At 36.7% G+C, this 142,716-nt stretch overlaps 1 protein-coding gene across 5 annotated transcripts; it reads left to right on the forward strand.

Moving 5' to 3' along the window:
- Positions 1–35,278: 35,278 nt before the first annotated feature.
- Positions 35,279–111,871, forward strand: FUBP3 (far upstream element binding protein 3). Of its 5 annotated transcripts, XM_074293879.1 has the most exons (20): positions 35,279–35,469; positions 47,487–47,595; positions 59,700–59,756; positions 78,873–78,906; positions 81,373–81,422; positions 81,851–81,922; positions 83,608–83,665; positions 85,418–85,580; positions 88,085–88,183; positions 90,839–90,943; positions 91,396–91,498; positions 92,117–92,217; positions 97,670–97,811; positions 102,362–102,522; positions 103,332–103,405; positions 103,756–103,836; positions 104,039–104,115; positions 108,071–108,142; positions 109,088–109,215; positions 110,465–111,871. In XM_074293879.1, the coding sequence occupies exons 1-20, from the start codon at positions 35,383–35,385 to the stop codon at positions 110,471–110,473; spliced, it is 1,782 nt and encodes a 593-aa protein (XP_074149980.1). In that variant the 5' UTR covers positions 35,279–35,382; the 3' UTR covers positions 110,474–111,871. The 5 variants fall into 5 exon arrangements, with proteins under 5 accessions (XP_074149980.1, XP_074149981.1, XP_074149982.1 ...); XM_074293880.1 differs by lacking the exon at positions 59,700–59,756; XM_074293881.1 differs by lacking the exon at positions 59,700–59,756 and having other exon boundaries at positions 78,876–78,906.
- The last annotated feature ends 30,845 nt before the right edge of the window (positions 111,872–142,716 follow it).

Here is a 142,716-nt window from a genome sequence, read left to right on the forward strand (position 1 = left end):
GTGAGAGAGGTAATAGAAGCAAACATTAGTGAAAAAAAGGAAAGGGGAAAAGGGGAGAGCAAAGTATAATCTGGAGAAAATAAGTTGGCTGGAAATACAGAATTAGTAATCTTAACTGTGAATGTGAATGGAATGAACTCTCCCATGAAACAGAAGCAGAGAGCAGAGTGGATTAAAAGTCAGAACCCTACAATGTACTGCTTACAAGGAACAAATCTGAAGTAGAGAGATATATACAGTGTAAAAGTAAAAGGGTGGAGCAGAATTTATTATGCTTCAAGTGAAGTAAAGCAGGAGTTGTGATCCTGATGAGATCAAGCAAAAGCAAAAAGAGATAAGTAAGGAAACTTACCATAGATAATAAAGTAATATCAATACTAAGCATATACGCTTAGTGGTATAGCATCCAAATTCTTAAAAGAGAAGTTAAGGAAGTTGCAAAAAGAAATAGACAGCAAAACTATTTCCTAAAAATCTAGAAATCAATTAAGACTCCTCGACAAATAATCAAAGGAGGTAATTTGTTACTGTGCTGTGTTTTCAGGAAAACCTTTGGCTCTGAAACATCTCTTCCCCAGATTCATGAACAGAGCTAGAACCAACATGGAGTGACTAGAACTGTGCCTTAAGTACCAACATCCCAAGGTCATGATTCCTTCCCCCTAGGTAGCACACTCCCTTGCCCCCAGTGTAAATGGGATTCCCTCCTATTCAAGAATGTATTTCCCCTTATATAATAAATTCTGCACATTATCTTGAAAACTATTTTTTGTTTGTGTATGTTATATATGCAATAATTATTGGTATATACCTCCTTCCAAACTTCCTTTTGCTCTCATATATATTTAAAAAGGTGTGCATTACCCACCTAACCATAATCTGCAGTACCAGCCAAAAATACCTACCTGCTCCCTAGCTATTAATATCAATAATTATTATCATTAATAATTATTATTCTTATTAATTATAATTATAACTAGCATTTATATAGTACTTTAAGGACTTCTAAACATTTTGCCTACATTATCTAATCCTCACAACACTGGGAGTTAGATGCCAATATTATTCCCATTTTATAGATGAAGAAACAGACACAAAATATTAAATGATTTGCCCAGGGTCACCTGGTTAATAAGTAACTGAGGCAGGATTTGAAGTTAGGTTTTCCTGACTCCAAGTCTGGCATTCCATCTTCCACTCCATCTACCTGCCTCAGGACCCCTGCCCACCATGCCCCTCTCACAGGGTACCATCCTACGAAATTGCACTCCTTAACACCACTCCACACACATGAACTATCTGGTCCAGGGAAATCTGGGGTTGGATCAGTGCAGTGTCAGCTAAAGATCAGTGGTAAAGATTCCCCACAGCCATGAAACCAGCTGTCACCTGCTACTCCACACATCCACAGTAAATTCAGCCCTAAGCCTGCCCCAGTCACGATCCCTGCTTGCCCTACATTTCCATTATGCTCTCTGGAACAGACTGCTACTTTTAGAATGGGACAAGTAGAATTCAAATCCTTCATCTGCCTCTTAGTACTTAAGTGACCTTGAACAAAGTATTTGATTTCTCTAGGCCTCAGTTTTCTCATCCAAAAAATGCGGCGATTAGTCCAAGCGGCTTCTCCTGATTTCAAAATCACCCCCATGGATTGAGAAGAAGGCATGGGTAGAACTAGACAAACAGAAGAGTCCGGCAATTCTGAAATTCTATAATTCCATTCATGGTCAAATGCAACACAAATTCAGGAAATTTGCATTAGATCATAGGAATTAAAGGTAGCTAAGTAGGCAGTGGAGAGAGACCACTGGGCCTAGAATTAGGAAGAATCATTTTCCTGACTTCAAATCTGGCCTCTGACATTTCTTAGCTGTGTGATTCTAGGCAAGTCATTTAACCCTATTTGCCTCAGTTTCTTTATCTAGAAAATGAGCTAGAGAAGGAAATGGTGAACCAAATGGGTCACGAATAGCTGGACACAATTGAATAACACCAACAATAGGAATTAGAGGTAAAAGCAGGAGTGTGTCAGCTCAGACTAGCTGGAGAGAACAGATTGTTAAATTTTCAGAGTGTGAGCATTTACAGCTCAGAAACTGGCAGGAATTTCATACTGGAGCTTGATTTGTGATTTGGTGAATTGTCTAGATCTAAGAAAGTGGTAGAATGTTATTAATGCGGCTTAAGCTCAAAACTGATTTAATTTACTTATCCCCCCCCCCCCCAAAAAAAAACCCTTAATTTCTCCAAGCTTTTATTTTCTCATCTACAAAATGAGATCAGATTGGATGACTTTTGAGATCCCTTCCGTCTCTAGGATTCCTCTCATATCCCTCTTCCTCTTTCAGGGCTAACCCCTAAAGACTTTTCTTGGTGCCTTCTCAAAGGCAGGGTATTCCTTCTCTGTCTCAGAGCTGGCCAATATTACAGGACCAGGAGGAGGAGATGATGTGCTTCTGTGTCTGCTCTCTGCAGCAACCTTCCTTCCTCCCTTAATGTTTATATCATACTTTTTGGATCCTTATTTCTTTCCTCTAGGGATTACTTTCTCCAGCCATCTGATTCACAGTCTTCTTCACCCTGAATCATATACTATTGCTGGCTTCCCAATTTCAAAATGCCCTTCACTTCTGCCTTGATCCTGCCTTGATCAAAAATAAGAATGGCCATATCTTATATCCCTTAAACACATTCAGCTTAATGCAATCTGCTCCCAGTGGCAGAATTTTCATTTATGGCTCAATTCATAGATAGCTAAGGATTAAACAAGCAAGTTTTTTGGACCACAGTGAAAAAAAACAGAGGGACTTCCACTCATTCTATGTAAATGATGGAGAATAGTTCTCTCTTGAGAGAAGATTTCAATAGATAGTGAAGGGAAATGAAAAACACAATCATTGAGCACCTAAAAGCAAGGAGATTTCACCTTATGATTCAAAGAGGAACAACATCATAGAATAGTTTAGAATCATCACTTATTTTCTGGATGAAGCTGAGTTCTCAAGAGATCCTCCTTCCATATTTTCAAGGAAGGCTTGGGATCGTGGGATAATAGGAATCCCAGACTTAAAACTATAAGAGACTTTGGAGACCATACAACACAATCTCTACATTTCACAGATGAATAAACTGAGAAGTTTGTATTCTTCTCATATTTTAAAAAAACCCTTGGGATAATGAGACAAGAATCACAGATTTAGATCAGGAAAGGACTATAGAGGCCTCTAGTCCAGCCTTCTCATGTTACATATGAGGAAATTGAAATCCAGGGTGAATTAAGTCACAAAGAGAATGAGTTTTGAAGCCAGATTTGAATATTATAATAAATCTAATACTCTTTCCACTGCACTACCACTTATGTAGTTCAATTCCTTCAATTTACTGAGGCCCATGGAAAGAATCTTTCTGATTTCAAGCAACTCTTCTCCATCTTTGCACCACCACAGAGAATGTTAATGGAAGAATTTAACCCCAATTCTCCTGACTGCTCATCCAGTGCTCATCTTTTATAAACTTTATTGCTATTATAATTACTTGGACTTATCTTGGAAATATTTGTTTACTTACTCCACCCACTCTTTTTCAAGATAGGAACCTTGTTGTACCCAAATCTATAATCTTCATAGCAGAACATTACCTAGGCCAGTATAGATTAGATGTTCAATAAGGATAAGAAAGCTGGAGACCCAGAAAACAAATGTCCCCATTTTATAGTTTGGCTGAGGGCTAACTTTGAAGCTGAACTGTCTCCTTCCTGGTAGAAATTAACTAACACTGCAAACAGGAACTTTTCTTCCTTTCCTGTTTGTATAAAGTAAAAGAGATTTATAATGAAGAATAACTTAAAAGCAAAATGAATATAATTTTACAGGCAGGAAGAAATGGATAATTAATGGAATAGAGAACTTCCAAGGATTCCTGCTGAAAAGATTATAGCTAAGTAGAAACTTTGAAATACAAACATGGAAGCAAAAAGAAATATAAAAAGACAACTAAAAATCAGCAACCAGAAAAGATTTATAAGGATGAAGGGGTTACTTTTTAATGGAGAAATGGGGATGGTCCAAGCACACCTGAGAACTATTATGCCAATAGATGTTGTAAAGGAAGTCAAATAAGATGGAGAGCCTGGGATTGTTTTTTGTAATGCTGTGATGATTTTACAAGAATAAAGGAAAAGGAAAGGGAAAGAAAAAACACTAGGGAAAAAAAAAAGTGATGTCAGGATATATAAGAAAAGTGATGTCAGGACATAAATCTCACTTAACTAAGGGGTACAAATAAAAATGTATACAACAAGAATGGGGTGGTGGAAGCAGTTGTCACTTGAACCTCACTTTAAGCTGATAAAACCCAAAGAGAGTAGAAACAGAACACAATTTAAACTACAATTCTGAAACACTTAAGAACTCTAATCAACCAAGTGATTAATCATGATTCCAGAAGGCCAATAACTTAAAATGCTTCCTACTTCCTGACAGAGAATTGGATGTGTAAAATGAGAGTAGTTTTAGACATGCCCAATTGGGGATTGAATTTACTTGATTATGCATACTTGTTGCAAGGTGTTTGTTTCTCTTTTTCTTTTTTGTTTCATCTTAGAAATAAAAGGTAACTTAGTGATCTTCTAGTCTAGACTTCTTAAACTTTTTCCATTTATGACCTCTTTTTGCCCAAGAAATTATTACATGATTTGGTACATGGTTATATTTAAAAAAAGGTATATAAATCAAACATTTACTAATAATAAATCACAATTTCTAAACTCTCCCATTCTGTAATGTGACCCCACAATGATGACTTTGGGTATAATCACCAAATGATGAGATGCATGTCAACAATTGTTGGGTTTGAGGAGAACAATTGGCACCAAATGTTGGAGTTTGATAACAATTCATATGTGAAGAATTGACAATGGTCTTTCTCTTTGGCAGAAGGTAGATTTATTTATGAGAGGAAATGAAGAGATAAAATAGGTAGTTGGAGTGATAAATATGAAATAGATTTGGGAGAGTAGGTTAAGTTAGTAAGAAAAATGGTTTTGACAATCAACAATGGAAAAGACAATTTTTCTAGCGAAATTCACAATTAATCAAGAAAAAGGAAATAGTCCATAAGTATACCATTGACTAGTAGGCTAAATTCATAGAATTTAGCGACCTAAAAGAGTTAATTAGCTATAAGAAGTAGAAAGACACTATGAGACAGGATGCCTTGTTGAACAACCCAAAAGGGATTTTTTAAAAATGGCATAGGCCACAGACAGATTTGTAAGGGAAATTTAATCTTAGAGATTTGCCATAACATTCAGTAAGAAGGTGGAATTACATTATATAACAGTCTTTCTGAGCCTCAGTTTTTTCATCTGTATTTTGAAGATACTCATCTTCATTCTGTCAGGTAGGACTAGAATGATTTCCACCATCCTTTCTATCCCTCCATGGTATGATTTTCAGGCCCCCATCTGGATACTGTCAGAAGAAATAAGAGTGCAAGTAGGGGCTAGGCTGCTATTTTAGGGAGGGTTAGGTTTTTGCCCAGAGCTGGTCTTTTCCCATCAGAGATGTGAACTACAACACAGCCCTAGGGAGCCCACTCCACAGCTACCCTTTCCTTCCTTTTCCTCTCTCATTTTCTCTCCACTAACAGAAAACTTTCGTTCTATTGTTGTGTTCTCCAGGTACCCTTTGCTGCAACCTTCCCCCTAACAGGGCTTCTTGGGTGGTTGTCTTGTAGGAGCAGATTGTTCCCCTCTGCAACCTGGGAGAGAGAACTCGCACTGATGAATGATGAAGAGGGAGGAGACATGACCAAGCTGTCCCCTAAAGCTAAGATCCAGGATGCAGAATCTATCTTCCTGATTAAATCAGCAAGGAAACTATACTTCTTCCTAGGGAACTCCATGTGCCAGAGAACAATGATTACATTTTAAAGGATTCTTCAGTTTACCAAAGGCTCCTCTGCCTGGTTCAGTGCTTTTCATTCATTCAAAGGCTTTTGAAAGGGACATTAGAGACCAGGATCACTTTTTTCTTTTTTACAGAAGAATAAGCTGAGCCCCAGTAATAGTAAGAAACTTACTCAAAATCACATAGAAGAGCCAAACAAGATTTAAACTCAGGTTCTCTAATTCTAAATTCAAGGCTTTTTTCACTATACCCACCATCCTAGCCTCTCATTCAACCAATCAATTAATATTGTTCCAAGGATAAGGATTAAAAATTTGCCCTCAAGGAGCTTAATGAGAAAGATCCATCCATAAAGCTTTCTTCTAGAATCAGGATGACTTTACTCATCCTTAGATATGTAATATAGTTAACATCCTACCTAACCTTATGTCTCATTGTTTTCCATATAGAACACTTCACAAAGAAGTCTGTTCATTGTTTTCTGCATTCCATACTTCATGCCATAGTGCCCAGGAGAAATTCATACTATCTCTGCAGAACCAACAGTTAAACTGTTAAACATTTATACATTGGACCCTCCAAATCTAAGCTTTACATATTGTTTGGTTGATTGCCTAGACTTAAGAAAGTGGTGAAATAAAATATAATAATGCAAATTAAATTTAAAAGTAATATGTTGAAAGCAAGTTGTTAAACATTTCCCAGTACATTCCTGCCCCTGCCTATTTTTATCCCTTTGTGTTTGTAAGTTTTGCTCCCTTCTCTCCAAAATATTCTTGTTGATCCTCTAAATTCTTTCAGACTCCAATTCAAAATCTTTCCTACCCACCTCCAGTTTATAGTGATCTTTAATCCCCTAAACTCCTATAACATTTACAATTTGTACTATATCAGTCAACAGTTATTAATAAATACTGATTAGATTGAGGTTCAGCTCACTAAATGATGAGATTGAGGAGAGCAACTAACACTAAATGCTGAGGTTTGATACCAAATGTTGGGGTTCAGACGTGACAAATTCACAATGGCCTTTCCCTTCGGCAAAAGATAGGTTTGTCATTTATACCCAGAGAGAGGACTGTGGGAACTAAGTGTAGTTCACAATAGAGCATTTTCACTTTTTTTGTTGTTTGCTTGCATTTTATTTTGCTTCTCTTTTTTCTTGTGTAGCACTATAATTGTATAAATATGTATACATATGTTGATTTAACATCTATTTCTACCATGTTTAACATATATTGGACTACTTGCTATCTAGGGAAGGCCATGAGGAAAGGGGAGGGAACTGGAACACAGTGTTTTGCAAAGGCTAATGTTGAAGAATTGTCCATGCATATATCTTGAAAAATAAAAAGCTTTAATTATATATATATATATATATATATATATATATGTATATATATATATACATATACACATATATGTATATATATGTGTGTGTGTGTACATATATATATATATATATATATATATATATATATATATATATATGTTTGTTTAAGAGAAGAGGTTACAGACAAAACAGTAAAATAGGTACCAGGAGTGGTAAATATGAAATAGATTTGAGAGAGTATATAGTTAGCAAGGAAAGGGGTTTTAACAATTAATAATGGAAAAAGTCCCTAGTGGAACTCACAATTAATCTGGAGAAAGGGAATATTCCATGAGGTGGGAGTATGCCATTAACTGGCAGGCTAAATCCATAGAGGAGTTTAGTAGCTTTAGGAAAAAGAAAGACACTATAAGGATGGGGAAAGGTATGGGAAAAAAAGATACTACAGAGCAAAATGCCTTGATGGGCTAATCCAAAAGGGATTCGGCAAAGATAGACTAGGTCAAAGATAGATTTATAGAGGAAATTTAACCTCCAGGTTTTGACATAACTTGGTTTTCTGATTAGATATGGTAAGGTGGGGTTACTCAAGACCTCCACATGGATAGGGCTATAAAGTTGAGCTGATCCCCATCAGTGTCCTTCCCTATTGCCTTGGGGTAAACTTATCAGTATTCCAGACATTTTCTGCCCATCTTATCTAATGACCCAGGGCCTCATTCCTACTGTGGTGTGTCATCTACTATATACTACTACTGGTGTGGTGTGTGCTGGGTTCTAAAATATATAAAATAAAACTCCCTGTCCTCTAGGAGATTATATTCCGTCAGAGAAGACAACATAGACAAACATATAAATGGAATGAATACAAGGTAAATTGGATGAGGAGGGCACTAGAAGCAAGAAAATGGCTCTAGTGCAGGGATCCTTAACCAAGGGTCCAGAGAGGAAAAAAGTGAGAGAGACAGAGACAAAAAGACAGAGACACACAGAGAGAGAGAGAGAGAGAAAGAGAGAGAGAGAGAGAGAGAGAGATTTCAATATAATATAATTACTTAATTTGGGGATACTATATATTTTATTTTATTTTATGCATTTAAAACATTATTGTGAAAAAAGTGTCCATAGCCTTCACCAGCCTGATAAAGGAGTCCATCACACACACACACACACACACACACACACACTCTGATTTAAGAACTCCCACTTCAATGGATAGACTGACTGTAGGACCTCATTCACTTTTCTAGCTGTGTGACTGGGCAAATCACTTATCATCTTTCCATCTCAGTTTTCTTATCTGTGAAATGGAGATAATAGCTTCTTTTTCAGAGGGTTGTTGGCTGGATTAAATGACTAAAATGTATGTAAGGCTTTGTCAGCCTTAAAGTGGTAGCGGTTATTATAAACAGGAAACTTTTTGTGTAGAAGGTGTTACTAGAGCAGTTTTGAAGGAAATGAAGGAATTTGAAGGGATTCCAAGAGGCAGAGAAGAAGTGGGAATGCAGGCCAGACTGAAGGTGACCTACGGAATGTAAGGCATGATAGAAAGTCCTCTGGTAAGATGGCATTGTGCAGAAAGAGGAATACTATATAATAAGGTTATATATATGTGTACATATATATATATATATATATATATATATATATATACATACATGTATATATAACAGATTACAGAGCAAGGTTGTGAAGGGCTATAGAAATAGCATAGAGATGCTTATATAGGACTTTACATAAGAGGGAGGGAACATTAGGATTTAATGATTAATGAGGTAGCCTAGTTATACCTTCAAAATAATCATTCGGCAGATGTGTAGAAGATGACCTGGAGACAAGGAGAGACAAAGCGGAAGACCAATTCGGAGGCTCCTTCTAGGCTGGATTGATGATGAGCCTTCCAGAGAATGTGTTGGGTTTGCCACTGACACTGACCCTAAAGATGAGTTGATCTGCTCTCCCTTCCCCCACCTTCCTGACATTATAATCTAGTAGAAAGAGAGGCCGGGCAGGGGATGTGCATCTAAGGTGTTTCTTCCCAGAAGCCAGGACTTGAATATCAATGGGCTAGGACCAATTTGCTGCAGAGACCCAACCTCAACAAGCCCTTCACGTTGGCCTTTCTGTATGCTGCTCCTTAACTGGAAATCATTAAAACGGGAAATCACTCTTCCAGGCAAAGCCTGTGCCCACTCACTTCTGTGGTGCTAGAGGAAGGGAAATTGCCCTAAATAGGAATCAACATACTCACCCAGGGAGGGAGGGAGGGAGAAGTGATTGAGATGCGCGCGGGCCGCTGCCGGCCGCCCTTTGGTGCACAATGTTTTCAGCTTGCCTGCCTTCAAATAGCTCCCAAATCATATGTTTTATTTGGTATGACTGATCATTGGGGCCCTGGTCTGCCCAGCACATCCAGCCAAAGTGTGGCATTTAAAATCATATCTTCTCTTCATTTGTAATGAACAAAATGGTTTTTTGTACCTTTCGATAAGGGAAGGGAAGCGGAGTCCTTGTTCTCTCCCCAGCGGTGATCCTGGGATTCCTGGAGCCTCTGGTCCTCCTTGGACAAAACGCACCTAACTTTGAGGTTCTGGCAGGTTTGGCTCCTGGACAAGAGGAAAGCAGCGTGCTCAAATGGACAGAGACTGACTTTGGAGCCAGGGGTAGAGGGGTTCCTAAAAACCTGGGGAAGGGCCCTTTGGTCATATTCCTTAATTCATCAGCTTGGGTGTGACTGGTGTTCTCAGGCTTTGGATGAACTAGGTTCAAGTTCTGTCATTGACACATCGCTGACGCTGGGACCCTAACCAAGTCACTTAACTGGTCAGTACCACCCAGGCAATTCAATAAAACTTATTTTCAGAGAAGGTGTCCATGTGCACCAATAGAAGTTCTTCCCAGGGAACCAAAGTAGAGAACTCTACAATAATTAAATCACAGATCCAATTGTAAAATCCTGGAAGGGTCCAATCATCTAGATCAGGGCTTCTCAAACTTTTCCCATTTGCAACCTCTTTTCATTTGAGAAATTTTTACTTGACTTTGAGTATGTAGGTAGATAAAATAGGAATACAAATGAAACATTTACTGATAAAAAATCAGAATATCGCAACCCCCACATTCAATTACATGACCTTATATGGGGCTGCAACCCATAGTTGAAGCAGCTTTGATTTAAGTGGTCTCAACACCTAGACTTGGGACTGGCAGTTTGGGCACAAGTTCCAAAAAGAGTAAGGTAGTTTTCAGTGGACTCATTGCTGCTACTGTACCAACCTCCTCATTATTTGCAAAAGATGATCCAACACAAGAGTTGATCCTGAAGCTCAACCTTGCCTAATTTAGCACGTAATCACCCCACCCCCACATGCTGTAGGAAAAGGGGGTAGAACTTTGGCATGTTATTTTGAAAGATTGCCAACCCTTGGCTTCAACCCATAGCACACTGCAGCCATATCTGTCCTAATTCTTCCTCCTGCAGTTTCAAGCCCAATATTTTTGCTGTTCTGTTCTCAGTGATGACACAAATCAGCAGGTGACCATCCTCAGTCTAATTACTCCCCAAAATTTGGAGATTGTTGTTAAGATCATGAGGATTACAGTTAGTTGTTAATTAAAGAATTATTCTAATAATAAAGAGCAAGACTTTGCATGGCTATTATTTAACAATTATAAGACTGTAAAACTTTTTGTTTCTTTTGAATTGTCCCTGTTCTTCTCATTGAGCCAAGCACAAATAGAGAGATATGCTGGAAATAAAGAATCTGCCATTCCCTAGACAAGCAACTCAGGGAGGCTTCAGCCTTTTGGGGGAAGAGGGTTGTTTAAAGTGCTGGAAGGGAATTCATAAACTTTTGGTTTAAGCATGGAACTTCAGAAATCATAATCTATTTTTAATCAATCCCTCCAAGGTTTCTCCCTCCCTCCTTTCATCTCATGTTCAGTTTTCTGAATCTGAATTCCCCTGAGGCATTTTGGTGGTTTAACATGATTGAATGGAGAGGTTGTGTTTGAGATATCCTATTATGACATCGAACCTGTCTCTCTTTCTAGATGACAGTATGAGATGCCAGTTACAAACACCAGATGCCCCATGTGGGCTGACTCAGACCAGTGGTTCCTCCTCTCAACCTCTGAACCTATGGGCAGCTGCCAATTTCCTGTGCACCTGCTTTGGAACTGAAAAGCTGCCTTCTGCCTCCTGCCTCCCTGTCCATTTGGCTAGAAGTCAATTGTAAACCACAGGAGAATGAGGGGAAAAAAACAAACTCTCACCTTGATCTCCACCTACATCTTAAAAACGCGGAAGACAAATAAAAAGCATGATGTAGTATAACTTGGGAATAAGGCCTCATTTCCATTACAGTTTAACAGACTTTTATTAAGGGCTTGCAGAATGTCAGACAGTCAATAAGCATTTATTAAGTGCCTGCTATGTCCCAGGCATTGTGCTTGGTGCTGAAGCTACAAGGACAAAAAAGGAAGCAGTCTTTACTCTCCAGAAAGTTACATTTTACTGGGACAAACAACAGGTACACAGAGAAGCAAATAAAAAACAAACCAATGTCACTGGGATTAGGGGAGGAGTACATAGATCTGAGGGAATTAGGAATTAGGAAAGGCCACTATTTAAAGAGAGTAAAGCAATTTTTCCTAACTGCTAGTCTGGGTATCTTTGAAGATTTAACCAACAAGTTTCCCAGCCAGCTGTAGCTACCATTTCTCATGTCAGGATGGAATCCCAGCCACAAACATTTATTAGCTATGAAACCCTTGGACTAGTCAGATCCCCAACTGTAAAATGGGATTAATAACAGCACCTACCATATAGGGTTACTATAAGGATCAAATGAGATGCTATTCATAAAAAGCATTTAATACATACATAACTTGTAGTAGATAGTTTGTCTTAGGGCGAGGGAAGGGAAGAGAAGAAGACAAAAATAGAAATCAAAATCTTATAAAAGTAAATGTCAAAAACTAATAAATTTTAAAAATAATATTGTGATCTTATTTTATAATTTACAAAATATTCTGATCAGTTTGGTTTTTCATTAAAAAAAGCATTTAGTGCAGCGCTTGGAATATAATAAGTGCTGTAGAAATGTTTATTCTCTTTCCCTTTTCAAAAATGGTCATACCAGCAGGTCGGAGTTAGCAGCTATTTTCCTTCTCATAGCAAACTATATAACAAATTCAGAGAAAGAATCAGTCATGTTACAAAGAGTATGACAATCTAGTGTCAAAAATGGAGAGTGTAGCAGCTTCAGATTGTAAGATTAGTATATTTCTTCTTCCTATATCATGTATGCATTTGGAGCAAGAAACAGGTGAACTATAGCTTCACCATTCCTTTGTATTCATTTTTTAAAAAATTCTGAACCTACAAAATAAAATAAGCATTTTAATGACATAGTATAGTATAAAAAAGATGATCACATATGAAACTGCAGGTTGATTATGTATTGCTTACTATTCCTTTTAAATACATAATAAATTTATCATTTAAAAAAATGGTCATACCATTTATTACAGCAATTCCATTGGTAGGATTTTATCCCAAAGACCTTATGAAAAGGGAGAGAAAAAGATATATCTGTTGGAAAATGTTCAGTTCTCTTTTATTCATAATAGCAAAAAAATTCTATTTAATTTAGCAAACATTAATCAAATATCTTCTGTGTTTTTGAGTCTATGCTAGACATGGCAGAAGGAAAGGATGTTGAGGAGGGGAACAAAAACAGATAGTTTGTGCCCTTAATCAATCGTTCAGTCAATAAGCATTATTAATCACCTACTATATGTCAAACACTGTTCTAGGAACTAGAGATATGAATAAAAAGACAGAAACAATGTTCTACTTAAATCTACAATATATACTTAGGTAAATAAATATAAGAGATACATCCCAAAGAAATACTAAAGAAGGGAAAGGGCTTAAATGCCAGGCTGTGTTGTTTGCTTTTATCCTAGGAACAGCAGGAGCCACTGAAGATTGTTGAATAGAAAAGTAGCATGAACAGATCTGAAAATAAGAAAGATTATTCTGGAAGTTATGAAGAATGGATTGGAAGAGAACGATAGATAAGATGACTGCAATAGTTTGAATAATTTGCTCTGGGCAACCAGGTGCCAGGCCTGGACACAGAAAGTCTCATCTTCATGAATGTGAATCCGCCTCAGACATACATTGGCTGGGTGAGCCTGGGCACGGCACCCTGAAGGAAAGACCAAGTCACTCCAGTATCTGCCAAGAAAATCCTAAGCGAAGAGTCGGATACTCCTGAGCAACAATTAACAAAATAGTTTGGGCAAGTATAGAGGGTATATTGGAATGGGAAAAGAGAAAAGGGAATGAGGTTTGAGTGTCTCAACAAAAAACACCCTCTAGGACCTTGGAAACAGTTCCGTTTATTGGCCTGTGTCTGCCCAATTGATCAAGATTCCTAATGAGATGGAAAACGAAGTCAGCAATTGCGCCTTCTTCCTCACTCCTCCAAACAACTTAACGGTGACATCTCACACGATGGGACTTCTGTCATATAACCCAAGTCTCTTTTTCTCTGGCTAAGCTCCCACAGTGCAGTTCTTTCAAACAGGCTTCGTTTTGTGTTAACTTAAATCCATTTGTTATCTTGGTTTCCCTCTTCTGAACTCTCTTCAGCTTAGCAAGGTCCTTCTAGTATAGAATACAGAATAAATGAGTGTTTCCAATTTATCCTGTATATCGCTTGTTTGTACATAGTTGTTTGCATGTTGTTTCCCCATTAGACTGCGATCTTCTTGAGACCTTTCTTTGTATTTCAGCCCCTAGCACAATGCTTGGCAGAAAGTAGGTCCAGAATTAACTGACAATACTACACTAGACATTGTTTGATGAGTGCAGGGTACAATAGATTATCACCTCTCTAAACCTTAACATAAACTAGGAGCACAGGATTATTTTATTTTCTGCTTCCATATGTTACTATTGACTCTTAGTGAATTTATAATCCACTAAAACCCCCTGATCATTTTCGAATGGATAGCTATTTAGTGGAACTCCCTTTTCTTATACTTGCTAGGTTGTACAGTTTGGTTTTCTTTTTTCTTTTTCTTTTTTTTTTTAAGCCTAAGCATAAGAGTTGGGGGGGGTTGGAGACACCATTTGGGACCTGAAAGAGGTTCATGGATCACCCCAACGTGATCCTTCCTACATCCCTCTCTTCATGCACAGCTACCACTCTATTTTGGGGTTTTATCACTTTTCATTTGAACTACTGCAAATGCCTCTTAATTGTTTTCATTGATATGTTCAGGGTAGCAATTCCTAGTTCCAAATAATGTATTTGGGGTTCAGCACTAAATGATGAGATAGGCACTAAAAGTTGGGGTTCAGTCATAAGAAGAATTCACAATGACCATTCTCTCTGGGTAAAGGCAGGTTTATTTAGGAGAAGTTACAGACAAAATGAAGAGATACAATTGACACCAGGAGTGGGAAATATGAAATAGAGTTAAGAGAGCATATATTTAGATGCCAAAGTAGTTTTAACAATTAACAATGGAAAAAACAAGTTTCCTAGTGGCACTCATAATTAACCAGAAGAAAGGGAATGCTCCATGAGGAGGGAGCATGCCCTTAACTGGGAGGCTAAATCCATAAAGGAATTTAGTATCCTAAAACAGTTACTTAGCTATAAGAAGGAGAAAAACACCATGAGGCATGGGGAGGAAGGGGAGGAGGGACTTGGTGTGGTGTTCTATAACCCCGAAAGGGATTCAGCAAAGATGGTGTGGGCCATAGTCAGATTTATAGGGGAAATTTAACCTCAGGAGTTTGGCATAAATTGGATTTCTGGCTGGGCACAGCAAAGGACAGCTACCCACGACCTCCACAGGTTACACTGAGCCCCATCAATATCCTTATCTGCTTGCTTCGGGGAGTAATTTTATCAATACTTCAGGCTCTCTCTAAAAACCTCACCTCATAACCCAGGACCTCATCATTATGGCCTCAAGTCTCTTCCCATTCAAACTACCTTCCATATAATTATCAAAATGATTTTCCTAAATTGTAAGCCTGACTTATCTTCTTTCAAGACTCAACTCAAATCCTATCATCCACAAGACTCTGCGTGTGTGTCTGTGTGTGTGTGTGTGTGTGTGTCTTTCTGTGTCTCTCTGTCTCTGTAAGTCTCTTTCTCTCTTTCTCTCTGTGTGTATCTCTGTCTCTCTCTCTCTCTTTCTCCATCTCTCTCTGTGTCATTTGCTGTCTCCTGTCTGTCTCTGTCTCTGTCTCTCTGTTCTTCCCCACTCCCCATCCTCCACAAGCGAGCGGTACAGGGTACAGCCCCACTCCTCTTGGGCAGATTTCCACACAACTTGGAAGACTGGGTCCCTGAGGTTTTCCTTTACCATATTTTGAGAAAAGCCCCACACCCCTGGAAGGGTGAGATCATCTTGGCTGAAATAAAAAACTAGGAACAAGTAGGAATAAGAGGCCCACAGGTGAGGTGGTTGACAGCAGCCTTAGCCTCAGGGGAAAAGATGTGGCAGATCTGGAAGGTGGAGTCCATGGCGAGGCCGATGGCAAAGGAGGCAGCTTGTCCCTGAAGCACAGGGTTGGCTGCCAAGGAGATCCTGTGTCCCCAAGACAGGAGGCTGGTTGTGAAGGAAGCGACTGCTTCAGAAAGGAGGCAGGGAAAAGGCAAGTTGAGGTGACTAGTCTCAGGGCTTGGCTAGCAGACAAGCTGAGACACCTGGCTACCTTTCAGAAAGGTGAAGGTCTGAAGCAGAGAAATACACACAGAGTAAAGACTGGAGCAGAATATTTTATGCTTTAACTGAATCTATCTAGTTATTTTCATGTTGTCTCCCTATGAGTTTTTGCCTTTCCTTGTATCCTAGGATTTAGCACAGTGCTTAGTAAGCTCTTGTTAGTGGATTGATTCAAAATAATTCTATTTAGGTCCTTCATTTTACTGATGAGGAAACAGGCCTGGAGAACAGAAGCAACTTCCCTTCCCTGGTCCAGAGGAACAACTCCTATGGAAATTAAGTGAAATTCTTGCCCTCACTAACATCAAATGCCAACTAAAGACCCTGAGCAGGAAGATCTTAGCAGAGGCAGCAACATGCCCTTTGGGAGAAACAGGAGGTGTGTGCCAAACAGGCCAAACCATCACCGCAACTAGAGCCACCGTTTTCTTTGCTCCCAGTGGAGCTGGCCTCGGTATCTTATGCCCCCAAACCCCTCAAATAGTAACAGCCTTATCTCTGGCCATTGTCCAAGCCTCCAGCCAGCTCTCCTCAGCCACACAGGGGAGCACCCCCCATAGAAACTTGTTAATTGTCTCAACAGCTGTAAAGGACTGAAACTCTTGAGTCAATTCACTGGGATTGGACAATCGAGCACTTGAAGGCTAATTACTGATTGGACGATACTCTATAAGAATATGCTTGGAAAATGGCCCTTCCCACTATCCTGTGCTGGCCCAATCGTTTGTTGTATACAGAGAATTGTGGGAGGGGCTAGGAGGTGCAGTGAAACTAGCCAGGGTCACTTCTGTGAGGGAGAGGACAAGGTGAGGTCGAAGAGATCCTACATGTCCACTCTACGGCCAAAGACCAAGAATAAAGACTTTTACTTATCCTGACTCTGGCTGATTCTAAGGTACCCAGGGTGACAACGCGGTCGCCACAAACAGCCACAGCTACTAAAAACCCAGACCAGAAAGCTCTCTCCATCAAAGTCCTTGACTCTGTCAATAATTCAACACTAGAAATGCACGGTATTTTATCAGTGGAAATGATTCTATAGAAGATACGTTTTGCCTCACAGCTGCACTGTTGGAACCACTAGGCCCAACAGCTAAGCTCTCCTACATGAACTTCCAAATGAACTTCTTCAGATCAGGAGATATCAGGGATATCTTTCAGTATCTCCAGCACCTGGAACAAAGTTTTGGAGTTCAGTAAGTGCTTAATAAGGACTTTTTCATTCTCTCATTCTTGCTCAAAGTTACACAAATAGTGACTAGAGCCATAATCCAAACTCAATGTCTTTGTATCTAAATCTGGGGGTTTTCTTGCTATATCATGTAATTAACAAGATATACACCTTCATTACCTCCTAAAATGGTGCTCCGAACCTCAAACAAAGGTACCTAGAGGCTCTCTTGACCCTTAGGATGAACTTAGCCAGTGAGTTTATCCAAAGGTAAAATGCCCTTAAATTCCTGTGGCATATGTTGGGGGAACTGAAAAGTCACCTCCTGCTGCTGAGGAGAAATAAAATTTTCTTTGGAAGCCTCTGAGACTTCCTGCTTTCATTGTTTAGTTATTCTTCCAATCAACCAGTCATTGTCTCCATAGCCTCCAGGTCTTGAGCAGAGCCAAACATAACAACCGTCCCACAGAACAACTACAAAAAGTGTATTGGACATCATGAACTAAAACACTAAGCAACAACCTGCTAGTCTTTACCTGAGAGTGTAGGCTAGACTTGTGCCATGCTGTGGATGTTGTCTGCATCTCTGTTCTGACTAAACAAATGGAAATGTCCGCTTCCCCAAGCTTCTGAATCAGAGCTGAAAGGACCATATAGTCTCATCCATATCTGAACAAGAATCCTTTTTCCAATATACCTGAGAAGTAACCACAAAGTTGTTTCTTACAGATGGAAATGTAATTAGGAATTCATACAAATGGTTCATTTGAGAAAGGAGAAAAGCACAAAATTTGGCACAAAAGACAGTTCATATTCATAGACACTTGTTTTGAGAAGACAGTCTGTGTCCCAGAGAATTTATTCCCTTTCTTCTCCCTCTCCCCTTCTTGTCCCATCCCAGGGTTGGTCCCAAAGAGAATGACATCAATACCATCAAGAAGGCCCTGAGAATAGTGATCAGGAAATAATCATGCCTTGTATGACTTGGACTGGCAGAAGACCACAAGGCAAGACAGGGGCATGCTGGTCTCTTTAGGAAGGAAGCATATCCTCCACACTCCTTACATGTTATAGCTCTGTTAGAGCCTAATTATGACTTTGTTTGATCCTCTTTAGTGAGGGGAAGCCTACTACTTCTCACTTCTGAAGTGGTGATTTTAGAGGAGTTTCCAAGTTGTTAGATGGGAGAGGATAATTTTAATAATGGTTCAAGAGATGTGAAATAATCACGAAAGACATTTATCACAGGTCACAAAGGTTGCCATTTATGATGTGAAATAGCTCATGGGCTCAACCACATTTGACTAAGCAAGAAAGAATTCTATAGGAGTTAGCAACATTCTTCACAGGAGAAAGAAGCCAGGGCAGGTCTAGGGAGTAAGGAGGATTGGGGAAGAGTTGGGGAAGTGCCAGGTTGGAAAGCCGGGGAGGAGCCAGGAAGGAGCCTAGCTGACCCTCTAGTGATCTTGATTGGAAGAAGTAGAGTATGCTCTTCTAGATAAGTTAACCAGACAAAGGAATTCAGCCAACATTTGTGTAAGACAATTGGAAAGGGAAGGTGGCTTAAAGTTACTGATTAAAGTTCCTCCTCTAGCTACTATTTTCTGAAGCATTCCATTCACTTATTGTACAAGCCCACACCTACATTTCTGAAGTTTCTACCCATTGCTTGTAGTTCTAAGAATCTGGGGCCTGGCAGGAAAAAAAAAAGTTATTCTTTTTTCCACCCGACAGCCTTTCAAAACTTAAAGACAGTTATCATTCTGTTCTAAATTTTCTTTTCTCCAAGATGAACACTCCCAGTTCCCTCAGTCAGTCCTTATATGCTATTATCTCAAAGGTTTTCACATCCCAACTCAAATTTCACCAATTCCTCTTCTCAAACTCTCTTTTAAAAAAATATTTTTGGAGGCAACTGGGGTTAAGTGACTTTCCTAGTATCACAGAGCTGGTAAGTATCTGAGGCCAAATTTGAATTCAGATCCTCTTGACTATTGGACTATGCCAATAACCCTTCTTAATTGCAGTGCCTTCTTTTTGTTAATTATATCCTATTTTTCCTGTATATAATTCATTTGTATATATTTGTTTGCATATAGTCTCTCCCATAAGATTGTAAGCTCCTTGAGAGGAAGGACTGTCTTTTAACTCGTTTTGTATCTCTAGCACTTAGCACCAAGCCTAGTACATAGTAATAAATGTTTATGGATGGATCCTAGTCCATCCTAGTTTCTTAATAGACTTCAGTTTATCAATTTTCTTCCTGAAATATGGCACTCAACTGAATGCAGCAGGCATTCCAGATATCCTCTAATCAGATGATGTGGTGCAGCCCTTAGGAAAGATGTAGCAATAACCTTCTGAAACTAATGGCACAACAATAATGTGATACTTAAAGTCAGGCACAGAACAAAATTGGTGCCTACCACTCAAGCTAGTGATGTTCCAGGCCCAAAAGTATACCTCTGAAAGGTCCCCTCCCCATCTCTTCTGAGCTTTGCCCAGAAAACTATGCGCTGCTCTTGTGCACAAAATCAGAACCAGATTACTCCTCAACTCCGCCTCTAAACCACAAAATTAGCATATCACCGACCTGAAGCACTTGGTTTCTCTAATTTTTCCCTATAAATTTATTTTCCTACTCCTAATTCTTTGCAATCTGGGGGGAATTTAGCTCACATTAATTGGCATTACAATTATAATAAACTTTGCCCCTTAACTTGGAGATGGGTCTAAGCCTGCAAATTCTTTTGAGACATCTTGTAACACTGACCCACATTTCTGGGGTCCCCCTTGAGCAAGAACAGAATACAGCTGTACTATTAATTTCCTAGTCTAAGATAATATGTTTATTTTAGAATATTTTTAAATGGCAATACAATATTTTTTGTTGTTAGGATTTGGTAGAAATTGGGTGGCTACTCCATAATATCAGATTAATTCAAGGTCTCTGGCAAAAGCAATTTAAAAGATAAACTCATTTGTAAAATCTTCCAGAGAAGGGTGAGAGTGATTATTTGTAGCATTGCCTATTAAAGCAGAGAGAAGCTATAAGATTTAAATAAATCTAAATTGTTTTTTAAAACCAGTTTAAAGTAAGCTTGGCAAGACATTGAATTAAGTAACATGATTCCAAGAGTATTTGAAGATTAAAATAGAAATAGGACAACAAACAGGAAAAAAGCAAAAGATCTGCAAAGATTTTTTCTTCTTTTTTAAAAAGCTTTTTATTTTCAAAACATATGCATTAATAATTTTTCAACATTGACCCTTGCGTTTCAGATTTTCCCCTTCTTCCCCCTACCCCCTCCCATAGATGGCAAGCAATCCAATATGTTACACATGTTTAAATATGTTAAATCCAATATGTGTAAACATATTTATACAGTTCTCTTGCTGCACAAGAAAAATCAGATCAAAAAGGAAAGAAAATGAATAAGAAAACAAAATACAAGTGGACATCATCAAATAGAGTGATAATGTTTTGTTGTAATCCACACTCAGTCCCCACAGTCCTCTCTCTGGATGTAGATAGCTCTCTTCATCACAAGATCATTGAAAAACTGGCATCAAAAGATTTTCTTAAAAAAACAAACAAACAAACAAACACAACTTTTCACCAATGAAGGCAGTAGTTTCCATACTTGAACTCAAACATATTAATCCTGGGTGTATTTGTAGAGTCAGAAATAGCATTAATTAGCATTAACTTAGTTAAATATCATTAATTGAATTAAAATATTCAAATGTAAGCTTATCCTCTGAGGGTTCATTGAAATCATCTTTAAAACAATTCCAAAAGCCAACAGGATAATGAAGATAATATCCTGTTCACAGTAATTCATCCTGTTCACACATGATTTTGATTTTAGTCTCTTCTGATAGGTCTTCACATTTTGAAATTTTTTCATTCTGTTTTTCTTAGGGATTATGAATTTTTGGTGTGATAATATCTAATAAAACATTCCTCTTGAGTTTTTTTGGATTGTCATTTTATCTGAGCAATTGTGGATAATGCAAGATTGATCTCTATTGAGGGAGGTTGGAAGGTGTGGGTGAAAAGAGGTAGTAAGGAAAGAAGAGAGGAACAGGGGAAAGGGAGAGGGGATTTCTAGTAAGGTTTATTTGAATACTTCAGGATATTTTTGCAGTATGTGTTTATAATATAGTGATTCTTGTCTATCAATCCTTGAAAGAGAGCTTTTAGTAGATGATTCTAGCCATCAAGTCATAACTTAGTATTTAGTAAACGCTAAATTTTTCCACCTTATAATGAGGATACAGAGTTTCTATCATTTTCTTAGATAACCTGCCTAGGTCTCTATCCTCAAGGATAAGCCTTTTATAATTCATGCTGGTGATAAGCTGGTCCAGAACTGCCATCATAAGAATATTCACAATTTGCATTTATTTTACTTTTTTTGTTAACATTTTATTGATGTTGCTAGAATGTAGATATTGCTCACAGAAAATCTTTTGGTTTTACTCTTAGATCTTAACCATTTCCTAGGCTCCATTGTGAGGTAAATAATTTTCTTTTACATTAGACATATCCAATGGTATAAACCTCTTGTTATCTTTTGTTATTGCTCATTGAAGTCATGACTACTAATTCCAGAAATATTTCCATGGGTTATTGGGGGAGGGGATGTGGTTATAAATTTTATTTCTTGTATTTGTTGACAAGATTTTAATATTTTGAAAATCTACTTTAGGGTTGTAATTCTGTGTTTTATGAATATTTTATGGTTTTTTTTTTCTTACAGTACCTTGCAAATCTGTCATGATACATTTAGGAGTTTTGAAAGCATACATTAAGATTAGCATTGCATATGTGTTCTGCAATATGTTTTTTTTTTTTTTTAACATATTCTGTCCATTCAGCTTTGACTTCAGGATGCCAATAAATCTCTTAACATATTAAGCCATAGCTTTGTCTTTGATAGCTTTATGCACAATATGTCTTGCTTGGCACATTGGTATTGCCTTTAACCAATGTTTCAATTTGACCTCAAACATTATTATTGTTGTTGCTTCTGTTATAGTCTCCCCATGACACTGATTATAAGTATTACAAATACTTATCAATTTTGCCTTATTCCCATCTATGGTGTACACTTTATATGTTCTTAAAATTTTGCTGTTTAAAAAAATTATCAACTTTTAACGGTTTTCAAAATTAAACAATGAAAATATAAATAAAACAACTTTGACCAACAGTAATCAATCCAAGCACAAAAATAACAACTCCTCTTCTACCTGCCTATGAAGATCAAATGAGATCATACATGCAAAGTGTTTAGTAAATATCAAGTTCTATAGAAATATAAATTATAATTTAGGCTCCCTGGGAATCCTATAGCTCAAATATATAGAAATAGGACATAAGTTTGTAAAAGAGTTTCTAATAATCTCCCTGAATCATTGTTCTAAGATCATATTCTCAAACTTACTTTGAAGTTATTACTTACCAGCAACACCCTCACCTCCCTAAACTGAGGAATACTAAATTATCCATTGCTGTTCTCTATTTCGGTCTTCTGAGTCATGGCTATTTCTAACCACTCAGATAACGTTTGGGAGTTGGGACTGGTTATTAACTTGGTCTTTTGCAGTTCTCTCCCTCCTTTTATTGCTAATCCTTTCCTACTTTATTTTCCTTATTTTCCATGGTCCTAGATAACCAACTGCTTCTCTCTCTTCCTGAAGAAACAAAGTATTTATAGGATTGGCTTATAGAGGGCCACAGGGAGTGAAGGAACTCTGAGCAAGGTATAAGACCCTTCAGCCCAGAGGAAGCCTGCTGACAATGTCTGGTTTGGCTCCCCATTTCCCTTTGGTGTTCTCACCTCCCCTTTTAATGTCATAATGGTTGTAATTGATAGGTAGTTAAGCCTAACACTGGACACATCCATTGGATATCTCCTATCAATTTCTGGAAGTCATTTAAAGTGTTTAGCTTCTCTGTTCTTAAAGAAAGTTTTTGTACTGTAAGCACCTTAGGGTATACTTCATATCCTAAATATTGAAAAGGAATGTGTCTTTGAATTTTTGGGGGGGCTATATACAATTGGGAAATTGTATTTCTAGAGGATGTCAGGACCAGCCTTGGTGTTAGAGGAGTGACTAAGGAGGCAGGAGAGCCACCAGGAGGATGGTCAAAGATAGAGTCTTAGTTTCCAATCTTCTCAGCCCTTAAATACCTCAGTATGATTACATCATTACAACACACTAAGTATGTGCCAACTAGAGAACCATTATCTCATCAATCACACTGAGTAAGTGTTAATTCTAAGCACCCTGCTGTAAATATCCTTGCTTCAAGTAGAACACAGGTGGTCAAGCCCTCCTTGATTTCTCAGGAAGGGAGGTGGGCACCAAAGGGAGATGGGGAGCCAAACCAGATATTGTTAGCAGGTTTCCTCTGGGCTAAAGGGTCTTATACCTTACCCAGAGTTCCCCTGCTATCTGTGGCTCTTTACATTGGCTAAAGAGGAAGCTCAAGGGAATTAGACATATAGTTTCTTAGATTCTAAATCCTTGATCATATAATAACTACTATGTGCACTGCATTGCTAGTCATACACAAATGAAAAAAAGTTGTTTCAGGGGGAAGCTAGGTGGCACAGTGGATAGAGCACCAGCCCTGAAGTCAGGAGGACCTGAGTTCAAATCAGATCTCAGACAGGTCTTTTACTAGCTATGTGACCTGGACAAGTCACTTAACTCCAATTGCCTCAGCAAAAAAAAAAAAAAAAAAAAAAAAAAAAAAAAGTTTCTGTTGGAGGGGATGGAAGTATAACACGTTAGACACTTTAGATTATAAATACAAAAGAGGGCAAAAGTGGTTTGAAAATTTAAATTGATTTCAACATTTAAGTCTCGACTTCAATGTTTAATAACCATCAAGTTCTATTTAAATATAAATTATCTTTTAGAATTCTTGGGCATCCCAGAGCTCACCGATAGTGAAATAGGACAAGGTTTTGCAAAATAATTCCTAACAATTACCCTGAATATACTAGGCATGTGCTAGATGCTAGAAATACAGAAGGGAAATAAGAAATACAGAACTGTCCTTGTTCTTAAAAGAATTATACTATATTATATTATATGAAGGAGAGGGGAGGAATATGTTTACATATGTGTATTTATGTGTGTGTATATATAAATATAGAGTGTATTCAAAGGAATTTCAAGTTGTAGAGAAGAAAAACTAATACCTGGAGGGATCAGAAGATAAATAATCTGAGGATTGAAGGGAGCTAAGCTACATGAAGCAAAAAAGAGAGAAAAGAATATGAGGAACTGGGAACTTGATTTATCAGTGGACCTCATCTTCTGCTAAGGTGGAGAAGGGAGATAAAAGGAAGAAGTTTAGGAACAGTCATTGTTGGAAGTAGTAGGAGATGGTCAATCAGGCAAAAATAAAAGTATTGCTGTGTAGCAGTGAGGATTCAGTTGAGATTATTTAACATACATTCTTTTTAGATTTAGGCACATGGTTATATGATTCTCCTCTTCCCCATGTTCAATAGTACCTGAGTAGAAGAGGAAAAAAAATACTAAGAATAATTCAAGACTAAAAAGGGTCAAGAGATTCAAGAATAGAGGAAACAGTAAAGAGGTGACACAGTTAAAGAATAGGGAGGGGATGAAGAAGGATACATTTAGAAGAAGTAAAGAAGAGAGGGACAATACAGAAAAGAAGTTTGAGACCAGAGAGAAGAATATGAATATCTTGGATCATGGAGGTTAAATAGGCATGAATGATGATAAGATCAAAAGCATTTTGATTCCCATTCCAGTGAGGAAGGAGGGAGACACTGGATGGGGGGGAGGGTAAAAATAAAAATCATGAGGTTAGGGTTAGAGCATGATTGGCAACAGGACAAGAAAGAAAGAGATTTCAGAATATAAGATTATATAAATTTGAGATAGTTCACCAAGGGGTCAATATAGGGAAAGGAAGGGAGTGCTGGGGTAATGCACTGGAGAAATACAGATGGAGTAAAAAATGGAGAACATGATGAGGGGGAAAAGCAGAGTTAGGGATCCTAAGACATTGGGAAAATGGAATCATAAAAGATTATGATCAGGTAAAGGAATTTTGGAGTTTAAGAAAATAGAAATGTTGAGAAGTTAAGTAGGAGTTGACTTAAGAAGGTGGCTAAATGAGAGACCTGGATATTTGAGGAGAAACATGTATTCTGTTCCCATGTAGAAAACAACAACAAAAACAACAGGGATAAAGGTGGAGAGAAAGACTGTGAACCAGGCACAGTGAGTTTTTTGTTTTTTTTAAAGGGAGATTTTTCTAGGAGATTGCTAAACAAAAGCAACCAAGTTCCAGGTGATCCACTGATAAGTGGATGAAGTAAAGCTCAAACTACCTTCAAAGTATAAATCACATATCATTTTTCCCATGAGACCTTTTCTAATCCTGCCAAATTTTCATACTTTCTTGCAATTACTATGTATTATTTTGTATATACTTTTTGTTTATTTATTTGTATATATGTTGTATTCCCCAATAGAACAGAAGCACTTCAAGGACAACAATTGTTTCATTTCTGTCTTTGTAGTCCCATCAAGAGAAGATGTTGACCTATATTGGTAGAGGGAGTTTCTTTACCTGGAGTCACTTACACCAATAAAATTACAGGTCTGGTCCCTATCCCTATTGCTCCACCTAAACTGAGCTTTGTGGTAAGAGAGTTATGACATGTTATAAAAGGGGCCAACTTGAGCAATAAGGTTCCCTTTGGAGACTAAAGTTACTCATCTATATGATCAAGATAAGACATCAAGACTTAGAATCGAAGGAACATTAGAGAGCATCCAATCTCTTTGAATATGGGATCCCTTTTTAACATCAACACATCTTGTAGATCTCAACATTATTTATAGTTATTGAATTATTAGCATCCATTGTCTGAGAATCAGTCAGTTTTCATATCCAACTTTTTGTGACTTCTTTTTGGGGGTTTTCTTGGTGAGGATACTGGAGAGATTTGTCGTTTCCTTTTCCAGCTCATTTTATAGATGAGTAAATTGAGGCAAATAGGGCTAAATGACTTACTAAAGGTTCAAGACCAGATTTAAACTCAGGAAAATGAGTCTTTTCTATCCATTGTGCCACTCAGCTGATAATTAGAAGTTACCAAAAACTCAAAGAGTCTTTTAAGTGAATTTATATTTTTCCTTAGTCCCAGAGACTCAACTATTAGGCACACCAAAGATATCAAAGACAAAAAGATATGCCAACTCACCATTTATACCATATACCTGAGTGACCTTGTATCCTATTTTGGTATATATATTTATATGCCATATATACTAAAAATGTTCTTAGCATCATTTTTATGATAACAAAAAACTAAAAACAAAGTAGATGCCAATCAGTTAGAAGAGAGTTAAATAAGTCATGCTACATGATTATAATAAAATTATTGCATTATGAGAAATGAAGACTATGAAGAAGTCAGAGAAACATAAGACAACTTATATGAAATGATGCAAAGTAAAGTAAGCAGAATCAGGAATCCACACATCACTGCAACAATATAAGTGGAAAGAATAAAAAATAAAATAAAAATAATTGTCATCACCAAGCTTAATCTTGCAAAGATAAGTAAGGGATAAAAGGGTGCAGGACATTGGCATATCCTATCAGATTTAGCTGATGTGTCAGTTTTACTGAATTTTTTTCTCTTTCCTTTTTATGCTTGTTACATGTTTTATGCATAACAATAGATAGAATTCTCCATAGAAAAGGAAAGGATATGTTTGTATAAAATGATAGATAAAAATATCAAAATTTTAATAATATGTATTTTATTAATTATAAAAGCATCTACATGTGTTTGGAAAAAATTTTTTAACATGTATATATATGTCATTGTTTCTTTAATCTATGTAAGGTATCAGCTTGTATCTCACATTGAATATTTTGTTTTGAGTTAGAGATCAGATTTACAGAATTTCATCATCCGTAAAATTATTATCTCTGGACTCCCTTCTAGCTCTAAATCCTAGAATCCTATAAGTTTGGTATGCATATGGATTCATAGACAGTGTACAATAATTCCCTTTCCTAGTATAATCCCCTCCTTTTACAGGGGAAACTGAAACCATGAGGAGGAAATGGCTTTCTCAAGGTCATAGAGAGCCAACACACAATACAATGTTTTTTTCTAATAATCTTCCTCCTGCTTTACATATAGACTTTAGAAATCTTCCCCTATAATCTAATACTGTCTTTCTGGGCTCCTATCAGATATTTCCCAGAGATGGAAGCTGCTAACTATTCCTTACAAAAAACAACACACTAAAAAAAAATCTCTGGCTCAGAGATCAGAGTCCAGTTTAATAGTTAAAGGCCTGTTAGAGAGGCCTCTGACACTGTCAGGTTGTGTCATGTTCTTTCTATAAATATTTATACAGAGCTACCTGAACTTAAAACATTGCAGCAGAAGGAAGATGAAGGAGAAACTGGCTATTTCTATCAATCAGCAAATCGATTTTTACTGAGTGCCTGTTCCGTGCCTAGTACTGTGCTGAGGGAGTGCTATGAAGGAAACAAAGAAGTTCAAAACAGAGAAGAGTTTAAAATGGTCAGGGTAGGTTTCATGGAGGAAATGAGACTTGAATTAGTCCTTGAAGGATACAAATAAACCAAAAGGAATGGGAACGTAATTCTGGCGTGAAAAGGAAAATTATGGCCTAGGTCATAGACAGGAAAGTACAAGATATTTCTGAGAACTCTAAAACCAAAAAGCCATAAATTTAAAGCTGACAGAACCTCAGAGGTCATTTTCTAGAAGAGGAAACTGAGGACCAGACAGGCTAAATTATTTCCCTAAGTATTACCATGCAAACTATCTAGGTGCAGAAAAAATGTTTGTGAAGTATAATAACAAGAACTAATACAGCACTCTAAAGTTTAAAAGCACTTGACTTACATGATATCTCAAGTAAACCTTACCGTAGCCCATTATTATTTAGTTTACAGATAAGGAAACCAGTTCAGAAAGGTTAATTGATTTGCTTGGGGTCACACAGCTAATGACTGTCTCTGGATTCTCTTAAGTTGGAGTTGAGCTCTTTATCTACCAGTCCTCTTGAATTAAAGAGTTGAGCACTTATATCTACCACCTTATCCTCTCTAAGATGCCTTAGGGCCAGATTGCTGATTAAATATAAAGTTTAAGGCCAAGAATAAAGGCATCAAAAAACCAAAGATTTTATTCTTTTCAAAGCACAGACTGAAATAGAATTAAAATGATTGTGAAGAAAATGCCTTTAAAAACACTTCAGCATTATAACAATGTGAGTTGTTCTTATTCTCAGGTAAGAAGGTGTACTTGTCTTGCATAGAGACTTTTCATTGTAGCATCTACTGATCAAATACTCTCTATTCCCACCCTTGCAACCCACTAATTCAAACTGAACCCACTTTCCTGATGATAAGAAACAGATCAATTGGCCAAGAAATCCCCCATTCTCGTACTTTTATTTCCTATTACTCTCTTTTAGATTTTTAAAACACCTTGTCAGGCACAAACACTGTATCAAGTGTTTTTGCTGAAGTGTTTTTCTTTGTTACAAAAGAAGACTCAATTTATAGAGTAGCATTTCCAGAAATGATTGAAGTAAAAACATAAGGCATCGATAAAACTTATTGACATAAAAGGTATGTATAAAAGGTCTGTGATCCATAATTTAGTAGGATCAGTTCACAGAATTTCCAGCTAGAAGGGTTTTAGAAATAATTTAGTCCAACCCATCACTTTCTTGGGAGAAAACTGAGGCCCATAAAAGTTATATTAACTTGCCCAAGACCACACATGTAGCCAGGCTTCAAACTTAATATAATGCACTTAACAATTTTTTTACTTGATTGGTTGAACTAGGTTTTCTGACTTTAAATCCACTTTTCTTATGATTGATTATACCACCCTATATTTTTTATTATTATTTATTTTTTAAAATAATAATAGCTTTTTATTTTCAAAATACATGCAAAGAGCGTTTTCTTTACACAATCTCTTGTTCCAAAATTTTCTCCCTTCCTTCTTTTACCTCCCTCCCCTAGATAGCAAGTAATCTAGTATAGGTCAAACATGTGCAAGTCTTCTAAACATATTTCCACATTTATTATTGGACACAAGAAAAGTTAGATCAAAAAAGGAAAAAATGAGGGGAAAAAAAGACAAGCAAACAACAAAAAAGGTAAAAATCCACATTCAGTCCACATAGTCCTCTTTCTGGATGCAGATGGCTTTCTCTATAGCAAGTCTATTGGAATTGTTCATCAAAACCGATCATTATATAATCTTGTTGCTTTATACAATATTCTTTTGGTTCTACTCACTTTACTTAGCATAAGTTCATGTAAGTCTTTCTTGGCCTCTCTGATTTCATCCTGCTGATCATTTATTATAGAACATATATTCCATTATATTAATATACCATAATTTATTCAGCCATTTCCCAACTGATGGGCAAACACTCAGTTTCCAGTTCCTTGTTGCTATAAAAGGGATACATGTGTATTCTTTTCCTCTTTTTATGATCTCTTTGGGATATAGATCTAGTAGAGACACTGCTAGATCATAGGGTAGGCATAGTTTGAAAGTCCTTTGGGCATATGCACTATTTCTTATTGTTTACAAGCAATCTAGTATGCTTCAGGGAAATACTAGATGTGGCATCAAGGGGCTTAAATTCTTACAATTCTGCCACAATCACTTATTACCTACATAACCTTGGAGATATTATTTCCCTATACTGTGCTCTTTTCTTATAAAATGAAAGGATAGGCCAAGTTGACCGTTGAGACCTCTTCTAGCTCTAAATCTATTAAAAAATAAGAAGATGCTAAAATATATATTTTAAACTTCTTCAATCATTTCACATTATCAAACATTTTACATAGCAGTACAATATCCAAGAAAGGTTACCTAAAGTCATGAGAAACCTAGGTGTGAATTCCAATGAGGACATTTACCTCTTGTGTGAACTTAGGTCAGTTTCATCATCAAGAAAATTGAGCTTTTACCTCAATCAATAAATCAGCAAGTACATATTCTATCCACCCAAGTGTTGGGCACTGTGGTAAATACATGGTGATATAAATATGAAAATGAGTCCCTTAAGGGACTTACATTCTATAAGAGGAATAACACATTCAAGGTAAATACAGGCTATATGCAAAATGAATTATAGAGCAATGGAACTAAAAGGAAAAAAAATTTAGTAAAGGCCTCTTGAAAGAAGTGGCACTTGAGAACCAGAAACTAAGTGGATGCCCATCAGTTAGGGAATGGCTGAATAAGTTAAGGTACATGAATGTTGTGGAATATTATTGCTCTATAAGAAATGATCAGCAGGATGATTTCAGAAAGGTCTAGAGAGACTTACCTGAACTGATGCTAAGTGAAGTGAGTAGAACCAAGAGAACATTGTACACAGCAACAAGTTTATGTGATGATCAACTGTAATGGACATGGCTCTTTTCAACATTGAAATGATTCAGGCCAATTACAATTGACTTGTGATGGAGAGAGCCATCTGCATCCAGAAAGAGGTTATGGGGACTAAATGTGGATCACAACATAGTTTTTTCACTTTTTTTTTGTTTGCTTGCTTTTTTCCCCTCATTTTAATTTTTTGATCTGATTTTTCTTGTGCAGAATGATATGTGAAAATGTGAAAATATGTTTAGAAGACTTGCACATGTTTGATCTATATTGGATTACTTGGGGAGGAGGGAAGGAGAAAAATTTGGAACATGAGACTTTGCAAGGATGAATGTTGAAAACTATTTTTGTATGTATTTTGAAAATAAAAAGCTATTATCAACAAAAAAGAAGAGAAACATCAGGCATAAAAATTTTTAATAAAATAAAGTTTGCGTGGAGAGAGTAAAAAAAAAATGGCATTTGAGCAGATATTTGAAGGGATCTAAGGGTTCCAAGAAGTGAGGAGGGAGAGCATATCAGGAATGGGGGAGGGGGACATCCTAAAGAAAGGCACAGGAATCATAATTTGAATATGGAGAATCATGTAAGGAGTTGTACGTATGGAGAAGGGCAAGTATTGAATATAATATAGAAAGTATGAGGGGGAAGTACTGTGTAGTTATCCTAAAAAGCTAATCTAAAAGCCAGAATTTGAACTTTAACCCAAAAGCAATGGGAAGCCACTAAAGTATTTTGAGTAGAGGAGTAATGTGATCAGACTTGTGCTTTACAAATATCAATTTGATAGCTGTGTAGATAATAGCTTATAGAGGGGAAAGACTGGGAGACCAATTAAGAAATTATTTGACTTTCATTCTCATATATGACCATGACATCAGGGAGGTGATACCATGGCATGCAAATGATTTGGATTTGAGTGAGGGAGGATTGTGCAAGATCACCTGCCTCAATTTCTTCTCCAGAGCCACTGGCTCCAATGGTCAGATATAGATCAAGATATTTTGGGATTTACTGGTTAGATTTCTTTCTTAGGGACCATGCCTTAAACCAAAATTACTGTCATTCTAATTGATTGGCCACCAATGGCTATTGAGTGGGTAGAGGCAAAGAATATGAATACCTTTTTCTAGGAATTTGCCTATGAAAAGGAGAATTATAAAGGGTGATAATTTGAGGGGATAAGGTAAAATGGAATTTCTTAAGGCTGGGGAAACTGAGGCATCTACAGGTATTTGTTGGCAGTATGGAGGAATTCAAAAGAAGAGTTAGAAAATTAGAGGAAGGGAAGTTATTAGACAAATGCTTTATAAATCTTAAAGTACCATATGAATAAATACCATTATCAACTGAAATATTAAAGTAGCATATGAAGGTTGGTAATTTGGGTCACTATAGGAATTCAAAATTTTTATATTCAAGCCCTTATGCACTCTTAGGCAATCAAGAAACACTAAAGAGAAGATTACAGTAATATGCTAGATACTGAATTATCAGCTTTGGCATTAAGTAGCTTTGGGACTTTAGGTTATCTCTTTTAGGCCTCAGTTTAAAAGAGTTGGACTAGATCAAAGGTTGTTAATCTGGGTCTATAGTCTCTTTGGGGTTCAAAGAAAGATTTCACTTTTCTACAATCTGGCTTCTAACTTCATCATTCACTCAAAACAGCTCTCTCCAAAGTTAATAATAATCTCTTAACTGGTAAATCTGGATCCACTGGAGAAAGAAATGGCGAACCACTCTAGTAAAATCCCAAATCCCAAAAGGGGTCATGATTGAAGTAATTGAATAAAAATAACAACATATTACCAAATCTAATGACCTTTTCTCAAATCTCCCTCCTTTTTGGCCTCTCTGCAGCCTTTGATGCTGTCAATCATTCTCTTCTTTCTAGTTTTTTGGGATATTCATTACTTTCTCCTGGTTTTCCTCTTTACTAGAATGACCATGGGTGTAATACTGGCTTCTGCCTTAGACCCTCTTTTCTTCTCTTCTCCCTGTAAATGATTTCACTTGCTCATTTCTTTAACTCTCGTGGATTCAATTATCATGTCTGGGCTGATGATTCTCAAATCTACTTATCCAGTCCTATTCTCATTACTGACCTCCATCTCAAATCTGCAACTGTTTATTGGACCTACATGTCCTATAGACATCTTAAACTTAACATGTCTAAAACTAAATTCATTATCTGTCCCCTTGAATCCTACCTTTCCTATTAGTGTTGCAAATACCACCATCCTCCCAGAGTCACAACATAGTTTCAGCTTTGACTCCTTACTCCCCATATCCAATCTGTTGCCTTTTACCCGCATAACATCTTTGCCTTCTCTCTTTCTGATACTGCTACTACCCTGGTGCAGGTGATCAGCACATTGGGTGGTCCACCTGCCACAAGTCTCTCCTTACTCCAGCAGTTCATTCTCCAATAAGCTATCAAAGTGATATTGTAATGAACAGGTCTGACCAGGTCACCCTGCCCCTTCAATAAACTCTACTTTATTTCTTATCATGTCCAAAATCTAATATGAAATCTTGTGTGGTTTTCAAAACCTTTTGTAATGTGTCCCTACCCCTACCTTTCTAGTATTCTTATTATTTATATCCCTCCACATCTCGGTAATTTAGTGACACCGCTCTCCATGTTCCACTTCATTTTCCCAATTCTTGAACATTTTCATTGGCTGTCCCCCAAGTTCAGAGTTCTCACCCTCTTCATCTTTGCCTCCTCATTTCCCTTGTTTCTTCAAGTCCCTTCAAGTTTCCCATTCTTCCTAAATTCTAGTACTTTCTCTCTCTTAATTATTTCCAATTTATCCCATATATAGTTGCCTATGGTCTCACATTAAGCTGTGAACTTCTAGAGAGCAGTTTGTTTTTTTTTAATTGCCTCTTTGCAGCCCAAGGCTTTAGCATAGTGCCTGACTACACAGTAAGTGCTTAATAAATGTCCGACTTCCTATACCTGAGAAATTCACTAACATTGAGGTTATCTATCTCAGCTGTGGGACTACTCTGCTCATTAAGAAATTCTTTCTAAATTGATGATGGACTAAAGCAGCCTCTCTGAAACTTCCATCCCTTGGTCTTTGTTCTGCCTTCTGGAGTCAGAGATGCTTCTCTTTTAGCTCTAAGTCCCTTTGCTTATCTGTTGAATCTACTTTGCACTATCTAAGTGAACTTAGGATATTTTACTCTAAGACTATTTACTCTAAGGCTCACAACCTAAAATCTTTGTCTAACAGCATTTTGATTCAACATAGAAACAATGATCTCACTACAGTGTGGAGTGTTCATTAAGAACTCATTGCCTGTGAAGAATGTGTAAAAGGAAACCAGCCCTCTTCTTGTCTATGGTATAATGTTTCTTTGTGATGTCATAGCTCCAATGCCAGTGACATTCCTGTGCTATGTTGCCAGGCAACAGCAAGGAGTGATAGACAACAAGCCCATCTCAGTGCAACCCAATTATGGTGAAGGAATTCAGACTTTTAGAAGCTCTACTCGTGGTATCGGCTCAGGAGAACCCGGACAGAACCCCAGAACCTAGAACTGTTAGTTGGACATGAGAGGCCATTTGTCCACATCCCTCCTTTTAAAGATAAAAAAGTGTTCTTTCAGGAGAAGGGTCTTTGTTCCCATTTATAGTTACTGGGTAAATTGGAACTAGAGCCCGAGTCTCCTAACGATCTTTCCACAAAATCTGAGTGGTCTTCAAAAATCACTTGGTAGCTGTGTTGTGGTGAGGATTCTTTTTCAGGCATGAAAGTTCTGAAATTAATGCAATGTTCTTTTCCTTTCACAGGCTGCTTCCCACAATCTAAGGCGAGCTGGCTGGGATAATACTGGTTTTCAGTAGAGAATTCGGTCCCTGAACCATCAGTTCATCTTTTCGCACCAGTCCTGCCCGTTATTTAGTTGTAACAGAAGCAGCCAGTGGAATGCAAAGAGCGCTTGTGCAGGAATCATAAAAATGGAGCTTTTGCTGCACTTTTGATGTTTTCTATTTGTGTGGTTTAGGGCAATCATAACTTCTCTCAATCCATGTCTTTTTTTTTTTTTTTTTTTTTAAATAAAGCTTTTTATTTTCAAAACACGTGCGCGGATAATTTGACCCTTGCATAGCCTTGCGTTTCCGATTCTCTCCTTCCCCTCCCCCCCTCCCCTAGATGGCAAGCATTATATCCTTATTTCTAAACTGGGGAGCTAAAGGTGGTCTCTGAACACCTGCTAAGTAAACAGTTAAACATAGACCCTCATGGGAGCCAAGCCATATGGGACAACGTCACACCCACCGTGGCTGCTTCTCCAGGTCATGTCACAGTATCATATCGACAGGAATAATCCTTAGGAATAATCACGCCATCACCATGCCCTAACTCTATGTCGCGACAACAACAGAGTAGAAGGTGGAGGAGTCACGACACACTTTTCCCCCCAAAAAAGAGCATTTCCTGGAACAGTTCTCCAAACCCAATAGGCCACGGTCCCTAGCCGGCCTGACCACCTGTAGACCTTCCCACCCCCAGTCTCATTCCGGTCCGTCCGAGATCACGTGCCCATGACCCCGCCCACCGTCCTGCTCCCGTCCAGCCGAGGGCCGCCTTGCTTCCTTTCCGGCGGAAGTGGGGCGATTTTCCCTTTCCGGCTACGGGTCCCCAAGCGGAGCGAGAAGCAGGATTGGGGAGCCGAGTGGCGGCGGCGGTGGCGGCGGCGGCTGTAATGGCGGAGCTGGTACAGGGACAGAGCGCGGCTCCGGTGGGGATGAAGTCTGATGGCTTCGTGGACGCTCTGACCCGGGTCCGGCAGGTACGGCTAGGCGCGGACTGACGGGGAGCGGAGGAGGCCAAGGCGGGGCCGGGGGCGGGGGACGGGGCTAGGCCGCGGGGGGCGGGCGGGAGCCGGCGCCCTGACGGGGCCTGGCTGCTCAGTGTCCCGCAGAAACTGCAAAATACGGCGCCGAGGCCTTGGGTGGAAGGAGGCCCGAGCCCGGGCCCGCTTGGATGCAGCTAAAAAGCCCCTCGGGGCTGTCTCCTGCCCAGCAGGCTCCCTCCCGGGGCCGGCAGCTTGAGGGGTGGACCTGCGGGAGGCGGGAGCTGTGCTTGAGAATTTGGGAGCCCGAAGACTTTAGGAGCGGAAGGACTGTGGGACTGGGGTGGAAGAAAACAGCAGAAACAAGTATCATCTGGAAGTCTCAGTGCTACAGTAGAAAGAGTTTTAGAGTTTTAGACTTCCAAGAGAAGCAATAGGGTTTGGAGCTTGGAAAGAGCCTTGGTTATTTCTAGCCGTGCGTTTATTTTCCAGCTTCTTTTCTCAGGTTTTTCCATCTCTGAATCCTATGGTTTCATGCCCTGCATCTGGAGTGATTTTTCCCGTCTGACAGAAGGAGAGGGAAGGATGGTTTTCGGAGTGGGAGGGGCAGCCCCTCGGGTGGGAGGTTCCTCTCCCCTACTCAGGGGAGAGTTTTGTCAAGATCAGAACTGTCAGTGACGCTGACTCGCCTGAGCAGGCGGTTTTTGACAACAACGTGCATCTTGTCACCTATGAGGTGAGGAGGAGCACAGTTTTAAGTTACAGGTGCCTCAGTTACCTTAGCTATGAAAAGAGGGGACCAGCGATGGATGAGCGCACAGCGCAGACACTGCTCGCCTTCTTCTAGGGTTCTTAGAGCAGAATGTGCTGTGTAAGTGTATGAAGTTGATGTACAGTTAGCCCTAACGATGGAATTTCTTTTTCTGAGTGTCTTTCCTGTGTATTCTTCCCACATTCATCACCTCTTCATATTTAATTGTAGGTGCACAAACTGTTACTTTAAAAGTTGGGCTAAAACTGATTATTGCTTGGTTCCCAACAGAAAGCCACAGGACTCATTGTGTTAGAAGAATGTCTCCACTCTGGCGCTTGAAGATGTGGTCTTTACATCTCTTTCCAGTATTCCAGGGGAGGGAAATCTTCCTGTTTCCCAGATACTGACTTTTCATTTTAATGTTGATGTTCCTGTAGACATTATGTCGGATCCCAGAACTTTCCAACCCTGTGGTTCCAACTAAAAATGTATCTGGTGCACTGTTGCTTACTGCCTAGTCTCCAACCAGTAAAGTAGTGAGTATTCATTTTGCCTAGTCTACAGAGCAAATCAGTGCCTGTCATGGATGAACATGCCATCCAGCTCCCTTTTCCTTCTGCCTCTCTCAGCTTTGCCATCAAGTTGCAGTGCTCTCATCTGCAGTACAGGGTCCTGAACCATGTTTCTCACTGGCTACTAATATATAATGGCTTTCACTCTGTGCTGATGTTTTGACAGCCACCTTGTTGGCCTTCTGAGTTCGGGAAGATTATAGCCATTGCCCTAAAGTGCTCAGAACCTCAGGTACAGAAGGCCTGTAGTTGAACTTAAAAAGCATTTTGAACTATTGAGAAGACTTTCTGCCTCTCTTGAGCCAGTGGTTGAGCTTTTATTCTTGGACAACCTGCTCAAGAGGGAGACCCTCTTAAATGCTGACCAGTTATGGACTGTTGAAGCAATGTTGTTTACTACTAGCAATGAAAACTTCATTGGAAATGTTCCCAGCTCTGAAATGCACCATTGACTGGAGTAGTAATAAGCCCAATGGAGAAAATTGCTGTGAATGTATTACTTCTGTATGTTAGCAGCTGAAAGTCGATACTATCTCCAAGGACTTGCTGACCTTTAAAAAATAAAACACAGGTTTGTGGGTCATTTTAAGTTTATTTTAATAGATTTGCATTGGTCAGGAATTGAATGTTAGAAAATCAACAATAATATGTGGCTTATGCTAGATTTTACCTTAAAGAATTTTATGTCTTTATGTGCATCTGGTCTGTAGTATTCCTGACTGAAGCACAGACAGGTCCATCTAAGGAAGATGTGATTTCACCACATGCCACCCCCATTTTAGAGCATAGGGGGAAAACACCACAAGTTTCCTTCAAATTTGCCATAATTTTTTTTCTTAAGTATCTATATAGTCCACTGATAGAAACTAAATTCTTAAGACTAAGTCCATCTAAGTAAATTCCCTTTTATGTTTTATCTGCTGGAATATGGGGGTGGGGGAGAATTAGATTCATGTTCTGCTGGGATTTTAAGTTGTGGTCTGTAGGAAGTTTCAGTATATCAAGCCCAATAACTCACTTATGTGGCACATTTAAGGTTTCTTAGAAATCATTTGTACTCTTTCTTCTAAAACAAATGAATAGGTATCCTGTTAGCTCATTTTTAAATCTTTAGATATACTTTGATACCATGTTTAAAATGTCTGTTCCCCAAAATTGTCCACATTTAGTTAAATCTATTAATTTAAATGAGGGACATTTGAGGCAATTAGTATATTACCTAATTAAGTCATTTTTATCAAGATCTTTATTTTGGCAGTGATATTTGGCAGTGATTGTTACAATTATCCAGATGCTCAAAATAATCTGTTTCCATCAGATGTTGCTGGTTAACTAAATTAATTAGAGTAGATACTAATGAAGTCATTGTAATGGGTTCATCCCAGGATAGCTCAGTTGGCATCTTTGAGCTCCATGACCACAAATTGTGCTTCTTACCCTGGAAATTGATACCTTACAGAAATATCTATTGTTAGTGATAAGGCAAAGGCGTACATTTTTATATGACATAAGACCTTGTATGTATTGTTACAAATTTGTTAGTTTTTTTTTTTTTTTTTAAGTGAATAAAAGTCTCAAAGCATGGCACTATCAATAGGTCTTTACGTACAAACAATAACAGTTACTAATTTAAAGTTGTGGTAGACTTAATAGAGTATGATACTTTTCTATGTACTAGTAATCATTCATACTGTAGGAATTTTATTTGGAAAATTGAATGGTTCTAAAGATTTATTTGTACAGAATCTTAGAATTTTAATAGAGGTGATCTAAAGCATAAATCTTATGTGTGCTACTAGGTTAGTATTTATAGACCAGATTTACTGTAGTCAATCTTTCATTGGATTGTTATCCAATGAGCAAGAGGCAGAAAGTTTTTTTTTAAAAAATAACTTCTTTGACAAACTTATTAGATAGGTAATTCAGTTTTAGAGTGAAGTTCCTGTGGAATGGAACTTTAAAATTCATGGAAACTATAGAGGAAATGTAGTTGAAACACATTTGTTTTTCTTAGAGAAAACAAGCTCATAGACTTTGTGATTATGTTTAAGGTTGTTCATCTAGATAATATCCAAGTTTGAACTAAAATCCAATTGACTCTTACAGTGTTTTTTCCCATTAAGCTATACTGCTATTTCTAATTGACATCTTTTTTCCCAGTATTAGTTTAAAAAGTTGATTTGGAGGGGAGCTGGAGTCTAATTCAAATAGAAATATGTCTGGTCCATGTTGACTTAAAAAAATCACAAATTAATATTGTGTTGTGTATTTATTTTGTCAAACTTTTCCCATTTCAATTTAGCCTGGGGTTGGCCTTAATCCTGCAGGCCTCTAGTTTGACACATCTGGACTAAGGCTTTAGAACTATTATATTTCCTTTAAATTTTCTTAGAAATGTTAACACAAATTTTGAATCTATTACAGCCTATAATTAGTGGGTGTGTTGTGGCTATTTGGACAGATTTAAGTCTATGGTACTTAAACTTCTTTTTGCGGTCACCAAATTTTCTTTAAAAGAGCAACATGGATATCTTACAAAAAGCTTCATTGGCCCTTAGGTTTGACATCTCTATAATGTTAAAATTGATGACATTCCAGTAAACTTAAGTCTTTAGTCCTTAAACTCTTAAATTTAAGTCCTCTTTTTTTTTTTTTTTTTTTTTTTTTTTTTGGAGGCTGGGGTTAAGTGACTTGTCCAGGATCACATAGCTAGGAAGTGTTAAGTGTCTGAGACCAGATTTGAACTCGGGTCCTCCTGAATTCAGGGCTAGTGGTCTATCCACTGTGCCACCTAGCTGCCCCATTAAGTCCTATTTTAAGAGCTACTTCATGACCAAATTAGCTCCTATACTTTCTTTTTTCTTTTCTTTTCTTTCTTTTTTTTTTAAATAGTTTTTATTTATCAGATATATGCATGGGTAATTTTACAACATTGACAATTGCCAAGCCTTTTGTTCTAATTTTTCCCTTCCTTCCCCTTCCCCGCCCCCCCCCCCTTGGCAGGTTGACCAATACATGTTAAATATGTTAAAGTATAAATTAAATACAGTATATGTATACATGTCCATACAGTTATTTTGCTGTACAAAAAGAATTGGACTTTGAAATAGTGTACAATTAGCCTGTGAAGGAAATCCAAAATTCAGGCAGACAAAAATAGAGGGATTGGAAATTCTATGTAGCGGTTCATAGTCATCTCCCAGAGTTCTTTCCCTGGGTGTAGCTGGTTCAGTTCATTACTGCTCTATTGGAACTGATTTGGTTCATCTCATTGCTGAAGAGGGCCACGTCCATCAGAATTGATCATCATATAGTTTTGTTGTTGAAGTATATAATGATCTCCTGGTCCTGCTCATTTCACTCAGCATCAGTTTATATAAATCTCTCCAGGCCTTTCTGAAATCATTCTGTTGGTCATTTCTTACAGAACAATAATATTCTATAATATTCATATACCACAATTTATTCAGCTTTTCTCCAATTGATGGGCATCCACGTAGTTTCCAGTTTCTGGCCATCACAAAGAGGGCTGCCACAAACATTCTTGCACATACAGGTCCCTTTCCCTTCTTTAAGATGTCTTTGGGATGTAAGCCCAGTAGTAGTAACACTGCTGAGTCAAAGGGTATGCACATGTACTGTAGTTTTTCACATAACAGTTTAAAGAAAAGTAAGTGCACTAGAAAATCCATGGGATTCATCTAAGATTTTATTCTAGGCTTGTTTGCTATGGTAGAACCTTGTATAGTACACAGTGAGATAGCTTAGATCATTTTTACATTGGCAAAGGCACCAACACACCCAGTTTCATGTTGAGGAATAAATGTTAACTCTATGAATATTCATTTAAATTCAGGAGTTTCCCATAGCTAAAAAATACACTCTTCCTACTTTCTATAGACAGCTCATATGAATTTACCATGTTTTTAATTCCTGCTGAACCTTCAGTTTGTTGTGTCTTTTAGACTCAATATCATTCCTCATGTTTTTCAAAGAGCAAATATCTGCTGGTTATCAAGAGTTTGGTGTAATAGCACAGGAAGTGTATGCAGATCAGGAACTCTAATCATAGCTCTGCCACTATAGCTACAAATCACTTTCTGAGCCTTAAGTTTTCCTATTTTCTAAACCAAGGGGTTCTACTTGATCATCTCTTGGACCTTTTCAGCCCAGACATTCTCTATGATATTTGCTAAATTGGATCTGAAATCATGCAGTTATCTCATTTTGATTCTTTTCTCTTAATATACACGATAAATTGGTTTTCTACCCAAACACCCTCTAATCCTTCTGTGTAGCATTTTCATTCTTTTGCTCTGCCTTTCAGTCATCCCACTTAGAAATCTTTTGCATCTCAAAGTTTCATTATGAGTGTAATTAGAAAAAGAAAAGATCTATTACTTTTAGAAACATGATCAAGTATTTTGTCTTGATGGTAGATAATAAGAAACCATTTGAAAGACAGGCATGAATACTTGTTCCTTAGAGCTTTTTATAAAAATAGATAAAATGATGTTTTAGTACTTACTCAGATTGAGAAATATAGCTAAGTTTAAAAGCCAATTCACTATAGTGATCACCTTAAAATTTTTGAGGGAAATAAAAGAACCACGAAGAGCACTATGCATTGAAGATTTAGAAAACAAAAACCTATTAAAGTCTTTTAAGACTTTGGGTAAAGCACTCCTGGCCGTAGTATTCCAGATTTAAAACTAAGGTTTTCTCTGTAGTTAGGCTTGTTTAACTTTAAGATGGTTGTCTTTGTAGCATTTAGTCATTCTGTTTGCCTTACAGATACTCTACTTAACACTAAGAGATTAAAAAACTAAAAATGAGTTAATTGCCACTCTCTTAGAAGTTAACATTATTACGTATGATAGCATGTATATGTACAAATAACTGCATATGGATGAAAACATAAAAATACAAACTCAATCCAGGGTAGTTAGGGAAGGAAGATTTTAGTGGTTGGGATCAAAAAAGAGTAGAATATGGTACTTGAATTGTATCTTGAAGTGCGGGATTCTTTTGAGGCAGAGATAGGGAGATGAGTACATTAGAGGTCTACAGGACAGACAGTACAAAGTCACAGAGATAGGAAGATGAAGTGCCTGCCATGGGTGAAGAACAGGGAAGTAGTATATAATGAGGCTGAAAAGACAGGTTGGAGCTAAATTGGAAAGGACTTGAAAAACTAAAGAATTTGTATTTAGGCCTAGGAGCAGTAGTTTTTTGAGTAGAGGAGTGATAGAATTATACTTAAGGAAAAATCAAGGAAAAATCGCTTTGTTATGTCATAGATGGGCTAATTAACAACTGAAAGAAAACCAAAAGATTAAATGAGTGGAAATTGCCTTGAATGATATTGTTGCCTTGATTGCCAAGATTGACACAAACTAATGGTAGAAGAGGAATGGGCTGGAGTCAATAAAAGTGACTCGTTCTAGGTATGAGGAGGCTCAGTTAGTTGGCTATGACCATGTGTGGAAATTTTAAGACTATTACTTGGGAGAAGAGTGGGTATTGAAGTCATAGTGGACTTACAGCAGAGCAAAAATTGAATGCTGTCTTTGGGTGGTGATACAAACTCATTGTTTAACTAACTGTCAGCACATTTTCACAGGGCCATAGGAGAGGGAGCTGCAATATTCAATAACATGGAACTGGGTCCAAGATTGATTCTTTGGCAGCTTCTAGGGCCAAAGAGGTGGAAGAGGCTCTTGATTATCTTTGCATATGTCCATCATGTATAAGATACTATCATGAAAATGTTGCATTTTTTTCTTTTTATCAACTATGATATGTTTGTGTGACACAATGATAACATAGCCAACTAGTCCATTTCTTTTCAAGTTGAGAAAATGTTAAAAACGGGTTGAATAATCTCCCCAAGGTTATGTAGGTACCAAGTGACAGAACCTGAATAGAATTTAAGTCACCTGCTTCCTATCCAGTGCTCTTTATGTTACATCTAGTGTTCAACTAATCTCTGCTGGCTCTACAATAATAATAATAATAAAGGTGTTTTGGAAATTCTTCTGTTTTTAATACAAATTGAATGTCTGTATTAATAGACTTAATTTTTATATGCTTTCAAAAATCCTTGAAATGATACAAGTCATACATCAAGTCAAGCATTTATTAAGCTTTTACTATGTTTGAGGCACTTGTGCGAAACACTCAAGATACAAAGAATGGCAAAAAAAAAAAAGGGGGGGGGAGGCTCCTACTCAAAGAATTCACTCTAATGGGAGAAGATAACTTGCAAACAACTGTTAGACAGAAAATTGGAAGTAGTCATGAAAGGAAGAGACCCTAAGGGATCAGAAAAAGTCTCTTATAGGTGGATTTTAGCTATTTTAAACTTTAGTAAGGTAAGATAACTTTACTATTAGTGTTTCTGGTGATACAAAGATGGCACATACTTATACTTGTTCTTGACCTCAAAAGAAAAAAGGTGACATTCATAAAGCACAAAACCCCAGCAGTATGTAGTCAAGGTCATTCAGACAAGAGCTGAGTGCTACTTGGATTTAATAATATATTCTGCCTTCAGTGTGTCTCAACTTAGCTTCTGACCTATACTTTAATAAACATGAACTTTTCCTTAGTTCCTGTAAGTGCAGTGATTTATATTTATTGCCAGCTACTGCATATAAGATAAAAGATCACTTCTGAGAATTAACCAATGTGGTTTTCCTGCTGGTGGGAATTGTTTAGACCTAGTGCAATTGAAACCAAAAAACTTCTTCTGATGAGTTGAATTGTGTTCAAAAAAGGTTTTTAAGCAGCAAAATGCTATGCATTTTAATCTATTTAATTAAGTAAATTAATAACTTAACTATATAATAATATATACTGAAACATGAGCAAATCAGAAAAACTTGTGTTCTTGCATCAAAAGACTTATAATTTTTTTTATCTTTCTATTTATTTATTTGTTTATTTATTTATTTTTTAGTAAAGTTTAGTGTTCTTTAGGAAACAAATATGTTAAAGAAGGAGTGGTTTTGTATTTATGGCTGGGATTAGATATTTTGATTCCTGGTTGTGAATTTGTAATTTTTTAGAACTTCATTGATATCTACTCTCAAAGCTCTTATCCTTTCTTGGTTTTGGAACATTGAACTCTTTATAGACTGCTATCTGCCATGTTTTTAATGACAAAGGCCTACCATCTTTGTCACTAACCTTTTTACTTTCTGATTGCTATCTGTAATATGGGGTTCTTAATGAAAGGCATTCTAATCAGAAACAAAATATTGAAGTGGCCATAGCTCTTAAATTCATATTTTCCTGCCTTAAGTCTAAAAGGTAGCATTGAAATAATCATCTTTTATATTATAAGTGGTCAGATATCCATGTGATTATTTTTTAATTTAAAAGAAGATAGAATACTATAAAACTAGAAATATATATTATATATGTTATTTTTATTAGTTATATATATGTTTTTAGAGCAAGTATAATTATTGCTGACATTTGGATTCAAGGTGTATTTTTCCCCCCTGCGATTCATATTTGTACCATTTTTCTATAAGTTTCAAATTAACTTTAAGGAGATTTTTATTGATTTATCTTGTTTACATCATTTCTATTTCGCAGTGTGTCTGAAGTATCCTTTATTATACTGTGTATGACCTGTCCCTTATAGGAATTAAAGAGGGAGAAACATTTAGCAAAACCGACTAATAAATTGATGTCTGATATCTGTAGTGTTCTATGCTTATGGTTCCTTACCTTTACACAGGGAGTAATGGTGTTTTCTCATCTCTTCTTTGGGCCTAGCCTTAGACTTTATAATTTCACAATATTTGTTTTCAGTTGTTTTGTTCTTATATGTGTATATTTTGTGTATATTATTTTTTCAGATTCTGCTTCACATTTTTTTTTTATCATTTCACATAAGTCATCTCATGGTTTTGTATTCATATTCCTCCCTTCTTATAACACAGTGATATCCCACAACCCTCCAGTCATTCTTTCTGCCATAAATCTTTCCTCACTAATCCATTCACAGAGCTGCCAAAGCAATATTTGTAAAGCACAAGTCTGTATCATTTCCCTACTCAGTAAATTCCAATGGTTCCAGAGTCAAATGTAAAGTACTTCATGTGGCATTTAAAGTTCCTCACAACATGGCCTCTTTCTTACTTTCAAATCTTCATACTGTCCTGCCATACTACTGTAGTTGTCATTTGCATATGACATTCCATCTCTACCACGTCTTTGTATTGGTTGTCCCTATGCCTCTAATGTGCTTTCTCCTTATTTATACCTCTTAGAATCTATCGCTTCTTTCAAAACTCAACTAAAATTCTTCCTTCTGCAAGTTTCCCCATTTTTTCCCAGCTGTAGAGCATCCCTCCCCAGATTACCTTCATCTGCTTTGTATGTACTGTACATGTTCCTTTTTTATATACATATTATTTCTTCTATTAGAATGTAAGCCCCTTGAGAGCAGAAACTGTTTCTTTATATCCCTGCATTTAGCACAGTGCCTGACCATAGTAAATGCTTAATACATGCTTCTTGATTAACTGGTGTAACACAGCTTGCTTTTTCCCCAGTCAACGGGCATTTACTTTTTCTTTATTTCTTTGCTATTATGCACAAAAAACTGTGCTATGAATAGTTTAGTGTATGTAAGACCATTGTGACATTGACTTCATCAGGGTGTATACCTAGCAAAGGAATCTCTTGAGATAAAAGGTATAGACATTTTAGTCACTTTAAAATTTCAAGTTGCTTCCCAGAATCATTGGGCCAATTAACCAATAATGCATTAATATTTTGAGCAAAGCAGTTTTTAGAGGAAACCTATTATTCATATTTCTTTGTTCTCAACACCTAATTTGCTTTAATGTGGGCCTCTTTGGTGACATGTACCAATCTGATCTGACCATAAAACTGCCACCAAAGACAGTTTAATGTGTTGAATAGGAGCCTCAGCTGGTTGCTTAATCTGTTTACTATGCTTACCTAAGTCAGATTAATTGACATCACTAGTTTTAAGTATATTTTCCTCTGCTTAAATATATTTCCTAGGTTTAAAAAAAGTATGTTTGTGCAATTTTAATAAAATAATATAGGCACTTTAATATAAAGATGAAAAAAAGGCTATCAGTAGGGATGACATTTATAAACAAGTATAACATTGATACCTGTTGCTAAGAACTAAATAGCTAGGACAATGAGAAGCCTTATATTTCTAAAATTAAATATCATACTCCATTATAATTTTGTAAACCCCCAACCTTTTTTTTTTAAGATGCTATTTTCAGTCAGACATATACTCTCATATAGTGCTATAGTCTAGCCTCCCATACAATGTAATAATCTTTACTACTACATTCCTAAAATTGATCCTTTCCTAAAATACTATATTAACTTGCGCAAATCACTTTAACCTCTCTAGGCCTTCAAAGCTCTCTCACTTTTATACCTATGAACCTATTACTGCAACATAGTGGCTTAATACTTTTTACACATCCCTACTAGAATATCAAGGGAAATATTTTATTAGCAATTTTCTTTAATTTTTTTCCTTGTGGGGGAGGCAATTGGGGAAGTGTTAAGTGTCTGAGATCAAATTTGAACTCAGATCCTCTTGACTCCAGAGCTAGAGCTCTGTCTACTTGACCGTCTAGCTGTTCCTCACTTCCCTCTCCATACCTGCCTTCCCCCCAGTATAATATCAACCAATATTTTTCAACAGATGTGATTGGCTCCTTAACAGGCAAGGACTTTTGGGGAAGGAAAAAGAGAAGGTAACTCTATCTTTGGTACAAAGTACACACTACCTGACATATGGGTCATCTACCATATTAAGTAGTGTGCTGTGTTGCTGGGGATACATAAGAAAAATAAAAGGTTGAATTGACTTGAAGTTTCTATATAAGGTTTTTCTTAATTCATTTCAGTAAACCATTGTACAAAAAGACAAAAGATAAATGGAAGCACTTCTAAGAGTTTATAATCTTTGATAGAGGAAATCAAACATCTGTAATACAAAAAAAAGTTATGATACCAAAAGAATTTTGTAAGAGTTCAAAAAAGGGAAAGTTAACTATGTGGGAACTTCTCTTGTCTATCACAATGCTGAGAGTTTTTCACACAGGGAGATAAAGAACTGTCACGTCATATCTAGGACAGAGAACATATGAACCCTGTGAGGAAGCCTCTCAGCTGAGCCTATTAATTTTGGGCTCTTTGGAATGGTGTAAGTAAAAGTTAGCTTCAACAGATGTTTCCTAGAAAGTGATTTTTTTGTGTGTGAATCAAGTCATTTTAGATATGTCTGGGGAGTCTTGCAATTTTTGAAAGAAACTCTGGTGAATAATTTTGTATTAAGAATCCATACTCCTTAATGTTTTATGTTACATGCTTTAAGATATCACACTTCTAAAAATAATAATTTAAAAGCTATGGATTCCAAAGTATAGCATAATACACATTTTGAGGAAGATTCCCTCCCCCTCCTTCCTTGAGCTACATGTTCAATAATAGCAAAAGAAAAGCTAATAATGATTTTTTAAAAATGTTTATGCCATTGTGGCATTTAACCTTAAGTAAAAGAGAGAAATGGTGTTTTAGCAGCCTTTTAAGAAAGGTTTCATTTATCTCCTTCAGAGGTAGACATGATTTTAGATTATCTGACTTAATTGTTAATTTTCTTCTCACTACAGATTGCTGCTAAAATTGGAGATGCAATTCCTCACTTGAATAATTCCACACCTCTAGTGGACCCTTCAGTTTATGGTTATGGAGTACAAAAACGACCTTTGGATGATGGAGGTGAGTTGCCTTTTATAAGGTAGTGATCCTTTCAGATTCTTGTGAATCTTTTTGAAATTCCTATTTTTAAATGTTATCTTAACCTTTTCATTTTTATTAGGAATTATTCCTAATTTATAGGAATATTAGGAAGTATTTGAGATGAAATTCTAAGAAGCAGATGTGACTTTTTTAGTCAGTAAGAAAGTAGTTTGTCTTGTTTGCCTTCATAAGATAAAATTTCTTTTCAGCTTTGACTTTGAAATGAAGATTTTATTTAGCTCTGAATATCAGTTTTGAAGTAGTTTGACAAAGGCAGAGTATTGGTTGACTTAGTCTTTCATCCATTTAGTGAACACATATGAGTTTAATCTTCTGAGAATTTGAATGTTGGAATATAGATATTTTCAGAAAGATAATCTCTAACACATCATCCATGTCAGGAGAAACAGGAGATAACAGCAAAGTAGAGGAATACTAACTAGAGCAATGTACAGTAGAAACTTCATATCCTGAGAAGGCCTGGCAAGAACCCAGAAAAACTGGCAAGTTAGATTCTGCTGCCACATTGATTGGATTACTAATATGACTGCTCCTAAAAAATTAATAAGAAATAGGAAGGATGCTATATTTTGCTGAATGGCCCTATTCAAGATTCGATATCACAAGGGAAAAAAAGCAAGATACATTGGAACAAACCAGAAATAATTGTCAGTATCTCATCTGATGGGCTATTCAATGCAGTTGGTTCTGACCACTAAAATGGGTACATCATAAATGTACATGAAATGGACCAAAGATAGGAATACTTCAAGTATCAGTACTATTGACAAAATTGCAAACATCTTAACATCTATAAAATAGGGTTTTGTGTTACTTTTTGTCAATGATATGCTCAGCTCTAAGTCACATGACATTTGCCAATAATAGCAAAGTAAAGGGCCAATACAAAATAATAATCTTATTTCTCAATTTATATTAGAATAAATAAGAGACAAAATTGAACAACTACTAAAATCAGAAAGAGGGATAAGTTAAAGATCATTGAAAATCTTGACAATGCTAACCCCAGAAATTAGACCTAATAACAGATGTAGATGGCAATACTTAAATTGTAATTTCAAAAAGTCTTTTTTGCACTTGAAACTCAATTATACCAAAACAGTAATTTTAAAAAACTATCTGCTTTAACCATTAAAAAAAAAAAAACTGATAACTATTGTAACTATCTTGTAACAAGACCTTCTTTCACAATATTTGACAAAGTAGAAAAACATTTCAGGATCTGCTCACAGCAATATATGTGGCAGCTGTTGCCATAGTAAGAATCATAAAAAGAAAAGTAAAATTCTTAAAAATGCCCTTAAGAGCCAGTGTCAAACACCATCATAGCAAAAGTTCCTTGAGAAAGCTATTACAGATATATGGAAAGGCATTATTGGAAGATGGTATCAATATCCAGTTGGTACTCAGAATAAAAACTTTATTGCTCTTTTACTCAGGTAAAGAAAATTAAAAAAGAAACATTCAGAAAGGAATCTGAAAAAACAAAAATGTATTAGAAATTCTAGATTCTCAGAATTAGTCAAGAAGCATTTTTTTAGATGTTTACTATGGGCCAGTTACTATGCTAAGCACTAGAATTACAAAAAAGAGGGGAAGGGACCAAAAACAATTTTCTCTTCTCAAAGCATTTACAATCTAGTGGGGAAGTAACATGCAAACAACTCTACATATAAGATAACTATAGCTATATCTTAGATGTACAAACAGAGTAATTGAAGGTACTATCAGAAGGCATTGGAGGGGGAGAGAAGGTTTCCTTTCTTGAAGTAAGACAAGAGACAGAGATGCTCCAAGAGGGAAGGCATGGGAGATAACCAGTGAAAAGCAAATAGCAGAGAATCAGGAAATAAAGAATATGTGAAAAGGAATAGCAAGAAGACCAGTTTCACTGAACTGTAGAACACACGAAAGGGAATAAAGCATAAGAAGACTGGAAAGATAGGAAGGGGCCAGGTTGTGAAGAGCTTTAAAATAGAATTTTATATTTGATTCTGGAAGTAATAGGGAGCCCCGGGAATTTATTGAGTAGGAAAATAACATGGAAAGATCTGAACTTTAGGGAACTTTGGTTGCTGAATGAACCAATTAACTACCTAAAGAAAAAGAAGTTGATGATTCAGAGAATCAGAGCACCCCCTAAAAACTAAATAATTCCCACAATGTTCAAAAACTATATTATAGATTCTTGAAAAGATCAGATGAGAGAGAACCTTGGAAGAAGGACATGTTCATTAGAAGTTAGATCAAACAGGAAAGTTTACATATCATTAATAAGCGATAACAGATAGATCAAAGAAAGTAACTGGAAATTTAGCCCCTCTACAAAACTGGAAAATGCTGAAGTACAGTAAGATCCATAATTTTTTGAATGCTTCCAAGTGGCAATTTAAATTACCATTAAAGCATCTTAAGCTGCTCAGATTTATGCCTGATTTTGTCTTTTAACAGAAAATATCATTATCAAAAGATGACAGTGCTAGCAGAGACCAAGTATTTCCTTATAAACTTTAGACCAAAGCATATAAAGAAAAAAAAAATCTATGATTTTAAGAAGACAGCCCATTGCTTCACAAACAATAAGAATTATAAGAAATCCAAGTGATGTAAAGAGCAACTTTATCATTCAATTTGACCCAAAAAACTGTAGCATGTGTTGTTTGTTAATTATCACAAAACATTTGACTGGGGCCCATACTCTTAATAATTTATTCACATACTGAAAATATATAAAATAAACCCAAGTGTAGTAAAAATGCTAAGAGTATTTAATGCCCATATGGAAAACTCATTTTCTGTTTAAAATATGCCACCAGCACAGTAATGTCAAGAATTTTTCAGAGAGACAATTTAAGACTTATGTTTCTAGTATGTTATCATTTTTCTTAAGTAGAATGAAGTATAATTTCCAAGTTAAAGGAATTAAATAAAAGAATATTATGTGTATGGAAAAGATCATATCAAACTCTATAGCTCCATCACACCACACTTTCTCCATTGATATCATAATGTGATTTGAACTTGATAGGTATAAAATTCTTAATGTATACCAAAGAAAGATAGGGACTAATGGCTTCAAGCTTAAGTATGAGCATAATGAGAAGAAGGCTGAAAACATATTAAAGAAACTTAGTGGCAGTCTAAAATCAAAGCTGATAGAGAGAAAGTTGAAAGTTGTTAATTGCTCTATCACTCTTGCCAGTATTACCAATAATTATGCCAGTGGTGTGATAGTAGGGGTAGTATAAAACTTTTGAATTTTTAAAAAGCGATTAAACAAGAAATTTGTGATACTAACAAAATTCAAAATATATTGCCTCAAAGTATCTATGATTAACATTTCCATGCCCAAAAGGAGATATTCTTAGAATGTATGATGAACAGGTCAAAAACCTATTGAAAAACTTTTAGAATAAGCATGTCACTTTAACTAAGCAATAGTAAAATAAAATGGGCACAAGTATTGGATCAAATGTAACTGGAAGAGGTTTACCTCTAAAGTGAATTGAGCAATATTTCCACAAAGGAACTAGATTTGGGGGGTTGGGGGTGTGTCAAGGCTATGTCGTCACTACCAGAAACTGTTAAAAAGGTTATCCTTAAGGAGTCTGGATTTAGTGTTCAGTATAGATTATATATGGGAATGGTGGAGATCGTGAAGCATATTATTGTAAATTACTAAAATTTAGTGCATTATGTGGATTATAAATAATAATAGTCAACAAGTATTTGTTCAGCTTTGTGATAGAGTTCGTGCTAAGCACTGAGCAAAGAAAGATAAAAACAATCTCTGCCATCAAAGGGCATTCTAATAAATACCCATATTAAAAAAACAGTTTAATATCATCAAGAACTTCACTAATAAATTATACTGCAACCAGATCATCATTACAACCTGAATTAGTATCCATAATTAATATAATATTGTTGCAAAATAACTTAAAGAACAGCATTCAACATGTTAATGATAAGAGAAGTTGTTTTTTTGTTTGACCCAACTTAGATTTTTATTGTATTGGACTTATTGTGAACTTAAAAATGACTGAAAAAAATTTCTACATCTTCCTTCCAAGGCTCTCAGCTCTTAGTCCTTTACTTCTCAAGCCTCAAAAGTATACATTCAGCTTTTTATTATTATTGAATTGCTCTTTGAATTGCTTTGCTTTCTTTTAAAGCCTTAATATTTTGACTTTCAGTTTTTATTTTGAGATAAATGAGAATCTCTGATATTCTTTTTAAATCCAGATTTCTTTGTGTATGTTTTTTTTTTTTTTCTTAATTGGGTAGCATGATGTGTGAGTTAACATCAATATCTTGTTGATTCTATCTATAGAAGGCAAATCATTAAAAAATTTCATTATTTGATATTTGGTGTTCTATATACTATTCCCCTGCGCAGCCCCCCCCCCCCCCCCCCCAGGCAATTGAGATTAAGTGACTTGCCCAGGGTCCCATAACCAGGAAGTATTAAGTTTCTGAGACCAGATTTAAACTCAGGTTCTCCTGACTTCAGGGCTGGTGCTGTATCCACTGTGCTACCTCATGCCTCTATTAAGGAATGATAGGGAGTAGTTGTTACGGGCCAGAATTCTGTACTTGAAACAAGGATTCTTACAAGGTGCTAAGTGGAATTGATAAGACAATGGTTATCTAGGTTAACATGATGATTAATAGTTTTCTAGTTCAGTACATGTACTTAGTACTTAATATAGTTCTACAAGATTCACACCTATGATGATACATATAAAGCTGGGACAAACTCAGCCAAAGACATTCCATCTTTGATTAGGCTCCTGTTGGCTCTCCTTCCTGCACTTTGGGAGAGACTGGTTCAGACTCAGAGGGACTGAGAGACAGATTCATTCCATCTTCCAGCAGCTCCTAGTGGCTCTCTTGGGGGACTGAGAGGCTCAGAGACAGAATCAGACAAGACTGAGGACTGGAGGCAGGAGCTCAAGCTCTCGGAGCCAAGGAGAGAGATTCACTCCATCTCACACCACCATATCTTCCTGCATTTCCTCCACTGAAACCAAACTAACCTGGACCTCAGGCAGATCCCTTCCTGGTCATATCTGGTCCCTTCCATTCACCACTTTCTGGATCCCTCCATATCACTTGACAATTATCTAAAGATAGTGGAGCTGCTCACACTGGACACTGTCCTTCCAGTGGGTCATAAAACCTGTTTGCTAGAGCCAGTGCATCTTTATCGAAAATTTAAAAATTATTGGTATAGAGAGTTAAATTTAGAAGTTCTCTAGGGTTACCTGTGGCTAAGATTAAATCAATCATACTGAACTAGAGAACTATTAATCTAAATTAATGTAATCTATTAATGCTAAACTAGATAACCATTGTCTCATCAATTCCACTGAGTTAGCACCTTGTAAGAATCCTTGTTTCAAGTACAGAGTTTTGGCCCATAACAGGTAATGACTTTTCCCAAAACTACCTAAATCCCTCAGAAAAGTTGAAAACAACAAAAATAGTTGACATTTACATAGCATTCAAAGGTTTTCAAAGTAGTTTATAAACATTTTCTCTTTGGGGCCTTATAATAGTCCTTTGCATTTGATGTAATAAATATTATTTTCCTCATATTTAGGTCAGGAAGCTACAGCTCCCAGGGGTTAAGTGAACTTATATTCCCAAAATTGTCTGGCAGGGTTCAAGGCAGGTTCTCCTGACTCAGGTATAGCTTTTTTTTCTAGTATACTGCATCTCAGAAGAAGGTGGTATGGTATTTTCTCTTAGGTTCATGTGTAGTGTTTTTTCTCCTCCTTACTTTGCATTATTGAGGCTCTTATAGAATTAACCTTAGCTACTCTTCACTTTTATCAATACATGGTAGTTGGGCATGATTTTACCTTATCTCCAGAAAGATAAGAATTGCTATAGTTTTCAGATGTTTTACATTAGTCTATTCTAGGTGTTACTGTAAAGAAATGCGATTGTTATTTGAACATCAGAATGTTCAGAGTAATAAGGTTCCTTCAAAGTATGATTATTCTCCTGTTGCATCATCTTGATTGAGAACTCAAAGTTTATGAGCCCTTTGATCTCAAAGGCAAGATGAATGAGGCAGGAGATTCATAGAGTATAAAAAGAGCTCCAGTTTATTATGCCGTACAGCCTTGTTGAAGTTTTGCAAGCATGATCTACACGTGAACAGTAGGAAATCCCCAATCACCATTCAGAGAAGCAGCTTGTGGGCTTTTGCATATGCATGGTATCTGCCAATGGGAGTTGAGCCAATCCAGCCATTCCAACAATGTGTCTTGCTCACTGGCGAGAGGCCCTGTCAAAGCATTCCTGCTTACAAGCAACTGCACAGTGACCCTCAGACCAAACCCTTTCCTATGTCACACATCACTGCTCCTTGCTCAACAAGGGCGTTTCTGCAATGTGGCAGAAAACTTATTGTACACCAAAGGTCAAAGTGGCCTCTATACTTCCTCTCTGCAGGGTCCCTAGCAATTCCCCCCCCCTTTTTTTTTTTTTTCTGAGGCAATTTAGGGTTAAGTGACTTGCCCAGGATTACACAGCTAGGAAGTGCTAAGTGTCTGAGGCCAGATTTTAACTCAGGTCCTCTTGACTTCAGGACTGGTGCTCTATACACTTCACCACTTAGCTAGCCCTTAGATAAAAAGTTTTTTCTTAAGCTACAACCTTTGAAAGGATAATGGACAAAGATCCATAAAAGCATTTTAATATTACAGGACAACAATAAAGCAATAACAACATAACACACAGGAAAATCCATGATTCCAGTTTCAACTACCACAAAGAGATATTGTCAAACCAATGTTTGATTTTTTTTTTTCCCCCAGCAGTTTTATCTGGATTCAAAACTTCATGAGAAGCTTTCCTTTTGTCAAATGCTAGTTTATGTAAACTTTCTATGTCACCTTCAATTGTGTTACTGAGAAATAAGCCATTCAAATGCCTCTTGATACCATAATCTTGTCCTGTATGATTATACAGCAAAGGGGTTACACAAAGCTTTGTATATCTGTAGTCACATTGTAATTGAGCCTAGAGTTTCAATAACTCAACTTCTGCTCCTATTTCCAATGATACTTCTCTTTTAAGTCTTTTATTATCTGATACAATTGTCTGTCTTAGCCTGTTGGTGAAACGCGCTGAGACATTCCTAGATAGTTCCTCTAAAGATCTAGCTTATACTATATTGTTTTGTACATTAGATATGGACATTGCAAACTGATGAAACTATAAGTGAAACCAACAGAATCATACCTAATGTGACAGAGCTTATACAGCTCTTTTTTCTAATGGGACTAAGGTCTGTTTCTTTTCTATTATGATCAGTCTTAGTACAATACCATTTCTCACTTTTTATAGGAAGCATTGATACGTGACAAATATAGTTTGATTTTCAATTTCATTCTCTAAACAATATGGACAACATTGAAATGTCTAGTGGGAATCCACTGCTGATGGTTTTCTTCAGTGGAGATACAAGAATACCCTGGTCCCTACAGCAGAACCCTATAAGGTTCCTCCCATCCTTCAGGATCCTTTTTTATTACGCTGGTCTCGTTTCTTAGGGGGTCTCCTTAATGAAAATGGGATGTTACCTTTTATTAATTCTCTATTTTCACTAGAGAGTATTTCATACCTGGACCTGAATCAAATTTTAAATAATTTATTGTGTACACTGCTTTATGTCTTTCTGAGGGACCCTACCTCCATCTCCCTCTTTTTGTTTTTTGATGAATTTTCTCAAAGTCTGATTAGTCCTTTCTACAATGGCCTCCTGTAGGATTGTAAGGAATCCCCAAAATACGATGTATGGAGAATTCCTGTAAGAACTGTTTTAATATTTTGAGGTATATGAGGGCCTATTATCCCAGTCCATTCATATGAGAACAGATGTGCAGAATGTAACAAGAATGAACTCTCATTAAAATCACCTCTTACACCTCCTGAAACAATGAGAAGATAGATCTTGTTAGAGCCTTTCTATATGCTGTCTCTATTCTCTGGACCACCCCACTCAACGAGTGCTGGTTCCTTCTTGCTGCATTCCATAGCACAGCTGGATCTGGTGTTCCCTCAATTTTCCCAGACTCAAACCCCCACTTGACAAGCAGTCCGGTAGGTGAAAGTGTTTGAGGCTTCAGTCACACCCAACTAGCTTGAGAGATCCCAACTTGAGGTTTCTGTAGAGTGCTGTCTGAAATAATATTGATGGGTTTGTCTATTTTCAGTGCTTTTTTTTTTTCCAGGTTACAATGAGTATTTTTTAAAATTAATTTTATAATTATAACATTTTTTGCAACATTATCCCTTGTACTCCCTTCTGTTCTGAATTTTCCCCTACTTCCCTCCACCCCCTCCCCTAGATGGCAGGCATTCCCATACATTTTAAATATGTTATAGTATATCCTAGGTACAATATATATGTGCAGAACCGAATTTTTGTTGTTGTTGTTGTTGTTGTTGTTGTTGCTGCAAAGGAAGAATTGGATTCGGAAGGTAAAAAATAACCTGGGAAGAAAAACCAAAAAATGCTAATAGTTTACACTCATTTTCCAGTGTTCCTTTTCTGGGTATAGTTGATTCTGCCCATCAGTGATCAATTGGAATTGGATTAGCTCTTCTCTATGTTGAAGATATCCTTCAGTGCTTCTTTAATGGCATATAGTCCATTTTGCTGTGTTGAGGTGTAAGGTGTAGTGTATACATTAGAGATACCCAATTGTGGGGAATATATGGCCCCTTTATTCTGCTTGGTGACATCAGTGAACACCTTAAGGCCTTTAAATGGGTGTGTTTTTGTCTTTGTGGGAAATATCCATCGCCACTTCATGGAATGGCAACTGAGTCAGGATTTGTCCTGTTCTTACCTCTCCTAACCCTAATAAAATGTCCAAGTTTCCTGAGTCACTGTTAAGCAATCCAACCTATCTTTGCTTAATTCTTGTTTCTCCTGTTAATTAGATAATTCTCAGCAATGTTTTCCTCTCTATTTCTGCTGCCATGTCTAAGTATAGTTTTAGTGATTTTTTTCTGATATTATTAAGCTTAACTGTTTTAATTCTCTTTCTGTCATTTGTAATATCTCCAAATCCTCAGGCTGTGGATGACCAGCCAAGATATCATCGGGGTAGTGTTTCCTTTTTTTTTTTTTTTTTTTTTTTTTTTTTTTTTTTTTTTTTGCTAATAGCTTTATCAACATTCCATTGGCATGTGGGAGGGCTATTTTTCATACCTTGTGGCAATACCTTCCACTGAAATCTCTTCAGGTCCTTGAAAATTATATGTTGGTACTGAGAAAGCAGATTTTTCCCTGTCCTCAGGGTGAAGGGGAATAGAGTAAAAGCAATCGTTAATGTCTATTATCCATAAGGGCTATTCCCTGGGGATCATGTTTGGGGATGGCAAACCTGCCTATAAAGAACCCATGTCTTCGAGGACTGAGTTTACTTGTTTCAATCCATTAACATTTTCCATTTACCAGATTTTTTCTTTATAACAAATACGGGAGAGTTCCATGGGCTCTTTGTTTCCTCAATGTGTCCTAATTCCAATGGTTCTTGTACTAATTGATGCAGAGCTATTGTTTTTCTTTGGTCAGGGGCCATTGCTCCACTCATACTGGTGTGTCAGTCATTTTTGAAGTAGTAGAAGCCGCAGCAGCAATGACTCCTCCTAAAAATCTGTGGTGATTTTCATCCCTAATTAATGTAAAATATCCCTGTCCCATAAATTAACATGTAAGGCATCTATTATTAAAGGAAAAATGGTTCCTGTTTTTCTGTCTTTTTGCCAATTTACTGGTTCAGCGGACATCAAAGCCTCCTTACTGCTTCCTACTCCTGCCACTAAATTGCTTAAAGTATAAATTTGACCCTGGAGCAACCTGAGCGCCAATCAACTGGTTCTATTCTAAAATTTCTGTGATCTAGATTTCATTCTTAAGCTTTATATTAGGAGAACCTTTGAATGGTTGTAAATCTGGATAGACACAAGAATAAGGCGGGGCCAAAGGTGGAGGCCATTCATTATCATTCTCCTCAGGCTCAGGAGAGGGACATCTATTACTTAGAAACTAAGCCTGTCTGTGCTCTTGACTGTAAATTTCCTGACCTTTTTTCTGGTTCTGATGTCAGACTTTGTTTTAATGAAATTATATATGGTAAAATGGATTTTTTTTGTATTTCTCCTGGGCATTGCTTATCATAAGTGGTGAACTGTTCACTGAAAACAATCCATCTCTCAAAATTGTAACAGCCTTCCTCAGGTAACCAGGGAGAAACTTTGTAAGCAGTGTCTAAGAATTTCCTAATATCTCCTAATTGAACTATGCACCTCTGCTATTTTATACATTTATATATAGACTTGACATAGGCTTCCCTGTCTGAAGGGAATAGAGTGTCTATTTTCTACCCTATATTAGATAACTTAACCATCTCTGCAGCACTCTGCCTGGTCTGGAAACAGCACAGCTTGGTGGGCTTTCCTTCTGGAGTCTTCTTGGCAGTTGTCTTGACCATGTAGCAGTGCTTAACTATGCAGTGATCACTCTGGCACCTTTCAAGTCTCTGTTCTTGGGCACCAGTTATTGTGGCAGTCTTAATTGTTCAAAGCATATGAGCCCTTTGGTCTCAGAAGCGAGATAAATGAGGCAGGAGACTCATAGAGTGTGAAAAGAGCTCCAGTTTATTTTGCAGTACAGCCTTTTTGCAAGCATGATCAGCATGTGAACAGTAGAGAATCCCCAATCATCATTCAGAGAAGCAGCTCGTAGGCTTTGTGGATGCATGGTATGGGAGATGAGCCAACCCAGCCACATCAGCAACTCACAGGCAAGAGGCCCCTTCAAGTCATCCCTGTTTATGATCAACTGTACTGTTACCCTCAGGCCAGTCCCTTTCCCAGTTGCACATTACTGCTCTTTGTTCAACAAGGGCGTTTTTGCAACTTGGTAGAAAACTTATTGTGTACCATAAAGTCAAGGTAAAGATGGCCTCTGTACTCCCTCTCATTAGGGTCCCATACCATAGCATTTTCTTGATCTTTCCAGTCCTCAAAACATTTTTGGAATTCTTCTTAGAATGTCTTGAGAATCCACAACATAATGTTTTGACTATCTTTATTTGTGACATCTTTAACCTTGGAGAATTATTTTGATTTTTGAAAATAGCTAGGTCATTTAAAGTTGTCTGTTCAAGATGATGGATGATTGTGCTGGGTTACAATTTTTTGGTCTGTTGAAGTATGACATTAGGATTAGATTTTCAATCTCAGAAAACACTAAAAAAGAAAAGTTCTAGGGAAAAAAATGTGGTCCTCCAAGATGGTTATTCTGAAAGTAATAGTACTCATTTCAATGTCCATGTTCTGATTTATTTCTTAAAGTAGTTCTATTCCAGATAGGTAAGTCTACCAGTTGAACTGAATTTACTTGGAGAAGGAGACAAAAGGTATACCACATAAAAATATACAAATGTCTTTGAGATACCAGTGGGATTCCATTTCATAAATCTGTAACTAGAAGGGACCTCAGAGGTTAAACAAATCCTTGTTTTTCAGATTAGGAAATTGAAATCAGCGAGATTAACATATTTGATCAAATTAAGACAGATAGTAAACACAGTTGAAGCTGCCATGGGGAAATTAGACTTTACTGGATTTTTCTGTTTGCTATCTGGGGGATTGAAGGGAGAGGAGGGGGAAGTGGTGCAAACATATAGGAGATTCATGTTTCATTTCTTCCCACATGGCACAACTCTAAACTTCGTATCCATATAAATCTTTTAGATGGATGGTCTCTCTGACCTACCACTTCTAGAACATAGAACACTTTTAGAACATCAATATGGCATATACAAAAAAGTAAACTTTGTTTTTACTTCTTGCTTACAGTTAAAGCTATATAACATGTACATAATGTATTAAATTGTTAATCTTATAGCCCAGTAGATCGGATGCCTAGGGCACATTGGGAACTTCTTAATTGCATTTCTTGAGACTCATTTTTTTCTGCTTAGTCTGCCCATTTTGAAATAGATTATTTCAGTGTTCCCATTTTGCAGGTGAAAAAACTAGGAAACAACCAAGGGACAGCCCAAGAGTATTGCTCAATGCAACAGGTATTTTTCCTTCCTTCATGCTTCTATTGTAATGTAATATGATTTCATGCATACCTTCCACTTTTGGCTAAATCTTTTTTAAAAAGAAAATGAAAACTTAACTACTTTACTTCCAAAAATTGAATCTGCTTAATGTTAGAACCATTTCAGGTAAGAATCATATCTTATCTGTGGACTAAGAATTCTTATGTGCTATACAGAAATTCTGTGTTTTAGCAAGAAATTCTCCTCTTTAACTTTTTTTTTCCATGTATTGTTCTAAAAATATGCTGAATTTCTTTTGATTAAATTACAGAATTAAACAAAAATGATTTATGTCTGTTTTGAATGAAATCTCTTAAATTATGAATTTTATAATTAATAGGCTTATGGTGACAAATAATAGAATTATGAGAGGAATCATTCTAATTTGATATGGAGTATATCTTATGCCCCAAAATCAAAGTCAGATTTCTCTTTTACATAGATTTGTCCTAGCTATGTAAATTTTTATTTAAACTTTGTTAGAATATTGGGTCTGACAGCATCATTTCATTATTTGTTTTCTTGGCATGAGTAAGGTCATGGAGCTAGGTGTTCCATTTTCTTGAATAAACATGTAAGACACATTTTAAAAAAAGAACAAGAAACAGCATTCATGTTTACTTGACAGCTCTCTTAGGGTCAAAACTTTGTTTTTTCAAAATTCATTAAAAGTTTAGGAATGCAAGAACTAATGAGAGAATGATTCAGGCATTTCTTAGTATTTCAGCAGAACTTTGGAATTTGTTAGTGTAATAAATGAATGTCTATAAAGGCAATTTTTAAAAATAATAGTTTTTTTTATTTTCAAAATATATGCAAAGATAGTTTTCAGCATTCACCCTTACAAATCTTGTGCTCCAAAATTTTCTCCTTTCCTCTGCCCTTTCCCCTAAACGGCAAGTAATCCAATATATGTTAAATATGTACAATTCTTCTATATATATTTTCACATCTATCATGCTGTACAAGAAGAATCAGATCAAAAATGGGGGAGAGGGAATGAGAAAAATAATAATAAGCAAGCAAACAATGACCAAAAAAAAGTTGAAAAAATTATGTTGTGATATCCACTGTTCCGTCCCTGTATTCCTCTTTTGGATGCAGATAGCTCTCTCCATCACATTGTTGAAAAGAGCCATGTCCATCAGAATTGATCATCACATAATCTCATTTTTGTTGTGTATAATGTTCTTTTGGTTCTGCTCACTTCACTTAGCATCAGTTTATGTACTTTCCAAGTTTTTCCAGTATTTAATAAAGCAAGTCATTTTGAATTTTTAAAAGAATCCTGTTTTTTATAGAACAATAATATTCCATAACATTCATATACCATAACTTGTTCAGCCTTTCTGGTCCTCCACTCAGTTTCTAGTTCTGTCAACTACAAAAAGCGCTGCTACATTTTTGCACATGTGACTCCTTTTCCCTTTTTAATGATCACTTTGGGATACTGGCCCAGTAGAAACACTAAATGAAAGTGTATGCACAGTTTGATAGCCCTTTGGGCATAGTTCCAAATTGCTCTCCTAAATGGTTGGATCAGTTCACAACTCCACCAACAATGTATTAGTGCCTCTTTTCCCACATCTCCTCCAACATTTATCATCTTTTCTTGTCATCTTAGCCAATATAAGAGGTATATAGCAGTACCTCAGAGTTGTCTTAAGCAAATTTTTCTTAAACTGTGTTTTGTTAATAATTATTGAGGCTCTGAATATTTTAGAAAAGAAGCCAGCCACTGAGCACTCCTAATTTATCAAAGAAATAATCTTTTCTTTTGACTAGTTTATAGCTATGCACCACCTACCACTATCACCACCATCCCACCTCCCAATTAGTGCAAATAATGAATGACCTGAAGTGGTTGGATTATAAACAGTTCTGCAGTAATGCATATGTGCCTTCCCAAGAAATACCACTATGCAGAATCACACAATAAAAACTATAGACCTTATGGAGAAAATGAGGTTAAAGGATAAAAAGTTCAAAAACTTCATCAGTGATACATTATTTTTTAAGGTAAATTTTGGTCTGATTTTTCTTGTACAACTGGACAAATATGGGAATGTTTAAAAGAATTATACATAATGCAAATATGTTTGTAGCAGCACTTTTTGTAGTATCAAGGAACTGGAAATTGAACGGATGCCATCAGTTGGAATGGTTGAAAAAGTTAAGGTGTAGAAATGTAATGGAATATTATTCTATTGTTAAACAGGCTGATTTCGGAAAAACCTGGGAAGACTTTTGAGCTGATGCTGAGTGAAATAAGCAGAACCAAGAGAACATTGTACATTTATGTGATGATCAACTGTGATGGACTTGACTCTTTTCAACAGTGAGGTGATTCAAGGCAATTCTAATAGACTAGGGATGGAAAGTGCCATTTGTCATAGAGAGAACTATGGAAATTGAATGTGGATCAAAGCATAGTATTTTCATCTTTTTGTTGTTTGCTTGTTTGTAGCTTTTTTCTTTTTTTTTGTTTTTTTCCCTTTTGATCTGATTTTTCTTTTTTAAAAATTAATTTTATAATTATACATTTTTTTGACAGTATATATGCATGAGTAATTTTTTCATAACATTATCCCTTGTATTCATTTTTCCAGATTTTCCCCTCCCTCCATCTACTCCCTCCCCTAGATGACAGGCAATCTCATACATTTTACATGTATTACAGTATAACCTAGATATAATATATGTGTGTAAATCCAATTTTCTTGTTGCACATTAAGTATTGGATTCCTAAGGTATAAGTAACCTGGGTAGATAGACAGTAGTGCTAATATTTTACATTCAATTCCCAGTGTTCCTTCTCTGGATGTAGTTGTTTCTGTCCATTATTTGATCTGATTTTTCTTGTGCAGCATGATAAATATTGAAATATATTTAGGAGAATTGCACATGTTTAACCAATGTCAGATTGCTTGCTGTGTTGGGGAGAAAGGAAGGAAGAGAGAGAAAAATTTGGAACTCAAGGTTTTGCAAAGGTGAATGTTGTAAACTATCTTTGCATGTATCTGGAAAAATACTGTTAAAAAAAAGAATTACACATATTTAACTTAGATTACCTGATGACTTGGAGAGGGAGAAATAAGGGAGGGAGGAATAAAAAATTGAAACATAACATCTTACAAAAACAAATGTTGAAAACTATCTTTACATGTATTTGGAAAACAAAATACCTTTAAAAAGTTAGGAGATTATGGTAGCATAATATCCATTTTAAATGAAGTTATGGTAAATGAAATATTTAAATGCTAAAATAAATAGTAGCTTCATCTGAAGCCCAGAGTTATTGCTTGGCCTGCTGTTAGGCCTGTCAGTCTCTAATCCTCATATTATAGGTGTGCAATTTCGAGTCTTATTCTGGAGTCCATAGTTATAAGAGAAGGCAGGGTCTAGAAGTAGGAATAGGTATGGAGTGCTCCTACTGTATCAGAAGTTATATATAATAAATGACACTTTGCCTTGAACAAGGAGCTGAAATTTGCTTGTCGAAGTGGGCTTCTGAAAGATTGTAGTTATTGAGTTATTGTGAAGCAATTCTATATTCTCAGTGTTTCAGAAAAAAAAAAAACACACACACACACACAAAAGCAAACTTGAATTGTTCCCTGATATATCAATTGTGTTGGAACAAATGCACATTTTTGAAACATGTGTTATAGAAAAGCTGACTACATTAAAATTCATACAATTTGAAATTATGGTAAAACTTGGTGATTGATTACAGCCCAATGGAAGTATGCATTGTGATTTAACTTATACAGCTGCTAAAGAGAATATGTTACGAATGAGAATCTAGCTGTACATAATTCTGTTGTTCTGTAGCAATGTATAAAGCAAATCATTTTGAATTTTTAAAAGAATTTATTCATTATTAGCTATAAATATGCACATTCTTAAGGTAAAATGCAGATGTATCTACCTTTCAGGACATCCTGGTTTACAACTTAGTGAATAAATTTCAAGGTCACTTCTTTGAGAAGGTCAATACCCTGAAATAGAAAAGGAATTTGTTGTAGATCTAAGGAATTTTGGTTAGTTGTATTGAAGTATAGAATATGGTCTTTAATTACTTGTAATAATATTTTATTTCTTCAAATATGTATAGTTTTCAACGTTTATTTTTGTAAAACTTGGTATTACAAATTTTTCTCCTTACCATCTCCTTTTTCAAGATAGGAAACAATCTCATATAGGCTAAATATGTTCAATTTTTTAAAATGTATTTCCATTTTTGTCATGTTGTGCAAGAAAACCAGGTCAACAGAAGGAAAACCATGAGAAAGAAAAAATCTACAACAAAGAAGATGAAAATACTGTACTTTAATTCATATTGTTTCCATAGTTCTCTCTCTGGATGAGGATGGTACTTTGCATCATAGTTGATCATCACATAGTCTTGTTGGTACTGGGTATAATGTTCTCTTGATTCTGCTCATTTCACTCAGCATCATTTCCTGTAAGTCTTTCCAGGCTTTTCTGAAATCAGCCTGTTCCATCATTTCTTATAGAAAAGTAATATTTCATTATATTTATATACCATAACTTATTTTTTTTTATTATAGCTTTTTATTGACAGAACTTATGCATGGGTAATTTTTCAACATTATCCTTTGCAATCACTTCTGTCCCTAATTTTCCCTTCCCTCCTCCGCCCCCTCCCCTAGATGGCAAGCAGGTCTCATACATGTTAAAATATATCTTAAATACAATATATGTGTACACATCCATACAATTCTCTTGTTGCACAAGAAAAATCAGATTCAGAAAGGTAAAAATAACCTGGGGAAAAAACCGAAAATGCAAGTAGTCCACATTCATTTCCCAGTGTTGTTTCTCTGGGTGTAGCTGGTTCTGTCCATCATTGATCAATTGGATCTTCTCATTGTCAAAGATATCCACTTCCATCAGAATACATCCTCATACATTATTGTTGTTGAAGTGTATAATCATCTCCTGGTTCTGCTCATTTCATTTAGCATCAGTTTATGTAAGTCTCTCCAAACCTCTCTGTATTCATCCTGCTGGTCATTTCTTACAGAACAATAATATTCCATAATATTCATATACCACAATTTACCCAGCCATTCTCCTATTGATGGGCATCCATTCAGTTTCCAGTTTCTTGCCACTACAAAAAGGGCTACTACAAACATTTTTGCACATATGAGTCCCTTTCCCTTCTTTAATATCTCTTTGGGATATAAGCCCAGTTTAGTAACACTGCTGGATCAGGGGGTATGCACAGTTTGATAACTTTTTGAGCATAGTTCCAAATTGTTCTCCAGAATGGTTTGGATCCATTCACAATTCCACCAACAATGCATCAGTGTTCCAATTTTCCCACATTCCCTTCAACATTCGTCATTATCTTTTTCCGTCATCTTAGCCAATCTAACACCTATCAAGGTGTGTAGTGGTATCTCAGAGTTGTCTTTATTTGCATTTCTCTGATCAATAGTGATTTGCAACACCCTTTCATATGAGTAGAAATAGTTTCAATTTCATCATCTGAAAATTGTCTGTTCATATCTTTTGACCATTTATGAATTGGAGAATGGCTTGATTTCTTTCTTTCTTTTTTTGAGGCTGGGGTTAAGTGATTTGCCCAGGGTCACACAGCTATGAAATGTTGTGTCTGAGACCAGATTTGAACTCTGGTCCTCCTGAATTCAGGGCTGGTGTTCTATCCACTGCGCCACCTAGCTGCCCCTATGGCTTGATTTCTTATAAATTAGAGTTAACTCTCTCTATATTTTGGAAATGAGGCCTTTATCAGAACCTTTAACAATAAAAAATGTTTTCCCAGTTTATTGCTTCCCTTCTAATCTTGTTTGCATTAATTTTGTTTGTACAAAAGCTTTTTAACTTGTTATAATCAAAATTTTGTATTTTGTGATCAGTAGTGTCTTTGGTCACAAATTCCTTCCTCTTCCCCACAAGTCTGAGAGGTAAACTATCCTGTGTTCCTCTAATTTATTTATAATCTTGTTCTTTATGCCTAAATCATGAATCCATTTTGATCTTATCTTGGTGTATGGTGTTAAGTTGGGTCCATGCCTAGTGTCTGCCATACTAATTTCCAGTTTTCCCAGCAGCTTTTGTCAAATAGTGAATTCTTATACCAAAAGTTGGAATCTTTGGGTTTGTCAAACACTAGATTGCTATAGTTATTGATTATTTTGTCCTGTGAACCTAACCTATTCCACTGATCAATTAAGTCTATTTCTTAGCCAATACCAAATGGTTTTGGTGACTGCTCCTTTGTAATATAGTTTAAAATCAATAACCATAACTTATTTAGCCATTCCCCAACTGAGGGGCACTACTCAATTTCCATTTCCTTGCCACTACAGAAAGGGCTATTACAAGCATTTTTGTACATGTGGATCCTTTTCTTTCTTATCTCTTTGAGATAGACTTAGTAGAGATACTGTTGGATCAGAGGGTATACATATTTATATAAAGAGTAAAATAATCTTTTGAAAACTTCAGAATCATCACTTCTTGTTAGAAACTGAGTCTTTTCTGTGGGGACAAATTAAAATAGAAATTTCTAGCTTTCTTATATTGGGTATTTCTCTGTGCTTGTGAATATAGTTGGGCACAGAAGTTCTTCTCTTCTTAAATTTTTGATCAAACTATTTAACACTTAGTAAAGACTTCATGACCATGCCATCTAAGGACAGAATATGAGTGATGCAAGAATTTTCAACTTATTTCATAGATTGAAAATTACCTGAATCTTATATTAACTGATTGACGTAAGAGTAAGTGAATGTAAGTATAAGTGAAGTGTAAATTGTAAAATGTAAGTGAAAATTGACAGAAAATAAGTGTTGATTTTCTTACTTTAATAATAAAACATATTAGACATTCCATCATGCAGCCTTCTACATTTACTATTAAATTTTTCCAAATATGTTTTTCCAGGGCTAATCTTAGTCAAGTAAGAGATAACAGAAGGGTTAAGATGGACTTTTGCCCTAAGGACCTTATAGGATACTTGGAGAGACAGTACCTTATTCTGATTGAATCTTGTCTATCCTATGTGTAAATCACTCATGCTTGAGGTCTGCTCAATATTCTAATGACTTTAAGAGGTTCTTAGGGTTTTTTGGTATCAGAGTTACTGCATTGCCAGTAGCCCATACTATCTTGAGTGTTCAGGGACAATTAACATTTGGGTATGAGGGCTTGTTCCTCAAATTGCTGAATCCCTCTCAAGGCTGTTCAACTACCTTTGGCTCCAAGAAACTATGTAGCATGCAAAGTGGCCATACCTGGTAAATCGACCTGTCAAATGGACACACCCAGGTTTGGCTCAGACTCATCAATAAGTTGAGGAATTTCTACCTCAAGCATGTGAAGACTCTCTTGCTTAATGGGTGTTTGAGAAGAGTTTGTTCCAATGGCCATGAAGGTTGCTGAAGCAGGCACTGTGGTATATCAGACATTGAAGACTCTCAAGGTCATCTACTGAATAGGCCATCACCAGTTATCCTGACTTTTGCCTTCCTAGTGGTCTCTGATGACTCTGGAAGGAAAAATGAGAACTAAGAACTTTTTGTGGTTTTTTGTTGCTTAAATCCTGTTCACATGCAAGTTAAGATGTCACTCAATTGTGATATCATTGGTCCTCTTTGAAAACGAAGGACAAACTGCATCATTTCCTCTGGAGAGGGCATGTCTCTTTTCTGCTGTATCATTTCTCCTATCATCCTAGTGATTTGTGGACCAAAGTATTTTTCCCTAGTCTGATGTGACTGGGAAGTAAAATCTTCCTTTCCCCATTTAGGTGTATAGGTGTATAGGTTTAAAGAGTTATGATCTGCATCTCGTTACATTGTTCCCAAAGGGCAGAACCATAAAGATGCAAATTGAGGATACAATACATTCTCTCACTTGAGGCTTTTAAGCCAAGGTTGAATTATTACTTTGAAAGTTGCATAGTTACAAAGAGGAGCCTGGGCAGCTATATGGTGTAGTGGATAGAGTACCAGCCTTGAAGGCAGGAGGATCTGAGTTCAAATTTGACACTTAACACTTCCTAGCTGTGTGACCCTGGGCAAGTCACTTAACCCCAATTGCCTCAGTAAAAAAAACAAAGAGGAGTCTTTTTTAAGGTATATGTTAAATTGAAGGCCCCTGAGGTCCCATCTAATTCCAAAATTCCATCATAAATGCAGGTAAACAAATTAATATATCGACATATGATAACTCTGTAATATGAGAAGCAGCATGGAAAAGTTGATAAAGACAGCTAAACTTAGAATTGAATTAGGAAGAATTCAATTCATATTCTACTTAGGTACTAAGTAGCTGCATGATGTGAGACAAATAATTTAACTCTGGTCCTCTAGGCCTCTAGAAATGGGTACATTTTGACTTATCAAAGCCAAAAAGCTCTACTCTGTCACTTTCTAAGATATTAAGCTGTATTGTTAGAGTATATGTCCTCTTCTGGGACTTCTTTATATCAATGAAATCATAGGTCCTGAACCTGTCCTTTATGTGATAAATGCTCTCTTCATGATATAGTAACTAGTAAAGGACTTGACAGATTTAATTTGAGTTTTAATGAGTTGACTCAAGTTATGGAGCACAAGTTATCTCAGGATAGGGGGAATGTTAGGTTTGAAGTGAAGCAGGAAATGGATGGTCAAGAGGAAGATTCATTGGAGAATAGTTGTAAAGTTGCAAAAGTATATTGATGCCTAATAGTCCCAAGAATTTTTTTTTTTTTTTATCTTGGAAGCTATGGGAAACAATGAAGAAAATAGTGGTGGCAATGTGCAGGGTAGATTGGAGAGAATATAGACTGGAGGCAAAGGAACCATTACACCAGCTTACCATGTCTTGGGCTAGGACAAGCACTGTGTTAGGCCCAGAGGTTACAAAGATAGATACAGAGCCATAAGAATATTATACTCTACTGGTAGAAACAAAAAGGACATAATTAAAAATAGAAAATTATGGGGATGGAAGAGTAGGGAAAGAGCACTAAAAAGAGGAGAAATCAGGAAAATCTTTATGTAAGGAATAATTCAAGTTGAGTCTTGAAAAGATCAAGGGATTCTAAAAAGTGGAAGGAGATTAGGGAGAACATTGCGTTGTATTAAGGACAGCTTGTGCTACAGCAGTGGGGTGAAGATGTAATGCTAAGTAAAGTAAATATCAAACAGGCCAGTTTGGCTAAAACACAGAGCAAATTGACAGGGAGAGGGAAAAATAGGATGGAGTCAGATTGTGAAGGGCTTTAAATGTCAAATGAAGAGTTTGTTTTATCTTTGAAGCAATAGAGTACTCCTGGAGCTTTTGAGTTTTTTGGACAATTTTTTTCCCCTAAGTTCAAATTTTTTTTATACTAGTTTTTTATTTTCAAAATAAATGCAAAGCCTCTCCAACAATGAGATGAACCAAATCAGTTCCAATAGAGCAGTAATGAACTGAACCAGCTACACCCAGCGAAAGAACTCTGGGAGATAACTATGAATCATTACATAGAATTTCCAATCCCTCTAATTTTGTCCACCTGCATTTTGGATTTCCTTCACAGGCTAAATGTATACTATTTCAAAGTCCGATTCTTTTTGTTCAGCAAAACAACTGTTTGGTTATGTTGTATTTAATTTATACTCTAACATGTTAATTTAACATATATTGGTGGCCCTGCCATCTGGGGGGGGGGGTGAAATTGGAACAAAAGATTTGGCAATTGTCAATGTTGTAAAATTACCCATGCACATATCTGGTAAATAAAAACTACTCCAAATAAATAAATAAACAAACAAACAAATAAATAAAAACACCAGCATGGCTGACATAAAAATAAATAAATAAATGCAGATAGCTTTCAACAGTAACCATTGCAAAATCATATCATTCCAAATTTTTCTTCCTCCATTTCCCCATGCCCTAGATATCAAGTTATCCCATATAGATTAAACCTGTGTAGCCTTTTAAACATTTCTGAATTTAGTATGGTGCACAAGAAAAAAATCAAAACAAAAAGGAGAAAAAATAAGGGGGGAAAAAGCATACAAACAACAACAAAAATGGTGAAAGATGCAGATGGCTCTCAGCATCACAACTCTATTGGAACTAGATAGTGAAGATTGTTGAAAAGAACCAAGTCCGTCAGAGTTGATCATCACATAATCTTGTTGTATAGAATGTTCTTTCTTTTTTAAAATTAATTTTATAATTATAAAATTTTTTTGACAGTACATATGCATGAGTAATTTTTTTGTTCTCTTTTAAAATTTATTTATCTTTAATTCACATTGCTTTATGAATCATGCTAGGAGAGAAAAATCAGAGCAAAAAGGAAAAACCATGGGAGAGGGGAAAAAAAGAAGTGAACATAGCATATGTTGATTTACATTCAGTCTTTCTCTGGGTGCAGATGGCATTTGCTGTCCAAAAGTCTATTGGGATTGCGTTGGATCGAAGGATTCACTGAGAAGAACCAAGTTTTTAATAGCTGACCATCACACATTTTTTTAAATAGCTTTTTATTTACAAAACATACACATGGGTAATCTTTCAACATTGACCCTTGCAAAACCTTTTGTTCCAACTCCCCCCACCCCCTTTCCCCTAGATGGCAGGTAGTCCAATATATATTAAATATGTTAAAGTATATGTTAAATACAATATAGATCATCACACATTCTTGTTGTTATTGTGTACAGTGTATTCCTGGTTCTGCTTGTTTCGCTCAGCATCAGTTTTATAAATCTTTCCAGGCCTTTCTAAAATCGATTTGTTCATCATTTTTTATAGAACAATAATATTCCATTATCTTCATATACCACAACTCATTCAGCCATTCCCCAATTGATGGGCATCTACTCATTTTCCAATTATTTGCTACCTCAAAAAGAGCTGCTATAAACATTTTTGCATATTTGGGTCCTTTTACCTTCTTTATGATTTTTGGGATACAGACCCAGTAGGGGCACTGCTGGATCAAAGAGTATGTACAGTTTGATAGCCCTTTGGACATACTTCCAGATTGCTCTCCAGAATGGTTGCCTCATTTTACATCACCAACAATATATTAGTATCTGTTGGTGGAATTGTGAACACAACCAGCCATTCTAGAGAGCGATTTGGAACTATGCTCAAAAAGTTATCAAACTGTTCATACCCTTTGATCCAGCAGTGCTACTACTGGGCTTATATCCCAAAGAGTTCTTAAAGAAAGGAAAGGGACCCATATGTGCAAGAATGTTTGTGGTAGCCCTCTTTGTAGTGGCCAGAAACTGGAAGCTAGGTGGATGCCTATCAATTGGAGAATGGCTGAATAAATTGTGGTATATGAATGTTATGGAATATTACTGTTCTATAAGAAATGACCACCAGGATGATTTCAGAAAGGCCTGGAGAGACTTACATGAACCGATGCTGAGTGAAATGAGCAGGACCAGGAGATCATAATATACTTCAACAACAATACTCATTGCCCAAGACAGCCACTTCCATTAGAATTGATCCTCATAAAACTTTTTAATTTAATCAAAGTTGTCTTTTTTCTTTTTTGCCTTTCTTAATGTTCTCTAATTCTTCTTTGATCATAATTCCTTCCTTTTCCAAAGATCTGATAGGCAAATCATTCCTTGCTCTCCTAATTTTTTTCATGGTGGTATCATTTATGCCCAAGTCATTTTAACTTTATTTTGCTATGGCATGTGAGATACAGGTCTCTGCCAAGTTTCTGACATTTTCACTTTTCCCCGCGATTTTTGTCAGATAGTGAGTTCTTATTCTAAAAACTGGAGTTTGGGGATTTATCAAATACTAGCTTACTATAGGCCTTGATTATTGTGTCATGTGTATCTAATCCATTTCACTGATTTACTATTTTCTTAGCCAGTACCTAATGCTTTTGATGCCTGCTGTTTTATAATTTTAGGTTTGATACTGCAAAGCTACCATCCTTTGTATTTTTTTTTCAATAATTACCTTAATATTCTTCCTTTTGTTCTTCCAGATGAATTTTATTATTTTTTCTAGATCTATAAAGTAATTTTCTTGGCAGTTTGAATAAGTAGACCAATTTAAGCAGAATTGTTATTTTTATTATATTAGCTCAGCCTACCCATGAGCAATTGATATATTTCCAATTGTTTAGATCTGATTTTATTTGTGTGAGAAGTGTTGTGTAATTGTGTTCATATAGTTCTTGGATTTGTCTTGGCAAGTAGACCCTCAAATATTTTATTTTGTCAATAGCTATTTTATTTTTTGCTGAGACAATTGGGGCTACAAGTGACTTGCCCAGGGTCACACAGTTAGGAAGTGTTAAGTGTCTGAAACTCAAATTTGAACTCCTGACTTCAGGACTGGTGCTCTGTCTACTGCGCCATCTAGCTGCCCCAGTCTATGGTTGTTTTAAATGGAATATTTATTTCTATCTCTTTCTGATGGGCTTTGTCAGTAATATATAGAAATGCTAATGATGTGTGGATTTATTTTATATCCTGCAACTTTGCTAAAGCTGTGAATTTTTTCAAGTAGATTTTTGAATGATTTTCTAGGATTCACTATATCATCTGTAAAGAGTAATAATTTTATGTCCTTATTGCCTATTCTAATTCCTTCAATTTCTTTTTCTTTTCTTATTACTAAAGCCAACATAAAATGTTTTCTCTTGGTTCTGCTCATTTCACTTAGTATCAGTTCATGTAACTTTTTCCAGGCCTTTATGAAATTGGTCTGCTGATCATTTCTTACAGAGCAATAATATTCCATTGCATTGACATATAACTGATTCAACCATTTCCCAACTGATGAGCGACTACATGGTCAAATTTAGGAAGATTATTTTGGCAACTGTTCAAAAAAAGAATTGGAGAGAGGAGAGACTTGTCAAGGAGACCAGTTAAGGAGGCTGTTGGAATATACAGGTGAAAAGTGATGATGATAATAATAATAATAATTACTAGCATTCATAAAGCATTTTTTAGATTTGCTAGGTGCTTTATATGTTATCTCATTTCAGCTTTTAAAACATTTTATAGTTGAGAAAATTAGTTGAGAATGATTAAGTGCCTTGCCTCAGGTCACACTAAGGTAAGATTTAGGTACAAATCTTCTGATTACAGGCCCAGCTACCTGCTGTGCTCTCTGCTTCTAGGAAGTGAGATGGTGGCCTGCTTGATTGGTCTGACTTGGAATGATCGAGATAGGTCTTAAAATAGGAGTGGCATGATGAAATTGAAAGCACAAAGGTGGAGAATAGAAAGTTTGGGGGTGGGTCCTTTCTTTGGGGTTAAGGAAGAAAAGTGAGAGTGCAGATAGGATGAAGACATGTTAAGATTCAGTAGAGTGAATGAACATGTTTTACTATCTAATCTCATGTATGGCGAGTGGAACTCATGCTACAATTGAATGCCGGCGATGGAGCTTTAGAACAGCAGCCAAAAGGACTAAAGAATGATTAAGAAATCTTAATTGAAGGAAAAATGCACAAATTTGTGGTGATCTGTTATTTATATGTTGAATTTGAATGATAAAAGCAGATAGAGCTGTTCAAGGTCTAAAGGAGAAAGGAAGAGAATTTTAGTTATTATAGATACTATTGAAGTTACCAATCATGAAAGCCTCACCTGGGTAGGGAGTCAAATTATCCTTTAATTCTAGGACGTAAATGTAGGGAAAGATCAGATGATTAAGATTTAATGTTTTTAAATCAGTGAACTCCTTGGGGTATATGCCTGTGTAGTAGAAGAATCTCTGGATCAAAGGGTATGAAGGTTGTAATCACTGTTTACAAGTCTATGACTATAAGCATTTTTCAAATTTCCAAAAAAAACTAGGAGTCACTCTTAGGATACAGAATACCGATATAGTTTTTGAGACCAATTTTTTTAGAAGATTCAAGAATTTTATGTCACTATATAAATATAAAATTTTATTCTAATTATGGTGTATTCATTGCTAAAGGTCAAGAAATCCAGTGAGTCCAGGTTTTTGGTGGAGAAAAATTATTTTCTCCAAAATTGGCACATCTATTCTAACTATAGAGAAATTTTTATTGCTATACAGAATACCGATATAGTTTTTGAGACCAATTTTTTTAGAAGATTCAAGAATTTTATGTCACTATATAAATATAAAATTTTATTCTAATTATGGTGTATTCATTGCTAAAGGTCAAGAAATCAGTGAGTCCAGGTTTTTGGTGGAGAAAAATTATTTTCTCCAAAATTGGCACATCTATTCTAACTATAGAGAAATTTTTATTGCTTTAGACGAGCTTGATTTTTTTTTTCCTCTTAAAATGCTATTAAATTTAAATAAGAAAAACAGACTGGTATACTGGTTTTATTTTGCCTTTTTTGTATTAGAAAAATAAGTATACTTTTTGAGTAGTGGGAAGCAAATTATCCCACTATTTTTCATATAAGCAAATTCTTCATAATTGATCTGTGATCTTAAATTTTTATTATTATTTTTAAAATTTTCTATCTTTGTTTTTACATCACCTAACTTTCCTGAAGTATCCCTCCCCTTCCCTACTTTCAAAGAGCTATCTCTTGTAACAAAGAATATTAAAAAGAAAAAGAAATAGTAGAAAAAACCAGCAGTCAGTGCATTCCTCTCCCCCAAAGTCTCAGTATCTCCACTTTGTATTCTGTAAAGGAGAGGGGAGAAGTATAAAATGCTGTTCAAAGCTCCTAGGGGCATGTAATTCTTGTAGCATTCATTTTCTTTTGTTTTGAAATATTTTTTATTTACATTGTGCTAGTCATTGTGTGTTGTTTTCTTAACTATCAGTCAGTCTTCCCATGCTTTTCTGTAGTCCTTAGAACACTGTAGTAATGCATTTTATTTATGTAATGATTTGTTTAACTATTCCACAATCAGTGGGTATCTGTTTAGCTTCTAGCTCTTCACTATCACAAAAGATGTTATTATACAAATTTAATGTTTTTTAATCAGTGAACTCCTTGGGGTATATGCCTTGTATAATAGGAGAATCTCTGGATCAAAGGGTATGAAAGTTTTAGTCACTGTTTGCAAAATCCCAGCTTGCTTTCCCTGAATGATCCTACTACTTCTCCAATATCAGCTATTCCTATCTTTTGTCATATTTGCCAATTTACTGAGTGTCAAGTAAAACCTCAGGATTATTTTGATTTTTTTTAATGACTTGTGGCATTCTTCTATATGGCTATTTATTAATAGTTTGAAATTCTTTTGAGAACTACAGGTTTATGTTCTTTAATCATTCACCTGATGAAGCATAGCTTTTGGTCTTCTTATTTCTGTTAACTGTCTATATAACTTGGGTACCAAACTTGTATATGAAAATTTTGATGCAAATATTTTTTTCCATTCAGCTGCTTCCCTTCTTAGGCTAGAAGCATTGATGTTGTTTTTGAAGAAATTTCAGTTTCATGTAATCAAAATTATTTTTTATCTCTTTTTTTGTAATCGTCTCTTTCCCATGTTTGATTCAGGAAATATCTTCTAACCATAAATGTGAAAAGACTTACTCTTAAAGGAAATATTTGACACATAATATGCATACTTTCTGTATAGAGATTATGCTTTCCTTAGCATTGGTGGTATGGCTTGTTTTTATAGAATGGAAAATAAATTAAAAACCTACTTTTTTGTAAGTGAGTGCTAGAATTCAGTTAAGGCAAGATGAAATATTGTCAACCAGCAGGCACCATTAGCAGGAAATGGGACTGATTTTTATTCAACATTCTTGCTTTTTTGCAGTAAAATGACTGCAGTTACAGTTAAATTGTGTTCAGTGGGTGCACCTATGCATGTGATGAGAAAGGGGACATTATATGGCCTCCAGAGTTTGCCCTTCTCCCCATCATTAAGGATATGGATAGATGTCTTTCTTGTGCCTGGAATTATCAGTTTGCAGTGCTTCAGCATATAAATGCTAGTACCTTTTTCTCATCTAACAACTAGCTCCCATTTTTAGGAGCTAAATGGGAATGCCTCAGAAAGAATGAAACTTTAAATTATATGTTTCAGCTTTGGTCTGCATTCATCTACATGAAGGAAGAAGGCATTTGACATTTTTGAGAATCAACTCAAATGGTTAAATCTGATTTTGAACTTGAACATAGACTGCATTCTTTTCTTTCGGTGTAAAAATGGTAGTCTTCCATGTCTTTGTGAAATGGTGTCTGCATTTTTATTTTCAATATTTATAGGCATCTCTACTTGTCAGCTAAGCAGTTAGTCATTCAAAATTATAGTGCCCATAAAACTTAAGGCAAGTACTTGGCTATCAGAAGGAAGTTCTGTTTTGATAAGTACAAAATTTAGAATAATTTGTGAATAACAAGTTTACTTTAATGCTAATATCAATTGAATCAACTAAGAATTGACGATGGTCAATGTTTTGACTATAATCAACTTTTTATAACATCTCATTCTTAATTCATTGCCCTTGCTTATGGTAAATATTAGTTGACATAGTATAGAAACTGATCTCTTGGCTCAACACATAACTAAACTATTTGGCATTCGGTTTTGATTTGTCATGCACCTGTGTTATTTTAGTTTTTACCTTCTACTCTGCTGAGCAGGTTTGTTCTCCTTTGGAGAGCATATCAAGAGAATTATGAAATAATAAACATTATTTTCCAGTTTGGCAGATGAGAAAAGAGAAGCCTAGAGAAGAGGAATGCCAGAACTAATCATTGTAAATAGCACTTATCTCCTTGAATTGTTGTAAGGATAAAATGATAGAATGTTGCTAGAGCACTTTGCAAACATTAATGCACCATGTAAATTACTGTTCTTTTTGTTAATTACCATTTAAAAAAAAATTTTGGCCTATAACAAGACTGTTGAGACTTCATAAAACATTTCCACCATTTGTTTAATAAGTGATCATTTGTTTCTTTTTTTCCTTTAATAAATTACCTCTAGGTTCTTTAAAAGACAAATTCTGGACATGGATATGGAGAATAAGCTAATAAGAAGTTCTAGCCATGACTTGAGGGACCTGCCCTACAAATTACTCATTTTTGTGGCTTGATTCACCTATCATTCCTGTCTCTTAGGGGAATAACCCTCTTCAGAAGTTGAGATATAATCCAAAACCTTTTATCAGCACCTTTTTCTAATTTAATTGCACATTTCCTCTCATCCCAACTACCACAACACCACAGTCTAGCCAAATTGGCCTCGTCTTTGTCCTTACATGTGGTCTTTCATTTCCTATGTCCAAGTCTCTATTTGCATTGATTGGTCCCTATGTCTAGAATGTACTGCGTCCTCAGTGAAATCTCAGGAAATTCTTTTCTGCAGTTCAGACAATCCTTTCTACTACCTGGTAATACCCTTCCTTCTTAAAACATTATATTCAAGTATTTTGTGTTTATCTTTGCTTTCTATATACATACATATGTGTATAACATATTCAAATTTGTTTTCTTAATTAAAATGTAAGAAATTTGACTTCAGGGATTGTTTCATATTTAGTATTTATATTCCCTGGGCCTACCAGAGTGCCTGACATATAGGAGGGGCTTTTTGACTGATTGGTTCTTCTTTTAATTTGTATTTGTCTGGCTTTCACTTAGAATTGGTTTGGCATCAATGATACCACCTAGGCAGTTGCCTTTCAATCTAACTTTTCTACAGATGAATATTCTGATTGAGACATCTTCTATTCAATACAAAAATATACAAAAGACAAAATTAAGAGAAATTAAAATGGCAATTCTCTTACCCCCAAAATAGGCATGTTAAGTTTTCTGATGATGGCTTGTTATTTAACTATTGATCCAAAAGAAAATATTTGTGACTCTAGCCTTATTTATTTTACTTATTTTTTTTAACTTACTTTTTGAAAGTACCATAATCCTGTTTTCTTAATTTCAGGTCAGAGACTGAGGTTTATTGTATAGAAATATCATTTGAGCATCTTGGATTTGAGATGCCTTCCTCTTTTATCGTAAAGGATATATTTACATGATTGCTCATATATATTTCACTCTTGGGGAGATGGGAAGTGAAAAGGAGAGAGCGAGAAAATTTGGAAGACAAAATTTTGAAAAATTGTTTAAAATTGTCTTTACATGTAGTTGAGAAAATAAAATATTTTTTAGAAATACTCATTCTGCAAGGTATTGCAAAGGTGAATGTTGAAAACTATCTTTGCAATTGTTTGGGAAAATAAAATACTATTACTGTGTTTAAAAAAATGTTCTTGACCTGTTTATCTTTAGTCTGTTTATAATCATTTCCCCAAAGGCCTATTTCTGAATTCCTAGTAATTCTATATAAAGTTCAGATTGTTGCTTTGTAATAACTTGAGTTTTATATTTTCTAAGCTTATGTGTTTGATAAGTAAAAACAAATGATTTTGGGGGGGGGTGTTATGGCTGAAATGCCTTCAGGAAAAACTTGATTAAAGGGTTACTGTAGTGAGAGGAAATTTATAGAGTTGTTTTTGGTTTTTATTTTCCTTTTAAAAAATGACTTCATTTTAAGTGAGTTTGAATGATAATTTTTTATCTATATTAAGCATGGCATAAGAGTCTCTTAAAAATGAAGCATAAGGCATAGCCCCTGCTCCTGTGATGCTTATCATCTTAATGAAAAAATTTTTTAAAGTATTAATGAAAGGAATATATATATACATGTGCCCATAGTATAGTGACTACAGCTGTCACTGAATGATCTTTAATAATGCCTGGAGGGAAGCTAAATCTTTACATTTGGCTTAAAAAACTTATCTTCTTCATCCTTACACTGAGTTTTAAATTAAGAACTATGGAGGAGATGGTGAGTTCGAGGGATTTGGGAAAGAAGTATTTTCTCCCATGACTCTCAGCATGGACATACACAGATCAATTTCTTATCCTCTGTTCAGCTGGACACTAGGTTATAAACTGTGTTGATCGAGACATCCCCTCCTGTTTCATATCATATAACTCATTCATTTCAGCCACTGAGCCTAAATTACTGTTTGCTTTTCTTTCTTTCTCTGTATTTTTTTTTTTTTAATGATAAGAACTTGTATGGGGATGAAGTTAGTTTATCCGTGCTAATGCTTTGATTTTTCTTTTCTCTTTCTCTTTGCCACAGTAGGTAACCAGTTAGGGGCCTTGGTACATCAAAGGTAAGCAGTGGGTTATGTTTTATTATTTATTGATTAATTCTAATTGTTTATTGATCCACCATCTGTACTGGAGTGTTAGTAAGTCAGAGGTTGAGAATGTGGGAAAACTATAAGGGTAGATTTTTTTCAAAGCAGAAGTTTTGGGGGTTTTGTGGATTTTATGTTTTTCTTTAATAACCCTTTCTAAGAACTTCAAAGAATAAATTCAATGTTTTTTGAGTGTTAAAAACTTAAATAGCATTATACAAAACTATTGGGCTATCAGAATATCAGGTTTTCTTTCTCCTGATTTACATTGAATAAAAAAAGAAATAATTAAATTTTTCCAATGCTTTAGAAATCTGTAACCTTTTTACCAAGAAAAGTACTCTTGGAGTAAGGTAGTACAAGATGATACTCATAGTAGACAGGCAAATTCAGTGGTTATTACATGGCATTGGAAAGCTCGAAACCCATATTTTGCTGGTATAGAGACACCAAGTGACTTTATGTAAATAGTCACTTAATTGTTTTTTGCTGAAATGTCATTAATAAAAAATGTTTTCTGCATGTCTCCCCAAAACAATTAAGATGGAAGGGGACATTACTGGGCCTGAAGTCTGGAAGACTCATGATTTCCTGAGTTCTGATCTGGCCATAGACACAAACTGGGCAAGTCACTTAACCTCTTTACCTCAGTTTCCTCCTCTGTAAAATAAGCTGAAGAAGGAAATGGCAAACAACTCCAATATCTTTGCCAAGAAACCCCAGATAGGATCATAAAGAATCGGGTATGACTGAAACTCTGAAGAACAACAACAAAAGAAGGGCCTTTGAAATTATTAACTACTACTGACTCAAGAAAGTTTCATTCTAGCTATGCTTAAAAATATTTAATTGAAGAAACCACTAACAATTAAGATTTTTGTTTGGATTGAAAAAGACCAACTTCTCTATAGTATTTTTATCAGCCAGAACTATACTGGTTGAAAAAATATTTAAAACCATTTCTGACCAATTTATTCCAACACATGGACACATTATTTCTAATGTGATTTTGTACTTTTATTCTACAAAGATGTCCAGAGCCAAAAGTATTCAAGAAGAATACTAGAGAAGGCTTGTGAATTTTTAGGTTGATTTAACTTTGTGGGTTTGTTTGTTTGTTTGTTTGTTTGTTTGTTTTCCTATGTACCTACAGCAAATTGACTTGTATCACATAAACTGTTGATTTTGCTGTAGCCATCTGACTTTACTGGGAATACATTTTTGTAGCTAGCATTATCTTGCCTATTTTTAAATGTGTTTATGAAATTCAGTCTTGGCATCAATATGTCAGAAATAATTGAGAGTCCCAGAATTACTTATTTTCAGATAATATTTGTAAATATCAGAAATTATTTGTGGATCTACGCACCCTAAGGATGCACATTACAATAGAAAAATCTCTCCCTGTGGTTTTATAACAGTTATATAATGGGAAGAACTTTTAACTACTGCATCTCTTCTAACCATAGCACTTCTCACAAAAACATGTACTTTATTCAACTCTTTCCTTGGTGGTTAAAAATCCAGCTGAGTGTGAGGTGTTTAAAAAATGGCAGGCTTTTGTTGCTGGAGGGGGGAAGGGGGGAGTGGAGCAGGGATGGAGGATCCTATAACTACATTTAACTTCCCTCTAAGGTAAATGTTGAGATTTAATTGCTTTTTATGGTGTTGCACAAATTGGACATTGTCCATAATAAGGTATATGGGAAGTTAGGTAGTATTCCTGTTGGTTAATTTGAATAAGTCAATGTAGTACTTGTCTTCCAAAGAAAGAACAGGGGGAAAAAATCCAAAACTAGATTGGGTGCTTTTTAACAGGAGTGCTTGAAAAAATGAGTGAAGTAATTATTCCTTTCTTTTCAGCTTTCAACTCAGTTAGACCTTGGAAAACTATGTTCAGTTTAGGGCCATGTATTTTAAAAGACAGAGATAAATTGGAAGGAAGCCAAAGAGTAGTGCAAAGTTTGAAAAAAAGACATACATAGAAAAGTAGAATGGTATTTGTTGGATCTGAAGAAAGAAATGCCAGAGGAGAAGTGCAAAGGTCACCCAGTGTAGAAAAGAACGTTATTAAGTAATCTATTATTAGTCAAAGTGGATAAAATAAAATATGTAAGAATTAGGCAGCAATTCGAAATGTTCAGATTAAATATGAAGAAAAAACTAGCAATTAAGAGAAACTTTGTAATTAACAAATTGTTAGATTATTCACTTATGATGGTAAGAATAGCAACTGACTGAGTACTTTTTTCATTTAAGTGGTAAGAAACAACATGTTTCATCTGAGTGACTTAATACGATTTTAGGTTCATTGTCAAAACTAATGTAATAATGTGTTTAAAATTCTAGGCTTACGATATTGTCATGTTAGGAGGGTATTAAGAATGAGAGTTGTAAAATTATTTATTATATTGACTTTGAAATCTTACTCATTTTTAGGGCAGTAATAACGGAAGAATTCAAAGTGCCTGATAAAATGGTTGGGTTCAGTAAGTATCTGGATTGTCCAATTACCTAATCCATTTAGTTATCTTATTCAGAACTAAATATTTACTTTTTAAAGAGACATGTTACCTCTTCTGAAACTAACCTAAATTTGGTAACTTAAATTCCTTACTTCATGCTTAGGACAATGACCACAGGGACCATTAGAATCAAAATCAAATAAGGTTAGAAATTATGCCTAAAGTGGCTTAAGTCAATGTTCCAAGATAGTGTAATTTGTATTATATTTTTTCTATTAAATTAATATACTCCCAGAAAGTTAAGTGTGGTAAAGGGATAGTAATTGAGTCCACTCCCATCCCCGTTTACTTAAGAACCCCAGTGGAAACTTTAAAAAAGTAAGTAGCCAGCCGTTACTGGGGAAAAGTCAGGAATGGGTGGTAAATTCTGACCCTGTTCAATTTTTTTTCAGTTATTGGACGGGGTGGTGAGCAGATTTCACGAATTCAAGCAGAATCTGGTTGCAAGATTCAGATTGCACCAGGTAAGAGCTTCTCTTTCTTATGACCCTACGTGTGCATGTTTTAAAGTCAATGTTCATTTATCATCTTAACTTATTGCTTAGAATTTATGGGTACTTGATCAAAGCCTTTTCTTGAAACTCCAGGAGATAGATTTACTCCCAAACAGAAAACAAAAGCAATATTTTTAATTGTCTTGCAAGTAGAATGGAAGAAGGGGATTTAGTGGGGGTAAATTTCATTGGGCTTTATTTCTGGACTGGTAATGCAAAATAGACCTATGTCATTTTCATGTGCAACTGTAGCTTTTCAGGATTTCTTTGAAAGTATATTGCCTGACTCTACAAGGCATAAGGTAATCGTATGGTCCTTTGGGTTAGTGGTGAATTCCCAAGGGTCACTCCTTAGCTATTGAACTCTGAAGATCACCACTCTGGACCACAAATTTTCATTATTCTTATGGCTAGTGTTCTGGTTTCATCCATATTGGCCCACATCAATTTCAGGAATACCTCCTTTTTGCTGTGAATAGGTTCCTAGCAGTATGCCACATATTCCTTATTTGTACCTCTTTTTTGAGGTTTATCACATTCTGACTTCTATCATAATTATTTGTATGCTTGCTTATATTCCTACTATATCTTAAGTTCCCTAAGAGCCATGCAGGTCTTTGTACCTTTCTTTTTATTTTATTCATTAGCTAATTGCCGGGGGGGGGGGGGGGGGGGGATAGAAAGAGAGACAGATCCTCCTAAAAGAAAACATTTTTCTACATAATATAATTTGATTTTATATCTGATTAATATAGTGGATGAAGGACAGCAGGGATGGACATTTGAATAGAGGAATGTTTGTTAATGAAATAAAATTATTATAATATTTTAAATTAATTTGTTCCTAAAATCTTAGATTAAAAATAATGTTCTTGTATAGAATGTGCTTTTCATTATTCTGGAAGAAAACTTGGATTTAATTGTGCTATATATGCAATCAAAGTACATGTAAACATATCAGTATACTTGATAACTTAATGAGACAAAATAAAATATACCTAATATATTGGTTGTCAAAAGGCTAAATATTTATCATATAGTATCCCAAAGATAGTCCCTTGTATTAATGATTTGTTAGATAATTATGTAATTAACATTGGTGACAACTGCTGTGCAATTCATTGGGCTTTTCATCAGGGGTCTCAAAGCACTTTGCAAACAAATAGTCATTATCCCTAGTATACATGAGAAAATTGAGGAATAAAAATAATCACAGGATCAAAAAACTAAATCTGAAAGTACTCTCAGAGGCCTTTGAAGCCCTGGGAAGTTAAGTTATTTGCCAATTATATAGATAGTAAGCATCAAAAGCAAGATTCATAATCCAGTCCCCTCCAAAGACAATGGTCTTTATACTTAACCATGCTAATTAAGTGACATCCGTATATCACAATATGAGAGAAGAGGAATGAAGAATAATAACTAGTGCTGACTCATATAATATTTGCTAGGTACTCTAGATTTTCTTTGTTAAAAGACTGCCAAATTTATATCCCAGCTATATATGAAAATTGAGAATCTTTTTACCAAGAAACTGGGATTTTTGAGGCTGCCTTAGATAACCGAGTATAGAAACTGAATCTATACACAGTACTAAAGATGTTTAGTTGTCAGGCGCCCACCAATATACCTTATCTTCTTGATTCTTCTTGTAGAGAGTTCTGGGATTCCAGAGAGGCCCTGTGTACTTACCGGAACCCCAGAAAGTATTGAGTAAGTTAATTTTGTTTACTTTTTCCTTTTACTTTTCTTCCCCCTTCCCTAAAGAGGGGAGAAATGGAAGGGCAGAACTGTTACTAAACACTGTTAATTGATGCTGTGTTACTAAACCACAACCAGCAAGTGCTGATGTATATAAAATTTGGGGTTGCCATACTATGGGCATTTCTCTGCTACCACATATTTAGAGTGTCATGAAGCCTGTGCTGAATTTCTTATAGCTATCATGATACTTCCTTTATGAACTAGGTTTTCAGGGTATGCACGACACAGTTTCAAGTTTTCCATTCTAAAAAATTCCTATTGGGATGCTCAAATTAAATCTTATCTTTCTGGTATTAGTATGGTACTTCTTCCTGAAAAGGTTGTTTTTGAAAGGTGACATTGCATAGCATCATGATATTCATACCTTAAGGTCAATCCTGTTGCCTCTTTTTGATCCAAATGTATTTGGATCTCTGATATCTCTTTCATTCAAAGGACCATCTGGGTAGTCTGGAATTGGGGGAAGTAACAAGAGTAAGGACTTTTGGTAGTTTTAAGAAAAGAACTGTTTTCCATTCCTGTTACAAGTAACTAAATTTCGCAGACACCAGTTTTCAATGGAACTGAAGATCATTGTGGAAAGAGTTGTGCTAATTTGGGGGAATCTCTCTCTTTTTTTCTTTTTCCTCTCCTCTTTCTCTCTTATCTTTGTTTCCCATTTCAATCTTCTGTGTCTCTATTTTTCTTTTCCTTCTCTGTGTCCTTTATGTCTTTTCTCTCTTCTGTGTGTATGTGCGCACATCTGTATCTCTCTCAGTCTACAGTTATATTTGGTTTGGGGACAAAGGTGGGTTCCAGATTATGTTTCTCAGTAGGCAGACTTGTTTCATTATTGCCATTGCTCACAGATTCATAGAAAAGTTTAAATTTATTTTACAACATTGCAAGCAGTGACCCAGAATAAGTGTCACTGTCGTGAGTATACATTATAGGGCAAACAATATGGTTTTCTGGGAGCAAGGCATTTTTCATACAGCAATGGTAGTTCAGAACTGAAGCAAAATATTAAAAAGAAGCTATATTTCAGGAACATGTGAGGAGGGGAGTCAACAAGCAGATTCTCAGCACTAAAAGTTTAGATCAGATAACTGCTCACAATCAGAAATTAAAAGAAGGAAACCTGAACTTTAAAAATTTGTTCTTAATGCTCTAACTGGACTTTTCTCCAGATTCTTATTTTGTAGTAGTAACACATATTTATAACAAGTAGGAAGATAGTTGAATTCTCTTAGCTAGGAAGTTAAGTAACTCTAAGTTACCGAAAAAGAAGAGATGTGGAGAGAGACAGACACTGCTTTTCACCACAAAAAACAAATTGGTGGTTCCCAATCCCAGCAAAGTCAAAGTAGTTAAATGAATTAAAGAAGAATTTGAAATTTATGAATGAATCATACTAATAACCTTAACTCTTTTCTTCCTCCCTCCTTCTCTCTCTCTCTCTCTCTCTCTCTCTCTCTCTCTCTCTCTCTCTCTCTCTCTCTCTCTCTCCCCCTTCCTCCCTCTCCTTCTCTCTCTCCCTCTTTCTCTCTCTCTCTCTTTCTCTCTCTCTCTCTCTCTCTCTCTCTTTTTTTTTTTTTTTTTTTTTTTTTAAATATTTCTTGCTCTGGCTCTCTTTTCTTACCTCTGTTCTATTTCTTTCTTTCTTTCTGCTACACAGACTATTTTGCTTAATGATAATTCTCTTTTCATCTTCCCTCAAAGACAAGCCAAGCGACTATTGGGACAAATTGTTGATCGCTGTCGGAATGGACCCGGATTTCATAATGATGTAGATGGGAATAACACAATCCAGGAGATTCTCATTCCTGCATCTAAAGTGGGACTAGTCATTGGCAAAGGAGGAGAAACAATAAAGCAATTACAGGTTTGTGATGTTAATAGATCCAGAAACTTCATAAGAAATGTTTTCTCTAAAGCCATTTTCTACATTTCTACTCTCATAATAAGTATTATTTTTTTCTTTTTAAAAAGTTTTGTTGATGTTCTTTGGGTGTTTTTATAGTATCATTTCCCCAGTATTTTTCCTCTTTCATCCATCATAACAAATAGTATTTTTTTACAAGACAAAAAAAAAGAGGAAAAAAATACCACTAGTCAGTGTACTGAAAAAGTCTAAAAAATATGTACATTATGCAGAACCTGTGGATTAGAGAATATCTCTTTTGAAACATGCATATTCTTTATCATTTCACAACACTCACTTTTGATTTGTGTATGTGTTCTTCCCATTTATATTGTTGTAATCCTTGTAGATATTGATTTCTTGGCTCTGTTTATTTCATTGTGTATCAGTTCATGACACACTTTCCATGCTTCTCTGTTTTTATCACACCCATCATTTCTTACAACCCAGTAATATTCCAATATAGTCAACATATACCACCTTATGTTTAGCCATTCCTTAGTTGATATGCATCTACTTTCCAATTTTTTTACTATCTCAAAAAGTGCTGCTATGAACGTATATAAAGACTTCTCTTATCCATGGTCTCCTTGGGTTGTAATTTAATGTAAGTTCAGTAATGAAAGCTCTGAGTCAAAGGGTATGGATATTCTAGTCACTTCATTTTCATTCCAAAATAGTTGTACCAATTCAAAATTCCTCCAGTAACCAACCAAATTTGTCTTCCAACAATTCCTCCAACACAGACTATTCCCATCTTTTGTCATATTTGCCATTTTTCAGGGAATAAAGTGAAACCTCACTTGTTTTGATTTATATTTCTCTGATTCAAAATATTCTTTCATGTAGTCAGTAGTTTGCAGTGTTTTGTTTTTTTTGAGGGGGTTGGTTTTTGTGTTTTTCTTTTCTTTTTTTTTTTTTCTTTTTTTTTTTTTTGAATGTTCATATCCTTTTACCACTTATCTGTTGGTCTCCAATGTATGTTTAATTATTTATATGTCTTGGATATCAAATCTTTTTGAGAAAATTTTGATTCAGATATTTTTTCCCCTGTTCAATCACTACCTTTATTTTATTTGCATTAATTTTGTCTGTTCTAAACCTTTTCAGTTTCATATAATCACAATTGTTTAACTTTTGCAATTTCCTATATCTCTTTTTTGATTAAGAATACATCTCCTAGGGGCAGCTAGATGATGCAATGGTTAGAGTGTCAGCCTTGAAGTCAGGGGGACTTGTGTTCAAATCCAGCCTCAGATATTTAATATTTCCTATCTGTGTGACTCTGGGCAACTCATTTAACCCCAATTGCCTTGGGGGGGAGAGGGGAAAAAGATACATCTCCTAACCATAGTTACAAGAGATATAATGATATGTTTCTCTTCTAATTTTTTATAGTGTGTTTTTTAATATTAAATTCACATATATTTTAGATTATATTGGACAATTTTTAAGATGTTGGCCTAAGCCTAATTTCTGCAGTACTGCTTTCAATTTTCCCCAATAGTTTTTATTTATTAAATAGAAGATTCTTTCCTAGGTAGTTTATGTTTTAGGGTTTATTGAACACTTAAGAGATTGAATTCTGATGTTTTGATTCTCCCTTATCTAATCTGTTCCATTGATCTACCTCTCTATTTTTTTTTAAATTTTTTTTTTTAAATCACCACCAGGTGGTTTTGATGACTGGTACTTTATAATATAGTTTGAGATCTGGGAGTGTTATTTCCTGTTCATCCCTATGTGGTAGGCTTTTTCAAGAATATCTGAATCATAGTGGCTGGAATTCACTGGATTCCAAATAATTTGTTTTTCCACACATCTTAATGTTTAGAATACAAAACCTTCTACCAGATAAAAATTGGAGTTCATATGTACTGGCAGTGTTTCATATGCATTTTTTAATACATCCATTTGGAGAGTTAAACTTTGTTAGTATTGTCTTAATGTGTTGATGTTCACCAGATAACACAGATTAATTGTGTTCATATATACCATTCTTCAAAGGAAGAAAGGTTTTTAGATATAGTTTGGCTTATCCCATTGTCTTAGATGTTTTATACTTGAAAGCTGTCTTAAAAATAGAAATACTGGATCATAATTGATTACCAAAAATCTAAATGTTGCTTGAGTGGTAAAGTCAATGCTAATTCCACATGTTAATTATTCAGGGGAGGCATAATTGTATAGTGAAAAGAACACTTGATTTAGAATCAGAAGACCCAGATTCAGTCTTCAGCTCTAACATTCACTTTGGACAAGTCAATCTCTCAGCATCCTTACGATCTTCATCTGTAAAATGGGAGTTAAATATTGGCATGACATACCAGTCAGAAAAATAGAAAGGAAAGTATTTTGTAAGCCTTATAGTGCTATATAAATCTATGCCGTTATTATTATTGACCCCAAAGTGGCTTTTTTTGCTCTATTAAAGATCATTTTCCCATGCTATGTGTTCTTCCTAGGAGCGAACAGGTGTGAAAATGATAATGATCCAAGATGGTCCTTTGCCTACTGGAGCAGACAAACCCCTTCGTATTACTGGAGACCCATTCAAAGTACAGGTAAACTTAACTGGATAACCTTTTTTTGGAGGTTATTATACAGTGGTATATACAACTTAATTGCTATTACTCTTGAATTTTATTTATATTCGCTATTTTATAAATGTTTTATATGTGAAAAGATAAAATATGAGTTAGAATTACTGCTTTTATAACACTAAGTTGTCTCTGAAAATAGGTATTCATTTTATCCAGTTGGGCTGTTCTCTCATTGGGTTTGAGAGATTAGTTGTGGAAAGAATTTTAACAAATAATGTTCTGAATGTTATAAGACAAAAATACTGCTAACCCTGTGGCAGCAAGATGCAGGCTTTTATTCACTTTTCCGCTGTTTGAAATGGATTTATTCTATGTTCCCCTATCCAGGTACCTTATAATCAGTGGGCAGATATTTGCAAGGCACTTGTTTAGGGCTATAGTTGTGAATGCTTTGGCCGTAAACCAGAGCAAAGCCAACTAGTCTGTGTAGGTATTGAGGATATGGCCTTGACCTCAGCAATGTAATACTTTACTGTTGAACAACTAGTTTTAGACAGTAAGGTGATATAATGTCAGAATGGCAAAGCCGAGTTTTAATTACAGAATAGTAAAATGAGTCTGATCTAAAAGTCAATAAAAATTTTTAATTTGGTTTCCAAAGTGTTTCTCATAATCTTTTGGCATTAGAATAAGGAAAGTTGACTAAGCTTCACAGAAAACAAAGCAGTAGCATTAAGTTAGAGGAACTCTTGCTCCTAAGAGGTTAACTATATTACTTCTGCCCACCAGTGCAAGTTTTTTTTAGAACAAAGGTTCTAATTTTATTAATTAATCTCGATACACCAATTGCTCACTATACAACTCTTTTTCTTTGAAGCATTGCCACAATCCTATAGAAGCAACCAGTCCCTCAATAAATTTGTTTATTTTGTGATCCTACTACACAGATAAACACAGATTTATGAAACTAGTAGTTTTTCATCAAGACTAGTAACTATAATAATGGTTGCAAGATAAGGTGGAGTAATTCTGAGTAAACTGTTTTTCTTCCTTAAGCTCTGGTAGGGTCTTGAGCCTGTCATTTCAATTGTCAGATTCATAAACCATCTTACAAACAAAAGAGCAGTAAAGTTTCATTTTTAAGGCTCACTTTTTCATTACACATAATCATTGTTTTGCTCCTTTAAAAAAATAATACATATTCTACTGAGGTATATGTGTTATCTATCTGTGTTAAAATTATGGGGTGCTGAAAGATCAAACTTGATGGTATTTAGTGCTTTTTTAAGCTTGTTTAAGATATGAGAATTCATATCAAGCACAGCTAGGTGGTGCAATTGGTAGAATGCTAGGCTTAGAGTCAAGAAAACCTGAGTTCAAATACATCCTCAGACACTCCTAGGCATGTAACTCTGGGCAAGTCACTTAATCCTGTTTGCCTCAGTTTTATCTTTTGTAAAATGATCTGGAAAATGAAATGGTAAACTATTCAGTATCTCTGCTATGAAACCCCTAAGTATAGTTTCCAGATATGATTGAAAAGACGAGATAAGCAACATTTCTCATTGCTCAACAGTACCCTAGGGCCTGACGGATACTTCTGTGCTCTGGCTTTGGGCCTTACACCAGTCCTCTTAAGAAACATAGAGAATTCATTTCATTAACTCTTCCTCTCCATGTGTGATCCTTTTATCATAATTATTGTAGGAAAAATAGCCTGAGATCAATTAATAGTTAGAGTTATCACTGGTCTTCCCACCCCCAGTTTATACATGTACATTAATTTGTTTAAATACACATTTCTTTATAAATCATGTTGGGAAAGCAAAATCAGAACAAAAGGGGAAAACCACAAGGGGGGGGAACAAAAAAAAGCAAGCATAGCATGTGTTGATTTACATTCAGTGTCCATAAGCTTTTTTTTTTTTAATGGAAAGTTTGAGCCCTCAGCTATCTCAGGGAATGATCATTGTCATATAGGGTGACTCTCTTAAAACCCAGATATTGGGAAACAAATCCAAATTGTAAGGTAAATTGTATTTTAATTGTATTTCTTTCATCTATGTATTATGGGGAAACAAAATTTAACTATTAATATAACTAAATCCATGTAATAATCAGTTTTACATAGAATTTATACTAGCTGCAGTCAATCCTCTTTGGCTTTCCAAATAGTAATTGAAATGTAGCAGGATGATTTAAAAAAAAAAAAAAAAAAAACTAAGCATTTGTCCTCATTACAGGATTTTTAAAAACTTTCTGAAGTTTTGTTTTTGCCATATTCGCTGTTCTTGCTGTGTTATGCTTAGCTCCACAGTAATGTTTTCCATTGCATATGAGTCTTCCCGAAATAAAATATTTCAGAAAAACATTCAAAAACTGAAAATAGTGGCAGAAACATTTTCTTGGAAAGATTAGTAACCAAAAATTAAACCAAGTAGATTTTTTAAAATTCAAATCAGTTGAAACATAGCTTTGGACAATAGAAGAAATGATTCATTCATTCTCAAGTCTGATGAGTATCTGCTTCTTTCTCCCCTCTCCCCCAAACTCCTTACCCCAAGTTTTTTTACAAACTATTGAACAATAGTTTGGAAAAGCTGTCAGACTTTGAACAGCTATTTCTGCCATATGTCCCTCTTTTTTAATGCACTTCTTGTTTTTATGTTTATGCAGCAAGCAAGGGAAATGGTACTAGAGATTATCCGAGAAAAGGATCAAGCTGACTTCCGAGGCGTGCGCAGTGATTTCAGCTCCCGAATGGGAGGGGGCAGTATAGAGGTACACTTGAATTAGAAATTGTAATTGTTTGTTATCATGGCAAAAGGAATGAAGAGGGTCTCCTAGTGGGCATAGTAACAGTCAAATCATTCCGAGTAGTTATTTTTCATCATTTTCAGTGAATAGTGCTATTCACATCTCTTGTTTATGAATGTAAGTAGGTGGTATGTTTCTGTGCATAAACACCTTTCCCTAATTTCTGAGATGTAACAGGAAATCTAGGCAGGCAATTCTTTTTGAGTGCTACAGATTAAGTATTCAAGTTCCAAAGAACCTGTTAAAACTATTTCACTAATATGATAGAGTAAAATAGTCTTTGGGCTATGGCTATAAAATAATAATGTAAAAATCAAATCATCCCCCAAGTATATTTCATGGCTTCTGCATCTGCAGTTCATGCTTATGTTTTTCTCCTATCTATGTTGAGATTTTGTTTCTGTTCCTTCTCTAAGGTATCTGTGCCTAGGTTTGCCGTTGGTATAGTAATAGGAAGAAATGGGGAAATGATCAAAAAAATTCAGAATGATGCTGGTGTAAGGATTCAGTTTAAACCAGGTTAGTTATTGTATCATTTATCTCTGGTTGCCAGATATCTGGCAAAAAAGAATGTGTCTTCCTTCCCTATATGCATCTTTTGACTGATTAAGATGTTTTTTTTTTATCTTTTTTGTGATCTGCATTGTCGTCATGTAAAATATTGATTAGGGATTTTTTTCTTTGTTGCAAGAACTTGTTTATACTTGATTACACCAAAAACGACTTATAGAAATAAATGCCTAGGGCTTTGCCTGTCTACAAATTGGCTAATTAATCAGGTATTTTTAAAGAACCTACTGTGTGGTAGCCACTATTCTAGGCTCTGGGAATACCAAAAAAAAAAAAAAAAAAATGGAAGCAATCCTTACTTGCAATGAACTTATGTTTATTGAGAGGAAATAACATATATATATATATATGTATATATATATATATATATATACAAACATTTATACTAAAACTATAAAGGATGGATATTTTTGCCATGAGTTCACGGCATATATATACAGCCGTGAACTCATGGCAAAAATATCCATCCTTGATAGTTTTAGTATAAATGTTTGCATATCGGATCATTTTTTGCCTCTCTTGGAGTTGGAATTTTTTAATTTAGTCTCTCTACTTCTTGTTCCACAGATGATGGGATTAGTCCTGAAAGAGTTGCACAGGTCATGGGACTTCCAGAAAGGTGTCAACATGCAGCGCATGTCATCAGTGACCTTATTATTACAGCACAGGTGGGTTCTAGTCTCTGGGATCAACCATTTTAACAACACAAGTGGAAAATGATCAACATTTCTATCACTGAGCTAAACTGCATTTTAGAAGCTTCATTTAAAAATACTGCATTGTATGAAATGAATTTATTTTTAACTTAGGTCTTCACTTCTACCTTTTCGATAGCCCCCTTATTTCCCTTTTTCATGCAAATTTTTTTTTTTTTCCTTTTATGTAGTCAATTCTTGGTTATCTAGAATGGTTGAGAAAAACTGTACCATGTATATAGTATATCAATTTCTAAACAATTAAAACCTAATATACTTAATGCTATAACAATATAATCTTTGATTTTGGAAACTTCATAACTTTTCCAGCTCTCAAGGATTTTATCATTTTAAACATAGTTTAAATTGAGTAGTCAAAGAAAGTACTTGTTTTGTAAATCTCAAAATACTCTACAAATGTGAATCATTGATACAGTTTAACAGATATTTATTAAGGGCCTGATTTAAGGCATTATGAACTGAGAACACAGGCAAAAAAACAAAAAAACTTACCCTACATTAAATGAGTATACAAAATATAAGGTAATTTGAAGAGGAAAATAGCATTAAAACTAGGGAGAATTGGATTAGGCTTCACGGAAAACATGGTGTCGGAACTGATAATTAAAGGGGAATATAAGGATTCTAAGAGGGAAGAGAACATTCTAGACATGAGGGACAGCTTGTATGAATGAGTAGACTGAATCTTTGGGTCTTGTGATATCAAATAATTTTCTTTAGGGGGGAGTTAGTATGGATATAATATCTAGTCATTTCACTTCTTTATGGTTCAGTTTTCTCAGTTGTAAAATAAGGGAATTGGAAGCACTGGACTTGAAGTCAGGCAGGTTGGGTTATAGTCCTGGCTGTGCTACTATCTTTCCATGTCACTTCTCTCTGGGCCTCAATTTATGGGATTTTTTTAAATGAAGGCATTGGATGTGTTGACTAGAAGGTCTTCTTATAGACTGTATTCCATGTTTTATTGCCCAAGTCAGTATTAAAGAAGAGAGAAGTATGAAACATGGATGTTCAGTTATGGAATTTCTCTATAATAGTCATCTCTAGGGGCTTCATGTTGTCTCTGAGGTGAAATATAAGCTTTCTATAGACTTTAGAGCTTCTAAAGCTCTATTTCACCTCCCCTTAACTTAATCTATATTCCCATCCTTATTGGGCCGTAGTCTATCAGACTTATCAGTCCAGCCACATTGGCCTTCTCTGGTTCTTTACATTCCCTCTCTTGGCTTCCCATCTTGGCACTGGCCCTTCCCTATATGTACTCCCTTATGGAATATACTTTCTCCTTTTGTTGGCCTGGTGGAGTCCTTTCTTCCTTCAGTATACAACTTGGATACCACCTTCTGCATGAAAACTTATACCATAGGGTTTGGCACATGGTAAAAACTTGAAAAACATTTGTTAATGATTGAAGTATTTGTTAAAAACTCACTGGAGCTAAAGTTGAATGAATGAGTGAAACAATCCCTACTTGTAAGGAGTCTATATTTTAACAGGACAACAGAGACATATAAGTTTATACAGAATAACTACAAAGAGAATAAAAACAAATACAACTATGTGAAAGAGGGAAAACTAACAGTTGAAGAGATAAATAAAGACTTCCTATAGAATATGGTGTTTAAGGATTTTTTGAGTTGGAGTCAATAAGAGAGTCCATTCCAGATGTTAGGGAATGGCTAGAATAAAGGCACAGAGTTCTGGATAGGGAATAATGTATAATGAGGGTGAAAATATAGGTTAAGGCCAGTTTATAACTTAGGCTAGAGCAGTAGGAACTCTAGGCAGTAAGAACCCACTGGACTTGATTTAAGGTAGGCTTCATCCTTACAGGAAAAGTATTTTTTCTATAGTATGGATGGGCTGAAGCAGAGAGACCAATTAGGAAGCCAGTGTTATAATCTAGGCAAAAGATAATGAAGACCTGAACTAAGTTGGTGTTAGTCTTAGAAAGAAAAGTTTCAGATATAAGACATCATAGAAATAGAAATGGTGAGATTTAGCAACTTATTGGCTCTGTGGGATGAAAGAAAGTGGAGAGACAAAGGTTATAAACAAGACTGGAAATAGTGGTGCTTTTATCAGAAATTAGGAAGTATAGAAGTGAGATGAATTTGGAGGGGAAAATAATGAGTTCTTTTTTGAGGACATGTTGAGTTTGGAATGTTTCCAGAATATCCTATTTGAAATGTCTAATAGGCAATGGGTGATACAGTATTGAAGCTCAGATTTAGAGACTGGTTCTGAATATGAAAATCTGGGAATCATAAGAATGAAGATGATAATTAAATTGATAGAAGCCAAAAAAACAGAACTTAAAATAATGAGATATCTAGGTGATGAACCAGCAAAGAAAACTGAAAACATAGGAAGGGATAAGGAGAAAGGATAGTGTTAAAATAATCCAGAGAAGAGAGAGGGCAGAGATATAAAACACAGTAAACATTGAGAAAAGAATTTCAGATTTGTCAGTTAAGCCAGAACATGGTAACTTTAGAAAGGGCAATTTCAGATGAGTGAGTTTGGAAGCCAATTTGCAAAAGATTGAGATTTGAGTGAGTGAGAGGAAAGGCAGTGGTTAATACAACTTTTTCAAGGGACTTGACTGGGAAAGGGGAGCTGTGGAATAATTTGAGGGGATGCTAGGTCCACTTAAGATTTTAAGAATAGGTATAGTAACTTGAACATGAGAATCAGTAAATAGAGAAATGGAAGGAGAGAATAAATTAAATTTGTAATCTAGAGAAGACAAGATGAAATAGAATTGATCAGTATAAAGGTGTTGGCCTTGGAAAGGAGAATGGCCACCTCATTGTCAGATACTTGAAATAGAAGAGGAAAAGAGTAAGAAAAGGCTGTCAGGGAGTTTTAAGTTGAGAAGACTTTTATATTTTGAATGGCTCAGTCTTCAATAAAGAGGTGAGGTCCTCAGCTGAGAAGGGTGGGGAAAGGAATGTTGGAAGCTTGAAGAGAAAATTTTTTTTTTTTTTTTTTTTTGTATTCATTTTTCCAAATTACCCCCCCTCCCTCTATTCCCTCCCCCCGATGACAGGCAATCCCATACATTTTACATGTGTTACAATATAGTCTAGGTACAATACATGTGTGTGAATATCATTTTCTTGTTACACAATAAACATTAGAATCCGAAGGTACATGCAACCTGGGCAGACAGATATTAGTGCTAACAATTTACATTCACTTCCCAGTGTTTCTTCTCTGGGTGTATCTACCTCTGTCCATCATTGATCAACTGGAAATGAGTTGGATCTTCTTTATGTTGAAGATTTCCACTTCCATCAGAATACATCCTCATACAGTATTGTTGTTGAAGTGTACAGTGATCTTCTGGTTCTGCTCATTTCACTCAGCATCAGTTGATTTAAGTCTCTCCAGGCCTCTCTGTATTCCTCCTGCTGGTCATTTCTTACCGAGCAATAATATTCCATAACCTTCATATACCACAATTTACCCAACCATTCTCCAACTGATGGACATCCATTCATCTTCCAGTTTCTAGCTACAACAAAAAGAGCTGCCACAAACATTTTGGCACATATATGACTCTTTCCGCTCTTTAGTATTTCTTTGGGATATAATCCCAGTAGTAGCGCTGCTGGGTCAAAGGGTATGCACAGTTTGATAACTTTTTGGGCATAATTCCAGATTGCTCTCCAGAATGGCTGGATTCTTTCGCAACTCCACCAGCAATGTATTAGTGTCCCAATTTCCCCACATCCCCTCCAACATTTATCATTATTTGTTCCTGTCATCTTAACCAATCTGACAGGTGTGTAGTGGTATCTCAGAGTGGTCTTAATTTGCATTTCTCTGATCAGTAGTGATTTGGAACACTCTTTCATGTGAGTGGATATAGTTTCAATTTCTCCCTCTGAGAATTGTCTGTTCATATCCTTTGACCATTTATCAATTGGAGAATGGTTCGGTTTCTTATAAATTATGGTCAGAAGAGAAAAAAATTTTGGGAAATCTTTTGTGAAGAGTGAGATTTAAGGAGCCTTCTTGTTTGTTGTTCAGTCATGTCTTACTCTTAGTGACCCCATTTGGGGTTTTCTTGGCAAAGAATAGTTTGCCGTTTCCTTCTCCAGCTCATTTTACAGATGAGAAAATGGAGGCAAATAGGATCAAGTGACTTGTTGAGGGCCACACAGCTAAGTGTCTGAGGCCAGATTTCAAGTGAATCTTCCTGACTCCAGGATGTATTCTATCCATCCAGATGGATAGAATGCCTAATTGATTAGGGAGTCAGGAAAGAATAAAAAGATTGCCTTCAAGAAAAATTACTGATAATCAGCTTGCCTATTTGCTATTTGTATCTTTCTCACAAAAATGACTATGAAAACAAAATCAACTTAGCTGAGTTGGAAGTTTTCTAGATAAGTGTACGGTTTATCCTCACAAGTAGAAGATTTTGTCAACAGTGGACCTTTTTTTTTTTTTTTTTTTAAACACTGTTCTGAATTGATTTGGTAAAGCGGCTCCCTCTCTTGAAGGAAAGAAAACTTCAGGCTGACTGCATTTGTTTTAATGTCACCATTTTGAAATGCTGCAGGACCAAAGCGTTTGACATAGCAGACAGTGATTGGAATGGGATTTGTGCACTCTGAATGTTAAAAGAAATCTTCTTCTGTAGATGCCTGCCTTTGCGCACTGTTCTGTGATCACTGAACAGTGTGAAACTGTGTTTCAGAGAAGTCTTCTCTTCAGCATCAGGCTGTGGGTAAAGGGGACAGCTCTTGTCCCTTTCAGAACTTGCCTTCACTGGTCACTGTTTAACACATCTTTGTGCTGGCCCTTGGGAGTGGCATTGCAGATAAAAAAAATAATCCTTTGATTCTTTCTGCTTGTTAGATTGCAAGGTCTTCTGAATCATGGAGCATTGTCTGTACGCCAACCTACTTGGGGGAGGGTTAGAAACCATAAACTGTCACTCAGGCTTCACTTTCAAATGCCGATAGCTCTTTAGCTTCTGACTTCTGATAATCACAGCATGTGTTAGCCACAGGAAGAAACCTCTGGGTTGGATAAAACCAGGCTCTCAGTTCCAACAAATTGGGTCCAGCAATTAAAACACAGGAACAAGGTAGTTGAGCATTTAACTTTGGAGTTTATCCAAATACTTATTTTATTTAGATATATTTATGGTGTTTATATAACATACTTATCTACTCAGTTCCTTTTCTGGTAATGCTTTAAATTAATTCCATTTTTATGAAATACTTAATAGTCAGAAACATGAGAAAGTATCCTGCTGCTCCAAACCTAGATGTGTGGCACTGATTATTAGCCTATCATTTAAATTCACTTTCAGTGGAGGTGACTAAAAATTGTTGTGATGGTGGTTGTAGTGAGAATTGTCACTAAATTTTTGCTTTCCTCCCAGGAACGGGATGGTTTTGGAGGCATTTCTGTATCCAGAGGAAGAGGTCGTGGCCGAAGTGATTGGAGTGTTGGGGCACCTGGAGGGCTGCAGGAGGTGACCTACACAGTCCCAGCAGATAAATGCGGCCTTGTTATAGGCAAAGGTAATAAATCCCTGCTGAATTTCCACTTCACACCTATACCTCCAGAATCTGAGTTTGCCTGATTAATTCCATTTGCCTCCTAAAGTCTAATCTAGACCTTTCGTTTTACTCATCAATCTATAGGTATTTATTAGGCACATTACCAAAAGCTAGACCCTGGGATACAAAGGCAAAAGAGAAATGGGCCCTGCCCTTAAGGGACTCACATTTTTGTGAAGGAACCCTTGCCAACGTTGGCAGCCAAGCCCAGCATCAAGTCTTGTGGCTCCACATTTTCTTGCACCACTCAAGGTTCTGTTTGTATTGAGCTAGTTTGAAACATTAAGAAAGTGGTATTGAAGTTATTTTCAAATAATTTGAATCATTAAGTAATATATTTTTCTCAGATGAAGACCTCTCCTGAGTGATGTCATAGCTCCTTAGAGAGCATGAGACTAGGAAGTCCTGAATTCAGATTCTGCCACTAATACTTATTACCTGTATAACTATAGCTGGCAGGTTAGGTTTTTTAAATCTTCCATTTCCTTACTTATAAAATGGCAAATACCTAATACTTAGAGCATCTGCCACACTGGATTGTTGTGAAGATCAAAGGAGATCGTGTTCATAAAGTGCTTTAAAGTGCTACAGCAACCTCAGTTGTTCTTAGACCCTTGATGATTAGAGGGAAGAATTCAGTATCTTCATTTGATAGGTGAGGAAACCAAGATCCAAAAAAGCCAACAAATAACCAAGGACTGATTAAAAATTCCATATTTCTGACTAATGCTTTTTTGTTTTAGACCATATTGCTTGTTGTTCTAACTGTTTTTATAGTATTTTGGCTTTTTAAATTTTTTTCAGCACTTCTTAATAGATTATTGTCGAGAAAAATGAAAGTGGATGGGCTTGCTTTGTGGCCATTTTTTAAAAGAACAACTAAAATCCAAATGTGTAACTTGGAATCTTTTTATCCTAATCCTTTAGCATGTGTTGTGGGAAATATGTATAGTATATTGAGGAGACAAGTTGAAAGGGGCAATAGATATTTAAATAAAAGTCCAAAGAATATTGTTCCTTGATGTGAGCCAGGTGCTCTGAAATGCATTAGTAGCAAGAAATAAACATAGAGGGTTGAGTTTTATAGATAAAAGGTTTTATTATTTATCCAAATAAATTAGTGTTTAAAGACAGAATTCATATAATTCAATGTAAGAGGACCAAACTTTAAAATTGACTTCTTATGATTTACACATCTACTCTAAAGGATTGAATGATATACTTTATGTGAAAAGAAATAAACTTAATTTTATCTTAATTTGTTATTTGTCATTATAACACCTTTCAGAGAGCAGCATTTCGGGGGGGGGGGGCAGGAAGTAAGGATGGTAAAGGGGAGCTTTGTCTCAAGCCACCAGAAACATGGTATCAGAGCACCACATAAATGGGGCTGGTAAATATCCCAAAGCCCAGTCTAAATAAGTCTTCTATTAACTATTCCTTTGCAATTACAGAATGATTATTATATTTTCCTTAACATTTATTTTTAAACTGTCTGGTCTGTCTAACTATCTTAGATTATAAACTTTTAAAAAGTAGAAACTGTAATCTCTTTTGTATATCTGACTGACATTGTATCCCATATTAGTGTGTATGGTTCATTGACAATAACAAGTTTGCTATCCCCCTCTTCTCTCCTGCCATTTGGATGATTTGAGACCAAATCTTATTGATATCCATTGATCTTGATAATTTAAGACTTTTAAAGATGAGCTGTAAATTATATTTGATTTTTTTCCCCTTTAGATATCAGTGAAGCTTCTGTGTCTTTATCATTTGAGTTTCTTACAGTTGGCAAAAGATTAGTACATTAGAATTACCACCAAGTTCTTTGTCCTCTTGCAAACCACTCTGAATCAACTGGATGAACTAAAGTGAATAAATGGAATGATTCCTCTCTCATTATCTTTTCCTTTTCCCCTCATTTTTTTCTTTGAGAGGTTGGCTAGGTATGGTATCTTATTCTCCTTAAAGCTGTTTGGGATGTGGTTGAAGAAGGGCACCCATACAAATGTCAGGCACTCCGTTTGGGAGTTGGTGCTTGAAAACAAACTGCAGCCTCTTTGGGCCCCTAGCTGGATTTCCATGATAAACACAGCAATATTGACAGATAATGTGGCCAGCCTGGCTCTTGTCAGCCCAGCCTTTTAGCAGGTTTGATTAATTGCTTTACGATTTCACGACCAGCTGGGGGGCCACTGGTGGGTCGTTTCTGCCCCCCATCAGGTGGAACAATGGAGCAGGCTGTTGAATCAGTCTATAGACAGCCACCATGTGCCAAGCGGGTGACCTCATTTTGAAGGAAGATGAACTTAAATTAACTCCTTCCGGCCCCGTGTAGTATAGTGTTGACTGCCTTGCCTTATTAGCATGCTCCCTAGGTCTAAGCAAAGAATTCTTAGGGCTAGGGTTGCAAATGCAACTGTTTTCTGAAAGCAAAGAGATATTAGCTGATTGAAGACTGTAGGGCTTTGAGCTTCTAAGATGCACTGTTTAGTGCATAAACCTTGCAATCACATTATCTTGACTCAGGAGGGAAATGGTATTGGCAGGGACTTGGTGGGCTGATGAGTCTTGCAGAACCATAGCTTTCCTTGAAAGATGACCTTGTAGTCTTTCTTGTTTTAGTAAAGTAACTTGAAAACCAATTGACAAATGAAACTGTTGTCCCATTTTGTGGGTCAATGAAAAGAAAATTCCATGACTCTTAAATGAAATGTGGTAGTTAACAGTACTAAGAAGTGAGGTTGTACTTTACCTATAAACAAAGCTTAAAGGATATTTAAAACTGTCATGTTGTCACTTTTATGTAGAGAGTAAGGGGAAAAAATGGGAACTTTATACAAATCTAGCACTTATTTAAGAAAAGCCTGAGAGTATTCAAAACTTTAATACCTGTTTGATAAGTAGCTATTTTGTTTATTTAAAACTACTTAGTATAATGTACTACTCTAGCAAATATTCACGGAAACTTGTAACACAGTACTAGTTCTAAGTTTTATAAAATAGTGAATGACCTTTATTTTCAGCATACCAGACTATAGATGTGTTATTGTCAATTACAAAGGCAAGGTTTAGGGATTGGTTTATTTAGGTTGCCTTGCTAGAGGATGCAACATGTTATCCCCCAAAATGTTTTTGAAAACCTAATTGCTTGGGGATTTATTCTGAAATGATATTCCCTCTCTGAGTATGGGGGACTGTTGGGACTTGGGACGAAGGAAGAAGCAAAGATTGGAATGTTAAAAAGGTTAAGAGGATATTACAAATGAACAAATACAGCCCCGGTCCCCTGAAAGGTATCTGTTGTTTTTTTTGTTTTGTTTTGTTTAATTTTACATGAGAATAGGATATGGGAAAGTCTCAAGAAATGTTTAAATATCATCTTATCTGCTTTGCATATGGACTGGAGACAGTTACTGCCCTATAGCAGTTTTTTGGTGATTATTATCCTCCTTGATTTACAAGACTGGTGCTATAAGTTTTCCCTCTATTCTTTCTTCTCTGGACCCCCCCCCTTTTTTTTTTTTCTTCTCCAGTTGAGTGAAGCTGATCTTTAAGTTCTGTGAAATTTCAAAAGAAGAATTGAACCATTGTAATGCTGGCTGGAGCTTTTGTTAAGCAAATTTCATTAAGAGACTGGGACTCTCACAGGTTTTTCAAAAAGTCCAACTAAATTTTCATTAGCCCTGCTCCACCCAGTGTTCTTATGTACACTGTCATGGTATGGCTCCCTGTCTAGATCTATTCCCTATGGATGCAGTGACTTTAGAAGTGACAGGATGGTATATTAAAGGCCTTAGTGGGAGCCAAGAATTGCTCGGTTCTTTGCCTGGCCGTTTGACCTGTGCAGGGAGGGGAGAGCGGCTGGGGTGGCCTGTGTATTTTGGTTGAAGGACCCCATTGTACAATGGAGCAGTTATCAGAAAGTCATTCTTATACTAAGAAAGTAATTTGTAACTTATCAGAGGGAGAGTTAAGGACTAAACACACAGTGTTTTTCTTGGGCCTAGAGTTCTGAATGAGGATGGTATTGGAGAACAAACAAAATCCAAAAATATTGAACACCTACCATGTGATATATTGTAGTTATATTAGTTCTTGGAGTTTGGTACAGTTTGGTTTTAGATAGTAAATCTCCATTTTAATCATACATGTAGGATACACGTACTCTAATAATTGAGCATTTCAGTGCCAATAAAGAGATGTTCTGATGATCACTTTCCTGCTGGTTTTACCCATTAGTGATCTTAGCATATTCCACATAATCTGCTTATTATCAGCAAGTGTTCAAGCTCCAACAAGCAAATGGCTGCCTTCTTAGCAATATTGTTCCTTAAAAACACTTAAATGTTTCTATTTATTCTGTATGTGTCCTGGTGCATACAAAACATTTTTCTTGTTGGTGCTAAAGTAAAGGATGTAAAAGAGAAAGAAATGTCTGATTTGTTAACTGTTATCAGAATCATACCTCATTTATTTTTTCCTGTATTCTTTTTTTCTACCTTCAGGGGGTGAGAACATCAAAAGCATAAACCAGCAGTCAGGAGCTCATGTAGAACTTCAGCGGAATCCACCTCCTAATACAGACCCCAGTGTACGGATATTCACCATCAGAGGCATACCACAGCAGATTGAACTTGCCAGACATCTCATAGATGAGAAAGTTGGTGTACGTACAAGGCCCTTTTCCCCACCTTTGGGCTGTTATTAGAATATTCTATTGGCTGTCTGGTGCCTTCCCCCTGCTTCCCCAAGAATCTTTGTATTTCCTGTGCCATTCAGCAGTTCCTCACACTGTTTTGGTGAGCTTGGTTGGGGCAAATGGGTTATCCCCATTTTACTGAGGGTGAAGTCTGAGGCACAGAGGCTGATAATGGTCATGGACCAATGAGTGAAGCATTGTGGATGTTCCAGCTCCTCACCACCCCAAATCTATGCCTGTTTTCCAGGCTAGATGGGGCTAATGCTTTGCACCCAGCACTGCCCGCCTGGCCTCTTGTTGGCATTGTACTGGTAGCCAGACATGCAGATGGTTTTCATTGACTCTGGCTTTAGTTTCAGGCACCTCAAAGCAGATAAAGGGAGTGTTGATGGAGGAAAGATTTGCCACTGCTCACCTCAAAGGGGACATAGAATTGCAGAAAGAGACTTGGGCCAGCCTTAATTGACGGGAGAGTCAAGCAGGTTGGTCCATATACACAGGGTGATAAGCTAGGTTTACTGTGGTGTTATCATCCATAGACATGGCGGTACCATTATTTGCTGTTCTGTAGTATTGTTCACCTGAGGGTGTGAACCATTCTGCAAATAAAGTTTTCTGTGGGGAAGAAAGGATAGATTTAGGGTTACGAGGCATTTTTGTTTCATTTATTTATTTATTTATTTTGGCTTTTAAAGCTGATTTGGAATGGGAGGGTTTGGGCACAGTTTAAGAGATCAGTGAATAGGAAGTTAGAATTGTCATTGTGTCTGTGACAGGGTACCAATATGGGCGCACCTGGAAGCTTTGGTCAGAGTCCTTTCAACCAAGCACCTGCTACACCTCATCAAAAGTGAGTCTTTTACCTGTGTCTTTGCAGAGAATTTTCTCTCAAGAATTCCTTCTGCCCACAGTGTCCCTTTTGGGGACTCCAGTAAAAAGGGAACATTTGGTAAGGGCATCACAGTCAAATAATGTCTTAAATTGTGCCAATTGTCTAATCTTGGCCTTGGCCCTTAATGATGATTTATGTCAGGGCTTTTCCGGACTAATTTGGGAGTCCTTTTTTCTAACACTAACATTAAAAAACTAACACTTAGCCATGTCACTGCTAATGGATTCTAAAACAGGATTTCTGGGCCAGTCTATTTCATAACTTCCACTCCTAGCATTTTTATTTTTTTATTCTTACATCCCATGTAGTACCTTTCCTCCAAGGAGCTCAGGGTGCTTTCCAAACATTGCTGCTAAAGTGAACGGTAACCCTCACAGCAACCCTGTGAGGTAGGTAAAACCAATTATTTCATTCTCGGTCTCTTGCAGAAGCAAAACAAGCTTAATCTTACAAGTTTAGCTTTCAGATTTTGAGAAACGGTTGGGAGGGATGGAAAAAGAATTTTGAATGAAAGAAAATGTGAAGGGAGGTGGATATGGAAGCTGAAAAGGGGGCATGGATCAGAAAGAATGAATGTTTTGTAATCCACAGTGGTCCTCAGGCATTTATGACCCAAGGCTGGGGTAACACCTACCAGACGTGGCAGACACCTGCACAGCAAGTCCCAAGTAAGTGATACTTCAGAATCTGATGAAGCAAAATGAATATTTCCTTACAAGATTTAAGAAAAATAGATCAGTGAATTCCTAGAATCCTCTCAAGAGTCTAAAAGGTAGTGAAGCCTTCCTATAAAATGTAGACATAGCCAATCAAAGGTGATTGATATAAAAAAACAGCTTAGACCTTCTGCATTCTTCATTAATGCATACCTTATGTGAGTATATGACTACAGACTAGCTACATAGACCTCCACAATTCTGATGCTTTCTTCATCTTCTGCCTCTTCTATTCCAAGATGTTAATTGACTACTGTTTCCAAAAACTGGGGAACAATAAGGGCCCAATTGCTCCCTCTATCAGATCACACAAGGGCCCATTGCCCTTCCTTGTGGTTGACTACAGTCTGCAGATAAGTAATGTGATAAGAGTTGTGAAGAAGAAGATGAGAGGGCTTAGAAAAGAAGAATCAGCATATCTCTTGATGCTGCTCTCTGGGGTGGGAATTGAACTGAAGCCTCTCCTATGTTCTGCAGTCATTTTCCAGGTTTTTTGACTTGGTTTCATTTTGTTTAAGTCACCAGGCATTTGTCCCTCATGAATGGGTCATAAATATCCCATTTCACAAGAGCTTCCTTTGGACCAAACTACTCTTACACTGTTGCTATTTAGCCAGGTCTCATAATAAAAAGACTGAAGAAATATATAACACCCCAACATCACTAACTCTTTGTGATTAGTCTTCTTGGATGTCTTTCTCTTTGGTCTAGATGACAGTACTTATCTCATTATCAATGAATTCTATTCATCCTTCTATTACAAATGTGGTATAGCTTTTTTTTTTTGGGGGGGGGACATTACAGAAAATGATAATCATTAAGCAGATGTTTAATTTTCCTTAAGTTACAAGGGGAGGATTCTGATTTCTTTGGTAGAGATTTGTGTAACTCCTTTTTGAGAAAGCTTGGAAAGCTTGCCCAAGGCTTTTAGTCTATATTCCTTCCCCTTGTTGCTTCCTTAATTGGTTGTGGCTAAAAAGGCCCTTTTAGAAATTCTTTCTTAGTGTCTGGAAACTAAAATGACTATTTAGACTTAAAATTCCTCACGTTGTCAGCTCAGAGTCATACGAGTTCCCAAACCAGAAACTAGCGTTAGCTGTTCTAACCCTTGTGTTTTATTGGTGTTTAAAATAAGTTGTTAATTCTTTTCAGTTATTTCCAGAGACTTTTCCCATTTAATCATCCTTGTTAAAAACCAAAGTTTCTTTGACATATTGAAAAATCCAGCATGTTTTTGTTTGGGAAGGATTCATTTTAATTCTGTAGATTTTATGACTTGTAGCATACTTTTATGTTCTATTAAGTGTTCTTGTGCCAAGTGAAGTGGGTTCTGCACATTGGAAATAAAGGAGTCCTGATTCTATAGTTATTTCACAAATAAATATTCTAGTAGATGTGAGATGACAGGACTAGAAGTCAAGTCCTAGATTCTAGTGTTGATTTCTTCACTCTCCTTATTTCTTCACTAACCTTACTTCTCGAAGCTCTGAACCTCTTAAATCTTACAGACCCCTTCCATTTTTAAGGTTATAATTCTGTTAGTTTGATTGGTTCATTGCTCAATCAGATGTTGCTTTTCTTACATACCTGTGATGATGGGAAATCCTTCTTAAAATACCAGAAAGTTAGACCTTTTTTGAATGACTGTAACTTGACTAGCAAAGAATAATCTTTGGGTTAACTAGTGTCAAGAAAGAACCCAACTGAATATTTCCCATTCTGTGCCATGGTGAAGACAAATGCTGAGTACAATCAGAAAAGTAGATGTGTTTTAGACTGAATACAAATCAGTTCTGATTTTCTCCCCCTTAGAAGATTGAGAGAAATAAAAATGTAGTTGAGAGCTTTGTGTTAGCCACTGAAAGGTCAGGTGGTAGTTTTTCTGTTTTGTTTTTTTAATGCTTTTTATTTTCAAAATACATGCAGATAATTTTCAACATTTACCCCTGCAAAATCCTATGTTCCAAATTTTTCTCCTCCCCTAGACAGCAAACAATCCAATATAGGTTTGTGTTTCTATATGACATGTTTATGTGCAACTCTTCTGAATGAATTTCCCCATCTGCCAAACAAACAGTGCAGTTATTAAAGCAGACTTAACTGTACTACTTGCTCTGACTAAAGGTCAGAGTGGTTCCCTGATCTCTCCTCCTTCCCTCCAAGGCCTGGGAGGATTACTACACAGAAACTACATAGATACCTACAACTGAAAAATCTTATTTTCTACATCTTAAATGTTTTTGTTTTTTGTTTTTTTAAATTTTTAAAGGAAATCTTACTGGAGGTATGGAGGAGAGGGGCTGTGATAGGGTGGAAGGAAAGGGAATATTGATTCCACTATCTTATTTATCCAGTAATGTATTTCTGCCTGCCATCCAACTTCTTAGTCCCCTTTAGAGAACCAGATCATTCCATTGTCTACATAAAATACCTATTAAAAATTGTCTTCTCAACCTTTTCTTCACTCTCTTCCCCTTGGCCTTTCCCTTCTAATGATGGGAGTGGAGAGAAGGAAGACTCTCTATTCCTGACCCTCACTCTTAATCCTGCATGCATTTGAACATAATAACTCTATCCTCCTTAAATCTGTCTTCAATCTTAAATAAATTAATTATTAGAAAAACATTTCACTGAAATGTATTACGGATGTGTCCTTTCAGCCTACTTTGGACTCTTAATTCCGATAAAATAAAAGGCATTTGGGGGTCCTTTCCTTTGTTGGTATTAGCAGGTGGACACTCAAGGCAGCCCTGACCTCAGCAGAAAGAAAGGTCCTGACTTATGGCTTTGGTCAAATCTTTTAACCTTCTTTCATTTCTTAGGACAGGATGCTACTGCTCTGTTCCCTCCACCCACTTTATACTTGCAATGTATTATGTTTAACAATCTTTCCCCCACTTTCCAATCCTTACTGATTCAAATCCTTTTGCAGCTTATATTGCACTCTAGGACATCTTGAGGTGGGAGAGAAGGGAGTAAAGAGTTACAATTAACTTAATTTCCCCCCTGTCCACTTTCCCTTGTCTCTAGCCTTCCATCTCCTTTCCCAAAAAAGAAATTTGGAATAGATTAGGAATTTGATGCATATATTGTCTCTGGCTAGACTTATAGACTTTGCAAACTGATTCCATAATAATTAGTGTCTTGGGAAGTTCAGTGAAATGAGGTTAAGATTGAGCTTCCTTTCTTTCTTAGATTTTCTTTAATTTCCTATACTCAGTTTAATTGAATGTTTACAAGTCTGTTTGTTCGACTGTACCTAGCCTTTTGTTTTCAACTAGAAAAGAAAGGTCATATAAAGTGATGATATTTTTTTGCTCCTTGTCTGTTTGAAGTTCAGTTGATTCTGTAAGCAAAACCAACTTTGCCTTTAGTGTTTCTCTTAGCCTTCTGTCTATTATATACTCTTCTTGTTTAAGATATTGAATGCCAAGTCACCTTAAGTAGTCCACAGCAGTGTCTCTGAAGCCCCTTCCCTGGCCCATTTCATTAGAAAGCTTCTTTGCTCTCTTAAAGGCCTACCCTGTTTCTTTCTGACTTAGAGGCCACCTCCTCCCCACTAACTGAGCTACTGTGTTTCATGACTAACCTAGAGGAGAGACCCTCTTTGCACCCCTTCCCCACACAACCAGGGGCCAAAATTGGTAGTGTATTTCTTGGGTGGAGGTTCACATTTTGCTCTTTTCCTCTTTTGTCCTGTCTTCCATCCTTTTCCAGCTAAGTCTCTTGCTTCTTTCTTCCAAAAAAAACTAAAGCTCCCAAAGCATCATTGTGAGATGTGTATCCCACAGGCTTGTTGGTGGTATGGATAAAAAATACACCAAGAAGTTTTGGGTGGTAGCTGGGCAGGGAAGGAAAAAACCCTCCTTTCCTCACTGGCCTGATTGTTTTTGTCCTCTTCAAACAGGCCAGCAGAGCCAGCAGCAGAACAGCCAGCCTGGTTACAGCAAGGCATGGGAGGACTATTACAAAAAACAGAGTGAGTGGCTTTCTTCAAAAGCAGATGACCAATGACAAAGTGTCTTTTTGTCTCCCCTGAGCACAACTTTAATTGATTGTGGACAGAGCATCTTCTTTTCCTTGCCCTTTTCCCTCAGGAATTTCATGCTAGTATCTCAACTTTATTTCCCCATTTTTCTTTTCCTTTTGCCAAAACAGAGCTATAACCAGTCAGTTGCATCTCAGCTGGTTTAGAAATGCACATTATATTATCCCTTTTCTGTGCTGATTCTCATTGAGCAGTAGTAGACTAGGTAAGAGACAGAATGTAGAAGTAGATGTGTAGTAATGGGTTGTCTTTCTGCTTAATCCATATAACTGAACCACAAGCCAAATCAATATTAAAAACACCTCAATTCAAGTCAGAGCTAAAATTGGTATATTTTCTTAAATGGTTGAGTTATGTGAATTAAATATTCTGTAATCTGAATTGAGATCTCATTTAGTTTGAAATCTTGATTCACAACACGATAGTCATGAGAGCTCAGGTTGAAGGTTGGTAAGGTTGAGTAAATTAAAGGATTTAGGACTTGAGTTTTCTATGAAGGGAAATGATACTTCTTTCCCTGTCATTGAGAATTTCCTAGGTGTGAAAAGGAAAGAGGGTTACTGAGGGGGGAAGCTGAAATGATGTTTTTATTAAGAATGGTTCTGTAGTGAGTCAGCAGTGGCAATAGTGGAATTTTTTGTTTAAGTGTTTGTAATTTGCACCTATCAGCAGACCAGCTATACTCAGATACTTATAACCATGAACCTCTTGAAAACTGAAATAATCAGGCAATGTAAGCTATATTTCCTGAAGTCTACCAACACTTTAGGAAGGGAAATATAGGTTTGAGCACTGTTTTACAGTTAATATGGCTTGACTTTGAATGTATTGGTAAAAGTGCCTTTGGATAATCTGTTTTCCTCTTCTGTCAATCAGGCCATGCCGCCAATGCAGCTTCTCAGGCAAGTTCCCCACCGGACTACACAATGGCCTGGGCGGAGTATTACAGACAGCAAGCTGCTTACTATGGGCAAACATTAGGGCAAGCTCAGGCCCACAGCCAGGTCTGTATTTCCCTGAACACAGCAGCATGTACCTCTGTCCTGTTCCATCCTCCCCCATCTAAGAATATTTTAGTGCCTGAATTGAACACTGGTATGCCATCCCATTGCAGCTCTTGACTTTAGCCAGCCACCGTCTCCATCGTTCCCTGTTGTTCCTCCATCCTTTAACATATATGTCTAATATTTGCATCTTTGTAAAAGTTGGACACAAGCAAAAAAGCAAATATTAGTTGGGATATTTAAAGTAGCTAGGTAGAAGTTCTATTAGCTATTCCTGTTTAGAACTCCTGCTTTCTTGCTTTTTCTATCCAATGAATCTTTGGGGCCAAGGATAGCTGGAGTTAATTTTATAACCTAGTGGTGCAACTCCTGTAAATTGCCATCAATTTGTCATTTGTATAAAATATAATCCAAAAAGCAAGTAGGCTTTCTAAGGCACCTTCACATGGGGAGTGTTGCCATTCTGAGCAAGTTGCCACTCTATGATGTGTTCTGATATAGGGGAGCAGGTTATTGAAATTGCTGTCACTTGACTTAGAAAGATGCCTAACAACGACGATTATCTAGCCTTGTCTTTTGTTTCAGCTCCATGAGGCACTTCCCATATTATGTAAAAAAGGGTGTGAAGTATTGGCTATTCCTTGGAAGGCAGGGATGAAGGATATAGAGCCAGATTTTCTCAGCCTTGTATATTCCCAGCCTAAAACTATGAACAAGAAATCGGCCTCCTAAAGTTTAACAATTAGCCATTTGATAGGTATTGAGGCCAAATTATTAAGCAACTAAAGGAAAAATATCCATAGGTTTTCTTGTTAGCAATGCAGACCTAATGTCCAATGACTTGAATAATGGTTAACCCTAGCAGGCTGCAAGGAGGACATCCTCAGAGCTGCCTTAGAGGACTCAGCAGGAATAGGTAGCTGAGCTTTCCAAAAGCTAACAGAATGGTCATAGACTAGGAAGTGCTATTCTCTCTCCCTATTCTATTTCTCCGTTTGGAAGAAAAAGTCTGTAACATCCCTCCTAAAAAAGGTTTTTTCTTACCATACCCTATAACATCAGTCTCATGGAGGGGGGGAGGAGATAGTTCTTTGTACATTGGCTCTGTTGTCTATTTGGATGCCTGATTACAGTGCCTGAGGGAGAAAAAGTATGACCTGTCACCCACCCTGGGGAGAACTGTTTCAGAAGTACATACTTTAAAAAATCTACCAAGAAATAACTTTTCTTTTTTTTTTCCCCTCTGCAGGAGCAGTAGAACAATGTCCTTATGGCAGTTTTTTTCCCCTTGAAATCATTGTGAAAGAAAACCTTTTTGTAACAGAGGTTTCTAGATTTGCAGCCTTTTGATGAAGATTTTTTGTTCGTTTTTGTGAAACACTAGTTGTAGAATAATCTATACTGAACTTTTCTAAGAATCAGGAAAAATTAGTAATATACTAAACTTCATGAAAATGCTGGTAATCTTTTGATTTTGTTTTTTTGGGGGGTATTTTTTGTTTTATTGTTACTTCCAAATTTGTAAACTTTGGGGTTCTTTTTGGAAGTGCCTGCAAATTCTAGGCACCAAAATGTACCCCAGAGTAGTGACATTTCAAACATGGGAATTTTTTGGGGGGGGGGTTGTTTTGTTTTTGTTTTTTTCTTGGCGTGTTTCTCTTTTTTCTTTTTGATCTTTTCTGTTGCAACAAAGTGGCTTGGAAGTCTTAGGTGTTATGTAACAAATCCTAAAAAAAATTTTTAAACAGTATTTAAATATTCTTAAATATGTAAATGCATTATTAAATGTTTTACTTCTAATTTCTTTTATTTTGGCTGTCTGATTTTATTGCATTTTTTTTAAAATACTACATTATGTATTGTAATTAATTATGTGAATTCTGTATTGAGACAGTTAACTGTCGGACAGGTTAGGGGAGGGGGGCATTTTGTAGGGTTTGTATAATTTCTAGAGTCTAAAGGGGTAATATAAAAACATGTAATTTTTTTTAGCAATACTTTTTTTCACATGTCCATTTTGGGTTGCATTTGTGTATCTAAGACCTCCAAGCTTATTTTAAAAAATTTTAAAAACTTTCCTCTAAACTCTCAGAAATATAAATACTGTTATTTTTAATATTAAAAATAAATCAGCTACTAGTAACTTTAACAAACACTGTGGAACATTAAAACCATATATAAGGTAGTAACTATTTTTTAATTCCAAGGTGTTTTTTGCTTTTTTTCATTTTTCTTTCAAATATTTTCATATCTAATATTTGTCAAATTACTTAGAAAAATAAATGATTCTAGTATTAACCACAGTATGCGCTAAATAATTTTGATTTAATAAAAAGGATAATATGATTTCTTATGTTTAGTGTTTTCTTGTACAGATAACTGTATTTTTAAAAGAAAAAACGGAACTGAAACTATTTTTTCTTGCATTTTTAATTGACCTGAGGGACATTCCGTTTTGAAATGTACTGAATTTACTGTTTGTTTTTTCTCTTTCCTTTTATTTCCCTATAATGCTTGAAATGTCTAACTATAAAAAATGCAATTAAATAATGTTGAGCATGGTGTTTAAAACAAAATGTTCTTTTTATTTGACTGACAGTTGCATTTTACACTCTATATAATAAAATTTCCACAAGGCTTCTTGTGGGTGAAGTGTTTTTAGTCTGTTTTATTTTGCATTTTCTTGGTACCTCCCCTTCCCGTTGCCACTCCAAATGGAAAAAAGGTCAGAAATGCTTGCCTGCTTTTAGACAACTGATTCACATTGCATTATCTCCAACTTAGTTGCTACACTACATAGACTTATATCTACTTCGTTAAACTAATTTCATTTTAATGGCTTTGTATAATTTGATGTTATTGACTTCAGAGCCTTAATTACAATCAACCCCTCTTACCTGTCACATCTAAGCATCTCTTGAAATGGCATGACACTGAGAAGTTAATAACTAGAGTTTCCTCATATGGAAAGACGCTGTCATTGTAAGTGGGTCTTGAAGATTAATTTATGGGAGTAATATCAAGGGGTTTTGATCCAATCCTCAGATGTATAAACACACTTTCCTGTAACTAAGTCAGCAAAGCCTATGTAGTCTGCTCCACATTTTCCACTAAGCGATCCATACATCATTATGATTGTGTATAATGTATCATTTTATATATAATCATGGGATTGTGTATAAAATTATAATCTGAATTTCTGTAGTTCTAGGCCTTGTGAGTGCTGCCGTTCTTGTTCTCAGAAGTGACGGATTTGGGCAATGTTTCCAGCTGGAGGTGGTGCTACACATATAACATACTGATCACTGCTTAGGGCTGGAAACAGGTCTCAAAGACTACTTTGATGGAATCTTCCTTGTGAATGATTCTATTCAAGTGATGAAATATATAATTGCAGCTAGAGGCCAAATGCCCTCTGAATCAAGAGAGTAGAACAGTATAGTGAAAGAATAAATACGTCTGCCTTTTATTTTTTTAACCACCTGCTTTTCTTCTTCCTATAATCAGCAGTGATGTAGAAGGCAGGTTTTTATACTTAATATTTGAGTATGCTGCCACCCTCTTTGTTTTTACATAGGAATCTTCTTGATCTACATTAGATGCTCCTTGATCAGCTCCTGAATAGAACTCTCCTATCATAATTATTTACAACTCCTCTGTTTTCTTTTCTGGGCCCCAGACTTTTCCTTCTCTCCCCCTCCCCGAAAAAAAAAAGGCATCTGTGGCCCAGATAGGTCAGAAAGGGGTGTAGAGAGAATCCCATCTGCAGCAATTTTGAGGCATATTGAAAGCCGGAAGAAAAAATGGGGATATGGCATCTTTAAATACACCTCTAGAGAATCGAGTTTGACGTTGAGAGATTGAATAGTAAAAGCCACTTGGAAAAAAAGAAGGGAGGGGGTGAACAAGAGGAGGGCATAAACGCTGATGATGGGAATGGGAATTGGGGAGAGGGCATTACAGAGAAGACTTCCTTCTAATTCATCTTCCAAGCTCTGTGCCAAAACAGCATTTGGCATGGTTCACAGGGAGCAATTGTGTGATAATGAACCCTAAGGTGTCCCTTAATTGAAGACTGAGTATTGCGGCTTGTGCCAAGAGTCATAAATGGCACAGGATTGTGGGAGGATGCATTTTCTTAAATGTATCTGTAAGTACAGATTAGCGCTTTTCCCCAGTGAAATGCCCATACTATAAATTATGGAAATATCTCCTTCTGATGCAACCTTTTATTGAGGGGGTGGGGTAGGGTGGGGTGGAGGGAGGAGGGGGAAAAGTTTGCAAGCATATGAAATTTGGCCTCTCATTAAGATGGCGCCCACAGAATATGGGTTTTTTCATCAGCAGTCTGGTGTCTTAGAAGGCTAAAGTGCTTGAAATGCACCAACTTCAGCGATTGTTTTCCATTAAGAAAGCTGCATGGTCATCACTAAGGACTTTGTGTCTGTGGGGGTGGGGGCTTCTCTGACCTGTGTTTGAAACTTGGTCCCCATTCTCAGAGGCTTCTGAGGATGAAGTTGCATTGGCAGTCCCAGAGACCCTCACAGACATTTGAGGCCACATGTTCCTGAGAAGTCCTTTCTACTCGCTTTCTACCTTACTCCTTGTCTTTCTTGGTCCCTGTCCGCACCCACAGGCTTCTCAGGTTATGGTATGCATTATTCTTCCTGCGGCTGTGGTCTGTACAACTTGTGAGCTATGTCCCCCATCTTTGTCCTTTCTTTTTGGAATGGGAAGGAAAATGGGGCTATAGATTACTAGCTGATGGGGTCAGACTCCATAATGGGAGCAGTGTCCACGGGGTTTTCTTGACAAAAATACTGCACTGGTTTGCCATTTACTTCTCCAGTGCATCGCCTTTTGTCAGAACTCTACTACGATCTGTCCAGCTAATCCTGGGGTAGCTCTGGGCAACTTGGTCTATTAAGACATTTCAGCACCAAAGGGTATTGACATCTGCCTCTTCCTGTTTGGGGCAGTACTTCTGTGCCATAGACCCACTCAATAATGCCCTGATATCTGCTGGGAAATTACAGACAGGCTAACACAGATGGTCCCAGTTAGATCTTACCAATTAATGGACAAGAAGACTACCTGAGATGGAAATCTGGGGAAAGAAGTGGGGCACAGGGGATATGCTGAGAAAGGGGGTGCTAGGCTGAATATTCTTATTTGGGTGGAGGAAATAAGATCTGAGCCTAAATTAAACTCGGCTCTTAGCATAGGCTTTCTGCCAGGTTTCAACACTATTCACAAACATTTGGCTTCTTGACCTCTGAGATTTTTAATTCTGGGCTTTTATGCCCAGAGGGAGGATATAGAGGAATCTTTGTTTTCCTCTGTATTTCTGCAGAGAATCACTGCTCAACCCTTTAGTAAGATGGTGGTGAGTCTGAGTTCTCTGAGGCTGTGTCTGAGGATAAGTTTGGGCAGGCCCTACCAGGGTTGCAAAGCTATAGGACTGGAGACAGACTGTGTAGCTGGCATCTCAGGGCTAGTGCGCTAGATTTGGAGTCGGGAACACCTAAGTTCCTATTCAGCCTCTGACACTAAGCCTCGAACTTGCTTATCAGCCTCAAGATTGTGAGGATCAAATGAGAGAATGATAAGAGTGTATGTGTTACTTTATGTATATAAGTATTAATATTGTTCCCATCTTTTCAAGATATTTAATTCCACCAGAAATGGTCCTGGTTACAGGATCTTATTCGTTTATGCTTAATAGCTTCCTGACTAACTGCAAGCAGGTATAAAATAGTTGCTTTTTGTATATAAGTATTAAAAAATAAACTTATTTCCCCAAAAATGCAGTAGCAGCAAACAAAGTGACAAGAAGGATAATGGGGGGGGGGTGGTGATGAGTTAAGCTAAAGGCTGAAGGCTCATCACCAAAGGTTTGGTCCCAATAAATCAAAAAGCTACTAAGATCTGAAAGTGTTTCATTATACTTCAGTAAAGGGAGTAACCATATTTATAGAATACCTCCACTGAAGTAAGTATTTAACAAGAGTTCCTCATTCCTTTTGCCCCCAACAGCTCTATGTCTTTATCCTCTCAAGAATTCCAAGTCAGCCATTTGGAAAGATCAGATGGAAGAACAACTCAGAGATCCAAATGGGAAAGGTGAAATAATATTGGTTTCTAGTACTTTATTCTTCTTTTTTTTAATAATAGCTTTTTGTTTTCAAATAGTTTTCACCATTCACCCTTGCAAAATCTTGTGTTCTAAATTTTTTTCCCTTCTCCCCACCCTAGATAGCAAGTAATCCAATATAAGTTAAACATGTGTGATTCTTCTAAATATACTTCCATAATATGCTGCACAAGAAAAATCAGATTAAAAAAAAAAAAAAGCAAGGAAATTAAAAAAAAAAAAAGATGAAAATACTATGTTGTAATCCACATTCAGTTCCCATAGTCCTCTTTCTGGATACAGATGGATCTCTCCATCATAGTCTATTGGAATTGGCCTGAATCACCTTAGTATCCATAACAGTTTATCATCATATATTGTTGTTGCTGTATACAATGTTCTCTTGATTCTGCCCACTTTACTTGGTATCAGTTCATGTAAATCTCTCCAGGCCTCTCTGAAATCATCCTGCTGCTCATTTCTTATAGAATAATAATATTCCATAACATTCATATACCATAATTTACCCAACCATTCTCCAATTGATGAGCATCCATTCAGTTTCCAATTCCTTGCCACCACAAAAAGGGCTGCTGCAAACATTTTGAGGTTCTTTTCCCTTTTTCATGATTTCTTTGGGATACAGATCAAGTAGAGACATTGTTGAATCAAAGGTGCAGTTTGATAGTCCATTTTGGCATAGTTCTAAATTACTTTCCAGAATGGTTGGATAAGTTCACAATTCCACCAACAATATATTAATGACCCAGTTTTCCCACATCTCCAACACTTATCATTATCTTTTCCTGTCATCTTAGACAATCTGAGGACAGGTGTGTAGTGGTACCTTGGAGTTGTCTTAATTTGCATTTCTCTAATCAATAGTGATTTAGAACATCTTTTCATGACTAAAAAATTGTCTCAGAGTTTTGTTCTTATAAAAATGTTCTTTTCAAATTACCTACTGCATGACAACCAAAATATAGAGTATGTCTTTGTGTGAGTGATAAGTAGAAGGGGTCTATTTTTTTTAAGCTTCAGTTTTTTCTTTTTAATTAAAGCTTTTTATTTTCAAAACATATGTTTGGATAATTTTTCAACATTGACCCTTGCAAAATCTTGTGTTCCAAATTTTCCCCTCCTTCCCCCCTTCCCCTAGATGGCAAATAATCCACTATATGTTAAACATGTTTAAAAATATATTAAATCCAATATATGTATACATATTTATACAATCATCTTGCTTCCACAAGAAAAATCAGATCAGAAAGGAAAAAAAATGAGAAAGAAAACAAAATGCAAGCAAACAGCAACAAAAAAGAGTGAAAATGCTATGTTATGATCCACATTCAGTCCCCACAATCTTCTCTCTGGTTGTTTTAGCTCTCTTCATCACAAGATTATTGGAACTGGCCTCAATCATCTCATTGTTGGAAAGAGCCATGTCCATCAGAATTTACCATTATATAATCTTGTTGCCATGTATAATTATCTCCTGGTTCTGCTCATTTCACTTAGCATCAGTTCATGTAAGTCTCTCCAGGCCTGTCTGAAATCATCCTGTTGATCACTTTTTATAGAATAATAATATCCCATAACATTCATATGCTGTAACTTATTCAGTGATTCCCCAATTGATGAGCATCCATTCAGTTTCCAGTTTCTTGCCACTATAAAAAGGACTGCCATGAACATTTTTGCACAATGTGGGTTCAGAAGGGATCTATCTTGCATAAATGCTATGCCATTTCATTATCATCTTTTTTATTAAGGAAATCCTTTTCTATCCTGAAAAGTGACCCTTTAAAAAAATTTTTTTTCTTGTTTCTTTTGTCTCTAACCCAGTGATTATCGTTTCCCCTCTTACTGCTCCACCTTCCATGATCTTAGTTGGTCAAATTCCCATTAGCTCAGGAGAACTGCAGGAATCTGTATATGGCCTATCACTGGACCACAGTGCAACAGTGCATAATGGGGCCTGGAAGGTAATAGTATAATTGTACTTTGACCTGACCTACATCTGTGATGTTAAGTTTAGATGTTATTTTAGAAAATACTGTGATGTAATTTTAGAAAATACACTGCTTTGAAGAAAAGTGGGACAATAGGTAGGGAAGGGGCAAGAGAAAACCCATGTTAAGAGCAATAGACAGTCAGAAGACCTGGATTGTAGTGTTGGCTCTATCATTAATCTATTCTGTGACCTTGATAAAGATTCTTTACCTCTGTCTCCACCTATTACCTTATTCACCTCTGTGGACGTCACTCATTTTCCTCACCTATAAAATCAGGTCTGTGCTAGATGGCCACCAAGATCCCTATCTAATTTAATGTTCAGAGTCGGTGTTCTATGATCCTTCCATCTCTTAACATTCCATAGTTTATTTTATATTCTGTGATATAGCTGAGGGGTATGATTCTTTGGCTCTTTCTTGGATGGAGGTCTGTTTTCTGTACTTCAAGAAGTTTGGATTGAGCTTCCTTAGTAATGGGTTCAATTCACTCTTCCATGTGGGAATTTCATGCCAGAGGAAATTTTTCCATTTGCTGCTCTATAGACATCCATTTGGTATCATGTTTCTCTCTCCCGTGGGTCAGTGGTTTCTAACTCAGATAGAAATGATCCTTGGATTCAGTCAATATTGACTTAGAAAATTAGAAGTTAACATTATCTATACTGTACTATATTTTTGTTTATTAAACATTTCCCAGATATATTTTAATATGGTTTGGACTTCATAGTGGTGTTTGATATCTCTACTCTGGATAAAATCAAACTTTAAATTATTCAAGTTCAGTTGAAATGCTTGGGAGTTTATTTGTGGACTTTTGAGGGGCAGAAAAGCTAATGAATTTACGTTATTAAGGAGTAGCGTAAAACAAGTCTGCATTTTCCTAGATTGCACAATTGAATGCCTCAACCAACCACCTAGCAAATTGTAAATTTGATGAGATGATAGAATGGTGAACATGAGATTGTTGTCACTCAACTTTTAAAGTAGTCATTCAACAATTTATTAAGCACCAAATATGTGCTTAAAAAGAAAGAAAAACAAAGCAGCCTAAGCTCTTAAGGCTCTGCCACTCTAATAGGGAAATCTATATACATGCAAACTATATAAAAATAAAATGTATGTATAAGATAAATGGGAGATAATCAATAAAAGAAAGTACGTACTGGCTTTAAGGACTGAAAGCTGGAAATTTAAGGAAATCAGAAAAACCATGCTTAAGGAGACAATTGACATAGGGGGTGGGATGGAAGGAAGACCTAAACTTGGCATCAGAAGTGTTTTTGAATTCCAACTCAACATTTAGTACTATATAATGTCATTTTAATTCTGAGCCTCAGTTTCCTTATCTGTAAAATAGCACTAAAAATAAGTAACTTTTTTAATGCTACTTTGAGGTGTAAAAACATTCATCACAATCTTAACGTAGTGAATATTTCAGATTTATTGAGAGTTTCTTTTGTAATTATATTAGGACAACAAAATGTGAGCATTTTTTAAAAATTTAGTATTTTTCCCTAATCACAAATTAAAACAAATTTTAACATTCAATTTTAAAACTCTGAGTTCCAGATTCTCTCCCTTTTACTCTCCCTACATCTTCACCCTTCCTCATTAAGAATGCAAACAATTTGATATAGGTTAAACATGTGTAGTCATGCAAAACATTTCCATAATATCGATGTAAAAGAAAACATAACCAAAACCCTCCAAAAAATCTATTCTTTCTTTGGATATGGATACCATTTTTTATCATAACTCCTTCAGAGTTGTCTTATAACTATTTATTGCTGAGAAAAATATATCATAGTACATTTCTTTGCATCATGATCTACTATTTTCCTTAGTGATAAGCAGTGTAACAAAGCAGATATGATTGCTGAGCTTGGAGTCAGAAGGAAGACCTGCGTTCAGATTTCACCCAGGAAACTATAAGACCAGACTTCTTCTATGTCCAAAGGGCTATCAGACTGTGTACACCCAGTGTCTCTTCTGGGTCTGTGTCCCAAAGAGATCGTAAAAAAGGGAAAGGGACCTACATGTGCAAAAATGTTTTTGGCAGCCCTTTTTGTAGTGGCCAGAAACTGGAAACTGAGTGGAAGCCCATCAATTGGAGAATGGCTGAATACATTGTGGTTTATGAATATTATGGAATATTATTGTTCTGTAAGAAATGTTCAACAGGATGATTTCAGAAAGGCTGGAGAAACTTACATGAACTAATGTTCATATGAGTAGAAATGAGCATATTGTACTCAGCAACAACAAGATTATACAATGATCGATTCTGATGGACATGGCTCTTTTTAACAGTTAGGGTGATTCAAATCAATTCCAACTGATTTGGGAGGGAGAGTGACATCCACATCCAGAGAGAGAATTATGAAGATTAAATATGGACTGAAGCATACTATTTTCACCTTTTTGTTGGTTTTTTTCTTTTTTGTACTTTTTCCATTTTGTCCTGATTTTTCTTTCACAATGTGATTAATATGGAAATAGATTTAAAATGATTGTACATGTATAATTTATATCAGATTACTTGCTGTCTTAGGGAGAGAGGGGAGATAAGGCCCAAAACAAGAAATCTGGTGAGGAAGTCCTTTCAATGGTGCAAGTAAATACTGGCAACCTGTCTGATCACAGATTTAGAATTGAAAGACACTTTTGATGTCTTGACAGTAAAGGCCCTATGTAGCCCAGAGAATTTAAGAATCACATAGGAAACAAATAATAGAGTCAGAGTTTGAACTCATATTCTTGGACTCCAAATCTGGTAGAGGGAAATGGCTCTCAAAGAGACTATCACACCATATAACAACCTGATTCCCACATTCACTTCCTAATTCCACAAAGCATCCTTATCTAGACAGTGTAAATACTTTTTCAACTAATGGGTTAGTTGAGAGTTATAGGTTACAAGGTTCAGGAGAGCACAAGCCATTTGTTTAGTGCCCAATTCCAACAGAGGCTCATGGGTACCCTAACTCATGGGAAAAAGGAAGATAACATTTGTTTAATATCTTTACTGATTCTGAAAAGTTGACTCCATCCTTATAAAAGCTCTGTGAGGCTTAGATAATGTAATCATCATTAGACAATGCATAGATTAAGAAATTGAGACTCAGAGAAATTAAATGACTACCCAAGATCCCTCAACATTCCAGTCTCATACCTAACTCCTAGAATTGGAAGGCTCTTTAGAAGTCAGGTATCCCATCTTTTTTTTTTCTTTTTAATTATTATTTTTTTTTTACCAGTGAAATAATTTATTGTGTCTGACTACAGATTGAAGCATACTTTTTTTTTAACCATAGTCCTCATTTACCAGATATATGCATGGGCAATTTTACAGCATTGACAATTGCTAAACCTTTTGTTCCAATTTTTCCCCTCCTCCCCCCCCAGATGGCAGGTTAACCAATGACATGTTCAATATGTTAAAGTATAAATTAAATACAATATATGTATACATGTCCAAACAGTTATTTTTTTGCTGTACAAAAAGAATCGGACTTTGAAATAGTATACAATTAGCCTGTGAAGGAAATCCAAAATGCAGGCGGGCAAAAATAGAGGGATTGGGAGTTCTATGTAGTGGATATCCCATCTTTTTAACAATGAGGTGATTCAAGGCAATTCCAATAGACTTGTGATGGAAAGTGCCATCCACACCCAAAGAGAGAATTATGGAGATGGAATGTGCATCAAAGCACAGTATTTTCACCTGTTTTTGTTGTTGTTGTTTGCTTGTCTTTTTCTTTCTTTTTTTGTTTTTCCCCTTTTGATCTGTTTGCTGCACAAACATGTTGAATTTGTTGTCCAGCATGATGAAGATAGAAATATGTTTAGAAGAATTGTACATGTTTAACCTATAGTGGATTGTTTCCTGTCTTGGGGATGGAGGGGAGGGAGAAAGAGGGGAAAAAATTTGAACACAAGGTTTTGCAAAGGTAAATGTTGAAAACTATCTTTGCATGAATTTGGAAAAATAAAATACTATTTAAAAAAAAAGTCTAGTTCGAATGTTTAGCCAAGTTGGAAATATCAGATAAGAATGTGAAATATTCTTATATGGATCTCAAATATTCAAAGTAAATTACTCTACTCTAGCTAAGTCCACTAAAGTTAATTGTTACTTATAGGGCTGGCAGTCTTTCCCGATTCTAAAACCATATTTTCTTTTTCTCCAAGAGAAGCCATAGGGAGACCAATTTTTGAATGTTGAACCTTTTGTATCTTTGTCCATTCAAGACATTCTAAAAGTGATAATTTTAAAAGAATGATAATAAATTAGAGCATGCACCAAGGGGCACAATAAAGGGTCTAGAAATCACATTTTATGAAAAATGATTTAAGAAACTGGGGGAAAGAAAGTTTGCAAGAGAAGGGAGAATGAGCAGACACATACTTGTTGATTTCAAATATCTGACCATGTCACTTGTCTCAGGAAACTCTAGTGCCTTCTTAATACTTGTAGAATAAAAGATAAAGTCTTTCGTTGGGCTTTGAAAAGTCCTTCACCTACCTTTTCAGTTTTAATATATAATTATTCCCCTTTTTGCTGTACTATGCAGTACAAGCTGACCCACACATGCTGAGAATGCCTTTCCTAGTCACCCACTATCACTTAGTTTGTTTCAGAACTCAACTAAAATGCTGCCTCTTACATGACATTTTTCCTTATTCTCCCAGCTATTATTACTTCCCCTACAAAATATCTTGCATTTTGTTCTGGATATGCTTAAATTTGTACATATTATCTTTCTCGATAGAACATAAGTTCCTTGAGAGTAGGGGATGTTTTACTTTTAACTTTGTGCCTAGTGGAATGCCTTGACACATAATCAAAACTGAATAAATATTTGCTGATTTGAATGAAACTATTTGAAAAATATTCAGCACTGTGCCTGGCACATTGTAGATGTTAAATAATTGCTTATTCCATTCCTTTCCCTTCCCTCTCCTAATTTTTCTCTCTAATTGATTTGTTGTTCATTACTAGGATCATAGATCTAGACTTGAAAGGGACCTGAGAGGTCATCTAACCTGTGTTATAATTAAGGAAAGGGAAAGCTAAGGAAGTATAGATAAAATCCTACATCAGGGACAGGATTTAATGAATGATTGACTTACTATGTTTAAAGGATTGTCTTATGAAAGAGAGAGTAGACATATTCTGTTGCAGAACTATAACCAAAGAGCAAGGCATGTGGGGAAGATATGCTCATTAAAGTTTATGAGATCAGTACAGCTCATTATCATCATCATTAGCTCCCTACTCTGAAGAACTTTTAACTTGAACTGAACCACAACTTACCAGATCGTCTCACTTCACAGTCTTTCTACAGAAGATGATATCAAATCTGGCTTCTGGTTACACCCTTTATACTTTGGGAAGAAAGCTGTGAAATAATGGCAAAGGCATTGGATTTGGAATCAAAAGAGCTGGGTTCAAGTTTCAGGTCTGTCACTAACTGTGTGACTTCAGATTACTTCTGTGGAATTCATTTTTTTATCTGAAAAATAGAAGATTCAGATGATGACCTCTAAAGACTTTCCTTCTTTGTTATATCTGAAAAATAGAAGATTCAGATGATGACCTCTAAAGACTTTCCTTCTTCTGTTATCTTAGAAATTCCCCTGCAATGAAACAAGAAAAGCTAAATTAGTGATGCACAAGCTTTTCTTGCCTTTGTGCACTGGCTCCTTTAAAAAAGCAATGCTAGAAGAAGAGAAAAGGAGAGGTAAAATTCAGTGACTTACATCACATGAAGAGGCAAAAAAAGACCTATTACAGTTGAGGGAAAGAAGGGAGAGAGATGAGCATTGTTTGAACCTTAATCTCATCGAATTTGTCTCAAAGAGGAAATATCATGCATATTTAATTTGATAAAGAAACTTGTCTCACCCTATAGGGAAGCAGGAGGGGAAAAGGGAAAAGAAAGGGGGAGCTAACAGAAGAGAAAATAGAAGTAGAAGGGGAAAGGGATAAGAAAAGGGGAGGAGCTGAGAAAGGAAGGGTAAATTGAGAGAGGTGGTCAGAAGCAAAACACTGGTGAGAAGGGAAAGGGAGAAAAGAGAGAAAAGTATAACTTGGGAAAAATAGGATGGCAGGAAAGAGAGAGTTAGTAATTTTAATTGTGAATATGAATGGGATGAACTCTCCCAGAAAATAGAAGCGGATAGCAGAGTGGATTAAAAATCAGAATCCTACAGTATTTTGTTTATTAAAAACAGAGATTGAAGTAGAGAGATACATACAGAGTCTAGATAGAAGGCTGGAACAGAATTTATTATGTTTCAGATGAAATAAAAAAAAAAAAAAGCAGGGGTAATATTCCTGATCTCAAAATCGCAAAAATAGATCTAATTAAAAGATATAAGGAAGGAAACTACTATATCTTGCTAAAGCATACAATAGATAATGAAGTAATATCAATACTAAACATATATGCACCAAATAGTATAGCATCCAAATTGCTAGAGGAGAAGTTAAAGGAGTTGCAGGAAGAAACAGACAGCAAAACTATATTAGTGAGGAATCTCAACCTCGCTCTATCAGAACTAGATAAATTGAACCACAAAATTAACAAGAAAAGTTAAGGAAGTGAATAGAATTTTAGAAAAATTAGGTATGAAAGACCTTTGATGAAAATTGAATGGGAACAGAAAAAAATACCCTTTTTATCAGTGGTACATGGAACCTACACAAAAATTGATCATGTATTAGGGTATAAAAACTTCAAAATCAAATGCAGGAAGGCAGAAATAGTAACTGCATCTTTTTTAGATCATGATGCAATAAAAATTACATATAATAAAGAGCCAGGAAAAAATAGACCAAAAATTAATTGGAAATTAAATAATCTAATCCTTAAAGAATGAGTAGGTGAAACAACAAATTTTAGGAATAATTGATAATTGCATGCAAGAGAATGACAATAATGAGACAACATACCAAAATTTATGGGATGTAATCACAACAGTTCTTAGAGTAAATTTTATATCTCTATATACTTACTTGAATAAAATAAAGAGAAGATCAATGGATTGAGCATACATCTAAAAAATCTAGAAAAAGAATAAATTTAAAATTCCCAATTAAATACCAAATTTTAAATTCCAAAAATAAAAGGAGAGATTAATAAAATTGAAAGTGAGAAAACTATTGAACTAATAAACAAAACTAAGAATTGGTTTTATGTAAAACCAAGAAAATAGATAAACCTTTAGTTAATTATATTAGAAAAAAGAAAAAAGAAAACCAAATTGTTAGCATCAAAAATGAAGAGTGTAGAGTGAAGAGGAAATCAAAGCAATAATTAGGAGCTATTTTGCCCAACTGTATACCAATAAACCTCACAATCTAAGTGAAATGAATGAATACTTACAAAAATATAGCTTGCTCAGATTAACAGAAGAGGAAAGAATGGGAAATAGTCCCATTTTAGAAAAAGAAATTGAACAAGCTATTAATCAACTTTCAAAGAAAAAATTCTCCAGGGCCAGATGGATTTGCAAGTGAATTCTACCAAATATTTAAAGAACAATTAATTTCAATATATGCAAACTATTTGGAAAAATAGGAAAAGAAGGAGTCCTACAGATATGGTGCTGATACCTAAACCAGTTAGGGTCAAAATAGAGAAAGAAAATTATACACTAATTTCCCTAATGAATATTGATACAAAAATCTTAAAATAATAGCAAAGAGATTACAGCAAGCTATCACCGGGATAATACACTATGATCAACTAGGATTTATGCCAGGAATGCAGGACTGGTTCAATATTAGGAAACCTATTAGCATAATTGATTACATCAATAACCAAACTAATAGAAATCATATGATTATTTCAATAGATGCAGAAAAAGCTTTTGATAAAATCCAACACCTATTCCTATTAAAAATATTAGAGAGCATAGGAATAAGTGGAATTTTCCTTTAAATGATCAATAGCATCTATCTAAAACCACTCAGCAAGCATCATATGTAATGGAGATAAACTGGAAGCACTCCCAATGTGATCAGAGGTGGAAACAAGGTTGCCCACTATCACCATTACTGTTCAATATTGTAGTAGAAATGTTAGCGTTAGCAATAAAGGAAGAAGCAGAAATTAAAGGAATTAGAATAGGTAATAAGGAAACAAAATTATCACTTTTTGCAGATGATATGATGGTATATTTGGAGAATCCTAGAGAATAAACTAAAAACTACTAGAAACAATTAACAACTTTAACAAAGTTGCAAGATACAAAATAAATCCACATAAATTATCAGCATTTCTATATGTTACCTATGTCATGGAGACAGTTAGGTGAAATAGATCATCCATAGTCACAGGAGGACCTAAGTTTAAATCCCACCTCAGAAATGTACTGGCAGGAGCAGCTAGGTGGAGCAGTGGATAGAGCACTAGCCCTGAATTCAGGAGGACCTGAGTTCAAATGTGACCTCAGACACTTAACACTTCCTAGCTATGTGACCCTGGACAAGTTACTTAACCCCAATTGCCTCAGCAAAAAGAAAAAAAAAAAAAAAAAAGAAAAGAAAAAAGAAAGAAAGACATGTACTAGCAATGTGACCCTGGACAAGTCACTTAACCCTGACGGCCTAAAAAAAACGCAAAAACTCATACACACCCCTCAAAACAAACAAACAAGAAACAACCAAACTACATTGTGACTTGCTGCCTCTTTGTTCTGCAAGGACCAAAGGTAATTAAATTCAAATGAGATCCAAGGAAAACAAATTTAAATTTGATCTTCCAATAACCACCTGTAAGCATTTCATCTGTTACCTCAACTATAAAATAAGTTAGACTAGATGGCTTCTGGGGTCTGTTCCAGCTTTCAAAAGATACTATGAACCACAAGTATCAGGAAAGCAGAGAAGGTGGGAGAGATGAGGGAGGAGAGAGGAAGGAGGAGGGAACAGGGAAGGGGGCTTCGAGAAGAGAGGAGAGAGAGCTGACATTGAAAGGGAGCTGCAGCTGATAAGGTTCCAGGCAATTGTGGGCCATTCAAAGGCAACACAAATGATTAGAGCACATCCTCGGGCCTGCTGCTGGGCCCATGTAATGGGGTATTGTGGTATATTGTGGTTGAGACTATACCTTTCTCCAAGATGTTTGATGAATGAGGAGAGGGGGAGGGGAAATATCAAAGTCATCTTTTCCAATTTGGGGTCATCAAAGCTTATTTTGGGAATTGACTGTCCAATTTGATTTGCCAGGTCAAATAGTCCCACAGATAAAATATTATATTGATGTGTTTCCTTTGGCCATGGCCTTGCCAAAATACTCTGAGAGTATACAAAAAGAAAGGGAGGGGAGTATGAAGGAACAAGCACAAGAGAAAGGAGAAGAAAAGGAAGCTGCATCTCTTTTAAATCCCACTCCCCCTGCTCTATTCTGTGAGTGGAACCATGGAAGGGGCTTACCCCCTCCTCTCCATTCTAAGCTGGCCTCTGGTGTGGGTGCACATACACATGGCTGCCAGCAAGGAACTCATGTGCTGGTCTCAATGAAAGGTCAAAATTATAAAATCTACACACACACACACACACACACACACACACACACACACACACGCACACAGCTTCGCCAGTCCCCCATCTCAAAGCAAACCCCTCAGCTGGAAGAAGTGGTAGGCATCCAGGTGCATTTCAAAGGTTCCTTTATTCTGAGCATCTAAAGGAGGGTCAGGGGCACAGATCTCAAGGGAAGTCTAAGTGACTTTCCCAAAATGACACTCACTTGGGAGATTTTAGGTTTGGTTTTGCTTTTTGTCTGGTTTCTGTCTTGACCCCTGAACAACATCGCTGGCCAAGAAAGTAGGAAAAAAGGGAATAGATATGAAATTGTAGGGAGAATTCACACTTTTCCCCTAGATTCGATAAGGGAGATAAGGAAGAAACAAAATAAGAGAGGATGGGCCAGAGTTTGCAAACCTTGTGACTCAAAGAATAATGGTTCCTTCAACAGAAATAGCGAAGAACATGGGAAAAGACATAGTGAGGTCTGTTTGAGACATGTTGAGTTTGAGAAATGTCCAGTGGGAAGTTGGTGATGTGGAACTGGAGCTCAAAAGAGATACTAGGTTTGGATATATAGATCTGTACAAAAATTTCTATCAAGAAGTGCTGAATCTCAGAGAGAGGGAAAAGAGATAGAGAAGAGAAATGAGCTCAGAATAGAACTTACACATAGTAGACATGACATGAATGCAGCAAAAATGACTAGGGAGTGGCCAGACAGGAAGGGGAGAGCAGAGAGACAGAGACAGACAGAGACAGACAGACACACACACACAGAACCTTCCCCTTGTCCAGTATAGATTTGAAATCCAGGAATTATTAAACATTTACAAGGTGACTCACTGATGAAGATCAGAGTTGCTGTGAGAATCAAAAGAAGTAACACATATAAAGTATTTGCAAATTTTAAGTCTGTGTAAATCCTGGTGGTGATTTTTCCTTTATTTTTTAGGGTGCTGCAATTTTTATTGTTCCTATATTTGGCTATTTCATGATCCCACAATTTTTAGCCATATAGTATCACTAGGAGAATGTTGCTGTTTTTTATTCTCTCTTCCATGATGGCACTTGATGTTTTTTTAACATGAATTGTCTTTATCTGTGTCCAGATCTTATCTACCCTGCTAAGCTGTGAGTTTTGCAAAGCTGCCCACCAATGAAAGTTATATTTCTTAAACACTTATTCCCAAGGCATATTTTTGGGTAATTTTTTTATTTTAAACTTAGAGTGAGAAAAGAAAAGAAAAACTGCTATGTATACAGCAGACCACAAGAAAGGAGTCAATATAAAATAATAACTTTTCACTTCAAGAAAACCTATATAATAAATACTACACATTCTTTTCAAAACTGCCCAGCTTTTCTTTTCTTGTGAGTTTTTTCTCCTGTTTTCTAATTTATTTTCCCTTCTTCCTCTCCCAACCACTCTAAAGAAGGCTACACTTAAACATGGATATATATACATACTCATAGATATCTAAACACATTCATATATATACACATATACATTTATACATCTATATATATACTTATGTCCTTGTATCATTGTTTCTTTGAAGATGGATAGTATCTTCCTTCACAAGTCCAAGTTCTTCCAAGTTTTTCTAAATCAACCAGCTCATCATTTCCTACACTACAGTAATCAAAAAAATATGCATTAACCCTTACAAATCTTTATGTTCCATTTCCCCCCTTTTCCTCTCACCCACTCCCCTAGATGGCAAGTAATACAATATATGTTAAATCCAATACATGGATACATATTTGTGCAATTATCTTGCTGCACAAGAAAAATCAAATCAAAAAGGAAAAAATAAGAAAGAAAATAAAATGCAAGCAAACAACAAAAAGAGTGAAAAATTCTATGTAGTGATCCACAAAGTTCCCACAGTCCTCTTTTTGGGTGTAGATGGCTCTCTTCATCACAAGATCATTAGAACTGGTCTGAATTATCTCATTGTTGAAGAGAGCCACATCCATCAGAATTGATCATCATATAGTATTGTTGTTGTTGTGTATAATGATCTCCTGGTCCTGCTCATTTCACTTACATTTCATGTAAGTCTCTCCAGGCCTCTCTGAAGTCATCCTGCTAATTGTTTCTTATAGAACAATAGAACAAAAGACTATAGAACAATAATAGAACTCCAAATAATGGGCATTCAGTTTCCAGTTTCTTACCACTACAAAAAAGGGCTGCCACAAACATTTTTGTACATGTACCACGGTAATATTCTAACCTAATTTACTTTGTGTCTGAGAGATTGTCTAAAAAAAGTTTTTTCTGCTGAATTTTCTCCATTGCTTTTATTATTGGCTACTTAGATTTTATTTATACAAGAAAAATTTTACTTTAAAATAATCAAAATTATTCTTTTTATATTTCAACAATGCTCTCACCTCATAAAAGTTTAAAGTTTGATACTGCTGAATGTGCTTGCTTCATAACTTTTCTCCCTGGTTTCATTGAAGTTCCTGGCCTTTTATTCTTTCAAATTAACTTTATTGCTATTTTTTCTAACAGTAAATTTTTTTGGGCAATTTAATTGGAATGACATTGAATAAATAGGTTAGGTAAAATTGTCATTTAAATATTATATTGGCTTTACTTATCATGAATATTACTTCAATTATTTAGATTTGGGATTATTTGTATAAAAATTATATATATTGTATATATTAAATTATATATATTTGTATAAAAATTATAGTTCTTATGTCTGTTTCACAATGCATATTTTAGATACTTAATATCTGCTAAAAGACTGACTTAATGAATAAACAAAAAATAACTGAAATGCTCAGCTTTTAATGAATACTTTAATGTGCATCCATAATAATGTGCAAGATTCTGTAGAAGGAGATAAGATATTCTTATGTTCTAGTAACTTCCAGTCTAGTAAGAGGAGTCAATAGCTAAGAAACAAGTAAAGAATTAAGTGCTAAACTGGTTTTAGAGTTCAAAGAAGTGAACTCTTCATGTAAATATTTAGGAAGACACAATGGAGGGAGAAGGACTTTAGCTAGGTCTGGCAGGACAGTTAGAATTGGGAAAGGCAAAAAGAAGGTGGAAGACATTTCAAGTGTTATAAATACTATGGAGCCTTAATATTTTTTAAAATATATTTTAATATATTTATTTACAAGATATATGCATGGATAATTTTTCACCATTGACTCTTATAAAACCTTCTATTCCAACTTTACCCCTCCTTCCCCCAACCCCCTTCCCTAAATGGCAGATAGACCAATACATGTTAAATATGTGAAAGTATATGTTAAATGCAATATATGTATACATATCCATACAGTTATTTTGCTGCACAAGAAGAATCAGACTTTGAAATAAGGTAAAATTAACCTGAAAAGGAAATCAAAAATGCAGGCGGACAAAAACAGAGAAATGCTATGAAGTTGTTCACACTCATTTCCCAGAGTTCTTTTGCTGGGTGTAGCTGGTTCAATTCATTATTGAACAATTGGAACTGATTTGGTTCATCTCATTGTTGAAGATGGCCACGTCCATCAGAATTGATCATCATATAGTATTGTTGTTGAAATATATAATGATCTCCTGGTTCTGCTCATTTCACTCAGCATCAGTTCACGTAAGTCTCTCCAGGCCTTTCTGAAATCCTCCTGCTGGTCATTTCTTACAGAACAATAATATTCCATAACATTCATATACCACAATTTATTCAGCCATTCTCCAGTTGATGGACATCCATTCAATTTCCAGTTTCTGGCCACTATAAAAAGGGCGGCCACAAAGATTTATTAATTCTTAATAAATTTAGCAGGTTCAGGGAAATAGTGTGGATTGTGACAGAAGGTATCTTCAACATGTACCTTCTGTGGAAAAGAGAACTGGAATTAGGAGAACCCAGGTAGAAGGCCAAGGTTACTTTATATAGTCCCCATAATTGGGAAAAAGAAGCATGTATATAGTGCTTACTCTTATTCAGATGCTTTACAAATGTTATTTCATTCCATCTTTACAACAATCCTGTGAGGTAGATGCAGTTGAGGAAACCGAGACAACCCTAGGTTAAGGGGCTTGTGTAGTGTTACATAGTTACTAGGTATCGGATATATTTGAACTCAGGACTTTGGGACTCCAGGGTCAGTGCTTTCTCCATCATGCTATCTAGCTGCTGCCTCAACTAGGACATCTGGATTAATGTCTTGGAGCTCCCTATCTTTGATTGTGGATATTTGGTTCCTACCAAAGTCCTGGATCAAACACAAAGAGGATAATGCTCAGAACATTACAGTAATCAACAACATAGTATAGTGAAAAGATATCCAAGAGTTAGCAGTATACCAGGAAAACAGGGTGATTGAAATAGTTGCCTAATTAAACTCCATAATTTCTGTCTCTACTCTCCAATCCATTCTCCTGACACCTGCCAACACAATATTCCTAAAGTAAACTCTGACCATTTCCTCTCCAAGTTCCTGACTCGCTAGACTTTCTTTGTCAAGTCATACTAGTTTTCTCACTCTGGAAATTCATTCTGCTCCTTCATCTGACTGGTTAGTTTCCCTCATAACCTCCATTTTAGTCAGGTCAACAATGTCTTTGTTCTTTTCTGGGCTCTACTACTAGCTCTCAAGACCTTCTCCACCATGCCCCTATATGAGTATCTTTTCCCCTCCCCATTAGCTTCCTTTAATGTGTGGTCCTATCCAACTTGAATGTAAGCTCCTTCCTTGAAGGTAGACTCTGTGTGTATGTGTCCGTCTGTCTCTCTTTTTGTCTCTCTCTCTCCGTCTCTCTTCCTCTTTGTCTTTCTCCTTGTATCCTATGTGTTTGGCATATGATATGCTCAATAAAGTCTTCATAATGTTGGCCATTTCATTTCCCTACTTAAGAAGCCAACTAGTTCCTATCTTCTCTAAAATCAAATCCTATTTTGTCCCTCAAAGCCCTCAGGGATCTAGTTCCTGCCCACCTTTCCAGACTTATTTTACATTATTTACTTTCACACATTCTATATTCCAGCATGGTAGGTTGACCTACTTGGTGCTGCCAATGTATTCCATTCTATTGCCATCTCCATGCCTTTATACAAGGTATCTTTTGACCATCCTCTGGCTTCCTTTAAGGCTTACCTTAATTGCCACTTCCTGTGAGGAGGGCTGTTTCATATCTATTTCTATAGTCACGTGTTATTTCTCCAGATAGAATGTAAGGTCTTTGAGATCTGAGTATTCCCAGGATCTAGCCCAGCTCCTGAAACAAGAAAATTAATGGATGCTTCTTGATTGATTGATTAATCTTAATAGGAATAAATTAACAATGATAAGGAGACCTGGTTCAAATCCCAGCTTTTACTGAAGTCATGTGTCAAACTGGATAAGACATGCAACTTCTCTGAGACTAAGTTTCTTCATCTGTAAAATGGAGATAATAATACCTGTGTTACCAACCTCAGAATTATTGTGAGGAAAGAGCTCTAAGAGTACTACATAAATGTGAATTGTTGTTACTATGGTGATCTCTTCTTTTTTCAATGGAGTTCAGATAGAAATGGTCCTGGGACAAATCAGTATCCTATTATTATTCTGTAATATTTAACATTTTATGGATTATTTAGCAGGTAGAAAAGAACTCTGCTTTTTGTAGTTGAATAAAAGCATTAGGAGGTGAGTTCATCTTCTGTAGGCTCACTGAAAGCATCTTCAGCACAACCTCAATAGCAGATAGGACAACAGAAATTATATGACCTCAGCCTGTTCCCACAAGGTTTTGATCTTCTCTGCAAGGTTTCTACATTTTGAAAGCTTTTTATTCCATTTAGGTTGGAAATGATGAGTATTTGTATGGCATTATTTATTAAAAAAAACATTCTGAAGTTTTTACAGATCTATGTTATGTCTTGGAGATTGTGGGCAAGAACTCTGCCGATGATAATGTTCTATTTCCAGTACATTTTATTGGTAGAGCTCCAGAATATCTTAAGACGTTCTTTTAGACAAAGAGGAAACAATTACTGAACAGCTATTATGTATAAGGTCCTATGTAGACACAAAGTTGTATATAGTTCACTGGCTTAACTTTAAGAGGTTTAAAAATCTAATAAGGTGATGATAAAGACAAGCAGTTTTAGAGTCAGGTGCAAGGCCTACTAGAGGGTATGACTATTATTTTGTTGTGCTTCTAAAAACGTTTTATTAATATAGAGGGTTGTGCTAAACTAGATGTTGTTATACTGAAATAAATGGCCATGAAAAGTCTTAATGCCTTTACTCCAGGACAGTAGAAATGCTTGCTTAATTTGCTGTTAAACAAATAATATCTTACTTTTTCCTTGGAATATTCCTCTCTCTGTCCTTAGCCACTGACTTTATTTTTTATATGTTCATTAATCTCCCAAATTATATACCTATATGATTTAGGTTGAAAAATGTTATCCACCTCCAAAGAAAGAATGGATACAACCTGAATGCAAATCAAAGCATTCTTTAAAAAAAAAACCAAAAACCAACTTTATTTTTCTTGCTTTGTTTTTTGGTCTGTGTTTTGTTTTGCAACATGGATAATATGGAAATATGCTTTGCATGACTCTACATGTATAATCTATATAAAATTATTTGCTTTTTCAATGAAGGAGATGGGGGGATAGAGAGGATTTAGAGCTCAAAAATTTTTAAAATGAATGTGAAAAAATTGTTTTTTAACATGTAATTGGAAATATATATGCATGTATGTGTATGTGTGTGTGCACTTTTAAAAATGTACACATTCATTTATGACCTAACGGAACAAAGGATTACTGCTCTAACTTGGGGAAGAAACTTTTTTACCTCATTGAATCTGTGTCAGTGTTGGATGTTTTCTCCTTTATGACCATGAGGAAAACAACAACAACAACCAAACTATATCCCAATTAAACAGAAATCACAGAACACTTGGTCAGTTCTTTAATTCTGTAATGTGTGCCTTTGGAGATTATTTTGGTGATGGAAAATTGTATGAAGTATGAGCATTCATGGTTTGTTATGAACCATTCTCTGGGTGAGGCCACGTTGTATCTGGTGATCGATGGGAATATAACAGCAGGTGTTCAGAGTCCAACAGAGTCCAAGTCAGTCAGTCAGTAAACAAACATTTATTAAGCATTTACTATGTGTCAGGTACAGCAATGACATAAAGAAAAGCAAAAACACAGTCCTATTCTCAAGGGGCTTGCATCCTAATGGGAGACAAAACAGACCAAAATGTATACATGAAAGATCTGTATATGCATATATTCACAACATTATGTTTATAGTCACATATGTGTATATCCTTGCTTGTGAAAATATATATTATATATTCAGGTATTCTTTACTTCGTGTCAGAAGGGGTAAGAGAAACAGGATAAGATTCCTTTAGAAGGCAAGATTGAGACAAGTCTTGTAGGAAGCCAGGGACATCATTAGGCAGGGGTGAGAAAGAGCATTCCAGGACCAGGACAGATGATAGAGTGTCTTGTGTGAGGAACCAACAAGAAAGCCAGTTTCACTGGATCATAGAATATATGGAGGGGAATAAAGTTTGAGAAGGTTGGAAAGGAAAGAAGATTATAAAGGGCTTTAAGATTCTGGAACACTGGAGTTTACTGAGTAAAGGAGTGAAATGGTCAGACGTGAATTTTTAGGAAAATAACTGGCATCTTGGTGGAAGATAGACTAGAGTAGGGAGAGACTTGAGGCAGGAAAACCAGTCAGAAGGCTTTGGCAAAAGTCAGGTAATGAAGTCTTTACCATACTAGTATAGCCCCTGCAAATTAATGCAGAGAAGGTAGCAATGGCAACCTGGTTAATCCAATTTAGCAGCTTATGTAGCTATCCAGTGTCCACTGAGTAGATAATTCTTTAAGATTCTTGTATTCCAAAGATTCCTTATATCCTTTCTATTATTTATGAATAAACTCTTCCCTTGGGAAGAAAACCTTATAAAACTCACTTGGATCTGATGAGGAAGACATTTGTCAAAATAGAGAAGAGGAGTTAAAGTCTAGAAGACATGAGTTCAAAGCTTGCTTCAGACATTTACTGTCACCCTGGGCAAGTCACTCAGCTCAATTGTGGGGGGGGGGGGACTTTTCCATGTTGAAAGAACCATCCCTCTGTCATCATTCAGTGTTAGGTGTCACCTAGGGCTTTAATAGTTTCTTCATTCTCTCCATGGCATCCTCAATGCAGAATAGAGAAGCCAAGAGGAGAGGCAGCTTCCCCCAGGGATGGTAAGAAAGTGGGAAGAGAAACTCCTTTGACGATGTTAGAGCCCGGGAAGTTTGTTTAGCCTTCTAGTCCCTACATACGTAAGTAAGTGTCTGTTCATTTCCCCAGCTCTTCAACCAACCGTGCACCACCAGTGAGTGTTCTTTTCATCGGTCTCTCTAGCTCATTTTAGCACTCTTTCCCTGCCTATGTTTCCTAGTTCACTTTTTTTTTTTTTTTTGCCTCTATTTCTGTTCTCTGCTTCTGTGTCCGTGTCTCTTGTCATCATCTTTGTTCCTCTCTCTGTGTTTCAAGCTTCCCACCTTTTTCTCAGCCTCTGCTTGCCTCAGTCTCCCTATGTCCCAGTCTCTCTCAGTGAGGCTTCGGCGGACTGTTTCTTTCTTTCTAGACTTTCTTGCCGCCTCACCGATTAGTGAGAATCTGGGATCCGTGCCTCGGAGATGTGGAGGAGGAAGCTGCGGAGCCTCCCCCACTAAATCCTACCTCCAGGACCTGACTATCTGGGACTGCTGGCTGGGGTGCGTTCTCCAGCATCGCTCCCGCCGCTCCCGTCTTCCCCCAGACAGTGGGGAGTAGGCCCTACCTGCCACCTTAAAACAACGCTTTGTCGCAGCAGGGAGCAACTCTCGCTCCCGAAGGGGCTGCCCCCAGCCCCCCTCCCCTTCGGCTCCGGGCGGGCACGACCATTGTCCCCAGCTGGCTCTCCGGTCGGTCCCAGGTCGCCGTGGTCGGACGCTGCGCGCGCAGCGCCACCCCATTGGCTTTCACTCCGGGGGCCCCTCGCGTGCCAGCCAGTCACCTGCCCGGCCCCCGACGGCGCCGGTCTCCCCAGATCTTTCTCTCGGCGCCTTTTCTGTTTTGACTTTTCCCGGAGCCCCAATTTCCAAACGAGCTTCAGATTGGATCCATATTGAGTGCCTTTTGTCTTTCAAGGGCTGTCCTTCGCTAATTAAATTTGATCCCAACAAACACCCCCCCATCTCCCCATTAAATCTGCGCCGCCTTTCAGCCTGCAACCCTCCGCTTTCACCGATCTTGTGTTGCGCTCTTTCTTCTCCAGCTCCTGTTTTCCTTCCCGCCTGGATGCGGGGGGTGAGGATACAGGGTGTGGGGGAGCACAAGAGAGAGGAAAGAAAAGTGCCCTCATTGAGTTAAAGCTATTGAAAACATGGCTGATTTCTTTTGTGCGAGGGTCCGAGAGCCCGCTCTCCTTCGGGCCTCCCCCCACCCCTGCGGGCCCCCAGCCTCCTGCAGCGCCTCGGCTCTTTGTCCGCGCGCGTCAAAACGGCGGAGAAAAGCCATTCTGCCCTGCACGTTGGGGGCCGGGAGAATTGGGGCGCCTTTCGCTTGCCTGTCCCCAATGACGCCCCTAAGCGGGGTCTAGAAAGGATGGGGGAGGCGCTCTTCCCTTCTGTCCTGAAGTGTGTGTGTGTGTGTGTGTGTGTGTGTGTGTGTGTGTGTGTGTGTGTGTGTGAACCCGGGTGAGTGGATTTGTGCGCCAGTGGAAGAGACCGAACGTGCTTCCTTTTCACTTGTAGCCTCTCCTTTGAAAAGACTTGGAGGTGGGGGGAGCGGAAGGGAAGCAAAGACAGAGAAGAGGGAAAGAAAACGGAGAGGAGATGGAGGGAGGAAGAAGATAAAGAGAATAGAAGAAAGGGGAAGGAGAGGGGACAAGAAGGAGAGAGAGGAGAAGAACAAGAGGAGACAGAATAGAAGAAACCTAGAAAAAGAGGAGAGAAAAGGGAGAGAAGACAGATCCGCAGAAAGACAAACATCAGTTCCTCTAACATGACTCTGTGACACAAAGATTTCAGGTGAGAATGGAATAAAAATTCATTCTCTTCCTCCATAATCCCTGAACCTCTATCTTTAACAAAATTGACTTATTCGGAGTGGAGCGCTGGAGGGTGGGAAAGACAGAAGACAGGGAAGGGGCAGTGATTTCATCCGACCAAAGTAATAAGAAGAAATTAAAAGACACAAAGACAGCGGGTCCTCCCTCTTCCTAACTGAGAGAGAAAGCCAGGGACTTCAGCCTTCTACTCTGTTCAAACTGGAGCTAAAGCCACATTCTTCCCCCCCCCCCTTCTTTTCTCCCAGTAATGATCTCCGTCGCTCCCTGTCTTTCTCTCTCTTTCTCTCCCACCCCCCTCCTCGCCCCCAGCCCCGGATCAGCCCGGCTGATCAATACCTGGGATGGACTTTCTCAAGTCTCCTAATATCTTTTTAATGAGTTCGAGGGGTTTAAAGGGAACAACAGATCTGCCCTCTAGGGTAGATTTTCCCCAAGCAGATGTTTAAGGAGTTGGGAGGGGAGGGCGGGAGGAGGGGTGAGGAGTCGGAAAGGAAATCTATTCCCTTCATGGGGTGAGAGTAAGAGACTTTCTTCTAAAGTTCAAAAGAAAGGCGGGCCTTCACTAGCTCCAGAAAAATGTATTTCTTTTTCTGACAATGGGCCCCATTCTGTTCTTGGCTGGTCGGGCAGCTTCGCCATCGATTTCCCAGCATCTTGGGGTGGGGAATGGGAATATTAGAGAAATTCGAAATCTCTAGCTGTTCCCTTACCCCTTGCGGCCCGTCCCTTCCCTCCATTACTTTCTATGTATTCTATCTCTGTGTGTATATATGTATGTATATATATATATATATATATATATATATATATATATATATATATATATATATATATATGTATATATATATATATATATATATATATATATATATATATGTTGTATGGATCTACTTATTTATACATTATCTCTTCTTCAGAATGTAAGCTCCTTGAGGACAGCGATTGGTTTTGCTTTCTTTCTATACGCAGCACCTAATACCTAAAAAGCACTTAATAAATGCTTGTTGACTAATTTAACTGCCTTGGAATAAGGACTGAAGCATGTCAGGATCTTCCTTCCGGACTAAGCTCTGATTTGCTTGACTGAGAAAAAGAAACGCTCAAGTATCGAAGGGAATCCAGTCCTCAAAATCCCAACCTACACCTTGTTTCTTCGGAGCAGATTCCCCTCAAAACCTCAATCCACACGGTAGTTCCCCAAATTAGACCCGGTTAGCTCCATCTTCCACGCACTGAGACAGACAAATAGGTGATCGAGTTTTTTTGATCCCCGACCAACTCCTTTCTTCCCGGTCAGACTCTCCAAGAGGTGCTGCTAAGCAAGCCCTGTTTAGAGGACAACTAATAGGAACTCGATCAGGGATACAACGCAAACGAATAATGGGACCGGAGCCCGGCGGGAAAGGAGAGCGGGGTGTGGAAAGTTCACCCGAGATTACGGGGAAGGAGTGGAAATATCCTCTGTCCGATTCCCGAGCCTCCAATCCCGCGTTCATAAATATGCGAGTCCAAATCCATAGCTGGGAAAGATTGCCGAAAGGAAAAGAGGGGAAAGCCAGAATTTTTGTTCCAGCTTTTCAAAATTTCTATATGCCTCCCTCACCAAAAGGTTAAATGAAAGTGAATCAAGTCCAGTTTTGGCCAGTTCTGCAGGTCGGATTCCCTGACTCCTACTTCATTTCAGAGGGGATTCTGGGAGATTAGCCCTGACAGTCTGATCTTTCCTTTGGCCCCCCAACACCCTCCCCAGTCCCACTAGTTCCTCTCCGCTCTCGCGCAGCAATAAATGTTCGGTAGCCATAAATATAAATCAATCTGAGGTCTTTCCAAATCCTATTCATCTAGAGGGAGACGAGGTCTGACAGGGGCGCACCCCCCTCTCCAACTCCCACCACCACCATACACACCCCCCTTCCCCAAAGCAGCTGTTGGTCTCAAATCCCCTTTCTTGCAGTATCAGTCAGCCTGAGCCTTCCTCTGTCCCCCATTCCCACTATCTTTTCTTCCCCGGCCCCTTGGCCGCCCCTAGTCTCCCCTCCTCGGGCCCCGACGTTGTCCGGAGCCGGCCATCCCCTCGCGGGCTCCGGGAAGAAAAGCGGAGCCCCTGGGTGTCAAATTGACCTCAAAAGGAGCGTGAAAGATTGATTCGTTCCACTTTTCTCTGGCCTGCCAGCGCTCCAGAGCGCCGTGAATGGGGAACCAGAGAGGCTGCGGCTGGGATAAAGATGTTCTCTCTGGAAGGGGGGCTGAGAAGGGAGGGGGGAAAAAAGTCACCATTCACTCCTGGCCCATCAACCTTGGAAAACATCTCCAAAGAAAAGGGAACTGGGGCTATTCAGAGGAAGAGCAATACGAACACTTCCCCACAATAGCCCAATATACTAAGGGCCTCTCTATTAACACCCATGAATATTAAAGTGCTCTGGGGATGGGCAGAGAGGAGACTTTGGAAATATGCAGATGGCAATACAAGCCAGCCCATGGTCTCTCTCCCTCCATTCCCCCACCCCAATCCCACCCCAAAGACAACTAACAACAATGTTCCCAGCAAAGGGGAAAAGTTTCTCTTATAAAAGCTATGAATATTAAATTGATTTCCTTTAAAAATTAGGAGCCTCCAGCTCGGCTCCCCCTAACTTCCCACCCTCTCTCTCTCTCTCCGTTTCTCTCTCTTCTACCTTTCCTTTTCCTGGCCAAATCCTGGCCCCTGTGGATGCGGCAAGGACCAAATAGCTGCCACAGAGGAGATAAGGGGTTCCTTCCCCCCATCCACCCAATCTATAAAAAAAAAAAAAAAACGGGTATTTCTTCTCCTTTTCATCCTCAAGTGTGTTTCAGGTTATCTCTGGGGCTGTAAGTTGGATAATGTGCAAATCTTAATAAGAAGACACAAACAAGTGTCTAACTGTAAGCTCCCTAAGCATTGAGGTTATCTATTTACTTGATAATATTTTAACCTTCCTCCCATCTCCTGTATCTACCTGCCGAAGGTACCGCCGCCACCACCACCCGTTGTAGCCTCTCTAGCAGGAAAGCGTTTCTCATACTTCTCCAGGCCCTAAATTCTTCACTTCTGGAAGAGATGGAGGAAAAGAGAAAGTATAAAATGACTCGGCGTTGTTCGTATAATTTTATTGGAAAAAGCAGACGCACAAGGACGCTGATTCGACGCGGCAGGATTAGAACGGATGGTCTCCATCATTTCTCCTTTGCTAGCCTTCCCAGCTTTTGCCTCTCTTTTCCAACTCTATGACTGTCTGCAGGAGAAATCGGAAGGTTTTGGAGACTAGCAAGGGCGTGGCTGTGTACTTAGAGCCTTGCGCCGTTTACTACACTGAGAGGCAAATAGGTAAACACTATAGAGAGATGCAGACCGAGACTTTCCCAGTGGCGCATTTTTCCCTTGCCTGCATTCTGGGATACAATTTACCCATTGTGTTCCTCTTTCCAGGAAAGTTTGGGACGCTTCTCACGCGGTATCTTTTTTGATGGTGGCAATGGTCTATGTTTTCAAAACAAACTAATGGACCAGTTTGAATAACAGGGGCAACCACGACCCAGGTGGTGTAAAAATCTTCCAGTATCTAGAAAAGAAAAGTTACCTTAGCCTTAATGCTGGGATGAGGATCGTAGATGACATTTTTTTTTCCCGGTGGCAATAACTTTTTTGAGAATGGTGTTGGTAGGGGTAGAACTTCACTTCACTCCTGTGCTTCCGACTTCTAAGGATTGTCCTAAGTGGAGTCAGTAAATAGTTTCGATGGAAGGAAGGAGTGACTGGGACTTGGAGATGGCAGAAGAAAGGTGACAGGGCCTCTTGGTTCTGCTCTGGACAAAAAGTATCATTACTTCAAGGGCAACTACTAGTCAAAGGGCTTTACGAACTGGTCTAATTTGGGGGGGGGGTGGAGGAGGATTGTTTGTTGTTGTTGTTGTTGTTGTTTTAATCAGAGGCTCTTGAATCGAAGAGGAGTATTCAGAAATAATTACATATGGAGACCTCGAGAGCATGGCTTGCTTCGTTCCAAGTTCCCATTTGAAAAAGTTGTGCTGAAGAACTTAAAATAATTAGGTTCAGATTCTGTGTTGTACTGCCTTACACCAGCACAGAGAGAACTGTTTGATGTCACTAAACTTTCCCAGGCTCACTGGATCTGCCCTTTCTTCATTTTCTCTTAGCCCACTTCTATTTATGGTCCAAGTAGCTCCCTAACTAGGAAAGCCAATGCTACAAGCTTAGGGCTCCCCAAGATCCCGAGGGGCCAGAAACCTTAGATTGAAGGCATTTGGGACATCAGGAGTCGCTGACCAATTGAATTTCCATAGAGTAAGTTGGTAGTGGTGCTCATGACCACCTGTTAGCAAGGGCTCGAGCTTGTAACCAAATCTAATGGGGAGGAGAGAAAGGGAGGAGATAAACTGAGAGGTAGTTTATCCTGTTCTAGGCTAATGGAGAAAGGGTTTGGCTCTAATTTTACTATTCAAAGTCAGCAAAGCTTCTTTCTCCCCTTCTTTCCAAGACAGAGGAATCCTTTCCCTATGGGATGTCAGCCCTTAGCTGACAGCGGTGACTAACTACAGGGATATATATATATGTATACATTATTAGAATTCATGGTTTACTCTCTCGGGGTCTCTCGGTAAGCAGAGAGAGATCCAAAGCGACAGAAGAGGGAGAAAGAAAGAAGGAGAAAAATGAAAGGATAGGGGGAGAGACTGAAAGGGGAAGAAAGGAAGAGACAGAGGACGGGAATGATAAAAGAATAGGAGGCACAGAAGCTGTAAAGGCAGAGGGGTGATGGGTTGGAGAGACAGAGACAGACAGAAGAGAAAAGGGAGGCAGGCAGAAATAAACGGTGAGAAATTTTCTTTTGGATGCGCTGGCCCTAAATCGGAGCACCTGAAACGAGAGGTTTTGGGATTTGGGATTAGGGTAGGCCTTAGGCAGAGAGCTAAAGATAGTCCAGGGCTTTCATCAGGCTGGGTGGGATTGCGATCTCGGTCTGCCGGATCGTGGAGGTTCTGTTTTAATCTTTGGTTTGGGTTTGGAGCGATTTAGCAATCCCGAGTACTTGTGTTTTTGGAGAACCACTCTGGATCACACCTGAATGCCTTTCCCCTGGATCTTATCACCAGGACGACAGTCTGGACCCGTGGCAAGGAGGAAGATAGAGAAGCGACACCAGCTTGTTCCGGTCGGGTTTGGTTCGAACTCTGACCAAGCCCGCGGCTGAGAGGAAAAGGGACAGAGGTCGACCCTGTAGCTTGGATCCGGTTGAGGAGTCTGAAGAAACAGCCCGGATTTAGTGCGGGATACCCCCGACAAAACTGGAAGACAGGGATAGGTCGGAAAAGGGGTTCAATCGGTGAGAAGTATCTCAAGCAGGTGAGATCTCGGGCGCCAACGTCCACAGCTTTCTCCTTGTCCCAGCCCTCCAGCCCTTAGGCCCCCGTCTTGGCTGAAATGGCCCCCGACAGCCTTGCAGCGATTGGGGCTCTACACACTGACCGCAGGCCTGGATTTCGTTTCCCCGGCGGTTCGGATCCTGGCGGCCCGCTTAATTCGAACTACCCGATCAGTGTCCAAAAGAGGAGTTGTACCCCGGCGACCCCAGAGGGAAGCATCGGGACAGCTGAACTCTGGCTGGGAACCTGAAGAACAGGGGAAATGGAATATGGGGCTATATCAGGTCGGGAAACTGAGATTGGAAGACTTCTTAGCTAA

This window comes from Sminthopsis crassicaudata, chromosome 2 (genome assembly GCF_048593235.1).
Source record: "Sminthopsis crassicaudata isolate SCR6 chromosome 2, ASM4859323v1, whole genome shotgun sequence".
NCBI lineage: Eukaryota > Metazoa > Chordata > Mammalia > Dasyuromorphia > Dasyuridae > Sminthopsis > Sminthopsis crassicaudata.

What these genes read in the sequence shown, in the direction of transcription:
- FUBP3 (XM_074293879.1), top strand. Translation starts at nt 35,383, where the DNA reads ATGGCGGAGCTGGTACAGGGACAGAGCGCGGCTCCGGTGGGGATGAAG. An exon ending in ACGACCTTTGGATGATGGAG is followed by an intron (nt 47,596 to 59,699) that starts GTGAGTTGCCTT and finishes CCCATTTTGCAG; the next exon opens with GTGAAAAAACTAGGAAACAA. An exon ending in CCTGCTACACCTCATCAAAA is followed by an intron (nt 103,406 to 103,755) that starts GTGAGTCTTTTA and finishes CATCCCATGTAG; the next exon opens with TACCTTTCCTCCAAGGAGCT.